Raw genomic sequence first — 144,179 nt, 5'->3', positions numbered from 1 at the left:
ATGGGTGGCTGTGCTATGTTGTGAATATAGTCATGGCTGAAGGGTGTTGTTAGGCATGACGCAAAGCGGAGCCATTACAGTACTTCTACTGCCTTAAGATCAGTCTTTTTATGAAAATCAATTAAACAAAATTACCAAAAATAATATTTATTAGACAATAAACAGACTTGACAGAAATCCTGAAGTTTAACAGTTTAGTATCTTTCGGTGGTATAAAGAACTTGAGAAATGAATTTAACAAGCTTAAACGTGAGCAGTGGTAGAGTGGCCCACTAGTCAACTGCAACGGGAGTGTCAGCCTCTCCACGAAAACGAATTATCATTGCTATGAATCTCCTGTTCTTGATTTCTGTATTGTGAGAAAAGTAATATGTATTGAAATGACGCTCTGGACTAATGCAGAGAGGGTTTGATTGAATTGCACTGGCCCTTAAACAGTCTAAATCGGTTTTATTGAATCTGGCCCAACGTGTTTTGTCCTGTATTTAAGTAGATATCATTTCTTGCATAATTTATTTCTATTTCGCAGCAGACAGTGTACTTGTGAGAAAAAACAAAAAAAACAAAAAAAAAAAAACCTGCATCTACTTTGTGTGAACTTGAAGTAATTACTGAAAATAGTCTTGTAGGTACATAATGGTATGCATGTGGTTTTGTTAAACTTCCCACTTAATTTTTATCAATTATTTTCTCTTAAAAATTGGGATTTAACTTCTCAAGACTTTTTGACCGATGGATCAATAAGATGACACTGGTGATGCATTTTACATCCTCATAGTGTGAGGAAGTGAGATAAATAACTAATTCAAAGCAAATTAAGAGACAAATGCTCCTGTTAAAATAGGAAAATTAAACCTCTGTAAGCATTCAGATGTATGTTTTTTCATGTTCTTTTCATTTTAATTCAGAAATTATGTGAAAACAGTGCACTGCCAAATATTTTATGACGTAAAAACGAGCTAACCCATGTTTTTAGGACAGTATAAAATTGTTGGGACTTTTATTTTCTCACCATGCCGGCTAGATATGCATTTTTGACGTGAATTTATATGGGTCTCGCATTCTGTCCTCCCTTTAATTTAAACGAGCACATGTCCCACGGGGTTGCAAATGTGCTGGTTGCAGCAATATGCCATGGTGATACTGCTTAGTCTTGTGTTTACAGATGTGGACAAAGTGAATCCCAGAAAGCCTGAGGTCAACACTTTGCAGACTTCTGCTGCAAGAGTTTGAGTTTCAGGAGCCAAATGAGCTCCAGTGCCTGAAATCAACTAGGATTCAAATTCATATTTGAATGCCTGGATTCCCTTGATCTGCACCTGGTTGAATCCACTTTGTTGATTCATTTGTGCAATCCAGGAGCTTATTGCGCATTAATATTTAACATGATGAGTTGTTGAGAGGCAATTTTTCTCTGACAAGCCGGGAATTGGTTTGCAGTGCAATGAAAGCGACAGAATATGCTCCTTGGTTATCCACACACCATAGCTGCCCTCAGCGCATTGGAAGGCTGCACAGACTGGTGTGCACAATTCATCCAAAAGATCAGAGCCCGTCTAGTGATTTCTGCTGCAAGTTCCTGCAGTCGTTTAATCGCAACTTATCATTAAAGCCTTTAACATGGCTTCAATGATAAGTTGGGGGCGACATAGCTCAGGAGGTAAGAGCGGTTATCTGGCGGTCAGAGGGTTGCCGGTTCCATCCCCCGCCCTGGGCATATTGAAATGTCCCTGAGCAAGACACCTAACGCCTAATTGCTCCCAACGAGCTGACCGGTACCTTGCATGGCAGCCTTTCACTGTTGGTGTGTGAGTGTGTGTGTGAATGGGTGAATGAGAGGCATCAATTGTAAAGCGCTTTGGATGAAAGCGCTATATAAATGCAGTCCATTTACCATTTAACAGGCACAATGCATAGGAGACAGAATAAGCATGCCATTTAGAAGCTACTGTATTTAACATGGAAATGTCTGCACAGCAGTTCTAACATCCATTATTGAAATGCAAAAAGAGATAAAAAACAGTGTTGACATATTTAGCTTCACATCTATTTAGTGGAAAGGAAAATAATCTATAATCTGCATAAATATTTTATTTTTTGTTGTTTTTAGAATGTTTACAAGCATATTCACTAGTACAATAGTAACAAATTATTTAATAACGTGAGTTTTAGGAAGCTCTGTAAAATCCAATTAGAAGGGACAAGGGTAATGAATTAATATGTATCATTATAAATGTGAAAATATACACAGAAACGATAATTACATAGTCATGTATTCTGCTTCAAGGCGTGCAATCTTAAAAACATTAGCATTGTTAATCCGTATTCATTTTTTTTTACTCAACCACAGGAATAGAACATTGCCGTGTCTTTGCTCTTTTAATTTGTGGCCTCAGATTTTAAGAAATTAAATTTTTTAAGAGTTTAAGATTGTAAGAGTTAATACGGCCAGCGAAAAGTGTTGTACTTGGTTTAATTTCATGCAAAATGTGCTCATGGCTCAGATCCTCAGTTGAGCAGCGCAGTGGGTTGCCAAGGGTTCACATGTCCTCTCCTGCACTTAAAATTTAATCCAAAGATACATTGTGCCAACACATTGTGCCAGCACCGTTCTATATTTAAACAACCTATACACTTCAAATTGGATAACAGTTATGAAAATTATGCAGCTAACTCCTTAATCCTGCTTTATGAAAAACTTCCATTGAGTCAGCAAATTTTTGCTCTGCCCCCCAAAACTTTGACCATTCACTTTAAATAATCAATTATTTTGATCCACCTCAAGAAAAAATACTAAGTTAATATTTCTCACTTCACTTCCTACCCTCTCTCTTTTCAGGCTTAGCCATCCATAAAAATGCTCTGTTCAAAAAAGAAAATAAAATACTTTAAGTAGATTTTTTTTTTTTTAAACATAGGGAAAAACACACACACACACAAACACACGCACACACACGCACATGCACACACACACACACACACACACACACACACACACACAAGCACTTTTTAGACATTACCTTGGTTTGTAAAATGTTTGCTCCTTAATTTCTTTCTTAAAACTGTCCTGAAGTTCACTGTAGTAGCTTTCAATGATTGACAGTAATGTATGTCTAGTCCCTTTCATGGACAGCCTTTCTGCTGTGCCGCCATATTGCATACACTCATGCTTTACAGTCTTTGAAAATATTGAGAAATACTTAATATCGAATTTTGTTATTATCTATCCATCCATCCACTATCTATACCCACTTATCCTGGGCAGGTTCACGGGGGGTGCTGGAACCTATCCCAGCGTGCATTGGGCGAGAGGCAGGAATACACCCTGGACAGGCTTCCAATCTATCGCAGGGCACACATACCATTATTTTATTATTTACCTGTAATATAATGTTGTATTCTATGGTTCTCATTACCCTTTTGAAAGTAGAGGGTGACATTAGAGAGAAATGCAGTTACATTAATTTACTTTGAGCAACAAGATAGTATCCTGCTTATTTGGGGGTAAAACTGGCACAAAAGACACTTGGACTTGTCAACTATAGTTGTTATTTACCAGTAATATGAAGTTGTGTTCTATGGTTTCATGTCATTATTTATCCTTTTCAGAGTAGAAAATTGCTGTAAATTGTCACATTACTAGTGGATACTCAAGGCGATACCTTTGTTTAGCAGGAAACCCTGTATACAATTGCATGCTGTACAGCAGTTCATTATTAGGATATGATTCAGTAAAACATGTGTATTATACAGCAGTTCATCGTTAATTACCAAAGAGGGAGGAGGTGATGGGGGAAAAAAACCTCAAAGACCAAACGACCAAAAAACAGTCGTGGCAGCAGTCTGAAATTAACCTCCTGGCCACAGGCACATAACTGCTGAAGCAACCAAGGAGTTTTTCAGGGTGAAAAACAGGAATGTTCTTGGCTGGCCAAGTCAATTGCCCAACCTAAATCCAACAGAACAAGCATTTCACTTGACAAGGCTGAAGGAAAAAAAACACAGAAACAAACAGGAACCAAAGATTGCTGTAGTACAGGCCTGGCAGCATCTGCTGATATCTATGCGTTGCAGACTCTAGGCAGTCATGGAATGCAAAAGAGTTGCTACCAAGTACAAAATACGATGACTTTATTTAAGATTATGTTAATTTTACTTTAAACTATCTCAATTTTAAATACTCAAAAATTGTAATACTTGCATTCTGTCATTATTGTTATTCCCGTAGACAGTGTTTCTCAGTCTCTTCCCCAAATTGCCTGAATCATGAATAAATCTCTACCAAAACCCATTCGTATGATTTTAGGAAAACCAATGTCAGTGGCAATTATAAAAAATATAATTTTTGTGATGTGATCATATTCTATGATCCTGAGTTATGAAGTCTTTTTGTGGTTAACAGCACTACATTTTATCTTTACAGTAAAGGCAAGGCATTAATTAACTGCATGGAAAGCTATTGTGGATTCATTATGCCAGTGTTGAGTTGAAAATGGAAAACAATTTCACACAAGCAAGCACAATGATCCATCTTTTTGAAGATTAATCAAGAATTATTATGACAAGCTCGTGCCACATTGTTTCCTTGGACTAGATTGACAAGTTTTTCAGTTTGAGACCAAATAATGAAAAGTTACACTGGGCCAAGTTTTCTCTTATTTTTATCTTCTGGTGTGTAGAATAGCAGTTTGAGGAACAGAGCAGAAAGCAGAGAGGAAATACTTCAAGTTAAACTTCAGAACGTTTCCCACTGTTCTAATCAAATAATTTACTGAATGGTAGATTTAATTTTTAAATATTTTTAAGCAATTATTATTTTCAATAAAAATGGTCATCGTCTTGATTAAAGACCATGATAAGTTAATTAGTTGAATCAAGAATTTATCTCTTACTTTTTTTTAGTTAGATGTTATATAACTGCTCTCAATTTTAATAGGTTTTTAATTTCCCAATGCTTCTAACAAAACTTACCATACCCTGCTACAACATTTAAAGTACTGCAGCAAGTAAGTAATCCAACTGATCACTCTCTTCCACACTGAGAGCCATCTAGTGTTGTATTTGCTGAATATTTATATATTGACCTGAAGGAAATTGCCAGATATCTAACACACGCAAAATTTTGGATAAATGTACGCTTTTAAAAACAAAAAAGCAGCAGCAGATAAACAAAGTGCAGCAATACAAAGAGTGGTATAGTTACATAGTGTTGGGTGAAGGTGGCCGGTGTCCGTGGATGTGGATTCAGGGCTGTCTTGACTAAGAATTAATTCATGCTTTTCCTGTTCACAATGAATTACCATCACCTTTTTCATGCATACAGTATTTACATGATTACATAACCACATACGGTTAAACATGCATAGTTTTTCCAATTATTCCAGTAAAAGTAATTCAAGTTGATTTGCATAATAATGATACACCCACACATGCAGAAGCACCATAGAAAAGTGTCACTTTTCTGCAGTTACTCATACATTTACAAATATATTTCATTGTCTATCTGTTCATCATTAGGACACAGTTTATTAAAGTAGCCATTTCCTGTTCAGCCTCTGCATTTAAGATATTTAAATAAAACCCCTCATTGTTTACAACTACACTCTTTTATATGAAATAAGCATTTAAAGTAACCAAACATTGACCGCTAACATTATTAAAACCAGTAGAACCTCAGATATATCAATGTCCGAGTTACAGAATGAAGGGTCAAATAAGCACAGTAAGAACCAGGAAGCCATATCTGTCTTTTTGGGCGTCTTATTACAAAATGCATAGATAATCAAGCAACATATTCCCATCCATTGTGTATATATATATTTTTTAAAAATACAGCAAATTTATTTCTAAACCATTTGAAAACTTTTACTGAATTTATACATATGGAATGATGGCAAAATATTTTAGTTGAAAACATGCTTACCTAAAGTCAGAAAAGAAAATTCATTATAAAAATGCTGTGTGTATTAGCTAGTTGGTATTAATTACAGTTACACAAACTCACATAGGCAGCTCAGATTAACTAATGCTAGGCATGATACAGCAGCATTCTTACCTAGTTTGCCAGCTGTGCTGTATCATGCCTAGCATTAGCTAATCTGAGCTGCCTATGTGAGTTTGTGTAACTGTATATATTTTAGTAAGTTGCAGCGTTAGACAGTAGTTGAGTTGTGTTTCCTAGCTGGCAAACGTAGCTCTAATTAGTTATTACCAAATACAGATAGCTAGCCAGCTCGTCAATTGTTTTAGAAAAACTAAGCAAGCAATGTGTTACAGCAATACTATGTAAAATGTCTGATGTTACATAAAATGTCTGACTAGCTTGCGAGCTGACTAAATATGTTATAGTCACAATTTCATTGCTTAAAGTTGGGCTGCTACAACAAAAATTCGGAATAACAGTGGGACTTTGTTGTAGGAGTGTGTTCCACTCTAGCTGTCATTTTATTTAAGTTATGGAAATAAGTTCAGCTGCTTTTGCAAACTCTTGCACAGGCTGTCTGATAAGTTGTACTGAAATGTAATTTCCATAGTGTACAAGCTGCTATATCCAGATCAGCAGATGAGCTACTTGGAATCACATTTGAACAAATCTGAATAAGCTCTGGCAGAGAAATAAGTTGACTCTTGTTTTTACAGCTAGTCTGTTTGGGTATATTAATATGGTACAAGGTGAGTGACAAGGATTTGTATTCATTATACGCATGATACATAGACAGACCAATCAGAATATTCTTCCAAGCCATGTTATAAGCAAATAAATAAATACATTTTTTAATATACAAATAGCTCTCAATTTTTCTGTGATGTTTATACATTATTTATGTTTCACTGTGCAGTTTGTGACCTTTTTGTTTTTGCAAGACAGGTAGTAATTTTTCACACCCATCTTTAATACCACAACATCTTAGGAATTCAGAAGCCGACTCCACCATAAAATGGCCGGGAGTTACCTGGGGACAATTTATCTACAGGAAGATGTACTATTCAAATTAGACAAGGGGCATGAATTTATATTATTGCTGAAAATACAATGTGGAAAATTCATCAGCAATTTACAAAAGAGGTATTATAAAGAAAGGCTAGAATAAAATCAAACAATTTGCAAAAAGGGCCAGCATTCAGAACAACAGTCTGGTGACCCAGAGAGAAACTGATAAACTCTGCTTCTTATTTAAGTCGAAGCCTGAACTAAATGATTGCTTGATAGACACAACTCCTTCATATTACAGGTGTGAGGAATTATGTACAATCTCTTTAAATTTCCCCTTTCTTAAAGTGGTCTGAAAACTATTTTGCTTACATTACCGCACGTATGGTTCAGGTATGTTTATTTACAAATTGGAAAATAGCTGGACTCATGTGAGATAATGGCAGACAATCAACAGTTCTAAGTCTGTTTGAAGACAGATATGGAGACCACTGGGAGGTAATAAGAGAGGGTGTATGAGAAAAGACACAAACATTAATATTAGCAAGCACTCAGATTAAGAATAGTTTTCCAGAATGCTTTTCCCAGTGAATATCTTCTTACTTTTGATTAATAAAAACTCCCCATAAATAAAATCATAACAATAACAACATAACAAAGCAATATCTCCACCCCTATGTTGACAAGCATTTTGTGGTGGAGATGATGATGACGATGATAATGATTATTATTATTATTATTATTATTATTATTATTATTATTATTATTAGTGTGGTTGCCTTTGGCAATCACACTACTATTATCTCACATATTATTCTTCTTTATTCCACACATTTTTTTTATGGACCGCTACTCCTCCCATAGTTTTCGTACCACATAGACGTGCAATATGTCAAATCGAGCGACTTCATCGGGAATGGTGTGCTATTACTTTGTGCCCCATAAGCCGCGTTTCCACCAGAAGTACCCGGAACTTTTAGTCCCAGGAACTACTTTTCAAGGAACTAAAAGGTTCCTTCAGCCCATTGTTGTCTGCGTTTCCACCACGGTCTAAAGTCCCGCGAAGATTAGGAAAATTAGCCCACCAACGTATGAAAAAGCCAAGTCGGTCCATCTGTTCTATGATTTCTTCTGTAACCCCATACTACCACCGAAGTAGCCTACATTATTTTCTAATAACCGGGACAGCCCAGAGGGGTTTATTCCACTTATATACAACGGGTTACCAACAATGACTATATATAGTTACTTTTGTATTTATTGATTTTTATCGATTTAATCACCTGAAATTGAAATATTCTTCCGTGGCCGTTTGGGCATATTTTACCGTTGTCAAGCAGAACTGTCGTTGGTAGTTGGACTTGGATCGTTGTTATGCAACAAATAGGATATAACAGGCCAATAGTCAGATTGTAACTGTTTTATATATCCTCTCAAACACATTCATTATGTTTTTATGCAAACATTCACTTTCATGTCTTGACATCCGAGGCGACAGAATGCATTCCACATTCCACAAATAACTGGCAACAACAGCAGAAAACATGCACACGTCGTAAACAATTTGCTGTTGAATTGATTACTTTCTCATCGTCAATTCCATATAGGCTAATCGCAAAATGACAAGAATAGAACGAAAACTCGGACTTGCGTGAAAATTTAGATTAGCAGTGGTACAGCCACCGTTTGCTTTCCTTCAAAGTTACTGCTAGCCGAGCAGAAAAGTGTGCCCTCCAGATGCGAACCATGCACCATAAATTAGTCCATAGTCTTCCTGGTCTTTTTGTGGAATTGAAGAATGGCAGAGTAAAATTATGGCAGTCTGAAAAAGCAAACCCTAACCCTAACCCTAGCTGTAACCCTAACCCTAACCCTAGCTGTAACCTTATCCCTAACCCTAGCTGTAACCCTAACCCTAGCTGTAAACCTAGCCCTAACCCTAGCTGTAACCCTAACACCTACCCTAGCTGTAACCCTAACCCTAGCAGTAAACCTAACCCTAACCCTAGCTGTAACCCTAACACTAACCCTATCTGTAACCCTAACCCTAGCCGTAACCCTAACGCTAGCCATAACCCTAAACCTGACCTAAGCCCTAGCTCTAACCCTAACCCTAGCTGTAACCATAACCCTAACCCTAACTGTAAACCTAACCCTAACCCGATCTGTAACCCTAACTCTAACACTCGCTTTAACCCTAACACTAACCCAAACCTTAGCCATAACCCTAACCCTAACCCTAGCTGTAACCCTATCCCTAACCCTAGCTGTAACCCTAATCCTAGCTGTAACTCTAACCCTAACCCTAGCTGTAACCCTAACCCTAACCCTAGCTGTAACCATAACTATAACCCCAGTTGTAAACCTAACCCTAACCCTAGCCCTAGCTGCAACCCAAACCGTAACCCTAGCTGTAACCCTAACTGTAGCTGTAACCGTAAACCTAACCCTAACCCTAAACTCCTAGAACTCCCTAGCAACCACCTAGATCTTCATAGCAACCACCTAGCAACACCCTAGCAACTGCCTAGAACACCATATCAACTACCTAGCAATACCATAGCAACCGCCTAGAACTCCATAGCAACCACCTAGCAACACCCTAGCACCCACCTATAACACCATATCAACTAGATTGCAACACCCTAGCAACCGCCTAGAACTCCATAGCAACCACCTAGCAACACCCTAGCAACCACCTAGAAACACCCTAACAACCGCCTAGAACTCCATAGCAACCAACTAGCAACACCCTAGCAACTGCCTACAACTCCATAGCAACCACCTAGCAACACCCTATCAAGCACCTAGAACTCCATAGCAACCACCTAGCAACACCCTAGCAACCACCTACAACTCCATAGCAACCACCAAGCTACACCCTAGCAACCACTAGAATTCCCTATCAACCACCTACAACTCCATAGCAACCACCTAGCAACACCATAGCAACCGCCTAGATCTCCATAGCAACCACCTAGCAACACCCTAGAAACCACCTACAACTGCATAGCAACCACCTAGAATACCCTAGAAACCACCTATCAACACCCTAGTAGCCACCTAGAACACCTTAGCAACCACCTAGCAACACCCTAGCTACCACCTAGAATACCCTAGAAACCACTTAAAACACCATAGCAACTACCTAGCAACACCCTAACAACTGCATACAACACCATAGCAACCACCTTGAACACCATAGCACACATCAAGTTTTGATTAAGAGTTAATTTAGCTCGGTATATATGTGTCACAAATCTACTCGTTTCCGTGATGTTATAGCACATACACAATACTCTCTTTCTGCTCATACTACAGGCACTGTTCACGCTGTTCAGCACAAAGTCGACTTTGCATTGGCAGAAACCACACTTCACAATTTCTGCAGTAATTGTCCATCCATCCATCCATTATCTATACCCGCTTATTCTGGGCAGGGTCACGGGGGGTGCTGGAGCCTATCCCAGCATGCAGTTGGCGAGAAGCAGAACTATTATTATTATTATTATTATTATTATTGGTATGATATAACTGCTGAAGCAGTTTTTGTGTTGGGGGCTCAGGGGGAAGGGTCAGACACAATGGATACCATTCCAAAAATCTTAAGAGAACTAGGCTTTTGCATTATTTAACTGGACTACAATAACTGAGTTTTAAGTTGGTTTTACTTTAAATTAGTATTTTTCTGCAGTACTCCATGAAATTGCTGCCTAAGTTGAGAATCACTTTAATGGGACCCTGAAGTTTACATGTGGTGACATTGTCTGCTGTGACTGATTACACTAAGTACTGTCATAACCTGCTCCAAGGGAGCCCTCTGCTGTAAGGGAATACACTAAGATAGTGTGCTGCCATAAACTTAGGTATCCAGTGTAAACATATATTATATTCCCTTCCAGTGCTTCAAAATGCATAAGCATTAGTCATCAGGGTTCCCATTGGTCCTTAGAAAGTCTTGAATAATTTTACATGTGACTGGGGGGAACCCCTGGAAACTGAGGTCAGATCAGGAAGTCACAGGCATGCATATTCATTACAAATTACCATTACATTTCTTCCATCAATTACTAATAACGTGCAAATAATTTAAAAACCGGACATTCCTGTCAAAAACCAAACGCCTGGCAACCCCATTGGTCATTGCTAAATAAGCTAAAGTAAATTTAGAATTTAACTTTAATGCCCAAAGACTGAAATCTAAAATTCAATAAATATAAGTTAACAAATATTACCATTGCACTACAGGTGCACTCATTTTATCTAAGTTTGTGATATACACGTCAGAGCTCTACTTTTTTTTGTTTGTTTTTGTTTGTTTTTGTTTCTTTTGCTTTTATGTTTTGCACTTCAGCATCTCTATCTGCACTGCAGAGCCACACATAGTATATAGCATGTCCTGTCCATCTGCCCTACTGTACAGTACACAACAGAGAAGTATTGCTCATACTACAATAATATTGCTGTTAAAACAAGTACAATTCATAACAGAGTAATTTCAACAATAAACGGATCAGAACAAGTAACTTCTTCCTAAGTTTTCTCTTTCACAGGTATATAATTAGCTACCTTCTTCAGTGCACAGTTACCCAGTGTTCAGGTAGCGATAATTCCTCACACACCAATCAGAAGTTGTCAGGCAGAATTTGGAAATGTAGGTGTCTAGCCATGCAGAAACATATTGGATTCAGCAATCTCTCCCTAACATAATTATTACACTGAATGTCACCGCATAATTTGAATTAGTGTGGGGAAAAACTTCCTCTAAAACATAAACAAATAAGTAATGGTCACTTAATTGTTTGATTAAAAACTAAATCTGGGCTTACAGTGGAGGGGTCTGTGGACCACCTGTTGAAAACATAACAGGTATGCTGTAGTTTAAACATTGTTGATTTCAGAGTGGATTGTTTGCAAAATAGTTCACTAACATGCTTGCTTCTTACATTGTCTGACTAGATGAGTAAACATTGAAGCAATCCACTATGAGGGTTGCCTAACTGCTCTACTAGAGCTGAATTTTTCTTTTGCACAGTGGTTTGCACAGCTGTGTCTAATCCATAAGGATGCTTTATTACAAAAGCAATGGCTAGTTTGTTAGGTTATTTAATCGATTATTCTGTAATAATTACCATAATCATTTCATAATGGGGGCTTCAGAGCAGGAGCCAGTGGTTGTATTTAGAATTGCATAGTTATGTCAAGAACTCCTTTGACGTAAATAAACTTTGTTAGTGGGCAATGTGATGTGACATTTGTTGGGGGATAGCAATGCACTGTACTTTTGTCATGTATAGATTCACTACTTTGTCTGCTATTTTCACCACAATGCAATTTTTATGCACAGCAAACTCCCGAGGAAACAGATAATAAATGAAACTAATATATGGGATCATTGTTCTCCGGGATCTGTGTACTGCACAGCAGTCAATGGGTCATTTTAATAAGCTGACTAACCTCCATTTTTGCTACTTGCAAAATGCACAATGATAACATTTCAGTATGTCATGATTTGTGGCAGTATTATGATCAAAGCCATTCCTACACTTTTGGGGGCCTTTGGGCAAAAAACCATTTTGGGGGCCCCTCCAAAACATTGGCACCTTCCTATTCGTATGCTTGGAAACCAGTTCTGCTGCTGGGGCCCTGGGCGAGAAGGGGGGCCACTCCCACTGCTTGATCTGCCTAGTGGGAGGGACAGCGCTGATTATGGTACAGCAGTCAGAAACACAGGTCTACCACAAGAACACTCTCAGAAAAAAGGTACCATTCAGTACCTAGAAAGGTACAATTGCTTGTTACTGTGGCAGTACACCTCGAAGGTACAGAACTATACCTTTACCAGAAAAAAGGGTACCATTCAGTACCTAGAAAGGTACAATCGCTTGTCACTAGTACCTTTAGAGGTACAGTTTTGTACTTGTACAGAATTTGTACCCTTGCGTACCTTTATTTCTGAGAGTGAAGTATGCAATCCCTAGTGTACAATTTTTGTTGTACCTGTAACAACCCTGAACTGCATCAGTAAATTCACAGCTATCTAAACGAATCATGTAAAAAAGATATTAGCTTTGAGAGCATCTGCAAGATAAATTATATTCTTCACAGGTATCCTCTAAACGCAGTGGGAATTTGATAATATTGAGGACAAATGAAATGCTTCTGTTTACTGTACATTTTATTTTGAGTTATTTCAATGAGACTGGGGACTGATATTTACTCAATCAATCCCTCATGCTGTTTATGTTATAATGATGAGGTACCTGAGACTGAATTTATATTTTCTCAGTGGTATTTCACTATATGCGGTAAACATATTATCTTTACAAAATTTCCTTTGGGAATGAGGAGAAATGAAAGAGAAGAGATGTAATCCCTGAAAAGTGCAGAGGCAAAGATTCTGTTGGCATTATCTGCTACGTTTTTATATGCAACATGCCATCAATTCTGTTTTTAAACCAACCCTCAATCAAACATACCTGTTTTATTTAAGCTCCATACCTGACATATCACTCATTGAACACGCCATTGCAGGGTTTTGTACAAGCATCCTGGTTTTCTATAAATACTGTAGACAATTGACACTGTTTGTACTATGAATATTGTAGGTCACTAAAAGTAACCACACCACAGTTTATTTGGAAAACTACAAGCGCAATTCTGAAATTTAAGCAAATCAAAATAGTATGGAGAAGCCATGGGAATTGTTTTTGAAGTCTCACATGTATTGGTTTATTTAATTTTGTTTCCAGTATAAGATTTAAAAAATATATATTTACTGTTCATAATGAACCATTTAAAATTTGAAATTAGTTATCAAATGCGGAGTTGCATTCAGTTGTGAGCCTGTATTATCGCTGCAGCCTCCTCTGTAGATCAGGAAAAGCATCCAATGACTTATTTGTATTAATCAACAGCCCACCAACTGAGCAGTGCAGCTATCTGTTGGCAGAGCTTGACTGCAACCATCTGAGAGACCAGAGAACTTGATCTCATGTGGCGAGAGGAAAATCCCAGCCTCTTTTATCTCCAACATCTGATTTATGAAGACGCTCACGTCTTCCCCGACTGACAAGTGCTTTTTGTTGGTAATAATGCTCTTGTTAGAACATTTCTTTTCTAATAACAGTGCACAAAGTTATACTACTCAGTGCATTCATTGTATTAGTGGCATGTGTAGAGAGCAATCTACTTATGCATTCCAGTGCAATCACATGGACAAGGACTATTTTTACAATCAAGATGGTGAGATCAATCACCACTTGAATCACGGTCACTGTTTTCCACTCAAACAGAATGGGTAATGGCCCTGCAAAAAAACAATGGGATGCCCTGTCCATCTGTCCTACTTCACAGAAACAGAGGCCAGTTATAATCCTTTGAGCCTGACACGAGCTTACAGTCATTAGATATTGTATTGTCATTTTTCTTTTCGTGTCATTTTTCTTGTTTTCACAGAGTGTGCATAACTAATGCGAAAGTGTACAATGCTGTATTACATTCCAAAGGACTTTTTGGGTGAATAATTGGTGGGCTTAATAAAAATGAGCAGAGACTTGGCATGCCGGCAATGTTTTGAAAAAGAATAAATTAATCCTGGAAAGGCGGCTCTGTTCACTGTTCCCTTCTACAATTGCCAATGAGGCATAATTGTGTTTGTGTATGCTGAATCTGTGTGAACAGAAGGCACAGAAAGTGAAGGAGCATCTGCTGGAAAACAGGAAATTAAATGAAACGGTTCGCACTGGGTTGAAAATGATTGCATACAGAGAATATACATAGCCCACGTTACACTGTACACCTATAGTAGAAAATCTCAAAATAGCTTCTTTCACATATATATATATGTCATATGTTGGGGACATGTGACAATTCCGTTTTTGACCCATGTTTCTTGCACAGAGAAATAGAGAGATAGAGCATGTTCATTAAACAAATGAAAATCTTCTCATTTTCCCGTCACAGGTTTCAGGTAAAAATAAACTAAAATAATTTAAATATTCAAAAATATACCAAACGCCTTCTTTTTTGTTTGCCTCTCTTTGACTCGATCTCACTTGGCATGTGTGTTCCCGGTCCTAGCCACCCCCTGTGTAAAGATGCACAACTCTAAGCGCTGGGCTAATTTCAAAATGCAAACCAGGTATGTGTGTCCACTCAACCAGTAGGCATGGCTCCAGATTGCCTCGACTCCATCCACCAGACCAAACCTGGTTGGCAGACTCATAGAACACTTGATCCAAACTTCAAAAAAAGAAAAAAAAAAAAAAAAAAGCTTCAATGCCAGCAGCAGCACAATGCAAGTCAACACCAGGGCTCTCCGTTGTACATTCTGGAAAGGTAACTTGCAAGACTGGTTTCTGCTAAAAAAGAAAATCTAGAAATTAAATTTTGCCTCTATTCTCTACAATTTTATATTTGTAATCAAACAATTTTGTAGCTAACTAGTGAATTTTGCAGTGTAGCCTCTGTAATTCTGTTTGTGAAGATTCTGATAGCTAAGAAACAATTGAACACACCGGACTAATCAGAAACACCTGCGAAGCCATTTGTCCCAGACATTATGGTGCCCTGAAATTGGGGGATCATGTATTAAAAGTGCTGTCATTTCTACACGGTGAAACCAAAATGTATGTAACACCCTGTAATAAAAGCTGAAAATCTACATTTTAACCACATGTGAATCGTTTTCCTTGCAATTCTAAAATCTAAAATTATAGCCACAGCAATAAGAGAGGACAATTTTTAAGGAAAAAAAAACTGTCCATTTTTTTTTCCACATCCCCTTAAGTTGGGCAGATATCTCACATCTGACTGTCAACCTGGTTAGGCTATATCCAAGTCCATATATCCATATTATGCAAGTATTACAAAGGATCCATTCACCTTATCTATTATATTCTGTGTGAATTTCAATTAAGGACTAGTTATAGAATCAATGCAAACCTTGTTTTTAATTTGTATGAGTACATACGGATATATACAAGAAGAATCATACTCTTCTATCAACAGTTTCCTGCAAGCCCTTGTATCTGGGAAATTACTACATTTGACTGGCCTGTATTACAAGTGATACAAAACACTGGAAATACTTTAACAAGTTTTGAAGTTTTAATGCATGTTTGAAAGGGGACTTGGGAATGTGATTCTGTCATGACTTTGTTAATGAATGATAAACCCCTGCAGCCTATTGTGAGAACTAAGTTAAAACCACATGGAAAGATTCAAATTTTGTCAAAATGTTTTCAAATAAGACATGAAGGCAGACAAGCAGAAAGTCTTGTTTTGGATGTTTCAACTTTTAAATTCAGATTTTTTATTTAGAAAGGAGGAGCAATCTATTCCCACCAGGGATATTCAGTGCTTTCAAACAACTCTGAGGTTATTATCACAAAAAGTCTGTGGAAATTGTATGCATTTGCATAGAGAGGATCCCTGCAGACATCCAAAACTGTGTACAAGAATAGCAGTGGAACAGCATTTCTAAATAAGGAATAGGAAACACTGTTGCATAATATTAAAGTCACAGAGAGTATGTTTGAACAATCTTACTGAAGTATACAAACTGCAGTGGGCAAGGTCGTCTAATTCTTTAGGAAAAAGTAGTTCATGTATATCAGAAAAAGTGGCAAGGGCAATGAGACCGCATGCTAAAAAGGATTCTGTTTCACTTGCATTGAAGCTAGCAGCAAATGGATAAATGTATCCAGCACCATATTCATACAGTGTCTTACCGTGGCATATTGTAGCTAGCTGGTGTTCATGTCAAAACCACATGTTACTGACAGTAACTGTAGAATGGATTTTGCAGTAGGTGAACCAATGAGAATGGACTGGTGAGAGGTCTATGTACAGCCAAATCTTTATTCATATCAAATGAGCAATTAAACTTTAGCCAGTATGTTTCACAGAAATTAAAGAAACCATATCCCATAACTTTGCTTCCCATGATATGATTTACAATATTCATTTGAGTAATTTGGCCGTGTTTCTTCATCTAGCCACTTCATGTTTTTTTTCTATGCATGATTAATGAGTGCAATTTTTACAAGTGTCATCAGAATGTTTTTGTCATTAACATATGATGGAATGGTTGCTGCAATGTATAGAAAAGCAAAGCTAAACATTGCTTGTTTCAGCTTTTAAAATCTTTAGTGTTTTATTCTCATGATCCTCAACACAGTGTGTTTGTGCTACCTGAAAAGAGGAATCAAGTGAATTTTCCATACCATTAATGGACCGTATCCCCATGAAGGATCAGTACAATACTTGTGAATTGAACATTGGCCACCTGGAAGTACAAAGTTGGCTTTTCCTCCATTCATGAATTTGATTTAATTTAAAATAGAATGAACATTCATACTGTGCATGCATGTGCTCTCTGTTCAAATCTAACTTTGCGTCTTTCCTGTTTTCCAGACGATGCACATAAACATGATTTTCAATTTTATTTTTTGCATTTTATTTTAAATTTAGATAATTATATGCAGTTTAGTATGATGGTTAGTCAACTGGGCATATAACTCAAAGACTGTGCATTCATTTCCCAGCTACTGTTGTACCCTGGAGCAAACTACTTAACCTGAATTGCTTCAGTAAAATATTCAGCGGCATAAATAGATTCCATGTAAAAATGTCATCTGTGTAAGCTGCACTGGATAAACTTGCATCACGCTAGCAGAAGGTAAGAGCCACTGGAGAGAGGGTCATCCAGTAGTCGACTCTTCGGGTCAGCTGAGGCCAAAGCAACCTCTTCCATCCTCACAGAGCACATGGAGATGTCTAGATGGGCTGGAGGTCGGTTTACCACGTAATGCATTTTGTATGGAAGGATGTGAAGTATTTAAACTATAAAAAATGTTACTTGCAATATTACACCAAGGGTGAAGCGAGACAGTTGCAATTATTTATTACACACACACACACACACACGCTCGCATGCACGCACGTGCATGCGCATGCGCACACACACACACACACACCTCATCTGTGTAATTTGTGCCTTAATCTTCTCTCTCAAGCAATCCCTGAGGTCTGCTTACAGGCTACATGTGAAATACAAGTTAAAAATAGGCAATAAAAAAAACATGAATACATTTTATTTCCCACGAATAGCTCCACTGGCAGTGCATCATTCTAAGAGTGGTCAGGCGCAGGAGGTAGGGATATTTGCCTGGTGAGAGAAGGAGGGTGATCCAAAGGGAAATCCAGTATAACTGACATCAGTAAACTTTGGGCTGAGGAAAACAAGGTCATCAAGCCACTCCAGTGGGAGCTAATATCCCTCAGACACAGCATTGACAATGGACCCGCAGGATGAAAAACCAGCTAATCAGCCGAGAGTAGCACTCATCATCTGAACACCTTTGTTAGTGACTGATCTTATTTACTGTTTTAGTTGCGAGACCTCAGTGATATTTATTCTGCAATCATGCTCAAACTCCCCACATGGTGAGCATTGGCAACCTACTTATTACAAGTCTCTCAGTCTTACCAAGAGACAACACCGCCACCCATTCTGATAAACACAACTGGATGAAGCCTGCAGCAGACAGATGTATAGATGGAAAGTGGCTTTCACTACAGCTGTTGTAAATTTTCAAAACCCAGGTGACTGGCTGGTTTAATTTTTGAATACATCCAAATTCAATTTTTCCGTTACAGATAACTACATTTTTAAAAGAAACAACAGTTGTTCTACATTTGTCAAAAACAGCTTACATAAAACTTAAGGACGAAGTCCACTGCAGCTGAATTGAATCTGAACCTTTCCTGTTGCAACTTGGTTGTGGGTAGTTTTGACTGTAAAATGAAGGGTGCGGCAAATGTACAATGAATGACAATTGTGTGTGCGTATGTGTGTGTGTTGCAATACAAATTTAATTAAAAAATATTGGAGAGTGGCTGGCTTAGGGGACTGTGACATATTTGACACGCACATTCCTTTGCTATTCAACCACTTCTAATTTTCTTCACAGATAATGGTCCCTGAGTAATATTATGCCCTGGTGAGAAACTATTGCAAGAGGATTTCTTTGGTAAGCTATGAAATGAGAACTGATGATTTTTTTTTTTTTTTTTTTAATCTGTTCCATTCAAGGTATGCAGCCTTGTTTACACGAGGAAGCTCTTGACTTTATGGTCTGAATCACTGTCTCCACCTTCCACAGTCTTCACTGAGATGTGTTCTGGCAGAAAATTACCGGTTAGACGCCAATACGCGGACAGGTTATTGCTCTTGATTCAACTGAATACATTTCATTTGTGATGCCCTAAATGACTGCATTATGGTGTCTGCTGCATTACAGCACAGTCTTGTTGAATGGCCTCATACTGAATTGATTTCTGCAGCAGATGATATATGCACTTTCTGGTACAATATAGTAAAGGAATCTATTATTGAAATGGACCTGGGTGGGAGATGAAAATATAATACAACAGTCTTGGATGCATTTGCATTATACACATTACATATACATCTGTGTGATTAAATACATACATACCTATACATTCATGTGAAGTGACCATTTTATCTACCATTAATCTTGTGAATCTATGCATTTTCAGGTACATGAAAGGGCACCACTAATGGCTTTACAATGAGATGGAGGTTTTTTTGTTGGAAAGAGGGCTGTCGCAGCAGGGAACCGAAGGACTGAATCACTGGAGGCAACAAAGTGTATTAATGCCAAAGGTATTACTGAATCCTGTCTAACAAGAAGCCCTCTATTTGCAATAATGGTATGTCACTCTGCTTTAAAGGCAATGCATTCATTACCAGCTGGTTCATCAGAGACCCCTTAATTAATGGTTGCTATCTGACCCGGATTCAATCAACGATTGTTAACTTTAACCTACAATTAGATTTGTTTTATCTTTTGCAAAAAGCTTGGTGAGTTCAAAGATCAGCGCTCTGCAACTGGTCGTTTAATAAAGCACCGTGTTCGTGTGTATCCATTTTCAACGTTTTTCTCATCCTGAATGCAGCCCTGTTAGCCTTTGGGTACCCGACACACGTTTGGAAGGTACAGAAGAACCTGAGCAAGCTCGACAGGCTGAAACCCATCGCCTGCAATTTTTTGCTTCTTCGATGCGCTGTCCTTCTTCCTCTGTGGATGATCCATAGCGTGGGTGGTCAGAGCTGTCACGTCATTTCACCTGAGTCTTGTTTGTTCAAAGACTGTGCTGCCTTTCCATAATTCCTGCCTTCTTGGCAGTCTGGTGCCAATTAATTACACCCACAGTCAGTGCTCTACTGATTCGTCATTACAAAAAAAGCTATTCATTTATCAATTACAATTAATGAGAATGTGGAGCAAGATTTAATTCCAGCTACACATGAAGGATAAAAAAAGAATTTTATAAAAATACAAATTATCTTGTAAATGTTGACAAACCCCTGATTATGTTCCTCCCTAAGCTTTCCTAGAAGTGACTTGATGTGAAATGAAAATTTTCAATTTGCCTTTAAATAGGGTAGCTCTTTGTTTGTTGCGGTAGAGATTAACACAGGGTGAGCTGGGGTCTTCAGCACAGAACAGAAGCAAGCTTGTAAGAAAAAAAATTGCATAGAAAGCTTCCCTTTAAACCTATTTTTAAATATACAGTCAAACATCATTGCCCCAGAACAGCAAATTGCATCTTCTCTTTGTTCAGGAGCACAACTGTCAAAAATGATGAAAATTGAACAAAAAATATTTTTCATTATATGTATTCTAAAAATGTAGATGAATAATTCTGCCATTTGCAACATATCGTTTCTGAATATTCTCTAAACTGCATTGAAATCTTGCATTGTCTTAGGTATGCTATGTAATTGTCTTAGATGGCATTACGTTTTTGTGCCAGCAATCTCACTGAGGCAAGTTTGAAGTTTGAACTGGCAGATCACTAGCAAAACACTGGAGTAAAATACAGTTTGGTGAGTTCATTTTAGTGATTGCTTGGTGAATATATAACAGCCCTATGCATCTTCTGGTACAGAGCGATTTAAGGTAAGGTCAGGTCGTGATAATTAATCAATTAAATAATTGTCGTAGGGCAAATGTCACATGAAGACAGTACAGCCTAGGGTAGGGGCTGTGTACTGAAGTGTAATGCTCTGTGCATTGTACGGCACTTTATGAGGATGAGGATGGCCGGAAAACAGCATTTCTCATCCGGAGACAGGAAAATTACTTCCTGCTCTTCTTTTCTTTTTTGGACTTTATTTTGATGACATTTTCTATGTCATAGAAAAGCACACAGACATTCAAAACTGCCAGTAACCACAAATATATGGTGTTTGTCACTTGGTATTTCATGGAACTGCTATTGGTTGCATCAGCAGTCACATCTCATTTTTTGTTATTGACATAAGCATTTATGAATGGTTATGCAGTATGTGAACATGGCATGTGCTGCTTATGAAGGAGTTATATAGTTCTTATGGAGGGCCAGTCATTGAAAGTGTCACTCATTTATTGTGAAATGAATGTCACACAATTGCAGTGGCAATAAGAATTACCTACTGAAGCTTAAGATTTTTACCTATGTGTTTGAATGCTTCTTCTTCAGATAGAATGTTAAGGCACAAGGAACACCGACTGGTACATTGAGTAAATTGGAATCAACTGGGAACAATGGGTAAGTACAACAGCACTTCCGCATATGAGTGGAACGTCAGGCACACAGAGAGGATGCTTTCTGTCCGTTATGTTACGTCTCATTTAGTAAATCATCTTAGATTAGTGGCAAATGTTGATTGTAAGGCCAGGACAACAACACTGGTTCCTGAAGTACCAGAAAACATAAACATCAGGCACTCCAATCACCAGCAGTACTGGCCTGTGTTCTTCAAGCCCTTTTATTAAAAGTGAGCTGTGGCAAGTCATCCAGGACACAATAGGTCAAAGGCAATATCTGTATTTAACATACGTGTGTGAGAGAGAGAGTGTGTGTGTGTGTGCATAAAAACCTGAATGAATGAGTGGAGAAACATAAAAAATGCAGATTCCATACAGGTGTACTGCATGATCATTTTCAGCAATGCACAATATAGACATTTTGGATATATTCGAAGACACTAAGGGACACCAGGGTACACCGCTTACATTTTGATTCATAGATCTTTAGTAATTCCATATGTCACCCTCATATTTTTCACTCTTGCGGACAAGGAATTCATGATACATTTGATAACTGCATTTGCGGCACTTAATTTCTATCTCGATTATAAACTAATATTGTGTAGTATTGTAAATGGTAAAAGTGCTCGCTTCATTTAAGCCATTTTCAAGTCTCAGTGATGCGCACATACAGAGTCACAAAGCCATAAATACAGGCCAGATTTTGGCACCTGCGTTATCTCTTCATTATTACTGTCATACTGTGTCATGTGATAACATGTTCCCTCAGGTACATAGCAACTGAATGGGGCTCATGGATATACCCACAGTGCATATATGGAATATATTCCATGGGTGCAATTCCATGAGGCCCAATCCCTGCATTGGCCTGATAAATTGGGTTATTCCCTTTCCGAAGTAATAGTTTCACTTTTGCAGGAATGGGAATAACAATGGCTAATTACTCATCTTGAACAGCATATTGGTTTCTTATCATCTTTGTTTTGCACAAGCACCTGCACTGCTTTAGCTGCTCACTGAGGACTCTGAACATGCATCGCTGTCATGCACAACCCCTGAAAGCAATTAGGCAGTAATAAAAACAGGTTTTAAAAAATGGAATTAAATTACCAAATGTCCTGTGGGAACTGAAAGTATTTAAACTCTTAAAACAGCAAGAAAACTAAGTAAATTAGATGAATGTATGAAGTATTTGTAACATTCTTTTAACCCCCTTCCCCCAAATAAAATGCATGCACAGGTGTTAGGATAACTTATTTTGAATATCTTATGCATTGGCAAATAGATTCCAGAAATTAAAGCTTGACAATTATAATAAATCATGTTAAACTTTCTCTTCCCCAAAGCTGATTGCACCTGTGTTTGGGCCCTACAGGTGCAATCGTTATATAATGCATGTAATTAATTCAAATTCATTCATGTTGTGGTCTAAACAAGATATATTTCTGCAGGATATAGCACTGCAACGGGAATCTGATCCCACGGGGCTCAAACCAATGGGTTTACTGCGATGGGGGCAGCCGCAGGTGCTGAGAAGAAAATTTGGATATCGCAGCACCATTAGAACCCTGCAGCGGGACAGTGGTCCCACAAACTGTGGGCATGGGATACAAAGCACTCGTCTGGGGGATTAGGCTGTTAGAGAAGAATGAAAGCAAGTGTGGCACTTTTTCACTACCTGTGTATTTCTATGGGAGTAGCATTGCTAACGTAACCGTGCAAGCAAAATTTGAAATTGTGAACTCTGATCAATTGATCCAGGGCTTCACAAAATTAAAAATTCATAATTAAACAAAAGGCTTTCTATAGCAGATAATGTGCAGATGCTTTTGTAACCATGTGATTATGCATTGATGCAGCCACTGTCTCTTGGCTATAATATTGTTTATTTACAGTGTGCTGATGATAGCCTAATACAAGCGTTTAAAAAAAAAAAAAAAAAATCTTAAAGACAGGTCCTCTTTCTTAGAACTTTTTTTTAATACTGTATTTATACAAAATTAATTGTTGAAGTGATTTTCAACAATTTTCGATGTTCACATCGAAAAAACAGCAACATTTCTCACAGAACACTGTAGACAGGCCAGTTTAATCTTTTTAGTTGTATAGTGAGATACATTCATTATTGTGAAGAAAGCAAGCTGATGCCATTATGCAAATAAATTATAACAATATAAGACTCATAGTGGAAGAAACAGCGGGTGCTCTTGTGGGTAAAAAGATAACAGGCTTTAGTAATTTAGGTGATAAGGTGCTCTGTGAACAGAAAGGAGAAATGTACTGAAGAGAGTATGGAAAGAGAAAAAACCACAGCTGGTTCTTTAGACAAAATTAAAAGTCAAACTGGGCTTACATCCCTGGTGGTAAAGCCATTGTTGTCGAAGGAAGCAATTTGATTTAAAATGGCTTTCTTAAATTTGCATAACCACTAAAAAATATTGCAACACATTTGATACCAGACTGTGTGGCCACACATCGGAACTGTGTTTTAAGAGGATGAGCTAGCCGTCAGCTCCTAAAAGGCATCTTCATAAATTCTCCCCCTGAAATCAAGGTCAAACTGCCGGAACTTAAATTTAATCCCAGGCTCAGATAAAACATCACAGAACCAGAGAGGAAGCCATTTTTCCCTTAGACATCAACCGGATGGATTCTCTTGTATGTTTCAGGATGCAAGGCGGCTGAAGAAATGAGCTTTGGAATGATCAGGCTTTCTTCGCCTCAGATTCCACGCAGGAAATGCAATTATTTAACACCACATCAGACAGATCATATTCCTTAGATTGAATTGTGTACTTTAAAGAATGTTGTGCTTCAGAATGGTGTCATTTTAATTTATTACGCTAAATAGTAACAGATCAATGAGAGACAGAAAAAATATACAATGTAATCACACAGATTCCACCCTGTTGGGACCCAAGATATGTTGGATACATGGAAAATATGATATTTGCATGTGATGTCATTTATTCTGTCTATCCATTATCTAACCTACTTATTCTTGGTCAGGGTCACAGGGGGCACTGGAGCCTATCCCAGCAGGCATTGGGCAAGAGGCAGGAATACATCCTGGACAGGTCGCCAGTCCATCACAGTCCATCACTCATACACTCATTCACTCAAACACTCATACCTAGTGGTAATTTAGGCTCTCCAGTTAATTTAACCTGCATGTCTTTGGACTGTGGCAGGAAACCCACGCAGACACAGGGAGAACATCCAAATTCCACACAGAAAGGCCCCGGCTGGGATTCGAACCAAGGACCACTGCCCACTGCACCACCATGCCACCATGTGCCATTTATTGAATACAGTAAATAATTTTAAAACATTTAGAAAAGTAGACTTACAGTTTTAACTTATACTTACAGTTTATAATTTAAAATGATTTGAAATTAATTATTTATCCAATTAAACATATCCACCATTCCTCAAACATTTGGAGTTCAGTGTACTTCCTTTTTGTTTAGTTTGTGCATGATCATGTTAATAAACTTTGTACACATTTCCCTGTCATTGTTCATTTTAATATATTTTATTATTAATTAACAATGTGGCTATATTATTGCAAAACCTGTCTAATTAAACTAAGTAAAGAAAATAACTGAGGAATTTCTGTTTAAATAATTTTGCACTCGGAAGACTGCACTGCTGTCCAAATGAATGGACAATGTGGTACATCAGAAGAGTAGGTCAGATATGTGGAATTATACTGTACGTAGTGGTTGCAATTGTGTCCTAAATGTTCTCTCATCCAGTGAATAATTCTGCTGAGCTTTATTGCTCGCATTGTTCATTGTGATCCAGTAGTGTTTGAATAAATGCAGGTATAAAAGAGGAAATGCATACATAGCACTCTGCTCATTTAAATGGGGGCATTTTTACTTTCATGGAGCATTAGGAAGCAGTGATTCCTCATGGAATGAACCCTCAGGGCCCTGACAGAACCGAGAACTCTCATTAACACATTCTCACCTCTGGTTTCAGAACATTTGGCATTCTCGCAGGTAATATGCCCTGACAAAAATAGCCATTCTTCTCTCCGTCATGTATACGTCTTCACAAGATTAAATCTGCATATTACGGCCGTGACTTTATACCTTGGTAGGTCTTCCACGATTGGTTGGAAGAGCTTTGGGCTGAATTATTTAAGTGCCTGTTCTATGTGCATGCATTGAGTCTAACCATGATTGCAATATGTTCTTGTTTTATAATTTTTCACAATCATGGTTTATAAACTCTGCCATTTGAACACTATATTTGCTCTTTGCAGACAAGTAACAACTAATTACATCTGGAAAAAAAATGTGCTTGACCGAATTTCTTCCTGAATACATAATTAAATAGACTACTCATGGTGAACCTATAAAACTTTGTGTGGTGTTTAAAAATAAGAATAATCATTGGTAAGTCAGAGTTAAGTATGGGGCGTCGATTAGGAAAAAAATAATCATTTCAGTATACAAATGTATTGGCTGCTTGGCATATATATTGATTTGATATGCGTATGTATTGGTTTATCACTGATGCTTATTGGTTGGTTTAATACTTCCTCATATATTGGTTTGATTGTTATGTATATTGGTTTGATTCACATATATATTGGAAATATATGTTTATTCCATAAACATGGAAACCAAACTAATAGGTATGTAAATAGAAAACCATTATATGCATGAATTACTACCAATATATATGTGAAGCAAACACATATTCATGTAAATCCGCTCAATAGATGCGTAAATAGCAAACCAATATACAAGCCTCAATGACAAACCAATACAAATGTAAACGACAAACCAATATATATGGTAAATGGACTGCATTTATATAGCGCTTTTATCCAAAGTGCTTTACAATTGATATCTCTCATTCACCTGAGCATTTAGGGGTTAGGTGTCTTGCTCAGGGGCACTTCGACACGCCCTGGGTGGGGATAGAACCGGCAACCCTCCGACTGCCAGACAACCGCTCTTACCTCCTGAGCTATGTCGCCCCTGCTCAAATTATTCATACATACATGCACATATCAAACAAATATGCAGGTGAAGCACACCAATATGTTTGACAATCAAACCTATAGAAGCACCAATTGCAATCTGATACATGAATAAAGTAATAGAGTGAAATATAAAGTAACAGAGTGAAATTAGTCATTTTTGCAATATACTTAAGGCAATTGAGATCATATGAATATGAGACAAAAGTACAAATCATAAGCTTTTATTTCATGGTATTTGCATGCGTATATATTTGACCATTTCACAGAAACTGCTGTATTTGTGTAAAGTCACCCAATATACAACTGCAAAATTAAGTTAATGGATTAGCGTAAAAGCAAATCAAGTAAATCAAGGCAATAAACTCTTACTCTTACTCTTAAGGGCTATGCAACCTAATATTAGGTTGCATAGCCCTTAAATGCAATAACTGCATCTATGTCTACAAGTCATTGAAATCACCAAATATCTGATGTCTGGAAAACCTTTCCCGGCCTTCACTGCAGCTGCATTCAGGTCATCTTTGTTTATGAGGGTTTCTGTCTTCTGTCTCCTCTTCAGTGAGTGAAATGCGTGCTCGATTGGATTAAATCAGGTGACTTCCTTGGCCAGGCCAAACCATTCCACTATTTCCCATTGATGGATGCTTTGGTTGCACAGGCAGTGTGTTTGTGGGCATTGTCTTGCTGCAGGATGAGTTTGGCTGATGAGTTTCAAGGGATTTCTTTGTACATACCCAGACAAAATCTGTCCATACACTTCCAAATTCATCCCACTGCTGGCACCCTCCATTACATCATCAATAAAGACAAGTGAGTCTGTTCCAGAAGCAGCTATACATGCCCCAGTCATGACACTACTGTACCACCTCCACATTTTACAGATGATGTGGTATGGTTTGGATCATGGGTTGTTCCTTCCTTTCTCCACGTTTTTGGATTTCTAACGCTTTAGTAAAGGTTTATTTTGGTCTCATCTGTGCATACAACTTTGTTTCACAACTCTTGCCACTGTATTTATTTATTTTTTGGGTGTGGGGGGGGGGGGGTAATTCTAATCTGGCCTTTCAGTTTTAGCTGTTGACAAGAGATTTGCATCTTGCAGTGCATCCTCAGTAATTCTGCTCTCGAAGTCGTCTGAATATGATGGCTTGTGTTATTTCCACCCCTGCCCTCTGGAGACTGCTAGTCATCACAGTGACTGTTGTTTTCAGGTTTCTCTTCACAGCAGTGAGTAGGACACAGTTGTCAGTAACCTCTTGGGTTTTTTATGAATGCCCTTACACCTTGTATCATAATTTTAAATGTTTGTGTTATGTTGTAGTTATGTTTGTATTGTTTGAAAGATTGATCTTATATTCTGTATATGTACATATTAAAAAAATCAGTGAATGACTCCAAAAAGTTTTTAAAACAGAAAGGAATGTCAGAGCAAACAAGCACATGCTAGTATTTATGTTGTTTTCTCAGGCAGGGTACAGTAATGGAGAAAGCAACTAACTCTACAGGAAGTTGGCATTTCAGTCGCAAATTCCTTTTTTCTGGTTTCCAAAATAAAGATAAAATCTACAGGGCAGTATGAGTAAGTGCAATGCAACTGTTCACCCACCTGTTTTAAAATTACTGGATAAAAATCACAGCAAAACAGCTTGTCTGAAGCCTTTAGGAATTAAATTTGAGGGCCCCGGCTTGCTTACACTGGATTAGTGCTGGCTTGTAGTGTAAGCTTCCTGTTTTGATCACTTGGACCCCCTTGCCCCTCATACATAAGTATTTCCTCAGGCAATTCTGTATTTGAGACTAGGCTTTGCCTCCGCCTGTGATTTGTATGTCATATTTAAAATAATAGCACCTAGGTCAGTGTTTTAGCAGACCCATCTCTGGTGTCACCTGTGAGTGCACAACTCCAGTTCCAGGCGTTTTCTGTTTGCTTTACGTCTCACTTGTAAAAATGTGACAATGTTTTCAGCCGCTTCTGTTGTATATTATTATCTGTAAGGAATCTATTGAGTTGGCAATCAGTAGCGCGCCACTCAAGAGAGCAAAAGCAATTATGTTGGAAGCAATGAAAGAGAATTGGGTTTCATTTAGGACAAGAAATCTTCCATCAGTTCAGCTGAAAATGTGTATTGATACTCCTGAGTGCTTCCTGTTGACTGTTCACTTTTAAAGCGCCATCTATCATTGTCTGTCGTTTCTCCGGCAGTCTGGCAGGCGGTGCCTTTTCCCCACTCATATTCAGTATTCACAGCACACAATAGCAGTGTTTTCAGGCGGTCCGGTCCGTTCTCAGCAATGCCTCACAGCTTTGATTGTAATCTCCCCGTCGCCAAAACCCCATTCAGGAATATTTTCTACATGATAAATACATTTGCCACGAGTACCTTTGAAATATATATTAACATGGATTGTATAAACATGTTTATCTTTTGACTTTTTAAAATCAAGCACATATTTTATATAAAGTTATAATTGTAATATTATTATATTTTTTCATCATAATCACTACCATTTTTATTTTTATGTTTTGTATTAAATACATTTTTTTCAAATAATAATAATAATAATAATAATAATAATAATAATAATAATACATGTGGGCTGTACATGATATTTCCAAAGCATATTTAAGATACAACTACTAAAATAAAATTTTTTGGCTTATTTTTAAGAAAATGCATCTATGGGAAAAAAGTGCAGTGCAGTCCATGGGGCAGCTGACTCTCAATCCATATGCATATCCCCCATGTAGACAGGGTTTGATCAATGAGGCCCATGTCTGATCAAAGAGATTCAGCCACCAATCTTCTGTCTAGCCTCAGAGTTTGTATGGTTCTTATCAAGGGTACCATATGGGAGGTAAAGTTAGGACGATTCCAAGTGTCCTGACTGACAGGGACCCTCAAAAATTGTGCTGTGATTCTGCAGAGATGGGGAGGCCCGGGGGGGTGCGAGATCTTTTCATGGGACCCAAAATCCCTAATGGCACCTCTCCTTCTTATTTGCTTGACATTCTGGGCGACATTCAGTAAATTACCTAAAAAAAAATGTCAAGAACAAAAGTCGCTGTTTTTTCAAACTCACTTGGACAGTTTGATTTGATTTCTGAATGTTTTTTCAATGGATGTTATGGTTAAGGCTGTGATTCTCAAACTCATTCCAGGGGACCTGCTGTGTTTGCTGCTTTTTGTTACAGTCAGTACCTTGATCAAATAAGGCTGCTGAAAACACACATTTAAATTTTAACATAATTTACATTTCCCCTTATTCCAACATAATGCATGTCTGGCTCATTTACTCTGCTGTTAAACTGTTTTTTTTTTTTTTTTTGCAAATGGCACTGTTAGAGCCACCAGGTGTCCACACTCTCGAAAATTACAACCACACTGATTTCACCTCTCAGTCTATAATTTAATAGATCAAAATGTTACTTCTTTTTAAAGGAATCATTTGCCACACAGGATATTACAGAAAACTCAAGCATTAGATGAGAAAAGTCCTTGGGCTGTGAATGTGGAACATGTGTTCATCAATAGGTAGGATTCTAGCCAAATGCTTCTATCCAAATGTTAAGCAAATTTTTCGAAAGTCAGCAAAATAAAATGTGAATCAGTGGGTGTTTCCATCAGCTACTGTTGTGCAAATATTCTGAAGAGAGCACAACAAGCTTACGTAATCAAAAGAGTGCCAGCCAAACATAGTTATGGAGAGTTTGCAAGAAATACTCGCTCTTGTAAGAGTGATCTAAAGTATCTCAGTTATACATGGCTGTATGACATGCAGTCCAGAGACAATGAAGAGGTCTGCTTAATGACATTTGTTGGGCTTTCAGAAGCAGAAGCTTGTGACTTCCCCTTCACATCATCATTTATTTAGAAAATCTGTTTTCCATCACCCTTTATTGCACCTTCTCCTTACCGATATGCCAACTTCTCCACTGTAGCCAGGCATAAAAATGTTTTTAAGTAAAACAATTAAGAGCTTTTTACAATTTAGAGGTTGCCTTTATGGTAGGAACGAATACCAGCATATGCATTGGGCCCCTAGGATCGTGGACACTGTTTGGTGGTCTCAATCCTGGATGGAATATTATTGGTTGGAAAGTAATAATGTAGTTAGGTGGTCATAATTGTCACATCACATTAAAAAGTAAGTAGTTTATGTGCAGTAATTATGATTATATATACAAGGAATTACAAGAAAACAAAGTAAAACTGGTAATAAATGATAAATAAGAGACCATATATTTACAAAATTAATTGAGAATATTTACAGAAAAAGTACAAAAGTTTATATTACCTACAGTATAACTATATTTGTCATATCTATGGTTACTGTTTAATTACCAGTTAGTAATGTCTCTTTACATACTACGTAAAAGTACGTATGTATGTATCTATTTAATGTATTTAAAAAGGAGGTAATTCTTATCTCTCTCTGTGGCAGGGATGCTGCCAAATCTCTTCTCTAAATCTCTGGACCTGACGGCTTTTTGGTTGTAGCCTGCGTGTTATAGTACTTTTATGAACAACCATACTTTTAATATTGGTCCAGGGTACATGAAACATATTCAGGTGCACTTGGAAATTAACCCAAAAGGACCACAACCTGAGTAGCTGGCGTCTCATGAAATGATACACATTCCACGTGTGAACCATTTCCAAAAGGCTTTAAGACATGAATTAAGACTCAATTAAGACATGATATTGCTTTGTTATTTTGCATTTCTAACACTGTTTATAAAGTGCTTTTCTTACGAAGTGATCAAAAGCGTTTCTATTGCACTTCGTTTTCAAGTGAACTTGACTTGTGCCATGAACACCTCATGTTGCTTATGCACAAGCCGTGCGGGCAGCGCTTCCCAGTTTGGATTAGGGGTCAAAAATACTCATTTTGCAGTCAGGAGCGGAGGCATCAGGGTGCCAATCACAGCACACCGCAGTGATGTTGGAACAACAGTGGCAAACACTTGGGAGTAAAAGCATGGAACATTGATCATATGGGAACACAGACTGCAATCTCTTCTGCAGATGAGCTATTGCAGAAAACCCATAAGATATGAAATCTGTCACTAAAATGAGGCCAAGGGCCTTTTTCACAGAGCACATCACAGTCACAGACTGTTTATGAAGTGATAAACGGTGACAAATAGGCTCTATGCTTGAAAAGTGGGAGTTGTAATCTATTAAATGTGTTCATAAATCCACGGGTGTTTGAAAATGATGCTTCCTAAGGGAGTTCAGTGTAGAATTTTTATGAAAAATAATGAAATAGGACAGAAGTTGAAGGAATGTTGTGATTAGAATAGTACGGTCATGCTGCGCTATTTTGTATTTTTGGAGCAGCCTTTGTTTCAAGCGATACAAAGCAAAACCCAACGTATGACAGCTTGTAAGGGTGGAAAAATCACATATGTAATCATTTTCCTGAGGTGACCTGCTACCAATCATCACTGGATTAACCTTGGGGTGGTCCGTCACAAATCTTGTAGTTGCAGGACATGATACATTGTTTAGAGGTCTTTATGTGTTCAAGGTAGCATTAGAACATTGTTCTCCTTTTGCTCTCAGTCAAGATGATTGATTTCAGTGTGACACAGTCTCAGATTTCTTCAGGCTGAAAAGCAATGTGCTAATGCTCAGTGTTTTTAGGGTATTTGATAATACAGACTGAATGTGTTCTTTTAATGTTGCATAATCACATATTGATTTGCATGAAGTCGGGTGTATCTGTTCTGTTTTTGTTTGTTTTGTTTGCAGATGGTATTTTGCAGTCAGCGTAGAGAGCATTCTGTCCCATTGGGCTTAATCTGTCAGGCACAGTCTTCTCTTTTCTGTGAGTGCTGAGAACAACAATCCCAAAAAGGGCATGCTAGTTACAATTGAGCCACCTTGCCTGTCCATACATGTTTCTCAGACCTTATATGAATTCATTCACAACATTAGAAGATTCCAACATCAAAGGAACCAATTGTCAGACTGGAAGTACTGCATATTCCATTCAAACAAGCTATCCTATTTTCTGCTTTTGATTGGTCAAGAGATCTGAGATATGTTCGCAGTGAGAAAGTGACTATTAAGCAAGACATTTAATGCAATTGATAATGAACATCAAGAAATGTGTAAATCTGACTGGGGTTCTTGCTTAAAATCTTTGCCAATGTTTATGTGGAAGGAGTTTACATCATCATTTATGGGTATTTTGTGATTTAACATCGGATGCCTGGGATTTTTAATTTTATTTCTTAAATTATCGTGGCCACTACTATTACCATCAGAACAGTCTTTTACGTTTACACTTTTACGAATATTATCAAAGTAATTTCATAAAATTTCAAAAATATCATCTGCTGTTTGGTGATCTACAGCTAATGGGATACAGCTATTCCATTAGCAATAGATCACATTTGTATTGAATTTGTTTCTTCAGCTTTCTCAGTAATAACAGCACATGGGTTTTATTTCCGTCCTGACAAGCCATTAAAGCCTTGCACTATTTTGACATATCATGTTCTAGGTCAGCAGTGCCTATGGCGATAATTGGGAAGGAAGATATATCTTTAAAGACTGGGCTTTCCTGTATGTAATTGGATGAAAATGGCACCATCACCCTCGTAACATGTATGTTCTGTAAAAGCAGCATTAGCAAGACGGACCACATGTATCTGCCACGTTGCCTTACTTTGCGGCAATCTCACCGATTCCCAGTGGGAGCTGTACTCGTTAATTGCCACACGTTTTTTTTTTTTTTTTTCCCCCAGGATCTTTACAGACATTCGCTTTCAAAGAGAGTGAGTCCTTCACTCGTGCTCTCCTCAATCACAGATGGGCTTCAGACATAATGTGCTGCAGCGGCAAGCCGGTACTTCGCGCGACCCGTTTTTTTTTTTTTTTTTTTTTTCCCAGGCTTGAATCGGAAAATTTGATAATAAGGCGTAGATAACGACGATAATCCGCTTAGGGCGCTAAGCCCGGGTATCACAGGTAAGAGCCACCGAAAGAGCTCGGATCTGACCGCGCGACGGTTTAGCGAATGAAAATGGGGACATCCAGCCATTATGGTACATCTTGGAAAGCAAGATTTTCCCCTAAGCTCCTGGTCCAAAAAAAATAAAAAAATAAAAAGCAAGTAAAATATACAGTAAATTGTGCTACTCGGGTAACATTAAGCACAGAAGGCACGCATATAAGCACATGAAAGAAAATAAGGTTTATTTTTAATGTATGAAAAACGCACAAGATTTGTGCCAATTTTGATAAAGAATAAAAAAGGATTGTAAATTATATGGTAAATTAATGCTAAATGCATGATAATTATACATTGCGTTACATATATACAATCAATAGTGGCATGTTTCTAAAAACAATATTAACTACAGTATGTGTGGGAAAATAATTGGTCAATAATGGCTTCCTTTGAAGCTTCCAATCATTTTCAGTCATTCTCATACATACATTGCCCCGGACTCAGTCAACACTTTTTCTTCACTTTCACTAAGGAGTAAATGTGTTCCTTTATTCTCCAAACACACAGCTGGGAAATCAAAGAAACCAACTATTTGTAAAGAAAGAATAATGCATTTGTATGTCCAATTTGTGGGAAAATGTCGACCAGGCAGTACTATGCACCTTAGTTTGCTGTGCAGCATTGTTTGCAGAAACAGTGCATTGTGCTTTTCTCTGTAGTTTCGTTGGAAAGCAAATTTCCAAAACGAACCCGGGGGGCCGAATATAAACTGCAGGGTCAGGTCTTTGCAGTTCATCAATAATTTGTCTTGTCTTCCTTCACACGGGCTGGGTAGTGCTAGGAAGTGCTCCCCTGACATCATTTCAGAGAAGTCCTAGACGATGACATCTCAAGTAACAACTCATCTTTACTCTTCACCAGTCTACAAATTTATCTATAATGGCATTTCCCCAGCGGGTGACTGCACGGATTTATTTATTTTTTTATCTCTTACTGTGAAAGGCGTGATTGAAATCCATGGCTAATATCCAGCCACTTCTATGGAATACATATCAGTTTAATGAAACATGGCTCAATCTGTAGACTGTATTGTCACTAAAGTGGAGCTAACTAATTATCCGTGTGTAAAGTAGATCTGGAAACTTTCAAACTTTCCAGGGTTCTTTTTTTGCACTCCATTAACAATGGCGTCTGTCAGTACCAAGGGAAATTTTAATTGGCTTGGTTTCAATGAACATTTCTTAAGTTTTAAATACAGTTAAACAAAAATTGAGGTTCCTTCCTCCACAGATACAGTCCAGCAAGCTTGTAGATAAATTTGTCGACTTACATGTTCATGAACTTGGTTTAAAAAATGCTTGAATCATATATCCTTTCATGCTTTAACCCCATATCACCTATTTGTGTAGTCAAAAAAATGAGAATATATTGGGCCCCTTATCTCCCCGACTTCCAAACATAAGCACATGGCTGGTATACTATAAACTGATGATGAATACGGTACAATGGCAGCAGGTCAACCTAGTGTGCTGGGAGCCAGAGAGAGACTGACCAGAAAGTAAATGGGTCTTCAAACGGGAGGGTGGCCTCTGATTGGTTGATGTGGAAACAGCAGGCACTGATATGTAACACCCCCACCCACAAAACCAAATATATCACTTTATGTTTTTTTTGTGAACAAATTGACCAGGTTACATTCAATATAATGCATTATCTAACACATTATCTTTTATCTCATTATCTTATCAGCTAACACATTATCTAACATACAGTCCCTAACTTATACTGGATGTCCAGGTTATGGTTGTGGTCAATGTGGACAAACACAGACATGGAACTGGATCAAATATAGGCCTTGAAATTCTGTAAGGCAAGAAACACAGCTATGGCTTCCTTCTTGATAGTGGAGTAATTGAGTTGGTGTTTGTCGAACCTCTGGGAAAAGTAACACATAGCCACTAGCATCAAACCAACTGAAACGGTAGCACAAAGTCTGGTGCCACAAGAACAGGAGTGCTAAGCAAAACAGCAGAACCTTGACACACTCAAATGCCTGCAGACAATACACAACCAATAGAATAGGACACCTTAGAAAGCCCAAGCTGCTGAGTGGAGTAACAGCGAAGAAAGTCTTACAGAAACCTGGCTATACCTGGAAACCTCTGCAACTAGGACCGTGACATCATTAACTCAACCTGTAGCGGAGACAGAAAAAATGTGGTAAGACCCCAAAGCAAAATGAAATACAAAGCAGGGGAGGAAAAAAACAGAGGACCGTAACAACCACAGACAGTGCGATTACATTCGCAAGTGGTGTTCATGCAACGGATGTCCAGCTAATATTCAGACCTAGCTAGTTTATCAGTAGGGCCAAATACAATGCCCAAACCTCTTCACATCCCACAAGTCATACCCAAAGTATGTCAAATTCATTAGTACTTAAAAATAAAATGGAGCACTTTGAAAGTATAAAATCATGAACTAGTGTTCCGGTCAAGTGATTAATTACACAGAAAAGGTTGATGAGCTATTGAGAAATTAGGGGCATGCACTGATTATTAGAACCACAACTAAGGTGGGAGTACCACAAAAACTGCAAGACATAAAACCAATACCAAAAGGGGAAACATTTAACAGCTTTTTTTACAGTTATTGCCAACCATATAGCTAAGATATAAAAAACAAAACCTGTAGAAAATGCTGTTGGTTTGCCGTTGGCCTATGGTTAAAACACTAACGAATTCTGACATTTCACCACAACATAAGTGCATATAAAACAGTATCCAACAATACCTTTCTATAAATGTTTAAAACTAAAGTTTATAACTGCTATACTGTATGGCTAAAATCACTGCAGTGTCCATTCAAAACCCTGTGAATAAGTCCATAGCAATTCAACAATATCTCTTCCACCATGAGACCATTCAAAGCTAAAGGCCTTCTACAAGCTGATCAGTCAAAGATAAAAGCACAAAAGACACAGTTCAAAAAAATTATTTCTCTACTTCCACAACAACGCGGTCAAATGTAGGAGCATGCCCCCCATTACCTCTGCTGTCCAGTGGCCTTAGCTGATGGAACTGATGTGGGCTTTGGCCATCATAACAGGTTACCACTAACATTTTGTCAGGGCTGCTCCATGGAGCCTGATGAAGTCTGCACTGCTACCATCCAATGCATTCTGCATGCTGGACAGATGGCTTCTTGAAAGATATGCCTAAAGCTTAGATTCTTCGCACTTTGATTGGTAAAACCACTAGTGATAAAAAAGAAATAACAAGGCAGCCCCCTTCCCCAAAGGAGGGCTGAAATTAGTACCCCAGGTTGATGATTATAGTATTTATAAAACAAATAACTAACTGTTGGCAGCAAGTCAAGCAACTGCTAATGCTACAGTGATGGCATTGACATCACCCCTTCTGAGCCATAAGCAATCAAACCACGCTAGGAAAAGTCGATTATTTCTATTGAGCTGAAAGTGTTTTCAGGAGCACATGAAAACAAGCATTTCTATGTATGTGAATACAACAGAATACATGAAAAGTGCCAAAATTTCTTACCTTACAAACAGTGAAAAGATTATCGCAATTAGGCTTTCCAGTGGCGAGTAAATAACTTGAAAGCAAGTTACTACCTGAAGACCCTCTCCATGATCTGCACATTGTGAGTTTTGCCCCTGCTTGGAAAGCAGTTTACGGCTTCCTTCAAGCTGAAATTGTGACGTTATTATTCCGTTGGATACCAAGTTACTGTCACTGTCCATTTTTGCATAGTGCAAGAGTAGCAGCTTAGCACACACTATATACATATTGTTAATTGGACCTTTGTTTGTTTACCAGCAAATGTTTGCATAAAGGACACTGCAGTAGTGATAAAGGACACTATACTGTTGTAAATGTATTTCTATTTTTGTAAATAGTTAATATTTTCTGCCTCGTGGGCTCTCATCCTGTTGTGGTCAGGAGGCTTGTGCACTTCTTTGACGTTATGAGCTATGCCAGTGGGTGAAAACTCTCTGCAGGTTTTTTACCACACTGGACAGGTCTAAGGTGAGAGGTCAGGTCAGTCAAATCAACTGCCTGCTCCCATACATGTGTGTGTATGTATGTATGTATGTATGTCTGCGTGTGAGGCTGTTGGTGAAAGACATGAGTTCCCTCCTGTGGAAAACACGCCTGCCACAGGCCACCGAAGTGGCTTTCCTTGGGGCCCTCCAGCACAGAGACACAGGGAGATGATGTTAAAACAGTCCAGATTTATTTTCACGAGGGTTTGGCAAGATGGTAACGCCAAAGTGAGCAGATGTAACCCAGTCATGACCGAAGCTCCCTGGTGTGGGTGGGGATGGCAGATTTAACCTGTGCGCAGTGATTACCTCACTACGCACAGGTGCAGCCACTCCTGTTCCTGGGTCCAATTAGCCTGGCCAATTATCTAATTCTTAACCAATTATCCAATTGGCCAGGTCTAATTAGCTTGACCCAGGGCAGGTGTGGCTGCTTAAACCAGCCATCCCCACACCACACCTCCCTTCACATTTCCCTGTGAAATCTTCGATAACAAAAGGAGTGTTGGGAGGCTCTGCCTCATTTCATACAGCCACTGTTTGCATATACAAATTCCAGCAATCTACATACTACTAAAAAGCCTGACTTACAATGCATAGCAAGTAAAAACCAAGCAGTTTGATTGTTTCCAAATGGATTTACTGTGTGTGATAAGTAACCATTATGGACACATTTTGTACAAAGAAGCTCTCCAAAAGAACACCCTTTGACTGAAATACAGGGCCAAGAAGAGAGAATGGGCAAATAAAGAATATTTGTGTTTTAGGATTCCAGAGGGTAGGCCTACCACCCTCAACAGAATTAGCTTCTGTAAGTGGAATATGTCTGGGGAAAAAATATACACACAATATACCAAATGGAGAGATCTGGTGCCTTTTGGAGAGGTTTTGGGGACACTTGGGTCCATCTTGACCAAGATGGACCCAAGTGTCAAATTTTACTGCTTTGTTCAACTCTAAACCTTTATTCTGGTGTCGTATACACCCTAGGTCACAATTGGAAAAAACTAATCTGTTTTTGTCCAGTATCAGAAGCTCATGCAATCACAAAAGAATAAATAAAATACAAAGCGATTATTATTATTATTATTATTATTATTATTATTATTCTGAATAAATACGTCCTGTATGTTTACTTAGGGAGACGCCCTTAGGATCAGGGGATTTCGTCATTTGTCAAATGTGCTCTTGTTTCAAGCTTTGAACCATGTCTGTATTATATATAGTTTTGAAGATAATGGGGTATATTAAAGACAGGAGGGAATCTTATGATAAGCCCTGGGTTTTATGTGGGTTTTAAGGGGTTAATGCTGGCAGCCTCTCAGGTATTGGACTTTTAACTTGGGCAATGGACTGCAAACCCAATCATATACTTCAGTCCTGAGATGATTTATGAAGGTCAGGAAGAGCTGCAGCCTCCAATATTCTTGTGGTGATGCTGTTGGAGTGTTTGCGTTCTGAGTCTGAAGAAATGTGCATCTCAGCCAAGTCACAGGCCTTCCTCCGGAGATAGCACAAAGGTAGTTTCCTCCCGTTTCTAGTCCAATAAGGACATGGTGTTGTTGGCTTGTTCCCTCTCCCTCGCCACATCACGTTGGACTTTGAAGTGCGTAGCTCCAGGTGGTTAATATTTGCAGTAATCCTTGGCAAACTGACGGTGACAATAAAGGCAAATGACTGCAATGCTCTGGTGAAAGAAACAGCTGTTTTGCTAATTACCCGGTCAGGTTCCAACTGCACACCGACATAGTTGGTGATGGCATGTGATAAGCAAGAATCATGCTCCGACAAATGAATTTTCACTGAACTGTGCCACTGAGAAGCTTCACTGTTACTGAGGAAGGCATCCAGTCTCTTATAATGAAACTAAACTCCTTTGAACACCCACAGTTAATTTAGTCCCCTTTAGCCAGCCTATTTTACTAGTATGCCATATTTGTGCTAAAGCCTGGCATCACAAAATTACCTAAATTGAGCTGGCCACACCCTAATTCACCAGCACTTGGATTTATGGCTAGCATTTGACAGGAGTGTCTAAGCTTTAAAGATTTGAGCCTTCCCAGGTTGTTGCACTTATACTTGGTTTCACTTTTTTAAGGAAATGTATGCAATGCACCAAGCCGTGTGGCATAAACATAGCAAGCTATATTGCAGATTTTTTTTTTTCTTTATTGCAAACAATTTTTTTTTCATTAATCTTACCTTCTGGGGTGAAATTTACAAAACAATCACATGTTGCTAGTCTGGCTAACATGTAAAAATTGGTCATTTTAGAGGCTTTGACCAAATGTAGGCTACTATATTTAGTAACTTACTATTTACATATTAGTACTCAATAGTACTTACTAACGCACTTGCCTGTAGAATAGAGACATAACAACATCATATTGCATGCCCTCTTCAAGGGACAGAGAAAAATTACTTTTTTTTAATAGCTTTTACAATTAGTTTACACTGTAACACTGGAAAGAAGCAGCAATATGCTTAAAAGTACTGAGTATGCATCTATTTCAGCCTCCTGAAAAAAGGAACATATATATATATATTTATTTGCTTATAAATATATGCTCATATCAAATGGGCTTAAGGACAAAATGTATTGTAGACGCCAATGGCACAGGTAAACAGGACAATCTCTTGAATTCTCCAGCTCTAGCTCTCATAGCTTAACTGTTATTACAGTCTTGATTTCCAGCTTGCTCATTACTAACCTGAAATCCATTTCAGCCTGTTGTTGTACCTTTTTAGGAGCTTCCACCTGAGCTTCCATCTGAAGCCAAGTGGATTTTCAATCGCGTATCAACCATTGATTCAGTTGAGGCATGCAAGGTCTAACTGTGGCAAGGGAGTGGGGTCCATGTTTCATCTCAGCCTTGGCGTCAGCACCCAGAACAACCTGCGGAATTTGTTGCTCCCCCGGAACACAGAGGAAAATGCAACAATTTCAGGCACCTTCACCTCAAGGGCACTACAATCAGGCTACACGGGCACAACAAGGTACTGTACTTTACCCCCCACCAGTTTGTCCAACATAACACATCTAACCTCTTTCTTAGCAAAAGATCTTGATAGCTGGAGACCATAGCATCCTGTTATCAAAAATAAATGACCCTTCAGGACACCTATCAAAAAATGCAGGCTTCTACATCCGCAGAACAATAGCAGAAAACGTGAAGTGATATGGTTAATCACATCCACTGTATTCAAGAGTGGGAACAATTTACGAGAACCCGAACGAGCCCCCAATTTATGTTACGATGCCAGTGAGTCTTTTGTTTTATTGCACTGAGCTTAAGAAAGAACTGATAAGGATAAAAGCAGTGTTCCTAGCTCTAGACAAGTCTCCTGAAGGCTCTGAGTGTGAACTTGCAGTGTGTTTGTCGGCTATATTTTAATAAATTGTGGATTTGCAATGAGTCCAAATTCTATGAGCGGCACTGACTATAGACTTTGAGTTCCATAGCCTGGCTCTCTAACTTAAGCTACGTTAAATAAAACATAACACTAGTTTTAGCAGTTAAAATCCTTGCTGCAGTAGATTTGAATGACCACAGTTGCCAAACAATTTACTGCAATACCAAATTTACAAACATACTGCCAATGAGGTAATGAGTCTTTCTTTCTGCTCTATATTCACATGGTCAAAAAAGAGGTATCACTGGCATCACATGAGGCAATAAAACAATTGACGTGTTCAATTGCATTTTCTCAGTCCCATTTAAAAAATGCCACAGCCTAATGATGCTTCTGAATATTTTAGTGTAGGCAGTAGGTATGACAGCTATATAAGTATCTCAGTATGTAAGTACTGATATATTGGCCAAATGCAACAGCAATAATCTTAATTCAGTATGAAAACACATGTAATGCCTTTTTATGTAAATATATGTCTGTAGTATACTTACTTTAATAATAAAAAAAACGAATGAAATTAAATGTTAAATGGCAGACAGTGAAAACATTTGTGAAATGTGATATAAACCATGGAAACGTATCTTGTTTGATTATATGTATATCAACATGGTCAAGAACAAGGTATCACTAATCACAGCCTACTTCACAGTCTTTTCCCATTAATTATTTGCAAAAGGGACCTGATTTTATGACAAGGTGTAATTTCTTAATTGTGTATTTTGAAACAACGCCATGTGTGCTGTAAATCAGTGCGCAGCCTGCATAAAGATTTTCCAGAGACACATGAAAGGAATCATCCACCTGAAATTATGTTTCATAGGAAAGGCATTTCAAGGTGATCCACTTCTATAACAAAGCACCACATACATATGGAGTGGAGTATCATTTTTTCCCCATGCCGTCACCTTTTTGTTCCATGCTGAATACTGCCAGAATACTGCTCTCAACTGTTTGTCCATGTATTCTGTTTTGACAGCCCTTGACATTGCTTGTGTTTGCTGTTTAGAAGTTATCTACTGATGAACAAATTGCTAAGCAGTATGCTAAAGTTATTAGTGGCACAAAGTGAGATGATGGACATTTTGTGACAGCTAACATTAGCTAGCCTAAATTTGTGGTAATGTCGAGCAAGTTAGCAGAGCTAAAGAGCTAGTGATGTGAAGGTAGTGGAAGTAGTACTATGATGTTTTGATTAAGAAATTAATCTAGCTAACTGAACATGTAAGACAGTTACCTACTGTGACAATTAGTAAGCTAATTATTGGTCAATATTACTCAGCACAAACACAGAGTATTAACAAGATAATTAGTCACATTTGATGCTGAATATTCTGATGTAACTGATTGATACTTAATTAAAAGAAGAATAGTAATGGTGGTAATAAAAGAAAAGGAAAATGACATTACTAAATGTGTTTACTCTTTCTTCTGAACATTTTTTAAATGATTTGGAAAGGAACCCAAACACTATATGCATGTAGAATGTTGATGCAGTAGAGCACTACCTGTTTTTTTTTTTTTGTTTTTTTTGTTGCTGTGCATGTACTTTAATATGCCTTGAAGGGTTAACATGCATTTTATATTCTGAGTTGCATTACCATTTGTTCAGTGTTGCTTCTGCGTTGTTCATACATTTTCATTTTTCCAGTCATCTTTTATTTTTAATTAGCAATTTTCCACTCATCACAGTTGTGGACCTTAACTCCACAGGCTAGCTGGGCTGCATGTACCTCCCTGGGGACTCGCAGGGCGACAGTGGTTTTAATAAAAAATCACATAGACAGAACTAGGACTCACAGAGCAATTGCCAGCTCTTCCATATCAGTAAAAAATGAACAGCTGGTTTGTGACAGCTGGCCCAATGAATTAATTAGGAAATAACTCACAGAGAGAAAAGGCTCTCAACTTATTTCTTTTACAAACTATTCTACAAACTAGGATGGAGTTTGGTGGCAAAATATTTGTGATCAAGAAAATACGGAGACACATGGTTTACGTGTGTGTGTACCCGCTGTGTTTGTACAGTATGTGCCATATTAATGTATGATTGGGAGTGCTAAAGCAGGTTGTGTAGATACATTATGCATTCGTTGAGATTTTAAAATGAATGAGTTACTGTTGTTTAGATGAAGCCTGGAAATGAAAAACCCCTGGAGGATGAGAATAAGGGTTGCGCCCTGAATGTGTGAGGCAGGGTATTTAAAGTTTCACAGCAAGACACTGTTGACTTCTTTTCAGACTATGACGTGAATTTATCACAGTGCGCCTGTTCCACAGAAAGAGTACCAAGTGACTCCAATGACTTTTCGACAGCATTACATTACATTACATTTATTTAGCAGACGCTTTTAGCCAAAGCGACGTACAAAAGTGCATATCATGGTCATTGGACAACTACAAAATACAGGTTCAGTAAGGTACGATACTCATTTCGTACAGCTATTTCTAGCCAAGAACACAGTTCAGTTCACACACTAAACACTATTCTGACCTAACTTACGCCTAGCCAAACTAGGGAGAAGAACAAGCTACAATATTAGGACAAATTACAAAAAGTGCTGGAATGGGGGTACATGTAACAAGCAGAGGAATTGTTATGAAGTAATAGCAACCTAGTAACTGTATGACAAGAAGGGCATGCTAAGATTTCAAACTGTATTTCATTTCTATATCTGAACTGTCCCTGAAGTTTAACTTACTTAAATATAAAATAAGAACAAAATAAGAATTATCAAGGACTTGGGACATACATCTCATCAGAGACAATGTTTGTCCTTACATTGAATTTGGGGGCAGTATGTTACAGTTTTGATGCCTTGATAACAGTGAAATTCATACAATAGGAGATACATTGGAAATAATAAAGGATCATGGTAACTCAACCGGTAGAGGTGAAATTGAAATTTAGGGCAATGGTCATATTAATTAAGGCCAATATTGAGCTGGCTTCAATCCATACCAAAACAAATAACCTGCATTAATCTGGCACCATAGTCCAGATTCAGTTTTTGCCCGACTTACAAAACAAATACAGTGGTAGCATTTTCTCGAAACTGTTCATGAAGACAAAAATAAATGCTTGCTTTTAAAATGTGTCAAATTTGTTGCAACTAATGAAGATGACTTTTTTTGGAGTGATTAGCACCATATTGTAGGTTTAATTTCATTGGATTTGCAGTTGTAAACATACTTGAACTGGCTATTTGGGATTAAACCTAATAAAATGCTTAGCAGTCAAGCTGTGCTGTTCCCCTGTGGGATTTACTTTCAAAATTTACAACCAATTAGCACAGCAATACTGCCATTTTACAATGCAAAAAAAGACAGCTCCAAAAGACATACTTCAAAACAACCCTTTTACTGTCCTGGTAATATAATCAAGGCAATATTATCTGCTGTAACAATAATTTAAAACAGAAACTTCTCAGCTCACAGCAGGCTTAATTGAATTGTATGAAATAAAAATGGCTCCATTAGTGTATGACTGAAGGACATTTTTCCATAAAGTGACTTGGTAGTTTTGATTGCATGCAATGATTTCATGTCTGGTTCAAAAATGAAATGTTGCTATTTTTAAAAGAACACAGGACAGAGAGGTGACCGCAAGAGAAACAAAAAAGATACTCCACTCCATATGCATGTGTTGCTTTGTTATAAATACGGATCACCTTGAAATGTCTTTCCTGTGAAGCGTACTTTCAGGTGAATGATTCCTTTCATGTTTCTCTGGAATATTTCAGTGCAAGGTTCAAAATTGATTTACATCAGACGTGGACACGTGGTGTAGTTTCCAAACGCACAATTCAGAAATAAGACTCCATCGTACAATAGGTCAGCCATTTACGACAAAATTTTAAAGTGATATCTCTTCTTATCAGTGCGGGTTATTTAATATTTGACTTGAACAATATAATTATATGAAAAGGTATTAAACAACGCACTGAATTGAGATAATTGATGTTGCAATTGTGTTAACAAATTGCAACTGCAATGATCTATGTGGCAATAGATCAATTGTGACATACTGCTATGCTTGTATCATAGTTATAACTACTATAGGTACGCACTAAAATGTTCAGAAGCATCATTTGGCAGTTGAATTTTTGAAATGTGACAGAGGAATGCTACTGAACTCTGTTATATTGCCTAGTCTTTCATGCTGCAATTGTGTATGTTTTATGCATGCCATTACAAAGTGGTAGTGACAGGAATCTCTTTAGCACTGCAATTATTACATCTGAGACTAATGCCAGGATAAGGCATGAGGCATTCTTCTGCATGCTTCAACAGAGCAACACTGCCACCTGCAGGCTATCGTGAGTAATTATAACAAGGCAGGCTGGCAGCAATTGGCTGAAATTGAAGTCCCTTATTAAGCAGAATTTATATCTCAATATGTGATGCCATTTTCATGAGACCAGGCTACTTTTACAATAAGCCTTGCTACAATACATGAGTAATCTGTGAAAAATAATGTGATTACATTTCATTACATGAAATTGCTAGACCCATCTTTTTTATTTAGTTTTTCCCAGATTTAATAATAATTTTAATAAGATCATAATTGAATTTTGTGTGGGCCACCAAGAACAATAAATAAATAAAGTTCAGCAAGATCAGTAACTTTAAGGCAGGGCTGCCCATCCCCTGTTTCTGGAGATCTACCGTCCTGTAGGGTTTCATTTCAATCCTAATTTGGCATATCTGATTCTACTAATTTGCTGCTCAACGAGATCTCTAGCTGTTGAATGAGATGTGCTTTGTTGGGGTTGGAGTGAAAACCTACAGGATGGTTGATCTCCAGGAACTGGGATGGGCAGCCCTGCTTTAAGGTGTAGATGCAGCTGGAAATTGCCCTTGATTTTATGTGGTCACAGTACACCGAGATGAAAAACGATGAAATTTAATGAAAACATTGCGAACGAACAATAAAAAGTCTCGATTAGATTTTACATTCAAGGTCAAGGACAAAGTTCATTGTAATAAAAATGATTCTAGGCCTTAGCAGTCATCCTGTACATCAATGTAATGAATGTGAACCTCATCTCCATGAATACTAGCTTGGGTTGTTTCTGTTTGTTGGGAACACCTACATCTAGTTGCATGCACAGTATCGTTCAGTTAGACAATGATCAAATCTGTAGTGTGTTGCAGCAGTTATCAGTGGGATAAATGACATTTTCAACAATTAAATACAGGCAGAAGATTGTGAAGAGAAGCATGGGAGTGAGTGACGCATACCAATGCAATTTATGTAAAGGCCAACTTACTTGATGGTGAATTGGTCTGTTCACTGATTATTTGGTCAACGAATTTCAATACTTTAAACATACAAATTTTCTTGATATCTGTCTATCATCCTGGGACAAACTTGCTCGAGTGATGAGTCACTCGTGTCACCGGCGCACTAACTCTCAGCATCCAGTAATTTTCAAAAAGTCAAATATTTTTCATAGAGCAAAGAATGTGCGGGAAATTAAAGCATTTGTCAGTCCTTTGACCCTCACCCACAGGAATACTGAAAAAAACAAGATGCTTGACTTGCCAGCTTCATTGCTGGGAAAACAACTGGTCGGTGCAAACAGTTTGTTTGAGCAACTGCAAAAGTGTGACCGGCAGTAAAAACACACAGCTGCTTCAGCTAGCACTGACGTCAAACTCTGGGCACCAGTCATTATCGAAGGTTTAGTCAAAAGCTAGACCGTGCATCACCTGTCATAAACATTTTGGGCAGCAGATAGCAGGTTTATTTACCTAGATAGCAAGCAATCCGGCCATAGCCAGTTACAAATCAAGATTTGAAGCTCAATTATTTGCACAGTTCTTCAGTAGCTACTCTCCCATGAATCCCATTTTTACCCAAGCTCTTTCTTATTGTGGAGTCATGAACACTGATCTCAGCCAGGGTTAAGAGAGGCCTGCTGTTCTTTGGATGTTCGTGGATCTTTTGTGACTTCCTGGATGATTTGTCGCTGCACCCTTGGAGAAATATTGACAGCCTGGGAAGATTCACCTCTGTTCCAAGTATTCTTTTATATGACTTTGTAAACCTTTCTAGACTGATATATTTCAACAAGTTTTTTTTCTCATCTCTTCTGGAATTTTCCTTTGATCATGACATAGCGTGCTTGTAGAAACTTTGGTGACTACTACACTCCGATGGTAAGGCTTGAGGGGCATAGTCAAAATCCTGACTTGGACCCAATAGAGATGCTGTGGCAGGATCAGAAACTGGCAGTTCATTCTCGAAAACCTACCAATTTGTCTGAATTAAAGCAGTTCTGAAATTCCGTCACAGTGATGTGAAAGTCTACTATGAAATCATAGGATGCATTTGGTTGCAGTTATTGCTGCTGAAGGTAGTGCACCCAGTTATTGAGGTTAAAGGGACAATTACTTTTTAACATGGGTAAAATTGGTGTTCGATAATTTTTTAATTAAATAAATGAAATTAATTTTTTTTTAATGTGTTTTGTGTTTACTCAAGTTCCCTTCGTCTAATATTACATTTTGTCAAAAGATCAGAAAGATTTGTCAAAGGATTTGTCACATTCAGTGTGACAAATATGCAATAATACAGGAAATCAGGAAGATAGCAAATACTATTTCACGGCTCTGTATATATTGTTTTGCAGCAGGACCACGCAGAGCACTGACTGCTGCACTACACCTGTCCATCTTGTTCTCTTGCCAGATGATGCTCTCACTTAACCCCCATCCAGCCGAGTGCAGAAAATGACATCTCAGATAATGCCTTGTGTCTACCTTGGGCTCTCTGCGAATTGACAAGTAGGTCTGCTGTGCTGTAAACCAACTAAATATCACTGGTTGTTTTTACAAGCTGAGCAAAGCAGCACTGTGAGGGCAAAGTGAGGCTTCAGGACCCCAGAACTGATGGCCTGTCATATCCTAGCATAATCTAACCAATTTGAACCAATCATATTTATTTATTTATTTTATTATTTTTATTTTTTTATTTTTTTTGCTCAGTGCAATTCAGTACAGACTTTCATTCATTATTTTCATAGATTTTATTTTTCGGTTAAAATTGAAACGGTTTGAGTTAGTTTGGGTTAGCTTGAGTGGTCACCTCCTGTTCGTGAATGAAAAAAGAACACTGTTAATCATTTCAAAGTATAGGACAGAAGTTAATTGAATGGGAAGTTGTAATACATTGATGGTTTATTCTGTCTGTCCTGCAGGCCTGTTACACCAGTGTTCTATGAGTCATCAGCTGCTCAAGTTGATTGTATGCTTTGTGAATGCTTCCCTCCTGGACTGGAAAAAATTGATCAGACCTCATAATTAGTCACTAATTGGTCATGTATTTGCATTTATGTCAGAATTATTGCTGAACTTGGGGGTCATACAGGGATACTGCTGAACTACGGAAATTCTGCTTGACAGCCAAGATGGCCATGTGCTCAAGATTAACTAATATTTGATGTACAGTGGCTTCCAAGAGAACCTAACTCCTTGAAAGGAACAAACAATAGCAGAGTAAACCTTCCTGTTCCTACAGTACACCAAATAAGGAGAACTGGGTTCATCAGCATTTTTTCTTATCCACATCTGAACTTGCTGTGTTTGTTGAAAACAAACATAGAATAACACTTGTGTTTTGTTTTCAACTATATATAGTAATTATCTATCATGTGTATATAATAATAATAATAATAATAATAATAATAATAACTATTATTATTATTAGTAGTAGTAGTAGTAGTAGTATTGTGGTTGTTGTTGTTGTTGTTGTTGTTATTAAAGCAATAGGTGACTCTATTTGCATTGTATATTATCTGACTGTGTCATTTCATCTGATATCATGTCATGTCAGAAAAATACATCAATACACACCCGTAACATTCATACTCACAATAAGACTCAAAATGCATAACAATACACTACATAACAATACACAATGCATAACAGCACACATTACATAACACAACCACTAAGCCACACAACAACCAACAAGAACTCAATGCCTGTCAATACATATGATAGCTCTATATAATAATTTCATCTCTTAAATAATTGAGTAAAGAAATAATTTAGCAATTCATCCTTTAAATCACAAATAAAGTGGGATGGATAGCTTTCTACCACCACTTAGCAACTCATCCTTTAAATGACAAATAAAGTGGGGTGGATAGCTCTCTACAACCGAGAACAGAAAAAAAATAAATTAAATTTAAAAAATAAAACATTGTGTTCTACACTATTCCTTGTGTGAACAAATACAATTTTAACGTTTTGTTAAAACTTGTTGTATTACTTCCTGGAATCAAAAAACTTGGTAATGAATTCCATGCCACCATTGCTCGATAATTAACTGGTCTCTGTATTAAACTAGTTCTACACTGAGGCAACAGAAAAAGTCAGATGATTGTGGATTCTGAGTAAGCCCTTGGAAAAAAGTGTCAGGGCACAGCCGAAAAACACCATCCAGCCATGTGACCACCCATACCACATAGGACAAAGGACAACACTTCCACACTGGACCAGCAGGGCCGGTCACACTGTCACACTGACATTCTAAATTACAAACTCTATTTTGAGGAAAACACCAAAAATATCTGGATCTACTCTGGTATACAGCTGAAAAAAAATATTATTAATAGTTTAGCACAGAAGGTCAAATGCTACTTCTCAGTTGTGTGCTGAGAGAAGTGTATCTTGTGTGCAGGTTTTCATACATCAGTGTCAATCCATGAGAAAGTCAGTAAACCGACCAACGACAAATAAATTTAGTAACAAAATTTTGAGGAATTTTCCTTTTCATTCACAGCTGCCAGTTTTAATTTATGAGCTCCTGCTGTGCATAGGCTGGGTGTTTTTTTTTTCTTCCTTTTTTCTCTATTTCTTTTCCTTTTTAACCCTCTAGGACAGTTTTTGGAAGGCATTTCTTGGAGAACATTTAAACTAATTGCAGCACTGTCCAATACACTCCATTGATTCCAACATGAGAAGTGTCAACAGACATAAACCAGTGCTGTCATTCTTGTGTTGTGCTAGGCTAATTGGTAATAGAATGATGAAGTGAGATGACTGCTGCAATTAATTAAATGATTGATTCTTAGCTTGTAACATAGGCTCTATCAACCCCTTGGCCTCAGAGGATTTAATAACAACCAACTTATTTATACAGGCCATTCATATACATTAATGCATTAGATTATGTCAATTATAGAAATGTGACTAATATTTAGATGCTAATTCAGAAGAAATGTAATTCCTAAGTTAAGGTAATTGTGAAGAAGGCAGGGGAAGGTCCAAGAAAGACTTTCATTGGATTTGAAATTGGCTCAATAAAAAAATAAAGATTACTAGCCAATTACACATAGAGGGAATTTAAATGAAATCAGGGTGGCCACAGATCTGAGTCTGAGCAGCTCTGCTCTAGGCCATGCTTGCTGCTCAGAATTCTTCTTTTTTTAATCCTCTTACTATTGGTGTGTAGCTGTATCCCTCATTCTCTAAAATAGCTTTTAAGTGTTCAGTGTTTAATTGTGGTTTATTGCATTTCAGAAAAGCAATTGTCTATGGAGAGAATACCACAACTTGCTTTTTTATTACAACCCCTTTTGAGGTCAGTCAGTACTTTCTTATGGGAAAATACAGCATTCCTGTTTGCATGTAATAGAAGTCAGACGATGCTAGTTCTCACAGAAGACAGCAAGTTGCTCTTTGGAGGTCGAGGTTGAGGTCTGTGCAAATTGAATGTGTTTGCGTGTGCCTCACACACACCATTTTAGAAATGTTAATAAAACACTGGCCATGTTGCCTCTGAAACCAAATTAAGCTAATTTAATCTCACCGGAACTGTGAAATTGGCTGTGCCGTTAGCAAATGAGGACCCACTGCATGTTGTTTTCCCTAATTATTTTATTGTTAGATTTTGATAAGTGCACTGAGCCAGAACAAGTGAGATGAGGACTCATGTTGGTAATATCCTGGTTTGATACGCTTTGGACAACTTTCCAGTCAATTACACTGCAACAGCTCACATAAAGTAGCAATTTATTAGCAACTTCCTGTGGCCAAAATGTAAAGATGCAGCAGTTTATTGTGAAGACTCATTTGTGGAATTGTAATTGAAAAATCTTGAGGAGTAAATACAATTAATCAAATGTAAAAGTACATACATTGAACTCACACTAAAAGAGTACAATCAAGGAATTGAATTAATTGTTGGTCAGTGGTAGGTTAAGATCTCAGGTGAAATGTTGCTATTGTATTGATGATGGACTGCAAGTTAGTTGATTGGACTTTGCTTCAGTAAATACCCTGCTGTACTGACTTGTAATGCCTGAAAATGTGAATCTCCCTGAATCTGTATGTCAGCACAACAAGCAAATGATATAAAGACAATATGAATTTCATAAAACATTTGGTTGAAAATGATCTTATAAAACTGCATTTAGGAAACAGCAATGGGCAGTGTGTAGAGGGGAAAAAAAATCAATAACGATATCCACAGAAAAAGAAAACACTCCACCACCAAAAAGAAAATGTCAAAAGGGCTTTGTATCTTAGAGCAACAGCTAACTTAAAGGTAAAAAGAAACCACTTGCGAGACTATTCTGTTTTTATTGTTTATTTCCTTCGTCTTGGTTTTGAATTTCCCAGAGCATTTTTTCCTTTTGTTGAGGAGGAATTAATGAATGCCCAATTTTGCATGTTTAATTATCCTCAAGTTTAAGGCAGAATGAAAGGACATGGTGAACATTCCCTAAGCCTTATGCTATGGAAATGAATATCTCAAGATCAAGAACAGTATTCAGCTCCTTACCAACTCCATTAATCAAGAATTTGATTGGATAATTGGATAATAAGAAGTCTCATTAAAATATGCCATTTTAAACATATTTTTTGTTAATATAATTATTTTTTATCAAGCTTTTTTTATCATTGCCAAGCTTTTTGTTGAGAATATAAACAAATAGACAGAATATTTTGAATTACCCATATAAAGTAAAGGGTGAGTTAAGGATCAGTTTTAATTAATAGAAAAATGTGGGAAATGCATGATTAATGGCTAGCCTGTGCTACAGTATCTGCTGTCAGTGATCTGGCATGATGCCTTTGCAGGTATTGGAGCCAAGCTAGATGCTCCCTTTCACCCTCCAGACGGTACGATTGTTAGCCGTTAAAAGAGATGCACTAAAAAATTTCAAGATGTAAGCATGGTTTTTTTTTTTTTTTTGCAGAGTAATGATATCATCCGCTGATTTACAGTGCGTTCAATGGCACCGCATTTCTTTCCATTCCCCTGCAGCCATTCAGCTGGACAGATGACACTTCAGTTTTAATGTCCCAGCTGTCTCTGCAGGCATGACGAAAACAGGAGAAATCGCCTCACATGAGAATCGACCAGTGGTTCTAAAACATTTCATTGCTTAGCGTAGCTCAGACAAGCCTTAAGAGACGGATGCAGAATTTAGTGAGTATATTCAGAATAACTTTAACTAAATAAGAGCACAGCCACGTATGTAAATGATATTGACGATCAGCAGGGCTGCTGTGCACCGCTGCCTGTACATCCTCATCCTGACCTTAACACTAAGTGTGTGCTGCTCATCAACTCCCTTCTCTTAAGTACTGAGGCGTACGTGTATTTTTTTTGCTACGGATAGTGTTCCACTTATTTTAAGAAGTACCTTATTCATGTATGGCTAGAGTTATTTCATTTTGTGGTACTGTGGGTGCTCTTGAAGAGAGCAACAACTGAAGTGGTAAGATTAGTAGTAAGATAATATTGTCTAACCGAAAAAACTATCTTGAGATGTTTGTGTCAACAGCCTTGTAGACATATTTACAAAGAATGAAGCATCATCACTCAAAGAACCACTATGGAAATGGATGTTCGTGGAATTCAAGATTGAACTTTCATGTGCAGCCAATCAGGGTGTCGGATGTTTGTCTCCAGCTGTTTCTATGTCCAGGATTGTTGTGTGGCGCAGGTACTCCAGGTCCAGGTTTGCAGTGCACTTATCAATAGCCACCAGTGTCTGATATTCATCCATCATCACAAAAATATAATTTCAAATGTCTCCTGAACAAGAATTCAGTGGGATAATTTAGTGTTAGCATCCCCATAGCCCCCATTGTAGTCTATGGGGTGCTGTTTAAGAAAAAAAATAACCCATTGAGTGTTGCTTGGCATATATATTGGTTTGATGTGTGTATGTATTGGTTTGGCATTGACACATCTATTGGTTTTTCATTTACATCTATATTGGTTTGTCACTGATGCATGTAAATTTCGACTTTAGACTTTATTGTCCCCAAGGGGAAATTCCTTTCCACAGCACTGTACCCATTTTAGATAGCGATACATCCAATATAACCATGAATGTAGAATAAATTGTTTAATGTTAATTTCTGATTTGAAATGCAATAAGCTTACACTGAATAAGTTATTCGTTCAAAAATAGGTTCATGCTGCATTTTGTTTGAAATGCAAGTGTCATCGATTTACTAACACAATTGCTAATTCAAGAAAGGCATTTTCTATCCAGAATTCAGACTGTTGGTCATACATGAGTGACAATTAAATGGGAGGTAGTATGGTGTGTCATTTGTGGAATCATGCAGAAGTTGTGCACAAAAAAATGGGCTCTTGTATCCATGATTGGACAATGGTTTCAGAATGCATCATTTTTATATACAACGTAATGTACCTATTTTGAAATATTTATTGCATAAATACCATTCATTAAGTTGTGTCCCCACCATTAAGTTTGTTCTCTCACCCTGGCCATTTCTTTGTGGTTGGTAAGCCCATGAAATAAATTGCTTAACCTTAAAGGTCTTCAATCAGCTATAAGGTATTACTTTCTAAGTAATGCGATGTGAAGCACTTTACATTCAAAATATGCATTTGTACAGAAACCTCTGAGTTTTCAGAGGAAACGTTGAGTAAAGCATTAGGGTGTATATTCTTATGCATAATACGGGCCTATACCCGGTAATGCCTCTTGCATTGTAAGATATTGGGGATTCTTGAGATGAAAGCCACTTTAAACAGAAAAGGGCCAGTTTTAACAGAAAAATGCTATTAAACAGTCAATCTATGAATCTTGTTTTTACTAAGCCAAAGTCATATAATTTGGCAAGAATTGCAGTAGCGATCTCTGGTGCTGATTTTGGCATTAGTGGCTCAGGAATTATCCTCTTGATACGAAGTCTGCCATTGTGATGACAAATGAATTCCCTTGTATTTTCATTGGAAATGGGCTGATAAGGTCCATGCCAAGCATCATCCAGTGCTCTTGAACCTCAATAGGAGTGTGCTAGTGTCACTACTTTAATATTCTCAGTGAATTGGCACTTATGACATTTATAAATCTGTGATGATGAAAAAGACTAAATGAAAATGCTTAAGTGCTTTGGTTCTGATACATAAATTCCATAAGCATGGACATTATTAGTACCCATTTTGTGGTGTCCTCAATTTTAAAAGACCAGTATTAAGCGAGTGTGCCTTGATCTTTGGTCCTTTTGCCTTGATGGCCAACAGTGGAAGCATTTTATTGCAATCAGCTAACACTTCGGTCTGTTCCACACTCATGACAAATAATTGCCATCGGTCAATCCTGGGGTTAATATAAGTCTGTGATCTGATGGAGACATTAACAAGATAACACTGAATTAACACCCATAATTTGACATAGATATGGAATTTATATAATAATCTTAATTGTGCAAATCTTCAAAATTCATATCAATTCAAATTCATTCATTCCAGTTGAATTCTGTTTGCTCAACAACAACAAAAAAAACTTTCATCTAAGCATCTGTTCTGATTGCCAATTTCTTGTTCTTTGTGTCAGTTTGCGGGTGAAGGTCTCTTGCTCTTGATGTTTAAAAGCATTTTGTGGTAATAAGAAAAAATATATATTTTGTGTTATTGATTCAATGGGTTATGAGAAACAGTATGATGTCTCGATGCAATAGGTAATAAAGTAAGACACCTATCACACTTATTGAGGCTTCAAGAAGTGATGGCACCTTATGCATGGGATGTTAAACTATACAAGGTATTTTTCCCCTGTTGTCAAATGACTTTAAAATGTAACATGGTACAACATGCTGTTTTTATTTTTATAAGAAATCTGCCATTTCTTGAAGGGTTCTCATAATCTTTTGCCCTACCCCCACCATAGAATTGTTTTGTTATTGTTCTCATTTTCAACACGGAAGCGAAGTTCATGCCTTTGTATACCTAACTGATGTCCTACAAAAAATACATTTTTCTTCATCTACTGGGCTAAATATCCCTCATAGAGAAACAGTGAAGGATTATTTTAAATAAGGCAATTATAATAATAATACTCATGAAATGCATCAAATAAATTGATTGCATTTTTGTGTTTGAAGGCATCCACATATAGTGTTAATAACAGAAAATGAAACTCAGGAAATGAACATGTGTGGGTCTACCAAGCATTGATAAATTGCCCTTGAACCCTTGCGATTGATTCACTCTGTGCATGGCATACCAAGCTCTTCCCCAGAGGTTCCTTTTCAAATATATTCTTCTTACAAAAAATGTCATAAATTTTGGGCTGCAATTTGATTCATATGCTAACTTATAACAGTAAAATGCAACCCATTTTTTCATATAAATTAAAAAAAGGCTTTTCTTTATTCATAATAACAGCTTATACTAGTGCAAATTGACTCACATTTCATCAACTCTTGTTGAATGATTAGTCACTTAATGCCCATGAACCTGAGAGAGTGCACCTCATAGCCCAAGTTTTTAAGACTAAAGCAACCAACAACTCAGTCCCCATTCCTTAGCACTCATATGTGATCAATCCAAGCTCTTTCCTGTGTAGCTCAATACACAAAAACATTTAAGCATATAAACCACAAATTCCAAGACACAAGTTATTTCTATCCCTTTAACGGTATGGTTAAAATGGTTACCTCTAATCTGAGCATTACATCGCATAAAATAATGGTATGGAAAATTTCCAAGTGCAATGTCAGAAAGGAATTGATAGAATGGCCTGTACATATCTGCTCTCACCAAGTAATCTTTCCGATTTCGAGCTCTTTAATAAGAAAAATGAGGCAGACTGTAGAACTCATAACCAATGTACCTGTCACTGGATAAAATATACCAATGTTCAAGAACATCTGATTTCACTGATTGTGAAATAGGAGGATAAGTGGGCAAACTAAGTGATTGACTTTTATGGATCTTTTTGTTGGATTTAATAAAGTAGAGATGTACTAGATGTCAATAGATGCCTCATGCCAGATTTAAACAAATGATTTGGCCATTAATCCCTGAAAGAAGCTGCATAAATCATCTGCATTTATTAAAAATCTGAATCAGTAGAGTGAATTCTCTGAACTTTCAGCAGATAGTTATATGGGAAACTTGGTTTCAGAAATGAGACACCCAGACCTTACGGGCTGGGGAGTTAGTTTTGAGAACCAATAAATGAAGTTTACAAAAAACAGAAGTTGTCTGAATGCAACTATGTAATCATATTAATTCCAAACAAAAAAGAAGCACAGTTCATAGATAGTGCTTTACTATTTATAGTGAGCTCCATTATGTTTGGGACAAAGATGTTTTTCTTGATTTGGCTCTGTACTGCACAATTGTAATCAAACAATTCACGTGTGGTTGAAGTTAATTCTCAGCTTTTATTTAAGGGTACAGGCTTTTTATATATTCTGTAGTCACTTAAATTAGTACTGTAGCTAATTGTGCAGTATTCCTTGGCCAAGTAAGAATATTTATATTGGACATGTACATAGCGCTTCAGATCCTTGTGCCATAACTGTAGCAAGAGCTTCCACTTTATGAGTACATGATATGGCAATGAATGTGAATCTTCACTAAACCAGTGAATACTTAAAAAAAAAAAAAAAACTATTCACTGCACAAAAATAGTGTAACCTCTATGCCCTGATGTGACTAATTTAATTATTTAAAAAAAAATTTATTAACCTGATTAACCTCACATAATGTTCAAAAAGAAGAATAAAGAACTATGAAGTGTCAGACCACTTGGTTTAGATTTGAGTTCTGTGTCCAGTTTAGACAAGAAAAAATATACAGTATCTCCATTTAAGATGTATCATTATCTTTTTATCTGCATTGACAAAGAAATCAAAAGCATCATTTGAAAATGATACTGAATCCAAGGGTACAGCTAAAGTGGCATGCATTTCTTTGTTTCCAGGGCCAAAACAGTGTTGGTTATCATAGTGAATAAAAAAAGAACAAGAATAAGATCTGCTATTGCAGTGTGGAATGACAGTGACTGGAACAGAGCTGAACATTTGTCTTGTCAAGTAACACCTCAAACATGGATCAGACTTCCCATGAGACCTTGCAGGCATGCTCCTCAATTTGATTTATATCTGGAGTGATGTAATAACAGTGTAAGATGTCAGTTTTTAAGGCTGTGAGACAGATATGGTGGGCCTCCAAACGTTGATGACGATTATTGAGCTTTGGATATTAACTGGCTCATTATCAATCTGCCTTATTGCCTTCAAACGTGATGATGAAAAATGCTGTATAGCTCCTGTCCTCAATTGTTATGATAGTTTTTACAAATATTTTTTTAGTGGTGATATTTTTTAGTGGCAATATTTATCTGGCTGGCCACCCACAGCAACAGCTAGCATGATATTATATTTTAAATAGTAAAGACCAATGTGCATGGATGGCTCCATATTCCTAATATCTTTTTGCATTTATAATGTGCTTCTGCCTATTAACTCTAATAGTTCTGTGCTTCCTCTTACATCCTCTTTCATTCTCATTTTTATCATTCATTTTTAAAGGGATAGTAATTGTATGACTGACACCATGGAGGACACCCACACCCATGATTCCACCACACTGTTCAAGGTGAACTGCAAAATGAGTGCATTATGGTGCTAGTAGTACAGAGTGGGCAGAGGGAAATTGTATACGGATGTTTTTCAATCAGGTGAAGATCAGGAGATGACATGTACACGTGAAGGATGCTGGAGTTTATCTACTAGACAATGAGGAAGACATTTTATTATCACTTTATATTTGCATTTTGTGTGTGTGTGTGTGTGTGTGTGTGTGTCTGCGTGCGTGTGAAGCTTTCTTCTAAAATTTTCTTTCTTTTGATAAGAGTTCAGGGATTTTCTGTACCTGGACATGATCATACATTACTGCAATACTTGTGATTGAATTCCGTTTGTCTTTTCTAAAGTATAGGCAATTTGAATCCAAATTACAGGAGCTAGATAATTTTAATTGTTTTGAAAAACCAGGCTATTTATATAAAACCTAAACTATCCCAGTAAATGTTTGTGTACAGTAAGTTTAGTTTTCTACTTTTGGTTTTATATTGCATACAATGCAATTAAAAGGGCACACTTATTTCATTCTATTCCCCATAGTTTGGCCTCTTCTGATCAAAACACATGAAGAGAACATTCCATTACTTCTGGTCAACGAGGTCAAGGTGAGTGCTGAATATAATGTGAATTGTGAATTATTAAATATGGGAGAATTGATCTGATATTTTTCATATTCCTATGCAAAAGACCTAGGAATAATCACTTGAATGCATATAGAGTGAAATTTTGTACTTCAAATGAAGTCAAAAAGCATCAAGATTAAACCATATAAATTAAGAGTAGGTCGTATCAATAAAAATCATTTGGACTGCATAAAATATTCTAACAGATGAGTGGGACATTTTTAAATGTGAAATAGGTTGTGCAATTGCTTTTTTCTGTTTAAAAACTACATGGCCAAAAGTATGTGGACATCTGACATCCAACATTTCATCCAAAAGTATGGGCATTGATATGGTTGGTATACCCTTCACTGCTTTAACAACCTCCACTCTTCTGGGAAGGCTTAAATTAGATCAGTGGTAATAAACCCTGTTCCTGGAGATGTACCATACTGCAGGTTTTCATTTCAACCCTAATTCGGTACACTAGACTCTACTAATTAGCAGCTCAGTGAGATCTACAGCTGTTGAATGAGGTGTGGTTTGTTAGAATTGGAGTGAAAACCTACAGGATGGTAGATCTCCAGGAACAGGGTTGGTTACCATTGTACTAGATGTTGGAGCATTGCAACAGGAATGTGTTTCCATTCAGCCAGAAGAGCATTACTGAGGCTGGGCACTAATTTGACGATTAGGCCTGGCTCGCAGTTGGTGTTTAAATTGTTCCTCAAGGAGTTGGATGGGATTGAGCTCAGGGCTCTGCACAGGCCAGTCAAGATTTTCCACACCGTTCGCACCAAAACCATTTATACATAGACCTCGCTGAGTGCCTGGGGGCATTGTCATGCTCAAATAGGAAAGGGGCTTCCCCAGATTGTAGCCACAAAGTTGGAAGCACAGAATCATCTAGAATGTCATTGCATTAAGGTTTGCCTTCATTGGAACGAAGGGGCCTAGCCCAATCATAAAAAAAACAGCCCCAGACCAAGGGATGTCCAGATACTTTTGGCCCTGTAGCATACCTTGCTGTTGATTGAATGGGGAGGGTATGGTATGGGGAAATAATGACATTATTTTACTAGTTACTAGCTATTACTGTTCTCTGAAAAAAAGGCTCTTTATCATTGTGTATAGTATGCCATAGATGGGAAGAGTTTTGAATTGTTGGTCATTTGTAAAATCTTTACAATTTTTATCAGTATCAATCACATTTGCGCATCTTAAAAAGTGTTCCCCTAAGGGTGACCAAAAAGGAATGTAAAGAATGCTACATCATTTCTTTTCTGTATTATGTTCTTTGTTTGAAGCATATGTATTTGATCCTTTGCCCTGTTTACAACTTAAAGATCTTGAGTGCCCTCCAGTGGTTCACATTTTACATTACAGAAAAGAGTAAACATTTATTTATTAACATTTATTTATACAGGGTAGGTGGACTCTCAATAGAGCACGCACGCTCTATTGCAGCAACGCCCAGTACAGTGCTATCCACTACACCACCCCATCACATGCTTCTTTTGATTTAGAGACATGTTCATTTGGTTTAACGTGCATGATGAGTTAAAGTATAGCCAGGTTTCCCCAAAGCTATAGTGTGTGAGTGAATGAAGCGACAAACACATAAATTCTATAACCAATAACCGGTTAATTTAATAAAATTATTTCACAAGAAATGGTCCAATTCTAGGAACTGAGATAGTAAGTTGTTCCAAAAAATGCTGAAATGTTACATATGCTGGTCATTGAACTGGCCTTGTCTGTGGCTCAAAGGTTAATGTCTTAGTCATCATTCCTGCTCTATTATTATGCCAAATAAACATGAATTAATCCCATGTAAAATGACAGCCAAGCCAGTTAATGTTAACAAATCATTAATTGCTGAACTTTAAAAACAGGTGTGAGTGAATTTTGTGTTTTTAAATGTAACTTGACACCAGGGTCTGTTTTTTGATTTAAAAAAAATGTACTCAGACAACTAAGTCAAGGCACGGCTTTAAATGTAAACCCAAGCATAAATCTACGATGAACAGATTGAAATTATTCATATATACCATATACATTATGGAGGCTAATTAGATGGCAGGCTTCTATATAACAGCATACTGTATATAAAATAGCACAATTTCAAAATATGCTTCACAGCAGACCCCAGCCTAAAACCCCCACAAAAGCAAACCAAGAGTAACACTGGCAAGTAAATCTCCAGAGGTTATCTGTGTTAGTAACTGTGGAGCTCAAGCAGCTTCCAGCATTGTTAAAATGTAAGGGGGATTTCACAACAGGGAATCAGACCAAGGCAACTGAGGATTTCTGCAGACAGCCAATCACTATAGGATTCCTGTACCTGCAGCATTCTGCTGATCCTCTCCAGACTGCCTTGAGTAGCTCCCACATCAAAACCAATTCCGACATATCATGGGAATCTGAATACTTGCGGACGAAGCAGCATACATAGCACTTTTTGTCTATCCCTTCACCCAGTACATCCAAAAAAAATAATAATAATATTACGCAACAAGCCATGTGTTCACAGGTTAATGCAGTCTGTACTCTGCAAAGTTTCACAAGATGTATTCAGCTATTCTTGCGGGTGACATTAAATCAAAACACCCATTTGTTGCTGAGCTACAATTTCGCTAGAATTTCTAGTGATGAGAGCCACACAGAAGTACAGTTACCTACTATGAAGGTACATGTTTAAAGTAGTTTTACTGACACGTGAAATTTAATTAGAAGATTTGTAACAGTGTAGGGCTTCCCCTAAAAAAGATATGCACCCGCCCCCCGCCACCATCACATAAATGAGTGTAAGTCAAGAAGGGAAAGGATTGTGGTCTGGCCTGGAGGCAAGGACACTAATTCACCTGTTGTTTCTACAGGGCTACCCAGGATGTCTGCACTTACCTTGCTTTGGTTGTTTGTGGTCGCACAGGAACTTGTACATTGTGGATGGAATAAAAAACCGCTCAATAAACACATCACCTTCTGTCAGGCGTTTTCATTTGTGCATTGGCACTCCTGTGTTAATACACTGAAAATGTCTTAATTCCACTACTGTCTCACTCTGTTTTTTTTTTGTTTTTTTTGCTGTGGTTCTTTGGGAAGCATTAACAGCTTAGAATTGTTGTTTCTTTTGGCACATTATGCTATTATGCTATTCTCCGATTATATTTCTCTGGCTGGTAGTAGTCCCTCACTGTTTGTGAACCCAAATGCTGACATGAAATTTTTAAAAATTGCATCCCTTCCCAGCTTGTAAGAACAGACATACAAGATATGGGGCTTTATTTTTACAGTTAAAGCACTATTATTGATCATATCATTTTTCTATTTTATTCTACAGTTTTATTCAGATGGTATATCTGAAATCAAAAAAGTCCAAATGAGAAAGTCCATCCAAGAGGATTTAACAGGATCATTTTTTCCAGGATGACTGTTGAGTCCACACTGAAAGGTTTAAGGCACTGGGTGGGCTTCCAGATTGGTGTGAGGGCAAGTTTGGTAGGGGATGACAGAGCCACCCAAGGAAGGAGGCCAGACCAGCGGATGGCAGATGGGATTAGTGAGATGTGGCCGTGGGAAGGAGAGAAAAACACCCTGGCAGCAGTGCCTGGCAGGAGATAACCACCCTCTGCCACCCCCACAACCAGATGGCAAGGGCTACAGCCAGCAGGGGCAGGCGGTGGGAGAGACCCCCCATCAGAGGAAGACCTCTGATGGCGGCTACCGCAGTATCAGCAGCTGGTAGGCCTTCCATATCCAGCTGGAACTGGAGGCCGCAATCGGAGGGCGGTCGGAGGCCACCAAGGCAGCCGACCCGGCGTCCGCCCTGGAGGGAGGCGCTCGGCAGCCGCCACTGGACCAACTGCCAGGGAGCCGGCCTCCCTCGGGTTTGTGGAGCTGGCACTGGTGTGACAGCTGGGCTAGGGGATCTCCACTGGCCACATAACCATGATAGCCCTTATCAGCACACCCGCGGTGCTGACGATGGTGCGTGAGCCGCACATCTGCCTCTGCTGTTCGCCCGCTCTCGGGTTCCACAGTTCATTTGGTAATCCTAAATCCGCGGGGAAATGTGCTGATTGCGCCAGTATTGTCAGAGTGCTGTCCCATGTTGAAGTGCACTCATCGCTCATGCAGAGCTGCTTCAGAGAAGCAGAATATGATTCGGCTGAGTCATTCGAGGATTCCAAAGGCACTTGTGCAAATTGAATTCTATTGGATTCAGACTCCGAAAGGCAGAAAAGGTAGTGAAGAGGCTAATGTAGTGGCTCTGGCCTCAGAAAGACACATTATAGTGGAGAAGCAGTGTTTCTGATGGATTAATATGGAATGTAACCAACACCCTTCACTCCCATACACTCTTTTTCAGGGACGCTGAATCCCTGAAGAATAATAAATGAGCCACCATTCAGATTTTCAGAAACACAAAAATTTATAATAGTCCTAACAAATACAAAAAACTAAATCTGCCTCGAGTTGCCCCTCTACACTAGTGTATTCAATCTGAACGGTCATTTATATTGGAGTGCTGTCCCATTTCTTCCATCTAATAACTGCCTGTCCAGCTTTTGTGATGTCACCTCATCTGTATTGACAGCAGCTAGCTAAGCTGTAGTTTGCTAGCTAATACTCAGTGAGCCAAGTCGCCTAAGCACAATTGCTTTTAAAAATGTAGTTATTTAAAACATAGTAATATATTTACTTTTATCTAAAAGACTTGTTTTGTAATAATGCACAGAGAATGAGAAATAAAAGAATGTGACAACTCCAAACTGGTTATGAACTAATACTGGCTCGCTAATATTAGATTTATGTGAATCACAAGACATTTTCAGTGAAAAAGGTTGCAAATGGTCTGCGTGAAAAGAAGGACACTCAAAACTAATATCAAAATATATTTTATTCTGGACTTCTTTTTCAGATCTGAATCAAATTACAACAGTCAGATCAATACAATGCAAAGGGCATCTGCAACAAAAAGACTTAGTTGAGAAAATTAAGGGTGAGTGTGGGCAATGACAAAAAAAACAATGTTGAACCCAAATCTTTAAACTGTGGGTATATACATGGTCCATGATGTTATATTACATCCAATTTATGTTTGCTCCTCTTTATTTAACAGCTACAAATAAAAATCAGAATTATAAAAAATTTTCAAAGAGTACAAAAACGTTCAAGGGCCACACAAGGGTGTTTGGGAAAGATAAGGAATTATACTAGGGACCAGCAGGAAACTGACACTTAATCTGCAGTGTAAAAAGCATGTTTCTTTAAAAACAAAGACATTATAAAATACCATTCCACTGTCATAGACTACACAATAAATAGTTTCCAGGGGAGTTCTGTTTAGCAAATGATTTACTGGTAAGTACAATTCAAAATACTATACTCTATAAAATCGTGTAAATTATGTGACTAACCTTAAAAAAACAAAAACGGAACCCAAGACAGCATGAAGTATATTTTCTTTAGTTAAACTGTATTGATTAAACTATGCTACACTATTTGGAATGCCATTATGCTCTTCTCTACTGCTCTCCCAATAACAATTCACTGACCTGATTCATTGACAAACATGGCCATTAATATCACTGCAGAGGAACTGCAGAATTTAAGAAATAAAACTGAGGCATTTTTTTACTATGACTGTCCAATGGTATTTTATAAAGGAGGATGCCATTGCATGATAAACAAAAAAATAAAAATAAAACCTGTCCATACAATGCATAATTATATCACGCAGTCAAGTGCGTTTTAAAAGCTAAAATGGATTTAATTAAAAACTACCCTTGCATATGAGTAGCATATAAAATAATTCTCTGTGTTAACACAGACATATATACTTACAATGTTACACCGTTTCATATTTACCAATTCACCTTCTCCTTTCCCTGCCCAACACCCAGACTTGCTTTAGCTTCAGGTTTTTAATATAGAACAGAAACACCTTGCATTACATGGCCGTCAATCAATTTCTGATTTGGAAATGATTCGCTTCGGAGTGGGGGGTCTTGGGGGGGGGGGGGGGGGGGGGGGGTTTGGAGGACTGACCAGGAAAACACAACTGAAGTGAAAAACACTTCTGTGCCAAAGAGTAGACTAGCATTTACATTCCAGATGATCTTTTCAGTATGCATTTCCATGCTTAAAATTTGCCTAAAGATTCTGAGGAAAAAATAAATATGTTACACAAACCCAGACCTGAAAAAAAAACACCCAACACTGTTATGAAATGCACATGTTGGATCAAAATAAAAAATAAAATAAAAAAGAAATTAAAGCAAGTCTTGACTTTAATGAATGATTTATTCACAAGGGACGTCAGTCTGTTTCATGGTAGAATTACATTGACTTAACTTTGTCCTATGGACACTTTTGAGAAGCTACAAAGAGTATCAGTCATTAATACTGGAACCCAGTTATTTTGTTGGCGAAAAAGTCCATCGACAGTTCACTAAAGAATGTTGCTCTCTTGTAACAGCTACAGCAGTAAACCATTGTCCAGAAACTTCTATGAATCAAAATGTTTTATTACTAATGTTTCTCTGTCAATAGTGCACAATACAACCATAATTATGGTTTTAAAGCAAAATGATGCATGGCGCATCGTTTCTTATTTTTGTGCCCATCTTACAATCGTAATCCTTAAAATTCCGCAAAATCAACATCCACTTAGAGAGGAAAAGACTACTGCATTCTGAATCACCAGCAAAACCATAGCATCAAAACTACAACTGAAGAATGCGGGAAAGTGAAACTGAAATATAAAAAAAAAAAAACGAAAATAACGGCCCCCCCACAATGTGTTTTTTTTTTTTAAACCACAAAACATACAGTACCACCAAAGACGATTTGTTTTTTTTTTTGCCAGGATGCATTTCTATCCAGGTATAAAAGCAACGGTTAAAGTCGACCGGCTCCTCTGCTTCATGCAGCTGAAACCTAAGATATCTGTTAAACATTTATAAACGGGGGGTCGGGGAGGGGGGAGGGAAACCAAAATCTGCCGTTGGATTAAGAAAGCCGATATGTCTGCCACACACAAAACTGATCTACCCACAAACATAAGAAAATCTTTTTTTTTCTTCTTTAAATGTTGATTCTGGTTTAAAGAACAGAAAAGAAACCTCTCTTAAATTTTGGTGCACGTACGGGTCCGTTATCTAGCTCGTTTTCGCTTTTTTCGGTTTCTCCGATTCGCCTGTGTGAGTCTCTGGGAGGAGTCAGGTCCGGGGCCCTGGGGTCCTGCACTCTCCTTCACTGCTTTCGGGATGCTTCGTTTTGGCTGTAGTGGCTGGCCATGGTTTCACAAGGGACTGTAGCAGTATGCGGGGCAGGGACAGTCATTTTGGCTATGTACACATTCATAGTCGGTCCATGGCTTCCAACTAGCAGTGTTATTTCCGAAGATCTAATACACAAACCTGAAAAAAAACACAAAGACCGATTTAGTAAAGGTTGATGAAGCATTCTGCCATAATACACACGTGTCCTTAATGTGTGACCCATAATGGTTATAGATGTTATACATATTGTCAAACTAAATGCAAACCAAGTAGACTTGTAGAGATGACCTCGGAAATGAAAGTGGGGGAAGGCAGGGGATTTTGCACACATTCAAAAAGTGCTGCGGAATCCTTAAAGGCATACTATGCGGGATTTTCACCCAGCCCAGTCCTTGCTTGTCTGCCCGTATTTGTTATTATAAAAAAGTGTTTGGAACATTTCTGAAAAGCATGTGACCAACAGAAGAAGAAGCTATTAATTTTTTTGGTGCTTTTTCCCCTGCCTCGCTAATATGGCCCTTGGCCACTGCTATGAATGCAGCTACTGCTGTATTTTTGAAAGAGATTGTGATTCCAACAGTCTGCAATACAATGTTATACAGCTATCAACATAGCTAGAAAGAGAAAAATGTGGAGTTGTTTTTTTAGAATTGTCATCTTGGGGGTATGAGCATGGAGGTGGAGAAATTTTTTAAACACAGGACTGAAGCAAGGAAATAAATCCTGCATAGCATGCCTTTAAAGGCGACTGTGAGTCAGGGCCTGGCTGGGGCACTGGGCTGTAATTTTTTCCATAGAGAAAACTGGCCCCTAAATGATCTACCGATCAACTTGCAGGTCTCCCAACCTGGCCTGACAAGACACCAGCAATCTGACATATAAAGGCTACAGGGTGGTGTGGCTGCAGGAAAACAGGGAGCTGTGCGTGATGAAACAAGTAGGCTGAAATCAGGCGCTGGGGAACAAAAGACGCAGAAACTTACAGATCCATCTGATGCGCTCGCTCCCACTTTGTCACCTGCTGCATTCCAGCAAACTTCAAAGATGCCTCCTGTTCCCCTGTAGCTATGGACTAAGGTTCCCGTCTGCAGGCACAGGAAAAAAAGCAACTCATCAAAGAAACAGAAGGTTTAACACCCCGCTGTGTGATTCATGCCCTGCCCTCGCTTTTGTTTCAAAGATTCAATTCTGAGCCAAATCAAATCTCATTTAACGGAACGGGTCAAAAACGGTGGGCTCCCAGTGTTTGGAAACGGTCGAGAGGGTCACAGGAGGAAATGAGATGAGATGGGTTGGGAGATTAAATAAATGAAGTAGTTACTGAATACACGTACCAGTCAAACTGAACCCTAGAACCATTGCCATGCACTGCTTTAGTTACTGCAATAAAGTTATATATAAAAAAAAATATTTTAAAGCACAAAATCTTTAGTTTCATATTTGACCCTGACCTGAATTCAATCAATACTTATCAATCAAAAGTTTTTGTATTTTTCTCCACAGTTTGTTTGTAGCCACCAACATTAACTGTGAAGAAAAATAATGCATGCATTAATACACAACTCGAAGTTAAGGACAGTTGTTGATTGAAACCAGGCTCTTAAGATATTACATTACATTGCAGGCATTTAGCAGACACTCTTATCCAGAGCGACTTACACAACTTCCACATAGCATTTTACCTTGTATCCACTTATACATCTGGATATATACTGAAGCAATGCAGGTTAAGTACCTTGCTCAAGTGTACAACGGTAGTGTCCTACCCAGGAATCAAACCTAGGACCTTTTGGTTACAAGCCCAGTTCCTTACCCGCTGTGCTACACTGCCACCCCAAGACACACTTTCATAAGGGGCAGGTCAGAGAGAGAGTGTTCACCCATTAAAAGGGTCTTTGGCTCAGACAGTTCTGGATCTACGCCCCCCCTCTGCCGTACCTGCGTGTTCCAGATGTGGACGCATTTGTCGAAGGAGCCGCTGGACAGGTAGCGGCCGTCGGGGCTGAAGGCCACGCTGTACACGGGCTCTTGGTGTTTGGTTAGCGTGTGGATGCAGATCCCTCGGTCCACGTCCCATAGCCGCACGGTGGAGTCGAACGAAGCGCTGTGGGGGGGGGAGGCGGACAGTGAGAGACCGCCACAAGTTTCGAACGCCCAACTGGGGTCGTGTTGCGTGACTGCTCGTCACGGCAACCTCCCATCAATCAAGCACGCACTCCTCTCCCCTGGCTGCGTCAACCTGCTTGGATCACGCTTTTGACTTCTAATTGGATGCATAATTGAAAGACTCCCATCGAATGCCCCATCTGCCAATTACCAACGACTTATTACCATTTCGTGCACATAACAAATAAATATCCAAAAACAAGTTAGGTTGCAGCTGGCTGGGAATATAGGAGGGAAAATTTTAGTTTTAAGGCATTTCTATGTAGTCGGACAGAAAAGGCTTGAAACTGTTCGTGCTATGAGCTAAACCCAGCAGTTGGCACCAGTTGAGTTTGCCCTTTCCGAAGGTTCAATTAGCACTGAACATCGGTAAGTAGTTTTTTGGCAAGCACTTACTCTCGCTGACTCTGACCAGCACCCGCAATTATCCTATCTGTTAGCACTTTGTGTCGTTTTGCCGCATTAGCCGCGAAAATAGCTTTGGCCAGATGCATTTCCCAAATGCGTAAAAGTCACGTGAAGCACTTTGGCCCACATTCGCGACAATGAAAGTTCAGCTGCTGAAAGGTTTCATATTACTCTGCATTTTCTCTCTTCCTGCTTTTAATGGTCCACTGGTCAAAGAACTTCACCTTTATCAACCGACTTGTCTCCGCTCTACTTGTTTTTACCACAAATGTTCTCCTACTAGGAGGCTTTACGCCGTGGTTATATTTTTTGGTGCGCTACCTGCGTGCGCTCATGTCAGGACCCTCATTACCTGGCCAGCATTAGATTGGCGTTGGGGTTGTTGGTTCCAGGCCCGGTCGGGCTCCACTTGATAGTGTAGATTTCCTTGCTGTGCGCTTGCAAGTCGTGAACACAGGTGTCTTGTTTCATACTCCAGATCTGCCGAGAAACCCGATATCATTTTGCGAGTTATAAAAACAATCATGGCTGAAGAACATATTAAACAAGCTTCTTTAAGATATTTAGCATTATGGCATTGGGCGATTTTTCATCCTGAGGAGCAAATTCTTTTTGTACTACTCTTGCAGCCGTAAGAAAATGTGTCCTGTCTGTATAATTGTACAGGAAGCTGGTTCAGGTGAATAATAATTATAATAACAATAATAATAAGGTGAATAATAATTATAATAACAAATAATAATATGGTAAATAATAATTACAATAACAACAACATTAATAATAATAATAATAATAATAATAATAATAATAATAATAAAAATAATAATAAACTCTTTTTTATTATCAGCGCTTCACTGATAATAAAAAGCTGTTTATTATCAGAACTGACATAATAAAAAGCCTTCGATATAAGAACAAAACCGTTTTTGGCTTTCTCTGTATCATTCAATCTTTCCTTCATAACTGTATAACGCTTAGTCACAGAGTAGTTCCTTACTGCGGGGGAAAAATAAATTTGCGAGCCGACTATAAACTCCGACTATAAAACTCCGGCTACACTTGGCGGAGTCCAATCCTGCCCTCCGCCCTTGCGTGTCTGAGAACGGGCTTGGCTTTAATGCGGCCATTTGCATGGCACAGACGGCCTCCGACTGACCTTCAGGGTCATGTCATCGGAGCAGGAGGCCAGCAGGTTGCCCGTGGGGTCCCATTTGATTGCGTTCACTTCGTTCTGCCGGAAAAAAAAAAAAAAACGGGAGAGGGAAAGGAGAGGGTGAGCGGAGGTCGAGCGAGAGGGGCTGGCCTCGAAGCGGCTTGCCGCCGGGACGGGGGGGCGGGGCTTACCGTGTGCCCCTGGAATGTCTTGATTGGCCGGTCCTGACCCAGCTTGCACACGTGGATGCACATGTCCGTGCTGCATGAGGCAAACGTGTTGTTGCTCTGCCAGTCGACGTCAAGCGCGGGAGCTGATGGGATGGGTTGGGGGGAGGGGGGTGGTAGACAGTCAATGTCCCCTGTTCACATCTCCCATCCAGGTTTCTCATCTTTTTTTATTCGTTATTCATTTCAGAACAAAGCACTTGTGTTCCAAATTTCGAGTACTTTAGCAGCTCATGCTACAATCCTGGCCCAGAAGAGCCACAGGGTCTGATTATTCTAACCTTAAATCAGCAACCAAATGAATGGATTAGTTAAGTGCTGCGCAACAATGAAAATCAGCCAAGTCTGTAATTTCCAAGGACCAAGAACAGGGACCCAAGCCTTGCACTCTGGAGGTGGGTACTTCCATACATCTGTTATTACCCTGAGATTGTGGTACATGCTAAATATGCTGTAGAGTTGTCAGCTCATGCATATGAATGGCAGAGCAGTTTTATCTGCGACTTACCTGAGTGGAAAGGGAACTGTTGTTTGGCCTCTCCTGTATGCGCATCCCAAATGATTGTAGTCTTAATGGAAGAGAACATTATTTTCTGCATTAATATTCCCTGTACGTGTCTCACTGAGAAGCACTTTGCACAAAGTCCACACCCAATACAGCTGTATCTATTCTCGTTCCAGGTAGTAGTGTTGAATAAGAGACAACGTACTATAATGCAAAGTACTCACAAGCACGAAATAAATCAAAATGAACAAGACATCAGCAAAACAGCACAGATTGTTCAGAACCGACAAATACGAAGTTCACATTTTCTGTGCATGTTACAGGGGATTCCATAATTAGCCTACCTTATCAACTCCGGCGCTGAGGATGAAATTTCCTTTTTTATTCCACTTCAGAGCAAAAATAGGACCTTTGTGCTGACCCAAGGTACTGGCAAGGTTACCTACAAATAGCATCATTTTTATTAAACAAAACAATTACAGCTGACAATCACAGTTTTCAGTTTTATGAAGCCCCCTTTTCCACTGCAGGAACCTTTTTTTACAATACCTACTAAATCACAATCGTAAACAATAGCGGGGAGAAAAAAAAAACTTGACGACTTGTTTATAATCGTTCTGTCAGTCAGGTGCTGTTTCGGCAGGTGGGCTAATACAAGGAAGAACACAGACGGAGTAGAGATTTCTTTGTAGCTAGGCAACGTTACCGCATTCGACACATTGGTTTAAGTGGTCGGTAATAACCACAGGTATAGAATTGCAGAGAAAAAAATGTAAACATGTAGTTATAACATATATAGAAACTGTGATTTTAGTGCTTGCAGTGTTACTACATAGTTATTCTGAAAACCCTGCTAACCCGTCAATCATATTCAGATTTCACAATCCCTCCTTGCTCCTTCCCCCTCATGTTCAGAAGTTGTAACGGCACATTTTATAAAGCGATTCACAGTCGAGAGAGAATTTCTCAGAATACCGTTAATCAAGGGAAGATCGGGCTATGGAAAACAACTTTTTTTTTTTTTTTTTGTCAGTCCCATCCCATCCCATGGAAACATAAACAGGAAGGCCTTCCAGGAACTACCGAGGTTCCCAATAGTTCTGAGCACGGATGTTTCCTAAACTGTTTTGTGCAGGAGAAAAGGGCCATTTTTTATGTACTTAAACAGAAGATGAAATAAGGAAGCTTACCATCTTTAGTCCATATTCTTGCAAATCCATCATAAGAGCCAGTTGCTAGTAGTGTACCTTCACTCTGTCACAGAAAGGAGCAAAGTTCATTTCAAAAGGTATTTACAGTAGGTTATCTCTAAGAGAAGACAAACCTTAGAATTTTTAAAGGTAGCATGCGGGCAAAGAGCAGTGTGAATCTGTACGGGAGTCAACCGAATGTGGGGGATTTTCGAAGACTAAATTTGGAGAATGAAAGTCGCATCTGGCACTCACGTTCCAGTCTAGCGAGGTGACGTCTTTGTTGCTGGGGACGTCCTGCCCCCCCTCTCGTATACAGTGGCGGAGGACGAGCTGCGTGGAGCTGCTGGTGCTGTTCTCGCTCAGGTTCCAGATCCTCGCCGTCGAGTCGCCGGACCTGACGAAGGGACGCGGGAGGGGGGTCAGCGTGCCACGCCCCGAAATCGACAGCTCCTCCGACCCTTCTTCACAGTCAGCGTAATGAAGGGCTCCTCTTCACTTCGCTCGATACCGGCCCACATTCAACCGACATCTGTCGCTCACTTAATTGATATCTCACTCTTAATTAATGCAGGCATACAGTTCAGTTCAGTAACCTCAACATTTTGACAGGCATTTTGGCTAATTACTCATAATTAGCCGAACTACTTTTAATAAGCAATACACTTCCATTTAAACTAAAAACACATTTTCTTCAAAAATGATTAAGTCTAGGCCCCAGTATGGGAATCACCTGGGACAGCAGTCCTTAGAAAGGGTTGATGTCATTACCACTCAAAAATCTGAAAAGGGGAACTCACATACAGGATTAACTATATTCAAGGGACAACAAAAGTAGTATCTTGTTTTCTTTGTGTTCTTCTTCTCTATGTTCTTATGTTATCATATTTTTTTACAATGTTACCCACAGAACAATCACTGATAATATATATCGGTCACTTGTTTACCGCTTTTCCACACACCGTGTAATAATGTCTGGCCAAACCGTGGGAGATCTCGGGTTTCATACACTCTAGCCATGGTTTCAACAGTTGTGCATTTGCCATGCATTTAAATCTATTTTTTTTTTTTTTTTTTTTTTACAGTTAAGGTATCATAAGTTATATTAGTCTAGAGTTTTATATGTCCCAGGCGGATAACATGATAAGCACTCTGAGGTTATGGGATGTGCTATATGCCGTTGTTGTTGTTGCTGTTGTCGTTGTTGCTGTGCGTATGCTGCCGTCGCCCGGCTGAGGGGGTTATGGCGGCGGGGGGCGGAGACTGACCCTGAGGCGAGCAGGTCGCTGACGGGGTTCCAGGCGCAGATGAACACCTCCGACTCGTGGCCGCGCAGCACCATGGCCTTGTTCTGGGGGATCTCCACGTCCCCGTCCACCTCCATCATGTCCGTGTGGTTGTCTGCGGGGGCAGCAGGGGCAGCCGTGTGATAAGCGATGGAGCACGGGTGACGCTAACGGTCTCCCGCTACAACATAACATACTGTGCAGTGTGTTCTGATCTTTCACTACAGCATACTGTGCAGTGTGTTCTGATCTTTCACTACAGCATACTGTGCAGTGTGTTCTGATCTTTCACTACAACATACTGTGCAGTGTGTTCTGATCACCTTTCACTACAGCATACTGTGCAGTGTGTTCTGATCTTTCACTACAGCATACTGTGCAGTGTGTTCTGATCTTTCACTACAGCATACTGTGCAGTGTGTTCTGATCTTTCACTACAACATACTGTGCAGTGTGTTCTGATCTTTCACTACAGCATACTGTGCAGTGTGTTCTGATCTTTCACTACAACATACTGTGCAGTGTGTTCTGATCTTTCACTACAACATACTGTGCAATGTGTTCTGATCTTTCACTACAGCATACTGTGCAGTGTGTTCTGATCTTTCACTACAACATACTGTGCAGTGTGTTCTGATCTTTCACTACAACATACTGTGCAGTGTGTTCTGATCACCTTTCACTACAACATACTGTGCAGTGTGTTCTGATCACCTTTCACTACAACATACTGTGCAGTGTGTTCTGATCTTTCACTACAACATACTGTGCAGTGTGTTCTGATCACCTTTCACTACAACATACTGTGCAGTGTGTTCTGATCACCTTTCACTACAGCATACTGTGCAGTGTGTTCTGATCTTTCACTACAGCATACTGTGCAGTGTGTTCTGATCTTTCACTACAACATACTGTGCAGTGTGTTCTGATCACCTTTCACTACAACATACTGTGTGGTGTGTTCTGATCACCTTTCACTACAACATACTGTGCAGTGTGTTCTGATCACCTTTCACTACAACATACTGTGTGGTGTGTTCTGATCACCTTTCACTACAACATACTGTGCAGTGTGTTCTGATCACCTTTCACTACAACATACTGTGCAGTGTGTTCTGATCACCTTTCACTACAACATACTGTGCAGTGTGTTCTGACCTTTCACTACAACATACTGTGCAGTGTGTTCTGATCACCTTTCACTACAACATACTGTGCAGTGTGTTCTGATCACCTTTCACTACAACATACTGTGCAGTGTGTTCTGATCTTTCACTACAACATACTGTGCAGTGTGTTCTGATCACCTTTCACTACAACATACTGTGCAGTGTGTTCTGATCTTTCACTACAACATACTGCGCAGTGTGTTCTAATTAACTTTCACTACAACATACTGTGCAGTGTGTTCTGATCTTTCACTACAACATACTGTGCAGTGTGTTCTGATCTTTCACTACAACATACTGTGCAGTGTGTTCTGATCTTTCACTACATCATACTGTGCAGTGTGTTCTGATCTTTCACTACAACATACTGTGCAGTGTGTTCTCTGATTAACTTTCACTACAACATACTGTGCAGTGTGTTCTCTGATTAACTTTCACTACAACATACTGTGCAGTGTGTTCTGATCTTTCACTACAACATACTGTGCAGTGTGTTCTGATCACCTTTCACTACAGCATACTGTGCAGTGTGTTCTGATCTTTCACTACAACATACTGTGCAGTGTGTTCTGATCACCTTTCACTACAACATACTGTGCAATGTGTTCTGATCTTTCACTACAACATACTGTGCAGTGTGTTCTGATCACCTTTCACTACAACATACTGTGCAGTGTGTTCTGATCACCTTTCACTACAACATACTGTGCAGTGTGTTCTGATCACCTTTCACTACATCATACTGTGCAGTGTGTTCTGATCACCTTTCACTACAACATACTGTGCAGTGTGTTCTGATCTTTCACTACAGCATACTGTGCAGTGTGTTCTGATCTTTCACTACAACATACTGTGCAATGTGTTCTGATCTTTCACTACAACATACTGTGCAGTGTGTTCTGATCACCTTTCACTACAACATACTGTGCGGTGTGTTCTGATCACCTTTCACTACAGCATACTGTGCAGTGTGTTCTGATCACCTTTCACTACAACATACTATGCAGTGTGTTCTGATCACCTTTCACTACAACATACTGTGCAGTGTGTTCTGACCTTTCACTACAACATACTGTGCAGTGTGTTCTGATCTTTCACTACAACATACTGTGCAGTGTGTTCTGATCACCTTTCACTACAACATACTATGCAGTGTGTTCTAATTAACTTTCACTACAACATACTGTGCAGTGTGTTCTGATCTTTCACTACATCATACTGTGCAGTGTGTTCTGATCTTTCACTACAACATACTGTGCAGTGTGTTCTCTGATTAACTTTCACTACAACATACTGTGCAGTGTGTTCTGATCACCTTTCACTACAACATACTGTGCAGTGTGTTCTGATCTTTCACTACAGCATACTGTGCAGTGTGTTCTGACCTTTCACTACAACATACTGTGCAGTGTGTTCTGATCTTTCACTACAACATACTGTGCAGTGTGTTCTCTGATTACCTTTCACTACAACATACTGTGCAGTGTGTTCTGATCTTTCACTACAACATACTGTGCAGTGTGTTCTGATCTTTCACTACAACATACTGTGCAGTGTGTTCTGATCTTTCACTACATCATACTGTGCAGTGTGTTCTGATCTTTCACTACAACAAACTGTGCAGTGCGTTCTGATCACCTTTCACTACAGCATACTGTGCAGTGTGTTCTGATCTTTCACTACAACATACTGTGCAGTGTGTTCTGATCTTTCACTACAACATACTGTGCAGTGTGTTCTGATCACCTTTCACTACAGCATACTGTGCAGTGTGTTCTGATCTTTCACTACAGCATACTGTGCAGTGTGTTCTGATCTTTCACTACAGCATACTGTGCAGTGTGTTCTGATCACCTTTCACTACAACATACTGTGCAGTGTGTTCTGATCACCTTTCACTACAGCATACTGTGCAGTGTGTTCTGATCTTTCACTACAACATACTGTGCAGTGTGTTCTGATCTTTCACTACAACATACTGTGCAGTGTGTTCTGATCTTTCACTACAACATACTGTGCAGTGTGTTCTGATCTTTCACTACAGCATACTGTGCAGTGTGTTCTGATCTTTCACTACATCATACTGTGCAGTGTGTTCTGATCACCTTTCACTACAACATACTGTGCAGTGTGTTCTGATCACCTTTCACTACAACATACTGTGCAGTGTGTTCTGATCACCTTTCACTACAGCATACTGTGCAGTGTGTTCTGATCACCTTTCACTACAGCATACTGTGCAGTGTGTTCTGATCTTTCACTACAACATACTGTGCAGTGTGTTCTGATCTTTCACTACAGCATACTGTGCAGTGTGTTCTGATCTTTCACTACAGCATACTGTGCAGTGTGTTCTGATCTTTCACTACAACATACTGTGCAGTGTGTTCTGATCTTTCACTACATCATACTGTGCAGTGTGTTCTGATCTTTCACTACAACATACTGTGCAGTGTGTTCTGATCACCTTTCACTACAGCATACTGTGCAGTGTGTTCTGATCTTTCACTACAACATACTGCGCAGTGTGTTCTGATCACCTTTCACTACAACATACTGTGCAGTGTGTTCTGATCACCTTTCACTACAGCATACTGTGCAGTGTGTTCTGATCACCTTTCACTACAGCATACTGTGCAGTGTGTTCTGATCTTTCACTACAACATACTGTGCAGTGTGTTCTGATCTTTCACTACAGCATACTGTGCAGTGTGTTCTAATTAACTTTCACTACAACATACTGTGCAGTGTGTTCTGATCTTTCACTACAACATACTGTGCAGTGTGTTCTGATCTTTCACTACAACATACTGTGCAGTGTGTTCTGATCTTTCACTACAACATACTGTACAGTGTGTTCTGATCTTTCACTACATCATACTGTGCAGTGTGTTCTGATCTTTCACTACAACATACTGTGCAGTGTGTTCTGATCTTTCACTACAACATACTGTGCAGTGTGTTCTCTGATTAACTTTCACTACAGCATACTGTGCAGTGTGTTCTGATCTTTCACTACAACATACTGTGCAGTGTGTTCTGATCTTTCACTACAACATACTGTGCAGTGTGTTCTGATCTTTCACTACAGCATACTGTGCAGTGTGTTCTGATCTTTCACTACAACATACTGTGCAGTGTGTTCTAATTAACTTTCACTACAACATACTGTGCAGTGTGTTCTGATCACCTTTCACTACAACATACTGTGCGGTGTGTTCTGATCTTTCACTACAACATACTGTGCAGTGTGTTCTGATCACCTTTCACTACAACATACTGTGCAGTGTGTTCTGATCACCTTTCACTACAACATACTGTGCAGTGTGTTCTGATCTTTCACTACAACATACTGTGCAGTGTGTTCTGATCTTTCACTACAGCATACTGTGCAGTGTGTTCTGATCACCTTTCACTACAACATACTGTGCAGTGTGTTCTGATCACCTTTCACTACAACATACTGTGCAGTGTGTTCTGATCTTTCACTACAACATACTGTGCAGCGTGTTCTGATCTTTCACTACAACATACTGTGCAGTGTGTTCTGATCTTTCACTACAGCATACTGTGCAGTGTGTTCTGATCTTTCACTACAACATACTGTGCAGTGTGTTCTAATTAACTTTCACTACAACATACTAGGCAGTGTGTTCTCTGATTAACTTTCACTACAAAATACTGTGCTGATCTCCTTTTATTACCTTTCCTTAAAAAACTTGCAATAATTTTAGTCACTGCGAGACCAGGCTGTTGTAAAAAGATAACGGCCAAGATGTGTTTCCCATATACCAAAAAAAAAAAAGATATTTCGATGTAATTCTTCACACAGTTTTAAGATTATCTGTCTCTGAAATCACCTAGCGGTATTCACTTTTGTGCAGAGCACTTCAATGTGTTTTTTTTCCCCCACCTTAAAATCAGCGACCGATTCAGACGGAAGAAGCCAGGTGAGGCGAGTTCACTGCATAATCAACTGCACTAATTATTCAATTAAAGCCTGAGCAATAAAAAGCACGCAGCCCCGCAGCTCTCCAAGAGCGGGACCGAATCCCGCTGACCTATATCGACGCGGATCGATCGCCCGAGAAGTGTAATCGCGGGTCCCGCAATGCACCGTGGGTAGGAACGGGCTCGCTCACTGGCTAAGGCGTGCGCTCCGTTCTCCTCTCCGTTGGCCGTGTTCTCCCCGTTCTTGGCGTTGCCCGGCATGTTGCCGGCGGCGACGGGGGCGGCGGCGGCGGCGGCGGCCTGCTGCTGGGCCAGCTTGTCCCGGTAGGCCTGCTGCCGCGTCTGCACCACGTCCGGCATCACGGCGTCGATCAGCGACAGGGACTCGATCGGCCGCCCGTCGAACAGCGTGCCGTCCTGCGGGGGCGAGAGGCGGTGGAGGGTCAGAGCGGCTCCGCCCGGCGGGAGGCTCCGCGGAGCGGGAACGTGTGCGCCGTGCTGACGGACTCTCATTACGAGCCCTTAGACAGGAGCCCGTCTCCTACTGCTCCTGCCTCTTTACATCCAGCACTGTTACGATAGGCCCTACCCCATACAGATACACACACACACACACACACACAGGCACGCACACACACACACACACACACACAGGCATGCACGCGCACACAAAATCATGGGCGCACACAAACACACACACACACACACACACACACACACACACAGGCACGCACACGCACACACACACAAACAAACACATGGGCGCACACTAACACACACACAGGCATGCACGCATGCACACGCACACACACAGGCACGCACGCACACACACACACACAAACGCATGGGCGCACACAAACGCACACACCCACACACACACGCAGGCATGCACGCATACACACGCACGCACACACACACACACACACACAGGCATGCACGCATGGACACGCACGTGCACACACACACACAAACAAATGCACGCACACATGCATGGGTACACACGAACACACACACACAAATGCATGCATGCACATATACACACATGCATGGGCGCGCACACACACACACAAATGCTTACACACACAATCACACACACAGACATTGGCACACACACACACACACACACACAGGCCATTCAGCCCAACATGCTCGGCGTTTTCCCACCGCTAAAGCGGACCTACTGCTCGGGTGACCTACAAACTTGACAGTATCTCACACCGTATCAAGCCTGGCCTTGAAAACCCCCAGGGTTTCTGCCACTACTACATGACCTGGCAGGCTATTCCACACACTGACTGCTCTCTGCGTGAAAAAAAGACTTCCTGACATCTGTGCGGAATTTACCCTTTTCTCATTTCCATTTGTGCCGTTCTACGAACAGAATGCAACCTTAAAAATCTCTTGTAAATGTGTTACGTTAATAATAATAATAATAATAATAATAATAATAACAATAATAATAATAATAATAATAATGACGATGATGATGATAAGGCCTCAGTGAGCGGCTCACCTCGTTGATGCTGACTTCAGCCTCCACATACTGCAGGCCCTTCTGTATGATGGAGATGAGAGCAGCAGGGGGCACCAGGGCGCCGTTGATGTTGGACTGGCTGATGTGGCTCTCTATGCCGAAAGTGAAGGCCGAGTGGGAGAACCCTGCAGGGGGAGAGAGAGCGCGCGGGGGCGCGTGAGCCGTCGAGCCGCCCGGGAGCCGGAGCACCTCTCCTCAGTCTGCGACCCTCGTACCCCTAACCCATTTCCCTGGCCCCCTGGGACCCTTTCCGCAGACCTGGCCGGCGAGCGCTAGCAGCGTGAACGGCACGGGCGCTAGCAGCGTGAACGGCACAGGCGCTAGCGGCGCGAACGCCGAGGGGACTCGGAAACGCGAAACCTACCTGACTCCTGCAGGTATCTGTACACCAAGAAGTTGACTTCATCGCTGCTTATGCTCATCTTTACTCCTGGTTACACCATGAGGTCAGCACACAGGTCAGAAGCCTGCGGGCGAGAAGGGGAGGAAGAAAGAGGAGGGGAGAGAGAGGGAGAACAGAAGGGGGGGAGGGGGGAGAGAGAGAGAGAGACACGTCTTTAGCGTTTAGCTAACGTTTGGGGGCCCCGGTAATGGGCACTGCCACCGGACCAACGAACATCAGAGGGGGAGCGCTGAACACGTTTGAGTTCCATCCGTCGGTGGACGTCGGGACGCGGGGTTTATATTTTTTTGAGAAACCTTGGGCGCCGGGCCGGGAGGCTATTTCTGCGCGCGGTGAGTGTTCCCCGCTCCTCCGCGCGGTTCACGCCGGGGCACCGGCATCTGCTGCCTGGGGGAGCGTGGGCGTGCTCGGCGCTGCCAGTGCTTAACGGCGGACAACAATGCCACCTCTCAGGCCACCGGATCAAAAAACAAGCTGCAGTACCGCTGACCTCCACCGCGCTCTCCGCGGCAGTGTTGCGCCGCCGAGCGCTCGGTGGGTCTGGCTTCTCTCTCAGTCGGGCCCGCTTCAAGGGAATTTTACACATGGCCGTTCGCCGCTAATGCAGACTTACGGTTCTCTCCGGCAATTAAGGCCCGACAGTTCAGGAATTAGCTCATGGGACTGCCTGATCTACTGTAATGAAGAGCCGTGGCTCGCGGGGTTATTGGGGTGGTGTGTTCTGGTTCTACGTGTTGAGCACGTATGGGTGGCTAATGTACAGCGAGGCGGGGAACCCCCTGTGGGCCAAAGTGGGATCTCCCCGGGTGACGCTATGTCCAGTCAAGCCTTGCCCCCCTGGGGACTTGCTCACCACAATCACATCAAGGTTTGATTATAGACCATGGCGCACGTCAATCCAAAGCGCTTGTGCTTCGTCTGGACGAGAGAGGCAATAAATCCACGTTTTCCACAAAGAGCCTTTGATTCGCATTTGGTCTATTACTGAGCTTGGTTAAGCCAGCCTATCAATTTTAACTTCCATCCAGATACAGATCCCTACTGATAAGTCCTTTTTCATTTCACTTCGCATAGCAATGCTATATTTAGAAATGGCTGCATTATAATTGGGGCCTAGAGAAAACCAAGCATGTGACCATCTGGGCCAACAATCTGAGTTTCAGTGGTTTTCTTCAGGGTATCTGCGCAGGAGCGATCGCTTGGCAATAAGCACAGAGACGTGACTAATTTTACAATTTGGGACTAATTGAGAGGTGTTCGTCAGCGCAAAAAAATAAAATGATGCCGTTATGGATAGGTGAGGAGGAAGAGGAATACTGACGCGCATACAATGCCAAGAACAAGGACAGATTAAAACAGTAACCTACAGGTACGTTGCACACTGACGGATTTAGTCTATTTTGCACATCTTGCATATTTTATTTACAGAACAGGTTCAGACAAAGACTACAACAGACCACCACTTGTCCCTTGTGTTCTGTTCACTCATTAGCACTCATTAAGTCATTAAGGACATTACTGGGATTTTAAAGTGATACAGAAAATATCTGTAAAAATACTTTTATCTTAATCAATCCAATTCCAAACAATATAAACGTATCAATTCCAAACAATATAAACTCTATATGGTTAATGATGGCCATTTAGCTTATCTCTGCTAAATCACAAGAAATGAAAGTCACATTAATTTTGTGTGAAAATGTGATTTAGGCCAAACTAAATATCCTCTATAATGAAAGCATGGGGAACATAAATCATGTTTATCTGTGAAAAACTTCAATGAGGTTTTAATTCAGCAGATTATTGATACTTATTTTTTAAAACTGACATTCTCAATTATTTTAATCTACGACTTATTATTTTCATAAAGCAATAACACAGATGATGAACAGCAAATAGAAACACAAAATAAGAAACAATTTACACTGATTTACGCACTGGTTATGAAATAAATCTCTCAAAATATTAACAATATAGCACAAATTCTAACTGACAAAGAAGATAACCCACAATAATTACAAGAATTATTAAAGAAGCATGTGGTAAATGTGCTAAAATGGTCTGAAGAAAGGTTCTCTCTAAATGTGCAACATTTAAAGAGTGTGATTCACCTCATCCAGTGGTCTGAGAGTCCTCAAAACGACAAGTTTTCAAACTGGTCGCAGAAAACCTCCCACTTGATCGGTTTGCAGGCTTAAAGAGAACCGCCACTTTTGAACTACAAACAGCGCACTAAGGGAAGTGCCCAGATGTCTTCAATTCTGGGATACGACTGAAAATAGGCTACATTTCCCATGGTGGATGCTCTAATGTATTGCAGCGTCGCCTCATACGGTACGCCGAGGCAGACAACTGATATGTCAACATAAACAATATCTGCCGTTCTTCTCATGCACCTGATTAAGTGGTAATTGGATGTCTAACCGAGTCGACTGCCGCAATTCATTAAATGGGTATTTGACGCGTGACTTAAAACAGATTCTATCAAACCCCTCGGTGGCAGAGGACTGAAAAACATATTTTTGTCACATGCAAAACTGACGCAAATTTTTCCAAGAATTCCTACTGGTGCGGTGCAGAAAACCACGGGTACGATGACACATGGACGCAATTTTTGCATCGAGGGAAACCGTTTAGTTACTCAACGAAATTCATCTGGGATCGCAGATATGCAATCTGCCAAGGTAGGCCACTTTTCAGGGTTTACCCACAAGAATGAACAGACCGACCACAGAGACTCAGTCTTCTCAATGTAGTAGTTACTACAATCAAGTAACTATTATGATTCACTCAAAAAAAAAAACCAAAAACAAAAAGGAAAAAAATTCAATAACGCACATTTTTCAAATGAAAACGCTGAATCTGATTTGCTGGAGAAAAGCATCCGCGCGAGGAAGGAAAAAATGACTCCATCGTGCTGGAAAGCAGACGAGGGAGATTCAGGCCCAGAAAGGCAGACCGGAGCCCCGTGAGAAATGACGAAAAGCGCTCTCGCCAAACCCGCCGCCCGTCCCCCCAGCGTAACCCGAGCCGCGCTTTTAATTCTTTAATTTCGCCTTGAAGGCCCGCCCCCGCCGCCAAAGCCGCCTGTGCCAGCCGCGGCCGCGAAGCCCGCGTGGCTGGAAAACGCCACAATGCGCCACTGTGGAGCGGCCATTTCCCCCGTCAAACATTGCACAACAGCAACAGAGCTGCGTGGAGAAAATAAAGCATTAAAACACGAAGAGCCGCGCAGGAACTTAAAAAAAAAAGAATTAATAAATAAATAAATAAATAAAAAAACGGCGAATCGACTGTTGTCCCAGCCTTGGCGCGCCCGTTTACGAGGCGTCCCGGCAGACGCGCGAGTCCCGGGTTTTCGGAAATACCGCCAGGACGGAACGATTCGCGCGAGGGCGATGCCGCCGCCGCCGCCGCCGACAGGTAGCTTTACGTGCGGGATTTTACCGAAAGCCGGAACCGGCGATTTGAAATTGCACATAGGCAGCCAAAAAAAAAAAAAAAAGAGAGAGACCGTACAGAACGTCGGCATGTACTCTTGCTGCCGGACGCCCGCGCCGTGTGGTGTCTGACTGCGGCTGAGCACTTCATCCGCGCTGATGAAAGCCGTCGTAAACCGACCTCGCCCGATCTCTCGGGTCCGAGCCGGCCGCTGACGTTAAGCGGCGAAATCAAAAAAGCCGGGGCACCCCGCGGCGCTCAAAAGGGGCGAGAGTAAACGCCGCCGAAACGATTCTTAGAATCGCGCCTTCTGGCCCGAGTTCCCTTTCTAAGAAAATCCCGGCTCCTTTGATCTACCGTTCCCCGCCCCGGGGTTGGCAGGACACCGTGTGACAGATTTGTTCTCTCCTCCCTTTTTTTGGGAACGCGACGTCGCGTTCGCGCGGCGCTCTCCGCCTCGTTCGCCAACCGGGTTGCGGTCGAAGGCGGCCCGCGGTCCGGCGCCGGAATCGGGACAGCGGCGCTCGTCCGCGCGGCGCGCGGGGTGCTAACGGAATCCGGAAGCCTCGTGATAAACCGTGTTCTCGGCATCCCAGGTGCTGATATCCACAGCGAGAGCGAGTCTCAGTTCCGTTTCGTTTTTTATTAGTCAGTGTTGAGGGCTGGTTCTATTTTGAGAACACAGCCGCAGAAGAAGAAAAAAAACAAGCCCCTTCCCATCTGTGAGACCGAAATTTGCATGGTGTTGCGAAAAAGCATTCTGAGCTGTGACTAATTAAAAAACATAATTGGACTTCCATCTCTGTCTGCATTGGAAATAAAACAGATTTAAATCACCCCTGGAATGCACCAGTGATAATTGATAACGTCCTTCACCTCCAAAAAAGAGCAAAGTAATCTACACAGAGAATCAAGAGACCAGAATGTATTATATTTGCCAATGGCTTCCAGAATAAATCTACAGAGACATCAATAAGCTGCCAAACATGTTGTAATGTCTAGTAGCCAATCAATTCCTTAGCATGTAACCAGTTTAACAACATATGCAACTGAAACAAGACATTTTATTATTATAATTATTACTATTATTTGTTTTCCAGATTCAATCGTAATCTTTTTATAAGCATTAAGGATCAGCCTTAATGCTTATAAATGGCGAAAATCAACTAAACAGGAAGGGGTGGCCTAAAAATTCTGGTTGTAGATTTTTTAGAGCTTTCATTTAAAGGGCAAGTGAGCTTTCCCTCGCAAATAATCTTGTGTGTTAAACTCTCTCTTTTTATGCTTTCCCCCCAACTTTAGAATGGCCAATCAACAGCTGTGATGTCACCAGCTGCTTCTTTTTCCTATCCACCCATAAGCCAAGTTACTGGCCATAGTCGGCACTTGTGCAGTCGGGATTTGATCCCAGACTGTTGGGCCCGTCCAAGCACTAGCACAGCACCTTAACAGGATGCGCCACTAAGCAGCTCCATCCTCTCATTTAAAACAATATATATATATATATATATATATACACAACGAAGTTAAGAAAATAAAATAAAATAACACACACTCACATACACACATACACACACAAGCTACACCTTTAATTAGCCAAGGTGGTATCGTCTAGTTTACTGCACAGCGCAGGGCAAAACCTCTGGGGGAAACAAACGCTTCTGACAAGGTGCTGCAAAAATAGATGTCATATCGGATGCGCTGATCTTCATTGAAGGAAACCTGTGATTGCATGACACCCCACGCAGCGCTGCTCAGCTCAAGAGCCATTTAGCAGCGACTGCAGAGCATCGACAGACGACCGCTTTTAATTTAAGTCTAAGGAGAGACCCCAAGGGACCCGCTGCGGACGGGGCGTTTAAGATAAAGGGGAGGGACACGCCGTTTGGGCGCCGCTTGTTTCTTCGTCGGCTCTGTGTTACGTAACACAAATTTAGGACACGATGCTAAAATGACAGAAATTGCCATAAAGCGCGTGCGTTAGCCGCTAGTGTGAGCAAACGACCCTTCCCAGTTGTACTGAGACAGGCAGACAAAGCTCATCTGTCTGTTGCCCAAGGAGAAAAAATGGGACGTTTGTACACAAGTGGGTGACAATGGGAAAGCCTTTTCACAGCCCTTAGCCTCAGGCCTAGCCGCCGCATTACCGCCATTTTGGGGGTCAACACCGTGTTCGGTCTGCGCCATCCAAAAAAAATGTAGATTATAAAGAAGGATCCAAAAGGAACATGTTTTTTTCCTTTGTCTCGTGTTGTTTGTGCTTCGCATTCCAAACATGATTTAACTGGGCAGCGATGTACCTGCATGAACTTGCCAGGCCCACTTTGAGCCCGCATCCCTCGATGCAAAAAATCATGACCAATGGAAAATTCCGGCAGCGCGGCCTCCCCCCCCTCCCTCTTTGAGTTCATTTTCGAAACGTCCCAGCGGCTCTCAGAGGGTCGACAGATCCCCACACCCTTTTTAAAACTGGAAATGATTACAGGGGCTTCTAGGAAACGGCCGGTTTACTGGAGGCTTAGGTCATGTATGGGAAAGGCCGCCGTGGGGAGCTTGTTTTAAGCGAGGCAGCAGTTAGCCTAATGCGCGTGTAGGACGTGTGTATCCTACGAACGCTCAGCTGCTACAATCAGGATATTAGGTCTCGTAGGAAAACTCGGCTGCTATTAGGGTAGGTGATGGCCTGGACCTGATGGAACCTTCCCTGCATTTCCCCCAGAGAGCAGGTGCTTGGTTACATGCTCAGTTAGAAACAGTCATCACTAACGGTCACAAACTCTCCTCCAATATCTGGTCCAAACCATGTATAAGCACCACAATGTTGTGATTTATCAGAAATAACAGCCAGAAATCGCAAATTGTCGTATCGCAGCAATAGCTCATATCAGTAGGCTTTCTAAGCTGGCCATCCATTGTGCATATTGTCATTCCTTGACAGGTCCCAAAAAAGTATGCGATGGGAGAAGACAGAAAATATTTAAAGGCCCTTGTGTGTTAGATGTTTGTATACTTCACGCAAATTATATGTAGGGTACACTGCAAAAAGCCACCAATTGCATATTTAAAACAATGTATTACTGCTACTATTTAGTTAAGCAGATACACTTATCCAGAATCACTTCCAGCTATTTTGTTGCTAATTTATTCAGCTAGCTGGTCACAATGGCAGGGAATCCTGGAACTCAAGCCAGCAGCCTCTAAATCCAGCAGAAAACCAGGTAGTGGCCCATCAATCTCAACTTCACCTGGAGCCGGCACCACCCTTTCTTCAAGGAGACGAAACCTTATCAGAACGCTTTTGTAAATCAAGTCAGCGTTCTACAACAGATGTTGTCTTAATCATGTGGGGCTTTGTTTCCTGTAGACGCCACTGTGTTTCTTAGCGTCAGGGCAGGAAGGTTTCTAAATTAAGGTGTAGTGATGAACAGACAGCCAGCCCCCCCCACCCCCCCCCCATTAGAGTATAGTTGATTTTGATTGGAAAGCTAATGGAATCCAATCACCAAACAGCTCTGTGACAAAAATGGCACCCTAAAGCCATTTATATAAAATCTGATTTAAGGGATGTAGCGAAATGTGACTTTAACAGAACAGTGGTAAAGGTGAAGTGCTCTCTTTGCCTTTGTTCTTAGAGCGCGGTTATTTTTGGGGTGAATACTGAATTGGTTTTAAGGGGAAGAGAGCAGGCTGCTGCTTTAATCTACGCTTCTGAATGCATAAATAATCCACTGTTTCAATGCCATCTGGACTGAATCACGCTGTGCTCTAGAGAAGATTCTGGACAATGTCTGTATTTCAGAAAAAGAACATACATCCATACATACGTACAGAATACACCTGTATGAATTACAAATGCACTGACTGGATAGAAACCATTTCAGAAATCGCAAGCTGCACAGAGGCCGCTGCCAAATTCATAAATGGCACCTCAGGGTGTTCACGTTATAATTTCACCTATCGCTAACCAAATGTGCTCAAATATGTCTCACCCAGCTTATAGTAACCTGTATTTTGTTTTTCAGGAGACTTCCAGGTAGCTAGCCAATCAAAGGGTATCAAAGGAGCACCAAAAGAAAATGATTCGTCAATGAGGCAACTATAACAACAGCGTTTCCTATACCAGTAAACAAAAACAGCACGCTGCCACTACAGTAAGCAGGAGCACCGCTAGTCAATACGTATCCTTAATATGCTAGGACGCTCACTGCTATGAAGCATTTATAAGTACAGCCACCAGTTTGTCTCCCTTTGTTTTCTCACGTTGCACTTCAGTCCTCCACCAGCTAGAGGTCACAATAGCCTCTTTGTCAAGCCCCCTCTCAGACAATTATCCCATTTGCACTACCTCAATATTCTAGCTTGATAATCTAATTGCCACTAAATAAGCACAGATGATGATTGAGTGATGTTCACAAGAAACACACACGTCATAGGCCTATTCAGTTTGATTACTTACTACCGTGGACATGCTACAGTATTTTTAAATGTTGCACAGGAGCATGATGGGATTTTGTTAGAATCAGTTATATAACATTTAACTTGCACATAAAAGTCTAAAAAATAAATTCACAAATCAACTATAAATTCATGATTCACCACGATTCAATCACAGTCTTCAGTCCAGACTAAGTAGAATCAGGCGTCTTAGTGATGGAGTAAAACAAAAACCTGCAGCCACACCAGCTCTTTTCAGAAAGGATTGGACATTGCTTTATATGGAAGCATTTTTCTTTTTATTGCAGTGATACTCAACCCTGGTCCTGGAGAGCTACAGAGTCTGCTGGTTTTTGTTTTTTCTTAAGACCAGCAATCAATTTCGACCCAAAAAGTTGGGTCACTCAAAAGAGACTGTTGATGAACTGTTTTAACTGATCAGTTTCTGTGCTACTCAAGTGCTGAGTAACAATGAAAGCCAGCAGACCCTGCAGCTCTCCATGACCAGGAGCAAGGACCACTGGCTCAAAGACTTGCTTTTCGTAACATTAAAACTTCCATCCATGTTCACGTATCTTCCTGACCCTCCCCATTATAGATTAGACTAGCTAAATTAAACTAGCCAGCTAGGTAGCTTATCTGATTTTAATTGCTGATTTGATGGCAATACTTAACTATGGGGATAATTGAAGAGAGGATGACATAAAATTATAAAATGTGTTTGGTATTTGTTGTCTGATATAAAGAGAAAAAAGACTAAGTAAATAAATAATGAACAAGTCAACTGTATTGATTATTAGACCTTTGGAGATTGAGAATGGAAGGTTTTCATGGTTAGAAAACCAATGGTTATGTGCAATATGAGGTCTCTTAAACTCAAAATTTGGCTCCCAGACCACCATTCCAGGGAAAAAAAAAACCAGGGAAACACTGAACAGTAACACTTTTGTTATTTGTGTTTACCTTAAACTGCACAAACTAAAATAGTAAAAAGCCCTTGAATTTATAATGCACTGCCACAAACACTTTTGTGATTCAATAAATGAGAAAGGAGGACAGTTACATAACACAATACACTTACGTAATAATTGTTCTTTTTGAAACGAAAAACTGCGTTTGGACACAATGTTTTCTCATCACGTCATTGACCCAAATGTTTTTATACGACGACATTAATTCCACGTTTACTCAGGGCCAGGCCATGTTCACTCACAGACCCACCCAAGATGCAATTCATACTGCCTCACTCTACCGTGTGCACCAGTTCCACAACAGAAAAACCTCAAAAAAGGAAACATGCCATTTTCTGTGTAAAACAAAAAATGATACCTAGAGAAAAGTGAACAAGCCGTACAGACAATGGACCTCTTTGTACGAGAGGTGCTCGTTGTGACAAAATGAATTAACGCGAATGTAAGAGCCAACTTTTCTAATGTGGGCTTTTAGCAAACCACACCTCACAAAATGGATTTTAAATAAGAGGTACTCAACCGAAAATGAATGGCACCGGAGACGGACCCTTTGATACGGTGCTGACAGAGAGAAAATTCATTTCGGAGCGCTATCAATACAGCCTGAAAGTCCCCCTGTCCGTGCTCCAATTAAGCCTTCATTCGATTTCAGAAGCAGTCAAAAAAAAAAAACAAAAAAAAAACCCCCCACTGAGAAGTTTGTCACATCTATAATAGCATGTTTATAGATCTCGCATGTTGCAAAAATCAAAGTGCCTGGTACCCCCCCGGTCCAAACCCTGTCATTTTCTCTTGTCAGCAGAAGGGGAGGCAAAAGCAAGCCCGGTACCGTGTGTCTGTTAATGGCGGTGTTTGCATTTTACAGGCAATTAACTGCCACGCGGGGGCCTTATCCCAAAACGACCCCGCCGGTAGCGTAGGACAATCAATTCTCACACGGCTTCCTATTGACAAACTGCTGGATTTTTAATGGCTCCTGCTTGACAAACGCAGCACATGGTACATGCAAACAATGCTCTTTATGTGGCGCGTGGCAACAACACAGAATGCAGCATCACCTTAATGAACGCACAAATAATTTTCTAATTATACGGACACGTTTTTGTTTGCACGTCTAACCCGCGATCCGCTCGAGCGCACAAAAAAAAGATATAAAGACCATCCATGAAATAGCCAAGTACTTGCATACAAGCACGCTAACAATTAACCCGCACTGTACACTAGACATTTTTGGAGCTTTAATGTGTGCGCCGTTAAAATGAGATTTTACAGGAAGTGAATGGGTATTGATCATGGGAGAGAGTGCTCAGGTAAGATTAGACTAATAATCACTGTTTGATTTATGCCTCAGTAGACATTAGCTCCGGAAGACCTATACACACTCTCTGTTTTCACCTTGCTTTGCTCAAGATGTCTCTAAGTTTTTTGGAGTGTACGGCAGTAGCAGTGCCAGGTTTTAAATATTTATGAGTCTGGAATTTCTTTTTTTTTTGAGTGGGCCCATTTAATACAATTTAGAAAAAACACCATTAATTAATTGCCATGATTGAATGTTAAAACAGAATGCAGCATATAATGGATTTTATGTCAGTTTGGCTTCAGAATCAGCCAGTAGGGGCTCGTGGGGTCTGGAGGAAAAGAGGCAAGCTTTGTTTCTCTCAGTGTTTTAGTATAGATTCTGGCCAGGTATGTGCCTAACCCAGCGCTTCCCTGTTTTACTGCTACCCTGAGGTACACGGACCCCAAAATTGTATAACTACTTTTTAAAAGGGCCAAAGTTGCCCCACACACTGAAATCCAGTAAGAGCACATTATCTCCAATTCAGCTGCCACACAGTCACCATTTGAGGCCAGGCTCAGTCAGCTGGCCAAATAACATAATGCAAAACAGACGCTGGCGTAGCCCAGTTGTATGCGACTGTTCATCGAGCTAGGCTACTGCTGCCACACGAAAGTAAACCTGACACAGAGTATGCTACCAACCGGCCTTGGATTATCTATTGTCACAGAAGAAATCAGCTGAAAGACCGAACCAGTAAATAATCATTATTGTGACTCACCCATTACTTGTAGAAGAAATAGCCTCTTGAGTTATTAAAACTGAACCAGCATTACAACGTCAACTATACCTTCGACTGGGCTGGCAGTTTAGCTGTCTAACTTTAGTTACCTACCTCACAGTACTAGCTATCATTGAAGCTTGCAGCAAGGCTACCTGCTAGCCAACTAGCCACCAAATCTTATATCCACCTAGCTAGCTATAGGAGACAGGCCAATGTTACACGCCTACCCGCTTCTGATCCAAATCAAATGCTACTGCTGGTCAAAAATGTAAGAAACTTAAACAGTGATGTTTGTTTCGTCATTGTGTGTGCAGACTACAGTTGTCTGAAATAATTTTTAAAAATCATTAAAAAATGTGTGCACTGTGAGAGTTAAACCCTTTTGTCTATGAGCAACGATATAGCATAATGGTATTCCAAACCATGGAGTGCATTATAGTGAACCAGTGTTTTCACAGTAAATAAAAAACTCAAAAGAGCCAAGGTGTTTAATGAATGATACAATATGTAGCCTAACATGCACTAGTAATTTTAAACGTTTTAACACAAATTTTAAAAGGTAGTCTTAATGAGTGAAAGATTGGACATCTTCCAACTTAAATTGTGATCTCGTCTTTTAATTTGTGCTGCTGTGCTACTTTCCAAAAAAAGCTTTGTGAAATTCAAGTGAGGCTAATGGCAGCCAAAGTGCAAGGACAAACCCTACTGTATACAGACACCTACAAACACGCGCACACACACACACACACACACACACACGTGCGCACACACACACACACACACACACTACCACAGAGACAGCCCATAAGGTGCAATACATCTCTGATATCTGTCTCACTTATTAATCCTCTGAATGACACAATTATGCAATGTCAGTGTAGGGCAGAGGTAACCAAACCCGTTCCTGGAGATCTATCATCCTGCAGGTTTTCACTCCAACCCTAATGAAGCACACCTCATTCACATGCTAGAGATCTTGTTGAGCTGCTAATTAGTAGAGTCAGGTGTGCCAAATTAGGGTTGAAATGAAAATGTACAGGAAGGGATAACTCCAGGAACAGGGATGGTTACCACAGGTGCAAGGGATGTCATTTTGACAGAACAAGGAACTTGCATTCCACACAAAACCAGAAGGGACCCACAAAGGCGCGAGGGTTTGTAAATATATCACTGAGCAGAGTCTTCGATTGGTAGTCTGCGATTGGTCCCTCGAGGTGAGGGCCGGCCAATGAGAAAGACACTCCACAACCCCCAGGCTGCGTGAGCGTGCACCGCGGTCCCTGCCTTTATGTGTCGTGGGGCCTGGGCAGTGTGTACGCAGGGTGCTGCGTGAACCATGGCCGTGGGAGGCTTTGTTCTCCTCTCATGACTCGCGAGGCACGTCCCCTCTGTTCCCACATCTGAGCCGCGCTCAGCAGGTGACCGCAAAATGGCCCTCCTGTGCGTGTCTGCGAAATGCTAAGCTAGTACTAGCACAATCGAGCCGGCTTAAAATAGATGAAGCGGTCGCTGGGCGGCTCGTCCTACTGAGGTGCTCTTCTGGTGCGTGGGTGGGCTCCTCGGCCTGGTTTTGAATCATCGAGTTTTGAATCGCCGGCCGGTGACAACGGCGACCGGCAAATCGATGTCTGTGATAATCGTGTGACCTCATCTGCTGGACCGTGCAGTGAAAAGAGGCAGCGGCCGACGACAGGCGATAAGGTTCCTTGATTAGATAATCAGGCGATTTAGTATTGGGATATAACAAAACCACGCAACCACACCATCCCTTTTCAGGTAAGATTGGACATCCCTGGTTCAGACACTTAAACACTTGCGCTAACAAGCTCGTCAATTAGTACTTAATTGTATAATTAGTTGTGTTCTTTTGACTGCATCTGCTCAATGCTACGCCTACTGGGTCAGTGCAAATGAAACTGCTAGCCACAAACCTGCCACAAAACGAAAGCTTTATACACAAGGCGAAAAGCACTCTGACAAGGAAATACAAACACAGTATACATCAACCGAACCTTGAGAAAGATTAGTTGCAAAGAATTGCAAATGCCCGTAGAGGACCATCAAACATAACCGATGCCCTGGAAGGAATCAGCAGACCACAGCACGGCTATAGATTTGATGTCATCAGAAATTAGCCGTTACAGATTTTGGTAAGCAGTGAGCTGAAGGTTAAAAACTGTGTGTGACAAACGGGGGTGGCGACTGGATGGGCTGTAATGATGCCTCGCTGGCTAACGCTCTGACAGAGCGATCAATAATACATTTGTTTTAATCCCCAGCAGTCAGAGCCCATCAGGGAAGAACAGGTCCCCCTTGTTAGCAGGCTGATGTTTGGCCCTCAGAATGACATCGGAGATTTGACCTTTTACCCTTCTCACACACAAGCAAAATACATACATTTTCACATTTGCATGTGAACACTGAAGCTTTCTTTGCATGAATATATGCAAGTATATGAAGTATATAATGTACATAAAAGCTGTTCTTTTGTGGGGTTTTTTTTGGTTGTTTTTTTTTTTTACTGAAGGTTTTATATGTTATATGTATTGTATTGCTACATACTGACACTGTGTTGGCTGCCAGCCTGGCCAGGTCTCTCTTGAGAAAGAGATTCCAGATCTCAATGAGACAATTTGGTTAAATAAAAGTAAACAAATAATAAACAAAATTCCTGATTTTGCAGATGTGGCAAATAGTCACTTCAGCAAATATGAAATCAGCAAAATAGCAGGGATTTTAAGATGAGAATTTTTGAATATTCTAAAATATATGGTACTCTATAGTGTTAGCGTGTGTTTTGATTGGGCTATTTCTGCCTATTCAGTCTTGACATAGCTGTCAACGAGAAAAGGAAGCACGGGTTCTAACAAACTATTTGGAATTTACAAGCATTTTTTTGTGAGAGGCCGGGCCTACTACAAGTTCACTGGCCCATGGTAGCCAGCTTTATTGAGGTTTATTTATTTAAGTCTTGGTTCAGACATCAGGGCCTTTACGGACATTTATGCCTAAATTAATACAAATTGGTCAAACCATATAGGGGGGAAACATTTTGCAGTTTTTCACATCACATTTCAAAATGGTGGAAAATCTAATATGGACTATATCTTTTTTGAGGCAAATGTATGACAAGCTAGCACCAAAGTTACGTTAGGCTACTGAGACCATAGCTACTGCTGTTTATCACCAGTCACAAGTAGTGACTGCTCCTGGCTTTCATGATCTGTATGTCTCAATTTAACCTGAACTTCTCAAAAGTGTTCTAAAACAAACTCACATACTGCACTTTATTTTAGACCCAATGAAAATCATACAAAAACCAGAACAATGCTCATGTAGTATATAAGCATTCTAGTTTTCCTGATTTGGAACTTTGGCATGATCTTCTGTAAAGATTTTGGATATGACTGCCACATTAAATATCGCATACATGCTTTCAATGAAAAATATACTTAGAGATATAAAAACATGGTACATCTCCACTGGCCTGCTTACACTGGATAATATTTCCTTGGAGACTTGACTTAAAGATTTAAGATTTGAATTGTTTACCTACAAGGCATTACATGCCCTGGAAATATCTCTTACCACATCTCATCTACCAAAACAGATGTTTCAACAGGGAATTTGCTTGTTTCATGCTATGTTGCAAAACAGGTATGTTGAGCAATATAGGTCCAATATTAGAGATAAAATAATCATGTATTAATTTAATTATACCTCTGTCCACTATTCTTATTTAATTTTGGAAAAGACTTACCACAGTATTAACTCTGAGGTTTCCACAACACAAAGGTTTTACAAGAGTACTGTCCCAGAGTCTGAGCACCTACAAAGACCAAAGAGAGAGAGAGAGAGAGAGGGAGAAACATTATTCCAAATGACTGTGTTCAGACAACAGAAAGTTTAAAACTAGGAAGATTCACAATACTGTTGATGAAATACTGTTGCTGTCAAAGAGGGACTAGGATGTATTTAGAGCAATAACATTACCAAATAGCATTTTTATAACTTTAACGCGTCACCTGCTTGAATGTTGTAATGCTGAGACAAAACCATTTAATGTAAAATGAAATGCAATGTGTGCTACAGTAGTTGGGTTCAGCATTTTCTTTTAATGTGTAGTTTACAAAAAAAATTTAAACTAGAAGAGTGCAGTCAGTAGAGTGCAGATCTCCGCCAGGTGTGTTAGCGTTGCTGATGTAACAATAGAGGCTACACAATCAATGCAACCAGACAAATACAATATTACAAGTTTTTCCCATGAGCCACTGAAAATCCCAAAAACGCTGATTCAGTGAAGTAACGCTAAAGGTGGTGACATGTTGAAATTGACATTTTACATCGCTGGTCTTTCATTCCAAACGGAAGCAGCTGTTGATCACTTGCGGCCCCTACCGGCCGGTTAGGAGGAGTGAGGAGTTAGAACTCAATGTGTTTCAATGGACAATCATAGAAATTAATTCAAATAAAATACTTGACGTTGACCAATTTGCAAAATATTTGAGAATTCAGGTCCTTGGCCTGCTGCCAGCATGCACAACAAGTATTAGGCTGATCGGCCCAGTAGTATGCGAGATTAGCTGCGGACAGATACACAAACACACGCACACACACACGCGACCAAACGCATAATCCCCTCCAGGCTCTCGCCTGGCGGAGGTTTAAAAAACTGCAAATACTAAATCCAAAGGTCTCTCTTTCCTGCAATGAGATCTGTGTTAGCTGAAAGGACAGACAGACAAAGATAGACAATTAATATTATGCCCTGCTACATCTTCTCAGAGACCATTAAATTGTTTTCTATGAAATCACCCTTCCAGTAAGGAATTGACGGTATCGACAATCAAAAAGCACTTTACAATAACAACCACATAAACCAATATATGGAAAACAGCAAGCGAGAAGTCTTTTGGCAAGAGGCTATTTTGTCAGAATAACGCACTGTATCCAAAACAAAGGACATGAAATACAATCATTTCAGCCAATACGCTGTGCTCATCATCATATGCTCAAAACATAAGTGAACTCGTTGAATGTCATCCCAGGGGTGCAGCTAGCCTCAGTGGTCTCTTGTTTTGTGTGGTATGTAAATCGGCTCTCTGATGATATCCTGGGACCTCTGCCACTTTCTTTCACAAACGCTGTCTCTCCTACCAATCTGAAAAGGCTTTTGTGAGACTGCACCTGCTGAGTGGATATCATCGCTAGTATCCGTTTTGGACAGAATTAAACACATCGACTCAGATTTCTATGTAGTGATTTGTTTTCTTCCACCTTATCTTGGAAGTTGCTGGCCCGGATGTCCGGAGCACTTGGAAATTCTTTCCTGACCAAAATCTCGCATCTGCGTGGATGAGAAATGAGGTCTCTGCCTTGCCAACACTAGTTTTTGACTGTAAAGTGGAGTATACTACACCCTGTGCCCTATACCCCTATTATAACCCACAACATCTGTGAGCACAGTGTAAAGTTATTCCCTTGGACAAAGTTGAAATATTTACTTACAAAATAGGACTGGGAGCATTACCAAAACACTAATTCTAAATTTAAAAATTGAATAACTATATACACACTATATGACGAAATGTATCTGGACACCCCTTGGTCTGGGGCTGTTTTTCATGGTTTGGGCTAAGTTGGTTCCAGTGAAGGGAAATCTTCATGCTACAGCATACAGTGACATTCTAGATGATTCTATGCTTCTGAAACAGTTTGGGGAAAACCCTTTCTTGTTTCAACATGACAATGCCCCTGAGCACACAGTGAGGTCCGTATAGAAATTGTTTTGTCGAGAATGGTGTGGAAGAACTTGATCCCTTTGGGATCAATTGGAAAGCCAACCTAATCGCCAAATCAGTGCCCAACCTCACTAATGCTCTTCTGGCTGAATGGAGGCAGCAATGCTCCAACATCTAGTATAAAGCCATCCCAGAAAAGTGGAGGTTGTTATCGCAGCAAAAGGTGGACCAAATCCATATTAATGGCCATTATTCTGAATCAGATGTTGGATGTCAGGCGTCCACGTACTTTTGGCCATGTAGTGTACGTGTGTGCGTGTGTGTGTGTGTGTGTGAGAGAGAGTAAAAGAGTGAGCAGAGATAAGAATCTGTACCCAAAAGAAAGAAAACAGGAAGTAGACGCAACTTAAACTGGAAGTTGTGTACACGAAAGAAGGCACCAGGTTTCTACCCCTTTGAAAATTAGCACTGTTTTAAAAGGACAAACTTATGGTTTAACATACCCATAATAAGCATAACAGATCATTGCGTTTTAAAGCTGTATTTTATAAACAACACTATCTTAAATGACCTGAATGATTACTCATCATATACAACTGCATTTTATTTCTGGCAGCCATCAAATAGTCATAGACATAGCAGTATATCTAAGATGGAAGATGTTTGCAGTATGTGTGTGTGTCTCTGCAGCAGACCCACCCCTTTAGCCCACCACTACTAGAGAACCACAGAGATACAAACCACACTGCCCACACAAAATGCTACCTTCCGGAATTCCCAATAACAAAAAAACAGTACACACTGTGGGGTCAGTCAGTGTCAACAATAATGTAGCCTATGTGCACCAAATACAGAAACTGAAAGTGATAAACCCAGCTCAGCTCAAATTGTTTCTATTTTATTTTAGTTAGCCTATATTCTGTAGTAACATGGGATTTCCATAATTTACCACAAATAAATAGAGAAAACCTTCAAAATGTCATATTCTGGGAGAAAAGAAATTGTACACAATATCTGTGCATTTTCGAAAATGGCATTCAGGTTTAGATACACCCTGAATACACACAAACACGTACACACACGCACGCGCACACGCACTTCTCACTTACGCATAGCTAAAGGTTCCTATAAATAGCCCAAACCACTTTCTACAACTTAATGTGTGACTGTGAAGGAATGAAAGCATTCCCTGCTGTGCTAAAAAACTCTGGTGGTGTGCTAGTGGCACAGATACATAGATACCTGCTGTTTTGCCATTAAAGTGGAGTTTTGCTGCTTCACCGCCACAAGAGAGTATGTTCCTTTCCATTGATCACTGCCTCTTATAGATGCGCTGTCATCGCAGAAGCGCATCACAGGCTCACAAACAGGCGGCGCATTAAATATGCATACCCACCATAAAGGCCTTATTAAAATTCCTTCACATTAATCTTCATAGAAAATGGATCACAAACATTAACAAGTGGCGTAGCTGCATAGCATGCCCAAATTACTTAGCTTGTCTCGCTGTGAAACCAAGTACAAATGAGTGATCTGTGTCCTCGAAATGAATGAAGTTTGTCTGTCTCTGACCGTCTTAAATGTGCACAGCACATTGTACATAGGCGGGTTAATCGTGACTCAGCCCTGCTTCTCAACCTACCCCTATGGACTCTCAATTCCATTGCATTACTCAATCCCAATTAAAGTGTGATTGGTTAGAAATACAATAGATGTCTTGTATTCAGTTTGGTCACACTGAATTTTTCCCTTATGAGAAAGTGAAGTTTTGAGTAAAACACAATAAACCTATGCTTCCAAGATGTGAAATGTAATTCAATGTGCGATTAAAACAATCATTTGATTAAGAAAATCATTGACTGGATAAAGACAATGCATATAGGCCTAACAGAAATAGCACCATGTAATTAATAATATGAATAAATATGTTTGGTAATTACTACTATTTATTATTAAACATGCATATCTCAGTACACATCTCTATCATATTATACTGTACAGCATAATTTATATGCTAAACATATTTTTATTACATTGCATTCTATATTTTCATTTTAATTGAGACTGAAATTGAGAAGGCATTGCAAGCCCATATGTTGTCTCTACTCAGAAAACGGCAATGACCAGGAATTTGTTTCACTAATAGACATGCCCAGTATTGCTGAAATTAGACCAAGGGCTACAGATGGAAATTATACCAGAGCCAATTTAGCCAGGAAGATCTGGCTGAGATACAATATCTTCAAAAGAGTCCTGGTCAAGATGGCAGCAAAGAAAATCTAAAAGTTTCACATTAAAAAAAAACAATTTTGCACTTTGATTATACAATGTGCCAGTCAAATAAAATAAAACCCTTTTCCCTAAAGTGGTCTTACTCTATTGTTTACTTGGAGAAACCATACAGAAAACAGGGCCTACAAAAAAAAGGAACTGCCCCCCCCCCTTCCCTCCACAAGTTTGAGTGAGGGGGGAGGGGTTAGTTTTACAACTGTCACAGCACCTGCTGCATCAGACTTCCTCTGACCTGACCACAAGGACAAAGTTGTCTTTGAAACCCAAGGCTGGTGATTCAGATGGAGTGACCTCCACCTTTTACCCACATTAAACCAATCGTCTGGACGTCAGAGAAAGGCCCAAACAAAGAACTTGACAGCTATTTGCATATGCAGTACAGGGTGGCGGTTACCGGTGACAAATTCACAAGGGTGCTGACAGTATCTTTTGCTCCCTTCAAAGTCTGGAAGAAGAACATATTTCAATGATATTTGCCTTGCACTCACCCAAATAAACAATTACACCCATTCATATTTGAAATCTGAACCTTGTATTTCTTCTGAAATATATAGGCCTACACCTTGTGCAACTCTTTGTCATGAGAGTGGAACAAAATTTCTCTTATAACCCAATAATTAAAAAATAAGTAGTACACAGTAAAAGGATATGATATATGAAACGCAGCAATTTGCTTCCAACAACATGCAAAGCCCTCCTTCCTTGTGATATTTAACTTTGCAAAAATAATGCTTAAGTTTGAAGGATGACCTTATCGTGGCTTGCCTTTTGAAGGCTTAAAATTGCAATAAGTAAGTACAAACAGTAAAATAGAGTAAATCCCACAAATATCCCCCGGTTTTGATGGTGTACAAGAACAAATGATAAAACATACAAAACATAATACAAATCACATAGGCCTATATAATAACAAAAACAAATCATAGTTTTACAGGAAACATCATATTTGTGAACATTTACAGCAAGCTAACTACGTAGCACATCAAAATAATTAAAATGAGTTAACTAACTTAGCCTACAGTTGGTAAATATACATTAAATATAGGCAGCTAGCAATAACTGGCCTATACATTAAGTTCTTTTCCAGCTAATACACCTACCTCTAAAATAAGTATCATTGTAGATAGCTAACCAACAAGCAAAATGCTCTCTACCCAGCTATCTTTAGCTGTTTTTGAATTAAGCATGTTTGTTTTGAAATGTTAGCAGGCTGCTACAAGCTTGCTAGCTCACTATCCATTTCAACTGCAGTTTAGTGCACTTGCTAATTGTGTAAACATTTCAAGATTGTAGTGGGCAGTGGGTCATACAACTACAAATCCTGGCAATATTTGTGGATCATCTCAAATAGTAAATGTGCTTGGTACTAAGCTAGCTAGTGAGTATAATTGCTCTTTTCCATTGCACAAAACCGTACAGGAACCATCCATAACCAGAACTATAGGGAACCTTGGTAGTTTGTCGAATGCATTTTGGCTTCTGTTTCTATTGACTATAAGTATTCAGGAGGAAGTGATGGGAAAAAAATAAACTTGTTTTACATAGTCTAACCTTCCCTTAATAAACGGTATTCTGTGAAATTCTCTCTCGACTGAATCGCTGTGTAAAATACGTTAAGTTACCATTTCAAAACATGAAGGCGAAAAAGAAGGCATTTGGCAACAGGCAGTCTAGGCAATATTCCATACATGGAGCACGGAAGGAGAGTGAAATCCAGCTCCAATGACTTAGCAGGGTTTTCAGAATAACTACGCTGTAGCATAGAATAGAGTGTTACAGTTTGTAGTCCTATTTGCATAGTCCTAATCACATTTTTGAACCATGAGTGTCGGCAGATTTCCAATGCTTTTTTCCCATAGGGATTTAGTTTTCTTCAGGAAATAAGTTCTGTGGTTTACGTATGTCTGTGGTTAACAAGAGTTTCACGTTGTGTTCTACGAGATAAATTACACTCATTAATATCACATCCGTGAATTTCAAAGCCGTTATCTGCTTTAAAAAAGTAAGTTGCTAACAAGTAACTACATTGAAACTACAACAATGGTCGCATTCAGGCAACCGCCACTCAAGTTTCCATACTAGCCTGCCAGCAGATGACAACCGTTGTAGTTTCACAATAGCAACTTTTTACCTAACGTACAGTTAACTGCCAGCTTGGAATTCTAAAGCAGGTACATAATTCCACTCATGTTAATTAATTGGAGACTTTACAGAAATATATACTGTATATGTAGTTAAAGGTATTGGGAGGTTTTTGGATGTGAAATTGGTCTTAAAATCTGAAGGAGGGCTGAGGTCCCCAAAATCCGATATGTGCTTAATTTAATAAAGATAAGAGAATTGTAGTTGGCTCTGCCTTCGGCAAGCCAACTAATTATTTTAAAAAGGACAAAACTTGCTCTTCAGTCAAGGCAGCCAATTTCAAAGAGCATTACTTTGACTCAAAAACTACAAGGTCATATTTCACAAACCCTGACCTTACCTCAGGTCGAAACCAAGCTCAGCCCAAATTTGTGAAATACGCAAACACTGCTCCGGTACAGACAGTGAACCCTTTCACCCTTCCCAGTACAGCAAAGATTTAAAAAGGTAAGCTGGCTCATGTCACCTTTAGGGGGGGAAAAAAAGCTGTTACAAAACACAAGGCATCCTCTTTCAGCGAGCCTGAGCCAGGGGGAGATGAGAGGAGCTGATATGCTGGAGAAGAAAGGCACAGAGGCTCAGCACTGGCACTGATGAAAGGTGACTGTCATGCAAGGAGAGAAAAAGGACGAGCGGTGGTTGCATAACCATTGTAAAGCCCCCCCGAGAGAGCAGGTCAGCTACCTAATGGCCAACACAACATCATGCCAAACATGGGTTCGCATTACATTCTCAATGATATCGAATTGCATGGAACGGCAGCTTCTCTTTCTCTATTTGACGTACAATGGGCCATATCTCAAAAACCAGATATGGCTCTGAAATGATTTGACCTGCCAAATTTTGCAGGTTTGCTAAAGGGCATCTAACTACTTTTCTTACATTGCGGATGGGTCTTAATAATTTATGGAACAAATACAGCCTTTTTTTTTTTTTAATTGCTAACTGTAGGCCTATATGACAGAATATGGCCATAAACATATTTCCTACACTGACTAAAACTTGCAAAATCTGTAATCTTTCCATTCCAGGTGATATAGAGATGATCTCAGGTTGAAACTAGAACTTGAGCAGTCAGCTCAATGCATATGACAAGAACCCTGCTAATGAAATAGCCTTGAAGAAGACTACAGCCTCAGCATCAAACAGTGGCAGACGCAGGCTAGAGGTGGGTCCCCTTCACGCTAAAGCTAAGGCAGCCGTGACAGATAAGATAGCATTGGCTGCAGTGTGAATGGAGCTTTTGTGATTTATCGCTTCTGCCTGGGAGGTCACCTGGGCAGACAGAGTGTGTGACATTCACTTTTATTCAGAACCCACTGATCTGAGTCCAGTTTCCCTCTCTCTCTCTCTCTCTCTCTCTCTCTCGATATGATCATATGAAGATATGGTCACACACAAGTACACGCACACACACAGTTGGGTCTTGCTTCATTGCTAGCAGGATCAGTGACTGCATTCGTGCTAGCCTAAATCAAGCTGTGCTTAAATGACAATAGTTGACCTGCTTCCTTCGCTGCCACTCAGTGTTACTAGACATATATCCGGAGGGCCAGAGGGACAGATGACTCACTCGAAATCAGCCAACAAAGAAGTGAATCTGCAGCAGAGCAGCTGAATATTTTTTGCTAAATTACAAGAAAGTAATAATGACATTCAGGGAAGAGGACATTTTCAAGACAGTTGTGATTTGTCTCTGCTGTGTGTTTGGGTTTTTACACTTTAGCTAAAAGCTGGCATTCGTCTCAGTGATGCAGTCCCTTTAGACAAGATTCTGGGAAAAATTTAAACCATGCATGAATCCATCACTGCTTGCTAAAAAAAAATCCATAATGACAGGTAATTACCATCTTGTACATTCTTTCAAGGGTTTTTTTTAACTCATGATTTTTTATCCTTTTCCATCTTATAATAACAAAAACCACAGCGGAAAAAATAAAATGATTCTTCCTGCATTATTACTCAAAGAAATAATCAACAAAGCCAAGGCTAAGACAATTAGCGGCTAATTATGAGGTGTTCTTCAGTGCAAAACATTAGAATGACACAGTTGCTGATAAATGTGGAGGAAGTGAAACATGAACTAACAAACAATGCTAAGACCAAATGGAAGAGAGCAATATCATACCCGTACATTCCACACCAGTGCATTTCCAGGACATGGCATTTCGAGATAAAGCATGAGAGAAGCATTGGCACGGGGAGGTTGTTCTTTACCAAAAAGACTGAGCAGGGGCGGAGCCAGCCTGTCATACACATTGGCGTGAGGCATGATGAAAACCCCGCCCCCCTCCCCTTGCCTCATGTGAAGCCCAACTCAAATATCCAAGGAGCATTGCTACGGTGTAACAGGCACGCTGTGATCACAAGTTTCATATGGAATTAATTCTGTAGGCCTGTCTATATCATGATCATATGACAATAGGTGACTGTTGCTTCTCATAATAAAATATATTAGGTGCATTAGGCTACCAGCAGGTAACTAACTGCCTTTTTATTGCTACAGTACAGTAACAATACAATGGTGATCCCTCAATGAATGTTCCTCAAGAAACCGTGGGCTGACCTGTAGCTGTTCCATGCACTTATTGTACGTTGCTTTGGATAAAAGCGTCTGACAAATAAATGTAATGCAATGCAGACATACTGGCAATAACACACGTCCACGTAAATAAATAGCATACATTTAATATTCATCACAATAAGGCCAAAACAACGGGGAAATTATTTTTGAACAAATTGCAGCATAAACCCTGAACACATTGCATGAGTAGGCATATTTCGCTGGTATGAAGCTGCTACCCAGCACCAGTGCTTTAAAAGAGCTTACAACACTCCTAGGAGGCCTTGACAGTTTGGAGGAAAGGCTCTTCTTGTTGCACAGCACGGCACAAAGTCAGACCGCCTTGATTCAGTGGTTTGAGGGCTGAGAAGGCAGATTTCCTGAAACCTACCGACCACTATTTCTGAAAAACACTTCAAAATGTCGCTCCTACAAATTATGGCCGATTTGCACGAAATGTAGTAAACAATACGATTAGACTAAGCACCAGAAAATGAGTTTATGAAACCAAAAGTTGATATATCAAAAAAACGATGAACAAACAAACGAAAACTTGCATTTGCTTGTGGCTTATTTATGTAAATGCATAAGACTGGTAACACTAACACACACACACACACACACACACACACACACACACAACAGGTTCTCACAGTGGCGGCACTGCCTTATTTAGCCAGCGGGGTGGTGCTAGAGAACTCATAACATTTAAAATTTCATCAAAAATCTGCGTACACTAACAGAGGTCACAAACTTATTTTACTGGTGCACACTGTTAATAAGAACAAGTAGGCCTACATGTGATCCAAGGGAGTCAACCATCTTGGATTGGCCACTCTGGAATAATGAGGAAATAATTTGAAGTGCTACTCCTCTTACATCATTTGACCAATTTGTAACACTGCAATATCTTATTAGCAAGCTGCATTAGCACTGTATCCATGTTTTTCATGGATAAACTGCTAATGCCCCCTGAGAAATTCAGAAATTTTTAGGGCCTAGGCCTAAACTCCTTGGCTATTGTCCTCCATTTGGACTATGTAAAAGCTTTCACTTACCATGTGACCAAGTTTTCAGATGTTCACCAACAACCTCACAGGATCAAACTGTACCTTTCTTCAGTCTATGTGGAAAAGGAGAAGAAAAAGGTTACAATTTGGCAAAAATATGCCATGAGAATCAACACGAGCCAAACTAAAACAGACTGCCTTACAAGCCTGTTTTCTGAAAAGGAAAAATAGAACATCAAGCTGATACAAATGTGCAGTCTCTCTATCTTTCTCTCACAGACACACACACACACACATTTTTTTTTTCTTTAGTGCCTTCACAAAATGTTCTTGCGACTTTGTAAAACAAATGATGTCAACATACACTGCTCAATTCCCAGCAGCTCAAGGATGATGCAGTCGGTGACTTTCCGAGAGGATGCGACCGTAAACACTGACGCCCGTGTCACATCACTGCTCATGTGAGCTATAATGGTACCAACACCCTGTCTGCACAGCTCGGTCACAAGGCTGGCGTTTTATTAACCCTACAAGGGCCGCACGGCCTTGTTATTCGCCTTGATGGCTTCCAGTTGGGCTTTGGTCTCAAGCCCAGATATTTACAGCATCTGGAAAGGGAACTTACAGTTTGGGTTCCCCCTCGAAACCTACAAAGTGATTGGTTCAAGAATTATTCTTTTTTTTTTTTTGGCCTGCACTGAGCTCTTTAATCAGCTACCACCGAGGGGGTGCTTTATTTAATTTCATCTGAAAGGTTACAGCTGAGATCTGTTTTTCATTACGCGCAGGCAGGTCGGGGAGACCTTTGAGAGTGCAGGAAATGTGACAGACCATCGCTCTGCTTGTCTCGTTAGATCCTGTGTACCGGAGAGACGGATGGGTTCCGAACCCGGAAAAGGCACGTGCAAATTTAGCACAATCAGTGGAAGACCCCCTCTGACTGCCTCGCCCCACAGCCGGGAGACTAAACAAAGATTGGCTGTGGAGGGGGGGGGGGGGGGGATGGGAGAGCGGCGCGCTAAGTCCTTCTCAAAACAGCACCTGTCACAGAGCGTTTGCATCGCGCTCGTGCGTTTTCACACCAGCAGACACAACAGAGTCCGTCTTTAGCAGCGCAAGTCCCCGGGGCGGCCGAGTCAGAGCCAATCGCGGAGCCGCCGCCGCTGGCGAATCTCTGCCGTTGTCATGTGCAAAGACGGCGGCTAACGGCTACGGCCCGTCTCGGTTCCGTGGCCTGTTCTGTCAGTGTTCTTTGCCTCACAGTGAACAGCCAAGAACGGCAAATAAACAAAACAAACAAACAAACAACCAAACAAACAAACAAACAAATAAATACATAAATAAACAAACAAACAAACAAACAAACAAACAAACAAATAAATAAATAAATAAATAAATAAATAAATAAATAAATAAATAAATAAACAAACAAATAAATAAATATCCAGGCTGATTCGCAAATTCGCTCGCAGGCTTTAAGCTGCGAGTTAACGCGGTGTGATTTCTGATAATGAGGCTGTGGATGCAATGTGCGAGTGCTAAGAGCAGCATGTGAACCAGAATTTCTCCCATCTCGGCAAAGAGCAAGTGGAGAGCATCTCAATCAGTGTAAACTGTGCTTTTAACAAGCTGTTAAATTTTTCTTAATTACGCTTTTCATATTTTGAGGGGTTACTTACCCTCTTTACGGCTACATTATGTCAGCAATAGCTATGCGCGCTATAAATAATAAAAGCCCTACGTTCACATTGTGCGATTTTGCAAATGATTACATAAAAGTGAGGGACATTTTTAACTGATTAGACTGCGGTGAATCAACAGGCTCCTAATTGGTCAACGTGTGAAGACATGGAGTTTCATGAAGAATTCAAAGTCAAAATTGATAATGAGTCAACCCTTCATTGTGTTAACAAATTAATTTTCAAAGAAATTAGGAGCCAATTGATTCATCCCAGTCTTTAATTTGATCAATTAAAAAAAATTGTACTGCTCTTTACAGTACGTAGTCATTTGCAAACTAGCACAATGTGAATAATGGACATGTTATGCACAGCTATTTCTGACAATGCAACTTGAGAGGGCAAATAATCCCTCAAAATTTGAAAAACGTAATTAAAGGGTAAGCACCACAACGGCATCCACCAACATATCAGACCAATTCTTTTTTTCTTTAAAATTAATCTGAAATTATAGTTAGCACGGTGTCAAATTTGACAAATTTATCACTGCTGATGGAAACACCCAAAGTCTCGTCAGACAATGACTTCTGTGATGCATGACATCACAGGTGGAACACAAACAGCCCTGCTACCTATACCTTAAGGTTGAAAAGATGACCACAATGGACAGCATTTGCTTGAAAAATGACATAAATAGATAGCGCGGAAATATTTTATTCTGAATCAGAGGACATTATCAGTGAGTCAGATGACTCATATGAGAAGTCTGATACAAATTTCATCCCTGTGTGTCCAGTACAAACATATTAGACAATACGGTCTGCATGCTAACAGTGTTAGCTCTATCAGTGGTTGCAGATGGACAGCACAAGCTTAGCTCCTACCTTAGCTCTGTGAAGTGAGGGAAATACATCTTCTGGCTTCTCTAAAGCCAAGTTATTTACACAATGCATCTTGCGTCTTCATGACAAGTCAAAATAACAATAGAAAAACAACATCTTAGTTGTTTTGGGGCAGCTACATTAGGAACAATAACTTAGGCTAATTAACAAATAACTACGTATGTGTCTCCTGGGCACATGTCAGACGAACAAATGGTTAATTTATAGTTCTGATTGCTTGTTAAAATTCTGGGCTTGCAATTGTGGTTGGAACAAAAACCAGGATACAGAGGAGGGCCAAAGGATCGAGTTTGAGAACCACTGGCCTACATCAACGTGCAAAAGGAAATCCTTACCAGAGAATCTTCCGTCTATCTGACTAATCTTGGTGGTTGAGCACCAATCTATTCTTCTTTACAATAGCTAGGCTTATGCATAGCCGGCAACACTTTTTAGAATATCAACGTAAAAATTAATCTGTGTTTCCACATTACCTGATTTGCATCAATGTATTTGCATTCAACCGAATGCCTTGGTTTCAAGTCAAAGCAGGGACTGTTAAAACCACCCCCCTGGATACTTGGAACAGTCAACTGCCCCTTCAAAAAGGGAGACTACTGAATCAGAGAGCCAGCAATCCCATAATACATAGCTTCATTGTGTTTACACACAAAGCACAGTTTGCACATTTTACCACCCTAACGGAAGCTCCTTCCAAAAAAAATAAAAATAAATAAAACGGGTAGGAGATTAAACTCTGAATATTGCGATTTCAAAACCCTGTTTCAGTCTAGAGGGCAAAATTCACCTTAAACAGCCCTATTGTAGTCAAGAACGGACAGTGACATAGGCCTTATAAAAATTATGCAAGCACAAGCTTCTTATCTTCTAGATCCTGCACTGTGACTCATGTTCCACCGAATCAAATTAAAAAACAGTGTAGTTACGCATGAGGTTTCACCTTAGCCAGTGTCCCCATAGTGGAAGCATAGCATGCACTGCGGCATTGCAAATGCTGACTAAGCAAATACAGTGAGGGTCTGTACTTAATAACTGCTCTCTTCCCCCATAACACCACACACACAGACACACACATTCACACACGCACACACTCACACACACTTAACAGCTTGTTCTAATGCCAAGAGGAACAGCAGTAAGAAGGAAAATAATCCAAAGAGTACTTTAATGTCTGGCTCCATTTTAAATTGACTGAAATCAGACTGCACTTTGCACATTTCACAACTGCAAGTGCAATGGTTCTCTGTTAACTTAAAGTGAAGCACCACACATAAAGTGGTTCTGAGCCTTCAAAGGTGTACCAGTTATATATTTAGTACAAAAACAAAAAACTAGAATGACGAGATTCAATTTCAAACACATGTAAATGAATAATCGTCGGGTAGTCTGGGTGTACTAATGGCAAGTCATTCTCGATAAAAGCAACAGCTAAATAGCCTACCTAAAATGTAAATGCAAAAATTTGTATAGCAGCTTTTTACATAGGCCTACAGCCTACCTTGTAAGCGAAAATAGGCTTTGCTCACAGACTAAGATATTTACAGAACAGGTTATTTGCAGGTGTGTGTTCCATGGTTTCCCCAAGGTATTAATAGCACAGAGTTCACAATCACCTCCGCAAACAGAGAAAAATCAATAGCACCTCAGACTCAGCAGGGCCGGTAAGAGCGCCAATATTGTGGCATTCGAGATTTTAAAATGTACTCTGCGAACATAAAACAATATTCCTTTTCCACTAAATCCAAGTTCTCTTCTAAGATGGACAATTTGCGTGCATTATGGGAGATGCATTTAAAATTTTCGGTATCATTCAGTAGCTTATCCCATGAATAACAACACTTAGCTATACTGTGAGAGAGTCTTTTGAGCAGTAAAGCAAAGTCTATTAGCTAGCTAGATTCCATAAAACTGAGTGTTCACCTGGTGTACTCGATATTGTCAGTTTTTATTGTATTATATAATTTCACTCACTCACTCATTAATTTTTATTCGCTAATAAAGCATGCTATGTCATTCGTATAAACAGCAGAAATGATAGCTGTAGTCTGCTGTTTCAGCATTTATTCCTTATAATGTAGGCCTAGGCCTAACACATCCCCGCAATTGTCACAATTATCATGGGAAACTTCTGAATATAGCCTAACATTTAGTGGAGGAAATTCAGTAATAATACTTTCATAGCATATTGTATTATTATTATTATTATTATTATTATTATTATTATTATTATTATTAATCTAAATCTGAATATTTTGCAAACTTCTAACATGAATCAAAAGATCAGGGATAAACCAAGTGCGTTCATACCTCAATGGTGTACACACAATGGGATATCACATTGCCAAAACCTAAAATGATGAGTCATCATATCATTCCACACTGCATACTAATAAATATATATATATATATATCTATGCTTGCATGAATTATAGGCCACAATAAAAAGAAAGTAATCAATGTTAATAAAAACGCAGAACTCACGCGACAGTGCTCAGCAGATGAGGCTTCTTCAATTAAGCTTAATGACACTTATCTCTGATATGTTTCTTCAACTCCGTTAACAGAATTAAGTCCATACATTTTGTAGAAACCGAACCTGAAAAATGACATAACAAATACAGGTAGTAGGCCTGATATTTGTGGCTAGGTCCCTCTGGCAGGGGTCTGAGCCAAAAACCCAGCACACTATCACATCCTCAAGAGGCCGCAGCCATAAAGCTTGACTGAAAATCAAACCCAGCTTGAAAGCCCTGTTCTCTCAACAGCAATGGCAAAGCAGAATTAACAGAAGGGTGCTCCTAAATCTCTGAGCATAGCAGCCTCCGTGTGCCACCTGTTAAAATCCAGCATCAAATAAAGACATTTTTACAAATTCACAGACATTCATATCCTATTTGATTCCTTCAAAATGTATGAGCACTTGGGCCGCACTATTATAATGAGAAGGGCATGGCTAAGGGCAGACAGAGCTATCAAGTACAGATCACACAGGCAGATTTGGGTTACCCTTCACTTGCTCAGCTGGCTAGCATGTGACTAAGTTAACCAACAAAATAAACAAGACCTTTGTGCTCGCTATTTTTGTGTTTGTCTATATTCAGCAGGTTAACAATGCAATGGCAGTGTTTCAGCTAATGTGGCCAGCTGGCTAGGTCTGAAAATGCTGGGAGTAACATCAGCTCAGCAAATCTGATCGGATGACCAAAGCTGGGCAGGCTATGCACTCACAGCTAACTGTTTAACTGTTCATAGCTAGCTGTATAATTTAGCTGAATCGGACCAATTTTCCGGTAATTTCTGTTATGTCTTAGCCAGCTTAGCAGGAAAAGCATAAGCTACATAATGTTTGTAGCTACCCAGCTAGCTATAGCCTACAGTTCAGCAATTGGTAATACATCTTCAAATATGTTGGAATAACCAAAAGCAAATAGCTAAATAGGAGAATTGGAACATAGCCTATATAAAGGGATATAGGCCTACATGTGAATGGGGGTGAAAGTAAATAAATATAAAAATAAAGGAATAAATCTGTGATTTGTGAGAAAATACTAAATATAACAGAAATAAATCATTTAAATACAAATAAATGTATAATGTAAACTATATATATATATATATATATATATATATATATATATATATATATATATATATATATATAGGCTATATATATATATATATATAGGCCTATTTGCATTCATTTAATTATTTTTGTCATATGAATGTAAGTGTATTCATATAAATATATTTATTTGAGGCTGGATTTTACTAGGCCTATTTGAGAAGGTGGCGCACAGGGTCCCCTCACTGACAGCACATTTACCTTACATTATTAACACTGATTTTATATCTAAAGCTGTAGGGGCAGGTTTTTTAATTTAAAAAAAGAAGCTAAATGCAGTTAACTGCACACCTTTTCCACAGATGGAATAATGCCATGCCCCCAAGCAACGTACCAGAAACTAATTCAGTACTCTGGCTGCTGTGCTTGACCTGACATGAATTTGAAGAACGAAAAAAGAGAAGGAAGAGAGATTACTTTGCAGCAGATATTTACATCAATCCAGCCACTACATGTAGGTAAAAGTGTCTTGTAGCTGGCAATGTGCTAGCATTGAACACATTTCTTTGTCTCACCAGTTTCTTTTCAGGGCAAAGGAAAAATAGACATTACAGCTTATTTAGAGGCCTGCTACACTTTCACCAAGAGGAATTTTTTACATTCTGTTTGCATTAAATAAAGCGGTCTTACTTAAAAATACCAGAATGTGTTCATTAAAGTTAAATGTGTTCAGCTAGCAGTATGCCATATTGTCCAATTGCGTTTGTGATGTCATTGTTTGAGGTAACAGGCAGGTTTGATTGGCACAGCCAATTACACAACTGGTTGAAATCCAATTAAGCATAGATTCAAATCAGGTAAGTGGGAAAGGCTAGACTCTCACTTCTCCAAAAAGCAAGGAAGAGGCATAGCTTGTGTTGCTTCATGTTCCACTTACATAAAGCCTGCTTTTTCTAAGTGGTTTCCAAAATAAATTCCTCACATATAATAATCCATACCAATATTTTTTATTCCTTTTGTATGCAAAATAACAGCCAGCTTTATATTGAGGCTTTGTCTACATTCAGCATGTTGCACTCAAACTGCACCGTGGAAAAGCCATCCCATGAGTCATTTTCAGTGATTCAATCACTTTCCCTATTCCCTGTCTCCCTATGGTTTCAGCACAGGCTACTGTAGCCAGCGTGGAGAACTGTAGAGGAGATAAACAAGCCACCTGGAAAAATTAATCACAAATAAAAGCAGCCAAGGTAAAATACTGAAGGCAGAGTGAATTCAATGATGCATGTACTGTAAGGTCGATGAGGCCGACAGGACAAGGGTATGATATGCTTTTAGACACATGGCTTATGCAATTCTGCTTCATAAAGCTGTAACTATGTCCATGACTGAGAATTGAAAAATACTACCTGAAAAGAAACAACCTATACGACCATCACTGATGTTAAAATTCCAAAATCCCACCACCATTAAGAATCTCTTTGGAAAATAACAAATAGCCATAGCTATTTAGAGCCCTATTGTATATATTTTATATACGTATAACCAGGCAATTTGAGAGAAATATTGGGCTGAAATTTCTTCTCTTCCCTCAGTTCCCCACTGATTCACCACTGATTAATGCGATATCAATATGTAGCTTTCTACAGTAACCCTGGCCTGACTGTAATTAGACCTATAAAATAATGTCACATTATAAGGCGATATTTTCCTGGGTAGTCCTCGTGTGGCTTGACGGGAAAAAAAAATGCAATTTAAATCTGGGCAGAACTGCAGCCGGGTTCAAGTAGAACCGCTGAAAAAGGTGAAGGCCCCCCGACTACTGAGCTGTCAAGCAAACGCGAGGCTTACACAGGGGAAGCTACGATGCATTCCGCGGGTCACGGCAAGGCGAACGGTACACCTTCACAGCTCCTCCTCAGCTCTGGCAGGTGGATTATGGACAGCAGGCCACAGAATGCAGAGGAGATCGAGTCAAATAAAATGTTAAAATCAGGGAAGTACAATATGGAAACAAGCAGTACTAGACTGGCCATATTGGTTGATACCTGTTTTTGGCTGGACCACAACAGCGGGGCCAGCCCTACAAACGCGAATGTCTGTGACTGAGTGATGAAGTTACACCATTGGTCAGCCTGATGAAGTGTGTTAGGTCCAGCCATATACTAGGTTTTTGACTTGGTCTTAACACAAATGCAAACTGCATCCAAGTTTCCACACGGACGGGAGGAGCAGATGAGCACAGGCGTCAACTTATGAAGGAAAATGTAATAAATTCTATTTGTGTAAGTAAATATTTCAACTTGCTTACTTTGGTATTAAGCAGAGGTCATGAGTCTAGAGAGCCATGTCTCTGTAGAGCTTTGCTTGTAGCTGGGCAAGTAAAAATGATAAATTCAAAATAAATAATGAATAAAAGATCATCAGATGACAATGCTTAGACTACGTTTTTAGCATTTATTTTTCACTTAGTTTAAACCCCAAATGGTGCATTAAATGCATTGGCTCTCTGCCACAAATAGGTTATCTACTGAGTTGAACTGGAAAAAGGCCATCAATTTGAGATGTTTTTAATTAATGAACTCTACTTGTATTTTAGGTTTCAGAGCTAATCATTCCCAAGGGTAACAGTTGTCCATAAGAGGCTTTACTTCAGTGCCATTACCTGCTCTGATGCCAACTCTTCTTTATATTGACTTACCTCAAATATAAAGTTGCACAATACATTTCTGCCATCGCAGGTAGATGGGATGGGATAAGAGGAACACACCCTGGTTGTGTGCTTCATTCCTCTTTTCCATTCCAGAACTGGCACCAGGATTGCTCCCTTATTTCGGGTTCTCAAAGGCATTCCATTAACTTTCCATTTGAATTTTTTTTCCCCCTGAGGCCTTGTGCCAGCTCAGCCTGCTAGTGTTGCTACGAGTGCTGGAACTTAAAACAAGCTGCGGACAGAACTGGCAAGCAGTATGGCTATAAAAATGTTCTGGGGAGGGAGGGAGGGAGAAAGCACTGTGGCACCACAGCGCACAACCAGATCCAGATATGATATGCAGTTCCTTTACATTTTTTTTTTCTCAGGAAAACCTCAGCATTGGACTGCAGACCAGGTCCAGGTCCAAGCATGCATCTCAAACTGGGCAGATGCCAACATTTGGCATGATGTCACACACAACAGCTCTGGTTAGGGGTAATAAAATGGCACAGCAATCAAGATGTACTGGGTCAGCTAGAACTTGGCCCCAGCTGATGGTACCCTGGTTTCAGATCTGCTGTGGAGAAGACAGTACTAAAGTAGTCCTGACTACAAACAGCAAAGGCCTACAGAAATTTTGATTTTACTTGTCAGTTCCAAATAACCTAATATCCAGGACTTTCCACAAGCGCCCACAATGCGGTAATATGAATTTCCAATGAGGAAAGAGCTAATATGCCATTTCTGTCCGAACTTTCAGAGTAAACAAGTTTTACAACAGAATCTAGAAAACTGAGGAAATTTTAACATTTCCTCAGATCAAAATATGTAGGCTACTGCTATTAGTACTGGAACAACTATTAACAAAAAATGGAAATCACCTCTTTTTTTGCATGAGTAGGGAAATGCCTTTGGAAAGGAGCCAATATTTGATTATCAACCCACATTAATGAGTATACTATATTTCAAAAGGGGCCACCTAAGGACACATAGTAATGAAGAAATATCATTCAATCATGGCCACCATTTTGTACAGTAAACAGTGACTCAAAGAGACTGGTGTTTAACTGAAATGCTACAACATGTGAACATAAATAAAAACAAGTAGCCTATATATGTTCCACAATATTTTAATGAAACTGTTTATTCTGCTAAGTGAAAGGCTGGAACTGCTCAGAAAGACATAAAACTCACTAGGGTTGCTGGTAAGATTTATTTTGTTTATTTATTTATTTATTTATTGGTGGGGGAATAAAAATTCTGTCCAAATACCGTATATTAAAGTATTCACGGCCCAAGAATACTATTTAAATCTTAAAATACCCCCTTCATTCCTAGTTTACATGTTGTAATCATTTTAATTTTTTTACTATGCTAGCTACTGAGCAAAAAAGCAATTAGGCTAATACCTGATGTTTTAGCTATTAAAACTGCAAGTTACACCCACAAATGTACAAACAAGGGCATTAAAACGCCACAATAAAAATGTTTAAAAAACGTACATAATTAGCTTATCCCTTACATATAAATAGTGAGTATCTTAAACGCAAATAGTCAGCCCAAACACTGCAGTGATACATTAGCCTATCAACTGGTAGTTCAAGCAAATGAGAGGAAACGCTTATGCAGCGGGGAGGGAGTAAATTTTGATTAGATACAAATGCAAGGAGGAACTCCAGGCCAGGCAGGCCGGCAGCTGCAGGCAGTGTTCGGGCAGGTAGGCCGGGGGTGGGAGCGGAAAGTGTTAAGCGCGAGCCGGCGGCGCAGAAGGGTTGTCAGGGGGGGCGGAGCTAACGCACACTGAAACTGGGTCAGCAGTTGTGCAGCTCCACAGCCCGTGGTGGTTTTACTACGAGCGCCCGGGAAACGACGATGCGAAACTCAACGGCGTCGCCTCCGCGAGCTACGGCATCAGACACAATAAGCAGAAGCGTAGATTGTCTGTAGTGGTTATGCTGCGCGGTGCGTGGAGGTCGGCTCGTGTCACGAGCGCAAAGCAAACGTTGGTTTTAGGCTAATGCTTGCGTTTTTTTTTTTTTTCACTCGTATCTGAAAACATTTTTGTCCAAACCTGCTCAGGGACACAGTGATGAACACTGACATCCATGTTGGAAATTGCACACCGTCCCTGTAGATTAAAAAAATACATCGGAGAACTGCTGGCATCAATAGTACTTTCTGAACTCAAGTTTTTTATTTTTTTTATTTCACTTTAATTTTTTTTCTTATTTATTTTATTTTTTTAATTCCCAAAATATGATTGTGTTCACAGATGGCAATCTAGTCCAATCAGACTTGTCAAATTTGGGGGTGTCTTCGTGATGCGAAACAATTTTCTAGATCAATCCATGGTTCGCATTAAACAGCGTTTGTCATTTTCTTGCTCTGGATTTTTGCTTTGGTGGTCACGCTGGGAGTGCTATGGTGCTGAAACCGCAGGAGTACACAGAAGCAGCGAGTGACATATTTAAGAACGTTATCACACCGAACACAATCGGCCTAAAAGCAGCCGCAGCAAAAATTACCTCAACTGTACAAAACTGCGTCAGCTTATGAAACGTTTTCAATTTGTTTCCTCATCTTCGCTGCAGCCCAGCTCTTCCTTTCCTGCTGTCTGCAGTTTAAATCAGAAGACGGCCGTCTCTTTTAGTCTACTGTTACTCGTCCTTTCTTCGTTCATTTTCTTTATCATTGTCAGCAGCTGATGTCAGAGCAGGATTTTCTTTTCCCCATCAATTTATGCAGCAGGCCTGAGTGCTGCATCAAATTTCCTGCATGCTGGTTAAGTAACAGAGATGCATCTGGGTGAGGAGGCTTCAGTTGATCCTTTCATTATTGCTGTTCTTTTCAAAATCAAGGGAGATCGAATGCTTTTATAGTGGGTATCAGTCATATAACGATATCTCACTTAACGGGCAGTGCACAGCTCAGGACATTAATACAATAAAAGTATTATTTTGTACATTTTGGTGGAGTTGATAATGGAAACTGATGTCAGATAACCCGCAGAAGACCTGCACAGGAGCCAGAATGGCTGGCTTTCACAGGCAATGCCCCGTGGAGGGTAGCAGCTGAGGCAGGGTGCGTAAATCTGTGCCAGCACAGCCTCCCACCCCCACGCAAATATAAGAGCTATTCCCTGCCCTTTGCATGCATGCTTCTGTGTGTACGTGGGTGCTTGTGCAAGACTGGTGTACGCATGAGAAGCAGACACTGTGTGTGTGTGTGTGTGTGTGTGCAGCTGTTTATGCGATTGTGTCCGTGTCAGAGAATGCATGCAGGGTTCTGTGTGTGTGTGTGTGAGGGACAATGTGCTCAAGTGTGTGAGTGTGCATTTATTTAAGCATTTATGAGTCTGTGAGGCAGAGGGTGTATATGTGTGTGTGTTTGTGTGCGCGCGTGTGTGTGCATGGGCAAGAGAATGTGCAGTGAGCAATGAAACCGGGCTGGGGAAATGACACTGCATCCCCAGTTATTGCAGTCATACTTTCCATGATCAAGAAAATCATTCTTTATTTCCATTCTCTTTGCCCTATTATTGTGATGTCATGAGTTATAGTAAGATTACTGACTTGGCAACATTGTCTCCCTGACTGCAATGCCCCCAATTGACTCATTCCTTGTCCATAATTTTTCATGTACTTCCACTTCATATGACAACATGGGCTGCTGACTACTAAAAAAACTGCACCATATTCTAATCTTTTGAATTAGTTAAAACAACAGCCTATGAAACAATAGAACTAGATCCCCATATATTATTTAATGACACATAAAATATAATAGCAAATGGAAATATAGCAGCAAACAGTAATGAATGGCCCAAGCGCTACAGAGTCAGAGTCAAGAACTGTACGACATCGTAATATTTTGAGTTTGGTAAAACAATGGCGTATGAAATGGGGGCCAATGAAGGGGCCAAATGCTCCAGCTCCCCCACGCAAAAAATTCTGTTAGTTGTCCAATTTGAACCCATTACTGCAATGTTCCCCCTAAATTTAAATGTATGCTTTATTTTTGGAGTAATTGCTGTTTAAACTTATTTTTTGGTATAGTGTCCCCAAGAGGCCAATTGTCACTAAACGTGGTGTGTGCCCCCCAGGACTCATGGTAAGCATGTATGCCAAGTTTGATGCCAATAGACAAGAGGGTGGCAGATATATGGCCATTCTAGTTTTAGGGCAACTAGGCCTATATTTTAACAACTCTTAAAAGTGTTCAAAATTGCAGCTTTTTTGGGTGATAACTCTACAAGAACATATCTAAATGTGCTTTTGACGAAATCCAAAATGGCCGAAAAACTAAAAATGAGCCTCAAACCACCGTGCTGCTGCCAGATATGCAGGAGATACTACAAGCATTGTTTCTCCTGATTAATTTTCCTGTTGAACTCAATGGAAAAAAAATCAGGAGAAACAATGCTTGCAGTATCTACTGCATATCTGGCAGCAGCACGGTGGTTTGAGGCTCATTTGATACCTTGGACCCTTGATGACTTAAAGCCATTTAGCCAACAAATGTGTTCCATACTGTATCAGCATAATTTACAGCTGAATCTAGTCCCACACCCCAATTCCCATAGAGATCCATTCAAATACAAAGAGGTTTTGTATCGCTTGTAGGACAACCTAACAATAAGATATCCAGACTCTGATGATGTTGATAGGTCACAGACATCAGGAAGTCATGGCATGCAAAGGATATGCAACCAAACATGACTCATTTATTAGAAATTATGTTAATTTGTCTAAAACACTGAAATGGAGGACTACGTATAAAAAGTGCTAGAATTAGGCTACAACGTGGTGAAACCAAAATGTATAATAATACCCTTTAATAAAAGCTCTGAGTCTGCACTTTGACCACGTGTGAATTGTTTGAATACAAACAGAGAAAATAAAATATTAAATCAGAAAATAACAGAAAAATGCAGGTGGTTTTAATGATGTGGCTGATCAGTATATAACAAGGTATATCAACAGATCCAGATCCACGAAGTGCTTATGAGCTGTGATGGGAAAAAAGCTCCAACTGCATGGGTAAACACCTGCCGTAGTTAGTTGTGAGTGAAAAAATTATTACATACTAGCTGTATATCGAACCCTGAAGACAGTATTTGGAATTATACAGTGTCTTATTCAAATGTCTTTCTTTCTGATGTTGACCGAAGGCATAGAAAAAATGAGGTTAACGGAAAAGGTGAGCATTTAACAGAAAATAAAACAATGGCACGCGCAACAAACCACACGTTCTAATGCATTTCTCATTTCCCGTAGGCAGGTGCATGGTGTGTACAACCCACCAGAGTCGACAGTTTGTCAGCTGAGCCACCCTCCCTCACCCCCCTTCTGAACACTACCACTTTCAACAGATATCACTTTAGTTCCATAGTTTGCTTACTGTGGCTATTTGACATTATTTCAGTTTTATTGCATGGTTTCCATTGGCTCACGCAGTTTGATTGTGCAATGAAGGATACTTTAGATATTAAACACAAGTTCCTGAAAGCATGATGGCCTTGCAGGGCTGGTGCAAGCATTGTACACGCAACTTTGGAGTTGCCTGAAGTATTTTTTTTGATTAAGACCATAAACCCCCAACACCTCTAAACCAGCCACTGTAAGACAGTCTCTTCATTGTACACAGAACCTGTCTGTGCCAATCAAAAGCAGAGAAAACTGAAATAATATCAATAATAAAATGATAATAAAATTATTAAAATATCAAAACCCAGTTCATCCCAAGAGCATCCTATTTACAAAAAAGAAAGATATGGATGTTTTTCATTTGTTTGAAATTGGATCCAACTGTATATTTGTGTCAATGGCTAAGTATCAGCACCCCTAGAGTTAAGACCTTAAAAATCCTGAGCCTGCATTTGCAAGCCGGATGTACTGTTAGTGCTTAACAGCATGGTCTGTACCCACATGCAAGATGGCAAACAACACCGCATTAGAGAGGCCTTAGTATGTTTCCATGGTGAGCATCCCCTGCAAACAGTGGGTGACTTATATAAGCATTTTCAAACAGTCTCTCATCTGTGCTTTCTTTAAGTGAAAAACAATGTAAAAATCACACTTGTTATTCTGTTTTTCTTAATCTAGCAGAAAAGGATAAAAGGCTATGTCAGTATACTCTTAGGCAGTCCAATTAGACTAACACAGACTTGTAGGCTAACTGTTACCATTTCGTATGGTGACCCCTCTTCCTTCCAAGTACTATTTCATTTCTGTTTTAATATCATTTCAACAAACACACCACAAAAAATCCTCCAGGGTGGGGGTGAGGAGTGTGGGGGGAAGGACTGCAGATGTAAGCCACCTACACTACGGGGAATATCCTGCAATAGCACAGGCCGTGTAAACAAAGCTAATTTATGCTACTGCATCCACTCCCATCTTCTCTGGTACCAGAGGTGGCACCCAGCTACTTTCAAGTGCTTATATTCCTCATAGCATCCTAGTTGGCAGCTGGTTTCCCCAGCAACCCACTACCAACACACTCCAAAAACCCCGCCCACCTTCCTTTCCCTTCAAATTGATTAAATTCTCTGTTATAGCAGGTAAAAAATGAAATGTATGTCAAAGTCCAGACCTGAGAAATAAATAGGCCTACTTCTTTTTTTCTTCACAAGCAGTCTGACAAGTCCATTTTGCAAATGTCTGGATTAGCTAGTCAAATTGTTTCAGTAAGATAAAAGCTCCAATGTGGAATTTCAGTTCCATAGACATTAACAGGCTACAGATTATGCAAAACGAACACCAGAGTTTGATACAGGTCAATTACGGCATACATGCAAATTGTTAGATTGTATTCACAACTGTCCAAACCGCATTTCAACAGTTTGAGTGATGAACTTCTCATGTCTGAAGTTCGTAACCGAATTTAGGGGGTGAAACAGAACAAACTGACGAGCTAGCACAATTGTGACTAATTGTGACAACGTAAAGTGGGAACTTTACGTTGTGGCAGTAGTAGAAACAACTGAAACACAGCCCAGAATAGGATTTACCATGATAAGTAGGCCTACACGTGAACATGTTTACATAGCCTACAAGGTAGCTACACTGTATATTACAAAGTAAAAGGGACCAAAGATTCCATTGTGAATTGTCACCTTTTCCAGCAAATAATGTAGACCTACGGAATTTAAAAAAATCTACAAACGAAACGAGCGAAAACGTATGGGTTTCAAATAGCTCATATTGCTATCAGCTAACATTGGATTTAACCGTGTTGCAGATTACAACAGGGTAGACTGTTGAAATTACCTAAAAAGTAAATAAGGTAAGATTTGGCTACTGGTAGTACTGAAAAATATTCAGGGAAATTACTCCAGAAATTGCTACTCAAATGTTAGTGCTAATTTGTATTGCAGAATTGTTATACAAATAGTTTTAATAGCTTTAATATTTTCTGCATTCCCAGTCAGTGTAAGCAGACCTGGTGTTTCTTAATGTTTGCTCAAAGCAGCATTGCACTTTACATTAAATAAAAACGAATGTGCTAAATTAGAGTTATTTCTGAACGGTACTTCAATTGTCTGCACAAGGGAGCAGTTTACAGATAACTCTGAAGCAGAGCCTCAGATCCAACGTGACCTCAAGGTCACAGATCAGAGGAACTGAACAGATACGTCAACTGCAACCTTCTGGGCATTACAAACCTTCACAAATGGCAGCACAGTGGAACATTTGTGACATCGCAATATTTTAAATAGCAAACAAATTAAGATAAAACATGCGGCCAGGGAATCGGGTAGCTTTGGTGAAAGATTTTCCATTTATTTTTAACATTTAATCATTTGTCAGCATTTTCTACAAATCTAGGCCTCTGTGTGCATAGCCATCTCATTGTTCAGGACAGTGGATTGCATTACCCCCTATTACGAAATGAATCGGCTACCTTCCTCCATGTGACTGTGCAGTTCATCCTCCCTATGGATCACACGTCTGTCCTCAACAAATAAACAGCTGGTGTGTTTTGCATTGTAATCATGTTCTTTGGTCACTCTCTCCTTATGTTTTTTTCATTATTTCCTTACAGCTACATTCAACTGTGCTGCTACTTAAGGTTTCTCCCATAAATTAAGATTCCAACACATTAGGCTGACATTGCCATTGATTGCCATGATATCAGCATACAACCGATCCAATTTGTTCTCCTTTCCCCATGAGAGTCTGGTTCCTTTTTCTTGCAACTGCACCACATTTTCAGCTCATACCTTTATTGACAAGCTTTCAACCAGTCAAAACTGCGATAAGAAGAAACACATATTTTCCCCCACATGCTGGTAATCCCCAATTTGTGAGTAATATGTCTGTGCAAACAGCTTCTGCTGGCTGGACAGCATTGCCAGATTGGGCAGAATCCTACCCAATTTAGATATTTGTTTGTTATTGTGCGGGGGGAAAGGCTTTGGGAGACTTGTCATACTTTTGGCTATTTTTTGTTATGTTTGTTTGTGGTTTTTTTCTTCTTCTTTCAGGTAATCTTTCAAATTCATTCATTCATTGCACCTGCAGCCTCCATTTAGTGGCTGCCTTTGTTTTAATTTGGAGGCTATCTCTAAGCTTTACACTGTTATGCAGGCCGCTATGCAAGGGGGTAACGTTAGTTTGAATATCTGGGGGTTGAATGCATATAACCCGAGAATGGGGGGTAAAAACTATTTTAAAGAACGGCTGTGAAACAGTCATTTCTGGTGAATTGTAAGGGGAAAATACTACAGATCACAAATCAGTAAGACTGGGTTTGTCACTGAAAATATTGGCTGAAGACGCGGAGCAGTCACAGCAAAGTTGTTGAAAATTACAGAAAATGGAAAAAAGCGGAAGAAATCAGTTTTTTAACGTCAGTTCATTAAATTAATTAATAGATTTCATGTGCAGCTGTGAGAAGCGACTGAAATAACCAAGTGCTTGAGTTGCAAAAAAACACAAAACAACGGGCAGTTGCCGGCTGCTTGGAACAGCCTACGGGTGAAATACACTGATAGGCTGGTGCATTTAATCGATAAATTGGGGCCATCACAGGAAGAAAGAGCATGCTAACTATGCTGAGTATTCAGCCAAGCAGCTATATATTTTGTAGGCGCACAACATTTCTGAGTTGAGAATAAAATTATTTTATCACATCTGAGTCTGACGGTGTTTACTGACACAATAGGCCTAGCATTAAGACTTTATCATGATGGAAAAACCGGGACACTGATATGGGTTTTCATGCGCTCATGCATTTTCTATACAACACCCGGCCAATATGTATTCTAAAAATATATTCATACCAAGCTAGGAATCGATTTTGAATCAAGCACATTATGCAATCACTCGATCTGTGAAATAACTGAAAACCACCATCCCTCGTTGCATAACCCCAATCCCCCCGGTAAATTACACCCTTGCTGCCATGTCTTTTATCTTTATTTCTGAATGCAAAGCCTAGGTGATGTTCACTGCTAAGCAGCCTATGTTTCTATGGTGCTGAAACTGAACTTGCTGTTTGTGTGCACAAGCTAGCATAAGTGCACCTGTTTGCTGCCCCCGTTCTTGCAAATTAGCATGTTTTTTTCTTTTTTAATTTGTGCAAAATTATTTAAGTCCGTCACCATCAATCGCCGAACCACGATTTCCTCATCAAACAATCTCCACAGAGAAGTGTTTTCAGGATGTCAAACTGGAGATATGGTCCAAGCTATTCTATAAAAAGCAGGTCTACAGTGGGGGTATTATACCTGTGTTGACGACAGATGCGCAACCTTCTCCATACTGACAGACAGCTGGGTGAGTTCCCAAAGCATTGTTGTGAGAGCTAATTAGTATGGCTTTTGTATTTAATTTCACATTTCCTGGGTCACTCAGCACCTTGACCATCACCTTCGCTTTCAATTAGCAGACAGGGGAAAAATGAGGTGTGATGAACCAAAGCGAATTTCTTGAAGGCAAAAACAAGTGCGTGTCTGCTCTGTCTTTCAAACACAAGGTTTTGTGCAGACAATGCCAGTTTTTCCACATGTGTTGAATTTCCCCACAAACCTTATGCAAAAAATGTAAAAATGTAGACTAGTAAAAGATAACTTGCCTGACTAGACAAACTCTGGAGCTTATTATTCTTTATAAAACCTAAGGTCAATAAGGCAAGGAAAGTATATCGGCAAAGGATAACTAAATATTATTGAAAAACAAAGCTAAAACAAACATACAAGTAGGCTATAAATGAAGAGAGGACAGTAAGTACTAATATGTCGCTGGAAATGGTTTGTTTCCATTTAAAGGTTGCACAAATATTGGTTCTTGCCATTTCTTTCCCAAAACATTAGACAGCGTTTGTTCTGTTTAAAATTTTAAAATGGCAAGTTAGCCACACAAATGAATACCACTTCCCATAATTGTTTGGCAAAACAAATTACTTAGGCCAACATGAAACCAAATTACAGCAAACAATGTCTGCCAAATTCCTGGCACACACTAGCCAAAGCTATGCCATCTTCTATTTCCTACTTACTTTAATGCACTTTGGCCCTGATGTCTTTTTCCATTGAAAGCAAACAAAATATGGCTTTTCAAAGTCACGGCAAAACAAGGATTCAGAAGTGTATGGAACTCAGCAACATGCTGGAATTCTAACGGCTGACTGAATGTCGCATCATTCGCTCGCCTTAGGCTGAACTGCTGCTGGATTTACACCAAATGCTCCAACGTAACCCCCCCCCCCCCCCCAAACATTCAGCCGCATGCAAACTGCTTGATGTAGTTTGAAGTGCATGTGTGCGACAGTAGTATGCTACAGTGTGTACTGGTAAATTGCATTATTAGAAAATTTTTGAGATGCCCTTTTCAGGATGGACTTTGTATGGGCCTACACGCTATACAAATGAGGCCAAAAGCGATTCCAATTAGCCTACACCGAGGCAGAACTTCCCCTGCATCGTGAACAGGATGTCCTTGCGAGGAAATGGCCCTGTTCCTTTCATACGATTAGTGCATGCAGGGCTGCTCTCTAAACAGTAAGACTATTTTGAGCTGACAGCAGGGTGTCTGCCGCAAGGACTACACCACACATTGGGGGCGCAGAAGTATTTGCACGTATCTACAACGATGTCACAACGGGAGTTAAAACCTCAAAGAAACTGGAGCAGAAGAAGATCAGGAAGGTCTCCAAAAATATTGAACGTTTGATTGTGTGGCCTGATAAATGTGAGGATTTATCATTTGGGCATTTACTGTGCAGCGCCATAAAAACAAATCTGACTTTTGTAACATTTTACATCGCAAGGCAAAGAAGTACACAAAAAAGTGCGGAGAACCGCTGTGGGCAGGCCAATTAGAGACCCTAAATTGCCCATAGGTATGAGTGTGTGAATGGTGTATGTGCCCTGGGATAGATCGGGTGTATTCCTGCCTCTTGCCCAATGCACGCTGGCATAGGCTTCAGCACCCCCCGTGACCCTGCTCAGGATAAGCGTGTATAGATAATGGATGGATGGATAATTAGAATTGCAGAATGCAGTAGGGGTCACACTACCAGAAATAGCTACTTGTTTTAAGCGGAAACACAGTTAGTTCATCACAAATGATAACCCCACCCTCTCCACTCCCAACCAGGATAGCACATCTACAAGTTAGCTACCCCTCAATACTTTACATGCAGCTGCCTACAACAACACAGTACGATGACCAGATACGATACCGGTATAGCCAGACAGAAAACGGACATAGCATTATTGGTCATGGAGAATATAGGCAAAAATATTTAAGAAGGATAAGGACCTACAAAATTCAAGACCTGCTTTTATTATGTTCAATACATAATAAAACCAAGTCAGACCGGGAGACTGCGGTTATTGACAGCTAGCCCGCGAGTCGGTTTCAATAATTGATTGCATTCTTCATACTGCTAGTCACGTTTATCCCTTTCCCCCGAGAGCGAGGAGCCCGAGACTGACCCCATTAACAGGAACGCGCTCCGACACGGTGCTTCCAACATCTCGCCTCGCTTCTCGGATCTTATCGAAGGGGCACGTCGAGCCATGCCCAGTACCCGCGTCTGCGGTCGGATGGGAAACCGGGACGGCAAGGAGACTGAAACGAGACCGCGTGGCAGTGAAGCCAGCGAGGCTTCAAACGAGCCGCAACAATGCGACCCGCATGTGCTCAACGCGTGTGTCTGTGCAACACGGATCAGCCCTCTCTCCTTGACTTGGTCACGGAAATGGAACATAGTCAGAACCGTACCAAATAAACCTTTCTTAATTGCTTTATTTCCACCACAGTCTAATAGGGAGTTGATTGAAATAATGAAAAAGAATAGCAGTAGCATATGCTAATGTGTTTTGTGACAGCAAAATTAGTCAACATTTACTTGGCCACTGATTAGGCCTATATTCAGGAGAATTAATTTATCAGCCTGCAAAGTTGTATGGCACTGGATATGGATCCATGTCAGACACCACAACCCTCTAACTCCAACCGTGATCTTCACTCCACACTGGCATCCATTTAATATCACTGATCAGGATCCATGAGGGATCCACCTTCAGAACGTTATCGCAGAGACCAGGTTTCTCACGTTATCCAAAACACAGGCCGAATACAGAATCACATGTAGCCTAATGCTAACTAAAGTTTTTCTATCTATGCATGCACATTTTCAGATATCACTGGCTGTTAAAAGCTAGTAAAATCCACATTTCTTTTTTTCATACCTTTTTTAAGAATGTAGGTTGCAATATGCCTGAAATTGAGCCTACATATTCACCCTTATTAGCCTAGGTTAACCGCAATATGCCAATGGGGTACAAACTCCATTTTGAAGTGTATATCATTATTATCAAAAATGATTATATTTATGAAGAATACTATGAAATTACGACAATTAGATACGCTAAGAAATACCAAAATATTAAGAGAAATAATAGGTGCTTATCAGTAGTATGGTTTCCCACAGACCTATTCAGCCTTGGGGGAATTATCTTGCTGCCAAGACTAGACATCAGAAAAACAAATGCTCAAATCTACTTCTCAAAAGAAACTTGAAAGTATCTGTTTAAATGCAATGCCTGAAAAAAGACAAGTAGGCCTACATACATACCAAGGTTTTATTTAGATCCACACACCCTCACATCCTTTCAAGACATACTGGCTAGACAATACAATGTAGTAGAATTCTATGCAGTTATTACTAAGCTACTGCATGAGATACGTGGTCATTGGAAGGGTTTAGATTACATGGCAGCCATATGCCCGTTGTTGTGGATGCCCAGAATGTTGGCCGTAATTACCTGCACAGAAATGTGTGCCTTGCTTTATAATCTCTATTTGCGATGGTGTCTTCTAGAGGAGAGAATAATTCTCCTCCAGAATTATTGTTTCATAGTTTGTCAAAATGGCACTGTTCTGAACCTTTTTTTCCCCTTGATATTTTCCATCCAGATGCCAGCCTCTTGCACTTAATGGCTGGCTTGTTACCCCACACTTTTATTGTGCACTATTACAGCATTGACATCAACCGCACGCCTGCAGTATATAGCTACATTAACCTAACAGGAGAGAATCCAGGAAAATTCTTTGGTTACCATTTAGCTAGCTAGGTTTGGTGCTTCTTCACTGTGATAGAAATACATAGTCATCCTCATCTGAGAATTAGGCTAACCAGTACCTGCCATGCCATATATTTGTTTGATGGTACAGACTAAATAAACACTGTTACTAAACAAGCGTACAAATGTATGCTCCTTTCTCTTATGAATTTTGATTGTATGAATGGGATAAGTGCTTTTACAATGTTGCTTTTGGCCTTGATGCCCTCATTTTTGCCTGCGTGCCTTATTTGGATTACCGAAGGCCATGATGGGCTTCCCTTAAAAATGAGTAAATGTGATGCCTGGTCCTTAAGTATAGGCCTAATTTCTGAACACTGAATTTGAAGTATGCTTCAAAATAAATGAATAACATTAAACATTATAGGCTAATAGAGAATAAACAAAATGTCCACACATATTTCACAGATCCTGGCTGTGTTGTCCATCATCATAAAAATGGTTAAAACAGTACTGAGCACAATCAAATGTAGGCTACGTGTTGACATAAATACATTGATGGTTGGTCAAAAATGTATGAAACATTTTTTTTTCAGTCTTGCAAAATATGAATGGCTCTTCACAAAACAGCACACTATTTATATGTTATAATTAAGCAAAAAGCCCCCTTGTCAAACCAGAGTTCCTTCCTTACATTCAATTTACTTGAATGAATGTGCCTGCCCGTGAGTTTATAGAGCTGATAACAGGCTACTGTTTTCCGTATTTGCAGATCCGGTGTTCTGACAAGCTATAACCTATCCCTCAGGATGACCTACTTACTCAAGCTGAGAGTGCACTCCCACGCATATGTCTGAGCTAGTTTATCTAAGATTAAACAATCTGCAGTGCTAGCTAACTAGACTATATCACGTCAGGTATCTTTCCATTAGTTTTCCATAAGACAGGACTCTTTTATTTCTGAGTAGGAAATTGGATAAAACCAACCCTGTTGCGCAAAATAGTTCAACTTAACGTGAAAACAAACTTGCATGGGATTTTATTTAGAACACTTATTTGGTCAAATTGCACATCCCAACAGATATCAATAAATGAAAAGCTCTAAGAAAAAAATCCGGTCTCTCTGACTGCCCCAGGCTCTGAAATCAGCCACTCCAAATTTTACAGTGCCTGAATTTTAACAGCCAATCAGGACAGCTCCTTGCAAGGAGGCTTCCCTACCAGCCTGTCAATCCTGTTGTGTGTTCACAGCACTGACAGAGCAGGCAGGACGGGGCCAGTTACACAGACGCAGAGCAGAGATACTGCAGAGTGCTAGTAGAAAACGAAACAAGCATGGCAGGGAAAATGTGCTACAATTACCAGCGCCGCCTTTGCCTACAATGGCATACACTAATTTTAAAAAGCAAGTAAAAAAAAAATAAGAAAAGATTTTGACCAAAAAGGGATTGACCCGAGCAAGAGCCCAATTAAGACTGAACATTGGGTCGGCTTTTCCGCAATGGCAAGAACTTCAAAAGTGACGCTGAGGTTGCTGTATTTCTACTGGACAGACAATTGTTTCGCTTGTTCTATTCCTGTTCTATTCTAACACCCCAAACTGTGTAGCCGACATAGTTACTCAGTCACTTGCAGCTGCTTCATCGACAAACGTCATGGGTGAAATGTGCTGTAGCAAAAAATCTTTTTAATTCAAAATAAAGTTGAACTGTATAGTATCGCTAACCTTTTTTTTTTTTACTTTTCTTAGCCTTGTTACCGCAGCCAGCCAAAATCTATTTTTTAAATAACACGAATTGCATATTTTAATGGTTAGGCCTAATCATACTGTATTTTAGATCACTTTTAAATTACAATATCGGCATGGCATTATTCTGCCTTGCATATTTCATAGAAGAGAAGGTAGCACAAAATGAAAAGAAGCAATGGTTTTCAGACTTGCCTGACTGTTTTGAGCACCAGCTAGATCATCCTGAGCAGGTAGGTCTATTTGTCAGAACACCTGCTCGCAGTTAAAGATGTGCGCCTCTACAGTATAGGCCTACTGGTTACCGTAATTTAAACCGTAAAGCGTGCAATCTACTGCTTCAGCAATCAATTAATTGTTATAAAGAAATCCACTAGAAAACAAATCAAGCCCACACTGTGGGTCTCTGGGACCAGGGCTTGTGCTGCATTAGAATGGGTTGTATAAGCTAATGGATTGTCTCAAGCATTGAACAGGCCTAAACAACAGGCCTGAAGAGAAAAGAAATCGATTTCTTTTCTATTCGCATCCTGTGCTACCTTCTTCCCGATTACCATCTGGATGTTTGGCAGCCTTCATTCCTGTACGCCCTGACGTAACTAGCACATAAGGAAGAAGTGTCAGACACTGGCCGCAATCAACAGATTCACACACATCATCAGAATCACGCCTTGGTAACACCTCAGCAGCAAACAGACGATACCCCTGATTGTGCATTGGATATCTTGGGGCTGTGCACAAAACTTTATTCGGTAAATAAATAAATTTGATGAAAAACAACGTACAAAAATGCCAAATTACTCACACCTGCCTATATGTCATTCACTCAAACTGGAAACTAGGCCTGCCATTAAAAGTAGCTACTGATATCAAAATAACGTCAAGTTACAAGAAACAATAATGGCTATCTTACCTCAAATTAAACAAGCTGTATTCCAAAGCAATGCTATTCAATGTCTCCTAAATTGTTTCAAGTAACTTGAAGAAGAAGAAGAAAGGCTTTATTGTGTGGATGTGTGAAGTTGTTTGTGAATTCTGGCTGTCGAAATTAGGTCAGAAGGTACAGAAATGAATGTTTTTCAAGGGCTGAGAGTCTGTGGTCATTGTGGTTATTTCTGTAGGGAACCCTGAAATGTGCTATACTCCCAGTGTTGTATAGGTATGGGGCATGCCGCCATCCCAATAAATAAATAATACTATTATTCCATTTTCCAACACAACCTTATGGCTTGGTCGCATGGAATAATCGTATTTATTTAGTTATGAGACATTAACTGTACATACTGCGAGATAACAACTATGCAAAATATTCACCATAACAAACAAACAGACAAGGTTTTTTGCAGAACGCTGATATGATATGAAGATATGAAGACATGCACCGAGGGAATAGGGAGCACTTGCCAACAGAGCACCAGTCAAGTAACCTGTGTAATCGGACTTAGTTTTTTTGCACAGATCTTGCTCTTTGGCATTCAAGTTACGGAACAGCGTGGCATTTTCCGCAGCGGACCTTGAGAAATCAGGTCAAAGGACGCCAAAGCAATGCGCGGCAAGAAGCGGGCCTGCTTATGCCTGGCGATTAGAATTCAACCGATGCTCAAAAAAAAAAAAAAAAAAAAATCAATACTGTGTTACTGGGGCGCACCGGTGCTGGAACAGAGCTGACTTTAGATTCAAAGGAACAATGGAATGCTTTGCAGTCTCCAGCTTTTCGGCCCAGGGGACCCTGCAGCACTAGTCCAATATGAGCTGCTGAGCCTGCTTTGATGGAATTCACGGTTTGTGCCAATTTACGTTTCCTACTTCCTCCCCTCCTCCTCGCCGCGGCTCCGCTCTATTTATGGAAACCACAAAGCATTCCTCTCTTTTTCCCCTTAAAGAGATATTTCCTCAGACGACTGAATGCCAAATTGTGCTTCCTGTCTGCATTATCGGCCCGCAGTGTCTTTTGTGATCTGTTCGGAAGTACGGTTAATTTTTGCGCTTACTTCAACGGCTTCTGCTCTTGTACGTGCTCAAAATTTCCTACAGGCCTAATGGCTTTATAAGGCAACACAATATGGCTGCAAGGAAAGATTGTTACTATTTCTTGAACTTTTGTCTTTCTCCTTTCCTGCTTTTTTATTCTTCCCCTTCTGAATTTGTAGTGTTTACATGATTGCCAAATCCTCAAATACCCCTAATGGTATGTGCCCTTGTTGGTTTTTTCCTTTCTAAACAGCCCACTTTATCCGTTTCAGCCAATAACACCATCTGTTCGTTGTAGCTTCTCGCGCAGAGAACGCCGTGGGGAAACCTTGTGTTAACGGGTGACCTTCAATTGGACTGTTAGCACTAGTGATCAGGTTGTCTGGTTAATTGTGAAAATAGTCTTCCTAGTGCCCTGGTGTTCAACAGGTTAATTCAATATTCCATTTATTAAGCCAATACAGATGTTGAATTCTGACAGCCACACGGTATTGTATCCGTGTCAAAAAAAAAAAACATGATGTCACTGCCCATATCAATATGCAAAAAACTGTACTGCAAGTTGTGGAGACAAAACAAATGTTAAACTCTCTACCAGTACCAATAACACTGGGGTCTGACTTCATTTTTGTATACATAAGGACATAACTGAATTCAACCAATTAATGATAATATTGCAGCTATATAAAGTCATATACTTTAAATAGCTTCAAACAGCTCTGAATGTTGATGGTAAAGATATAAGCTGCAGCTGGTTTTCTAGCTAGCACTAAGCCACTGCCACTTGGAAGTCCGACAGCAGCGACCATGGAACTCATTGTGTGCCGGTATACAATTGCTAGGATAGACACGGCACAAAACAGACCACCGACCAGCGCCGTCCGAGAAACTGACCGAAAAGGAAATGGCTCTGGAGCTTAAACCACGCCTTTAGCTGGAGAAGCATTTCTCGCAATTTGCTCACCAGGAAAAACTGCAAACCCCCCCCCACCCCCCCGGCTCTGCTCAGAATATATGGCCTCCTCTCCAACAACATATTGAAAAAAAAAACAGAAAGAAAAAAAGGAGTTCCCTCGAAAAGGCCAGACACAGCTTGAAGGGGGGAGGGGGCTTTTTGAGAGCAAACAGACCAAAGCCACATACTTTCACTCTGTGGTGAAAGAGTGAAAATCAACTAATAGCCACAATAATAAACGTATCCCCATTTAAACACAAAATAATAATTTAAACATATAACAATCAGTTATTACACAATAAGGCCTTTGGCTATCATCCAACATGAATTTCACATGCGTTTCCTCAAGGTCAAGCCAGAGAGTTTCGCGCTGTTGCCAAAACCTACTCGAATAACCCTGCAGAACTCGTTTCTCCAAATACCGGAAAGTAGCCTCTGGGCAGGGCAAGTCCTCCAAAATCGCAAAAGGGAACTGAATTTAGATCTGTCTAAATATGCTGTTCTGTAAAATAACCCAAGCATCTCCATTGCACAGTATGCACTTAGCTAATAGATTGTCAAGCAATGGGATAGTTTGTAACGCATACTAAGGAAAAATAATTGCTTGTATATTCTACAATGAAACGGGGCCAAATAAGATAGGCCGCAGTCAGTCCGTAACTAAAAAGCATTAATGTGTCGGGCTGCATACCACCAATTTCCTAATTTCTGGAAACTCAAAAGTAATGTGCACATTGATATCTGGCACACGTTCAAATTATCAAAACATGGCACATGAAATAAGAAATTATGAAAAGACTCATCAGAGCACAACACCATTAGACCTGTATTTAAGTGGGTGTCATCCATTTCCGAAAACATCATTTAGCCTCATGTATCAGCAAGCAGAATGATTGTTCCACACATTAATTTGAATTAAATGGAAAATAGATTGGCTATTTGCTCCATGAAATAGCAAGAAATTGCAAATATTATGAACCACAAAGCCATACCATGAAGATATGCGTTAAACAGCACAAACAGATGTTTTAAGAAGTAGGACTGACTCACAAATAAAATTCATAAACTCCATATAAATTCCCACCAAACACGGAGCTCCAGTGAGCGGTAACTTATTTACTTGAGATGCCCAATTGTGGATTTTCAGCATGCTTTTACATTTCAGTGCTCGGATGGTTTTGCAAGGAAACCAAAAAGAAAGCCTACAGACTGGCCTACATAAGAATTAAAATGAGAGAGAAGCTGCAAGATGAAAGATGGGGCATGCAGTAATGTACACTTATGAGAGTATCTCCAGGGACTGCTGAGTGCTGCTGATAATGTACAAACGCTGCGTTAGCTCAAATGTGTTTCGGTTTGCACTCTGCGGCCAGCTGTCTCAGTCATCAAGCGCCAATGGCAATCAGAGTTTTTTTTTTTTTTTTACTAACCTACACAGCTGTGATCAAGAATACGAACATTAAAAAGGTCGTCTATGTGAAAATTAAAATTAATTTCAATAAATCGCGATTAAATCTTCAGTGCCATTAGTATCAAACATTCAGGAAAGGATTTAATAAATTAACCTTGGGTCAGACAAGAAAATATTCAGGCCTGCAGGGCTGATGTTGATAATGACAGGCAATTCATGATACAAAAAGACTTCAAAGAGACGCATCTTGTGATTAAATCGGCCTGTTTCATTGAATTCATAATTGTGTGTGTTTCATTAAAAAACATGTAGTGATCATTATGCTTCATGGAAACAAAAATTGCACACTGCTGAAGAACATTTGTCAGCAAAATAAACCATAGCCTATTAGGATATGAAAGCATTCCATGTAGCATATTACGACAAACTGTTTAGTATACAGCTAGCAAATAGCAAGAAATACAGACAGACAACCCGCTAGCAAACAAATTATTATCAGGTGGTAATTTGAAGCTGGAAGCCAATCACACAGCCTGTGTCTTAACTAGCTGAGGAGAGGTTAAGTAATCATAGCTACATATTATTTGAAAGAGTAGCACTCAATGAAAATAGTTGCTAACCAGCTAGCTAGTAGCTACCACATACCATATATGAATGACTGTACTGTATAGGGTAAGAAGACACTGTCATTTTTAAACAGAGCCACCTGCACCAGAAATGAGAGGTACATTTACTTTCAGTGCCAAGAACATAATGTCTGGCAACACAACATTTTGTAGAATCATTTTATTTTTTCAATAACTGAATGAATTCAAATATGGACCCTAGGATCTGAGATGTATGGGCCAAAAGATTCTGGTCACTGGACAAGGTTTGGCCTAAGCATATTTACAATGTTATGTTTGTTATGACTATGACAAGAGAAAAAAATGTTTTCACCTTCACCCACAGCTTAATTAGCTAAATAAGAACATACATAATATAAATCTGCACTTATGTGCAGTTTTCGACTGCTTTGCTCGCAGTCAACCATCTCCCACGGTCCCACCCTCGTCCACTGCAGGTATGCCGTACGTAGCACCAAAGCCGTAAATATTGAGTTTACTAGGACAATAAGAAATTATTAAAAATAGGCTAATAGTGAAAGATAATTGTTTATATATATATATATATATATATATATATATATATATATGCATACTAAAGATTTGGCAACTTATTTTAGATTGTCAGGCTGAAGCTGCAGGCACCATGATCCAGCCCACCCCTCCTCCCTCTACCACTGGTGCCAGCCAAGTCCAAAGCCCCTTCATGCTTGCAGCTATACTGGGAGTGGGAGGACTGCTAATTTTCTAGGTTCTGAATTCTGTTTGTTTTAACCTTATTAGCCTTCTGCTGTAAGGAATATTGTTTATTTTATTCATTTATTTGACATCTACATCAATAAGAGTAGTAGTTTGATGAAATCCTAACAATGTCCATCTCTAGCTAGAACACTGCCCCCTCTGGTCAAACACATTGCGTCACACAGAAACATACAGAAATGATTTAGAACTTTAAATAAATACCAGATTTACAAGGCGTAGGCAGCCTTTTGGACTTGTTCCCAGGAGGTGGTTAAAATAACTCACAGTCAGGTGGCCAGGCACAGGAATAGAAAGGGAAATCCAGATTATGCAGTGCACCTTCCTATTGTCAAATGTTATCAAATTGCTTCCCAATTCGATTTCACAAATGAAATAAGTGTGACCTATTTTGACTTGCATCCTGACCGCTGTGTTCATTTATATGCTTAAATCACATTTAATGAAGTCATAATCAGTTGTATGCTTAAGAGAATCAGGGCTGGGCATAATGCTAGTACACAGTTTGTTACACCCACCTCCAATTAAAAAAAAGTTCAGAATTTTTGTCACTGTTGTACTGTAAGTACAGCCGGTTAGCCTACTGTCATGTCACCCTTTGAAGAAAGTGAAAAGGCTTTGGCACAGTGAGGCAATGGGGACACTGAGCTGTCGGAGGTGTCATCTTTCTAACACGACATAAACTAAGGTCATGACTCATTGTGTGGTCATCAATATCCCACTGCTTACTGGAGTAAAGGAGTTGAAAACCATGCATCTTGGCCGTAGTCCAGAGTGATCTCTGTTGCCCTGTTTCCATTGCACAAAACAGTTCAGGAACCATCCGTACCCAGAACTATCAGGAACCATTCCTTTAACTGGATGAATTACTGTTTGCCTTACCACATCAACTGAAGTGTGGTAACCATTCATATTTGGGGTGTTAATCATTTACTGTACCATTTGAACAATACATTTTTTTTTTAATTAAAGTTAAATATTATGTCAATTTGGTATACAGTTAATTTAATATGTGTCCTTTATTTTGTCCAGCTTCAAAGCTGTATCAGAGGCAATTCAGTTCGCAAAAGGTTTCTATGCTCTTGATTCCACCTCCCATCAGTTCCTTTGTAAAAAATCTAAGGCAAAATGCCTTTGGAATGTACTCTGACTGCATAGTAAACAGCCTCTTAAATGAGCAAGCCACTTGATTACGTCCATCAGTTAGCCTATTTCCACTGCATCAGTACGGAGTGATGGATTTCATTTTGATTTGGGCCAAAGGGGGGGAAATGTGTTTACAATTTCTATTTTAAGTAGGCCTACTAGTTTTACTGCATGCTGAATCGATATCAGTTGGTGGTGAATACTAGTGCTCTGACTCATTTTACTGGTGTTATGATTTCAGCCTACTTTATTTATTTATTAATTAATTAATTTATTTTTTTATTTTTTTATTAAGCAGACCTGTATTTCAAACTGACTAGAATTGAACCATTTCTTAAAATTAGTTGAAAGAAGGGCTGGGCGTATACCTTATTTTTAGCTATGCCTGTACACATTCTCACAAGGGTTTAGCAATACCGCTGCAAATGGTATTTAATTGTTTTTCATCAAATGAATATTAAAAATTGCACATTGAAACAGTATGATTAAGAATTTAAGACATAAACTTAAGGTGACTTGTCTGTTTGGAATTAATTGCCCGCATTTTCATAAAAACACAACTAACATATGCAGCTTGCACATTCAGAGTTTGATTACCATCCGATTTTTTTGTTATTCAATATTTCACACTGTTCAGTGTCCATATTCCTAAAAAGAACAGTAACACTAATTAGCTATTAGCCTACTTCATTTTGATTGATCCCTATTTTTCAGTTACGGTACAGACCATTTCAGTTTGCTTCTTATGTAATTTCAGGGTAGTGTCGGGTAAACAGGACCAATTTACACGTTGTTGTGTCGAAATTGCATTGTGTCTATTTTGTCTTAAAATAGCATACATTTTACAAAGCATGTTTGTGTGATTCCTTGATTTTCATTTTCATGTTGTGCAAAAAAATAGTGTCTGGTAATTTGGATTGGAAAACCAAGTACCATCATTGGCCTACCATCAGTAATATGAAAAACATCATGCCATGATATTTTGGGCATATAGCCCAGCCCTAGCTTAAAGCAATTTTCCCTGACCGCAACAGCGCTTGCTACATAGCTAGCAGTCATTGTTGTGTTCAATACCATGAAATTACCTGTAATCAATATGGAATTAAATTATGAATTATGGAAATGGCTAGGCCTAATAGTTATTCAGTCGTTTTAAAAGAAATCAGATAAATAAATTTCTAATTTTGTGCTTTTTACCATCCGAAATTCACGTCTGTCGGACTTGTGCATCATCTGGGAGGTAGTCCATGCCTGCAATACTTGATGTGATGTTCTGTCGTTGTGTAAAATACCTTACATAATGAAAACAAAATTTCAGATGCAACGATAATTCATTAAAGCTCCCCTAACCAACATCACAGTAGTTCTTAGAAACAAAACATCACCCTCCAGAATTAATATCCACATTCAAACGCTTCTCTCTTCTATGTGGGTCAAACGAAAACACACCAAAAGACAACATTTTACATTTGACAACATGCTTTAAAAGGCGTTTAACCAGAAATAGCTCAATACATGTTAAATTGAGCATTCTGAGACATGAGAAGTACTATTATAAGCAGTAGTAGGACAGCCACCTTCAGTTTATCGTACACTGCCACAGCTAAAATACAGCCTTCCCCTCCCCCACCCTTTCCTCCTTTGAGCTATCTAGCAGCAGAATTACATAACTGTGCCTACTGTAATTTCAGTGTGTGTAGAGTGCTAAAATCTACCATTTAGAACCAAGACACTTTTCTCTATCTCAAGAAATAATCACCTCAACACAACCGGAAAATACCCACTGATATAATAACATTAAGGGTTTAAGAAAATATCTGAACTGGCACTGGATAAGAGCACAGTTAAGTGATTGTGATGTAATGTAAAGGAAATAAAATGTAGTCCCTGTCCCCTTCCATCATAAGAGAAATGTAGCACAGTTTAATAAAATTATTTCCCACAGTCTAAAGAGTGTGTATGTGGTTTTCTGCCACTACCTTTGGCCTCCCACACCTGATTAGCAACATGTTTCAAAGTCTGCCCCATACTTATATGGAACTGTAGAACCACAAACACTCACCTTTGTAATAATGGATATGGAAATTCTTCAAAAGTCATTGACAGATACTTTTGTGTAGTTGGATACGTAGCTAACATCAGTTAGATGTTTTCTGTAAATATGTAGCTAGTTAAATGTGGATATGTGCTAAATATACAAAAAAAATAAAACAAAAAACTATACTGTAATCTTAATATAAATCCACATATAGCTCACTTCAGTATTTTGTTTTACAATTGTTGTGTGTTTTCGTGTAAAAGCAGCTTACATCTAGTGTCAGTGAGCTTAAGATCCCTTGGCTTTGACTGTGACATCCCCTCCCCCACTCGCCATGAGTTGGACCACATTGCTGTCATATGCCGCCGTTTTTCTTCTTTAAAACGGCCTAAAATCCCCACAGTGTGGTCCCATTTGACTTTAAAAAAGCTCCCATTATCGAATTGTCAATAAACCTCCATCTCATAAAGATATAACCACATTTTCTATTTTAAAAAACGATTCTAAGGTCTGGCCGCGTCTACATGTTGGCCACCATATCTACAATCTTAATTTCACGAAGAATACATTAACACTAACTCCTTGTTTTCAAGTGGATATCGATAATAAAGCTGCTAGCATTTATACAATTAATGTGGCTAGCTAACTAGCTAGCGAACACAGGCCAGCCTACACATAAGACTTCTGCATTCAGAAAAACACACACTGCCCATCCCCCTCCTCGGTCACTGATACTGTAACGTTATTCGCCACACATCCTTGTCAGTAAGAGGATATATTGACTATAATTACACAATGATCACACGTTAGACACAAATGAACAAATGTATGACGTTGTCTTTCCGTGCAGTTCTGCAAAACGCCTTAAAAAGCGATAGAAAGAGAGCGCTTACTTTAAAATCCAGATCACACAAGATGTGCCTTCTGTGCTGGTGTCGCTTGTGTGGAATTTCCTCCCAAGTGTTTTTTTTTTTTTTTTTTTTCAATGTGGTAGTAATAAGGCGTTATAGCCCCAGATGAAGGCGACGGATAGGTAGTTAAGTTTCCAGACAAGCGTCTCGTTATGTTCAGACAATTATATTTATTTAATAAGAGCTAGAAAATAGATACTGAAGAGAAATTGAGGAACATTGTAAGGCTGTCAGCAGAGAAAAGAGCCAAACCGTTCAGGAGCAGCCAACGGCTTCAGACACTCAAACACAGAAGAAGTGACCTTCCAAGCAAAAATGAGGCAGGCTTAGCAACGTATTGCTTCTGCAGCTGTTTACACACTCGATGCAGAAAGGACACATCATGCATTAACCAGTCTGTTCGTTTCATTACCAGGGGTTATTACTTGCTCTTAGCAGGAAGAGCGCATTTGAAAACCAACAAGTCATGAGTAAAAGTCGTTAAAAAGACCATAATTCCCACACATTATTTTGATTGTTAGATAGGGAAGTTGTATTTATTTATTTATTTGTTTGTTTATAGTTACACCATTGTGTGTCTGTATGTTTGTGTGTGTGTGTGTGTGTGTGTTGGGGGTTGGGGGGGGGGGCGGTTGTTTGGTGGTTGCCCAAATTTAATTGCCTTTTAGGAGTTCTATAATAACAATAATGAATGGATTATTAAAACACACAATATTATCAAAAAAGAAAACTTTAAAAACCAAACTAATTCATGGTTGCAACTGAATTTATTCGGCTTGTGGTCATCCAAAGACTAACACTCATTTAACACTCATACAGGATACAAAATGTATGAGCCCAATTTTGATGTTATTTTTGATGCTATTTGCTAAAATGAAGTCCAAGCGCAAACACACCTGTCACATTGACAGATTTGTATTTTGGATTATAGCAGTTTTAGCAAAGGGGGGCTCATCATTAGACCCCTGCCATGCTCGTTTATGTAACAGTAAACTATTTGCACATGTATTTTCCATGTGCAATCATTCTTGTGCAACCATTCTTGTTATATTTGTACATCAGAAAGAGACACACCCAAGGAAGACAATCTGGGGCTGTCGCTCGGTCAGTTAGTTTTTGACTAGCTCGGCTGCGGGTTAGGATGGCTTCAGCTAAACCGGTGCTTTCAGGGCTTTCAGCTGCAAGTTATGTTTAAGTGATTAGTCTGTCAAAAAAGCAAGCACCGGTTTAGCTGAACCACAGCTAGACTGCAGTTAAACTGGATATACTGTACCATCAAGTGATCTTAAGATCCACCCATCAGGGGCAATATAAAGGAACGTCACATAATAATGGTCTATGTAATAAGCAAAAAAATTTCACGTCCCTCAAAAAAGGGTGAAATAGAAATCAGGTCTCAATTTGTCAGTTTCTTCCTATATGTACTGCTATTTCACTATGTGCTAGAGGAAGTTAGAAAATCAACTGATAAGCATCACACGGACCAATAGGCCTACACATAGTCATTTCTCATCATTTAAGGCTGCTAATTTGCACTTTTGATATTAATGCGTGCCTGCAGTTTAGCTTAAACTTAGTTGCTGTGACTCGTTGGAATCACTGAAGGGTGAACCAAATGCAATATTGTGTAATAGAATACATACAATAAAATGTGTCATACATGCCTTAATAATTTTTAAAATTTAATATATCTCTTATTGTCAACATAGCCTATGGAAAGACTGAAACCTGCAATGCTTCTGTCTGACTCTCAATAACCTACTATTTGACATTCTCCTGCATCATTTAGTGCAGAATCTTAAGCCATTCATTCAAATTGTGCTAAAATCATTAAATAGGGTACAGCTCAGAAATACATATTTTTATTTTCAGATAATGCAACTTATTATCACGACAAACATAGCTAACATAGTTTTTAACAAATTTACGTCAAAATGGAGAAAATTGTTCATTTCGATGGAAAATATTTCAGTAGGCTATGTCGGTGCCAAAACAATTACTTCCCACATCATAAATTCAATCGCTGCTACTTCATAAAGTTTCTGGCCAGGTAGATCGTAATGGTGAATTATGCTAACCAAAGCAACAGTACGTCTCTTTGACTTCTTTTAATTGTTTATTGGACAACAATGGAGTTCTATGACTACTGGGATATCAATTACATCTGGTCTTGGCAAGATGAACAATACTTGTTGGTAGGATAAATTCATTGTTGGTTTTGGTCTTTTCATCGGATGTGTTGATCATAAGAAAAATATAAAAATATGCCAAACTTATTCTTTTAAGGCCTGTTTATTGTTGGGTAAAATCTCACAGTTCTTTCAGAATACAATAACTTGCATTAAAAGTAGCTATATGGGCTGTTAGAAATAGACCTACTATTTCTAATTAATTGTATTAAAACACAGGTTCTGAGGACACAGCAGTTAGGTTTACAAGGCCACGAGACCTGTTCTGGACAATGCAGGTTTAAACTCATTCTAAACTCTATACTACAGTTAAGCTGTTAAGCAGTTAATGACAGAGCAACAAGCCCTCCATGTTTTCTCAGAGAAGTGTGTAAAACTGGGCAACGTGACTTAAACGTTGATATTTGCAATCCAAAGAAGAAAAAGCTCTACATAAACTGGGCAGACATGCACACATACACACACACAACGGCACACAAGCATCTCCCCCTTCGCCTACAAAAACACATTTTCCATTTTAACATGGACACTTGGGTGCTGAATTGGGTATTAAAGTGGATCTCCAGTGAACTGCCGTGTCCTATTAAAGGAAAATTGATACTGCCTCAGAGCTCACACTTTCCCATTGCAATTTATCGAAAAACAGAAGGCCCAGAACATATAGTGAAAAACATACGTGCTGTAATGTTACTGGGTGGGCTTGCAATTTTCCCTAAAGACCTGCCAATACTTATATGTTTGTATAATGGATAAATAGCTCTGGTCATTTATGTAAATGCTATAAATCCCAACTTCTGCATTTATGTCTCACTGAGTTATATTCTATGTCTTGCATATAACAAGGGAAAGGTGCTGTTTGAGGCCTAATTCAGTCCTTCTCCAAAATGATCTGGCCAAGTTCCAATTTATTGTGAAATAGGAAGTGTTACTTTATTCTTCATTTTCAGAACCTTTTATTGTGTATGTCAGCTTAAAATACAAATTAAAACATTGAGCAAGTCAAGGATCCCATAATAAGGATTTTGAAGAAACACAGAAACATGTGTGTTGGAAAAAAATTGTGTTTAAATTTTCTGTTTATACGACATTAACTGCCTTGTGCATGTTTGCAAATGATCGCTTTTGTGAGTCCAATTTTAGTTAAATAAAAAGTAGTCGATATCAAGAGTATCTCTAGAATTCTGGAAAGGGAAGTTAGTTTGTGAGGCTGGTTTATGCAATAAATCCTGCAATCTGATTTGTACTAGCAATTTTTTGGGAGGGGGGTGTCTTGGTAGTAACCGTAACCGTTTTTCACAGCTTGGCCAACAGCTATGTTCTGCAAAAAAGGACGAAAAACATGAAGTTAGGTATCACAAAATGAGCAAGACTGTAAATATTCATGGTAATAATCTTGGGAATGATACATACTACCTCACCTGGATTTCAACACTGCATGGCATTTCAGCCCTGATTCAAATTGACAGTAATAAGCTCGCATATTGTAACAGGAACGCTCACAATGCCCCCATTTGCAAATTTCAGAAAATCAAATTGTGTTTTCTAGGCTTCCAGCTCCTCTCTGCCTTAGATTGTTGTCAAGAATGGCAGTCATTGTTATCGCCCAGTGCAGGAGTCTTGTGTGGGTAACAGAAAAAGCCCATTTTTCACAGAGGCAGGGGGAAGCAGACAGTCATGTATGGTAAAGAGATAACACTGAACATTTTAAAAGATAGCACTGAACATTTTCTACATTTCCTGTGTGTTCTGCCTTTGACTGCAGAACACAACCTGCTGCACATATGGGGAGTACGCTGTATAACGTGGTTCAAAATTCAAAATATTTTTGTCACAAATTGTAATAATAATACTACTTCTACAACAACAACGAATACTACTACTACTACTACTAATAATAATAATAATAATAATAATTCATTTTTAATCTGCTCTTGCTACTGTTTTTGTTGTCCAGTGTTAAATAATCTCTGGTAGAGTAATATATTAGTTTCCCAGACTATATTTTTATTTGTTTTGTTCTCACATAAACTCATTGAACCAAGTTAACACTGAATATTTTACTGTGTTTTTGTTTGTGGAGGAGCTGTACCAGAATAGTGAAATAAGGCTCTTTTAGATGGTCACTACTGCATTTTACAAAGAAGAGTGTGTATGTCAAGGACAGCAAGGAACACGGTGTGCAGGGTCTACAGTATATCTAAATAAAGCATACTTGAATTTTTAAGGGCTGGAGAAGAAAAAAGATGACGAAGAAAGTATGCTGTGTAATAATGAGACACTCCTTTCCTGAAAAAAACTAGCCCCTTTATGTAACATCACTAACACATGTAGTTGCCAGGGAGATAAACACAATTCGCTGCCTGCTGACTGGTATGTCTGGCCAATGGAAAGTAGCGAGAGGGGGAGGGGAATGGAGTGGGGTGGGGGGAGGGAGAGTGTCTCACTATGCTGACTTTAATAAGTACCATCAGTATGCTTAGACAGGGAAGAGGGGTGAAACCCCCGAAGCCCCTTCCACTGCTCATTCTACTGTCTGAGTCAGGGCTGTGGTTTTGGCAACAACGGAAAGGCATTTCCTGTGGGCCACCCTTACGCAATGTGCAATTTTGAAAAGCAGCTCTCGTTCTTATCCTGAGCCTCCCATGATCAGGAAATAGGGAAAAAATTCTGCGTGATTTTCTGCGTTGATAATCTTCAGGGGTTTTTTACGCAGATAAATCCTTCATCAGCCTGGTCGAGAGTTATTTGATCAGAAAAACGTTGACGTGTGTTGATAATGGCAGATTGTTCTCGTAGTAACTCAAATTGGGCTCAGCTCAGCTCAGTATTTTGTGAAATACTGTAAAGCTGCGCAGCTGTTAAAAGAGATTATGTCTGCCGATACTAGTCACCGCAGGATCCCACCCATCCCCCATGCTGGCTTGTGAACTCATTTTTGCATGGCGGGGCACTGCCTGCAATAGATTGATTCCACCCCACCCCCTATCCTTTGCTCAGTCATTCAGACTGGGAAAGTCAATAACAAGCTGACATCATCATTGGTTTGTATATTACACTGCTACTTTCAAGCTACCCTCAATATCCTAAGAGAGGAGCACTACTGTTTGGGAATTTGACATAATGAGTGTGGACCAAAACTTTCAGGATGAAAAATGAGAGAAAATATAACAGCCACAGATTGGGATAGGGGGATGGGCACTGGAAAAAGAATGCAAGAAAACTGAAATCAACATTCATTTCTAGATGTGATCTGGATGACTGTAATTCCCTCTGAATATCAAATGTCAGGTAGGAATTACTTATAATTGGAGTAAACTTAATAAAAAATAAAAAAAATACATCAGAAAATATGGGGGGAGGGGGTACTCAACTAATTATGTTAAATTACCCAATCGATCTAAAACAAGCTGCCCTGATTGCTTTGACGTGTGACTGTCTTTCATTGCTTGAGGTTCAAACCCAAAGTCTCAAGGTTTGTTATAGGAACGCAGATGTACAGATGTGTTCTGTGCTTGATCACAGCGACAGTGAGGCAAAAAAATTGACCTTGTTTCCTGTTAAAATGTCCAGAAGCTTCTGAGGTCAAAGGAACTGGTCGTCAGGCAGGAACAGTTAGTATTTGAAACTTATGCATCCTCATTGAACTTGATT

General features: G+C 39.6%; 1 protein-coding gene across 4 annotated transcripts; it reads right to left on the bottom strand.

Annotated features, from left to right (window-relative positions):
• Nucleotides 1-64,998: 64,998 nt before the first annotated feature.
• Nucleotides 64,999-138,628, bottom strand: LOC118229761 (F-box-like/WD repeat-containing protein TBL1XR1). Of its 4 annotated transcripts, XM_035422082.1 has the most exons (18): nt 138,322-138,628; nt 136,588-136,682; nt 104,470-104,534; nt 94,434-94,502; nt 79,726-79,828; nt 79,341-79,486; nt 78,019-78,244; nt 72,690-72,822; nt 71,677-71,818; nt 71,422-71,485; nt 70,576-70,673; nt 70,235-70,295; nt 69,691-69,812; nt 69,503-69,577; nt 68,699-68,826; nt 67,711-67,876; nt 66,756-66,857; nt 64,999-65,910 (listed from the first exon to the last, which is right to left on the bottom strand). In XM_035422082.1, the coding sequence occupies exons 5-18, from the start codon at nt 79,781-79,783 to the stop codon at nt 65,884-65,886; spliced, it is 1,548 nt and encodes a 515-aa protein (XP_035277973.1). In that variant the 5' UTR covers nt 79,784-79,828; nt 94,434-94,502; nt 104,470-104,534; nt 136,588-136,682; nt 138,322-138,628; the 3' UTR covers nt 64,999-65,883. The 4 variants fall into 4 exon arrangements, with proteins under 4 accessions (XP_035277973.1, XP_035277972.1, XP_035277974.1 ...); XM_035422081.1 differs by lacking the exon at nt 136,588-136,682; XM_035422083.1 differs by lacking the exons at nt 136,588-136,682; nt 138,322-138,628 and adding an exon at nt 105,463-105,481.
• Between the last annotated feature and the right edge of the window lie 5,551 nt (nt 138,629-144,179).

The sequence above is a fragment of the Anguilla anguilla genome, chromosome 6 (assembly GCF_013347855.1).
Source record: "Anguilla anguilla isolate fAngAng1 chromosome 6, fAngAng1.pri, whole genome shotgun sequence".
NCBI classification, from domain to species: Eukaryota; Metazoa; Chordata; class Actinopteri; order Anguilliformes; family Anguillidae; genus Anguilla; species Anguilla anguilla.
This window is presented reverse-complemented; position numbering and strand designations above follow the sequence as displayed.

Excerpts from the sequence above, each read along its gene's own strand:
- LOC118229761 (XM_035422082.1), bottom strand. The coding sequence starts at position 79,783 with ATGAGCATAAGCAGCGATGAAGTCAACTTCTTGGTGTACAGATACCTG. Across the intron at positions 70,296-70,575 it reads TCAGCGCCGGAGTTGATAAG|ACTACAATCATTTGGGATGC; the intron begins GTAGGCTAATTA and ends TCTTCCATTAAG. Across the intron at positions 66,858-67,710 it reads TCCACATCTGGAACACGCAG|ACGGGAACCTTAGTCCATAG; the intron begins GTACGGCAGAGG and ends CTGTGCCTGCAG.